We start from the raw sequence: 117816 nt of genomic DNA, 5'->3' as shown, positions 1-117816 counted from the left end.
CAGAAACTCACAGGAAGAAACGTTGGTATTGTTGGTTAGGAGTGAGATGTAAGTGAACACCCCTTGAAGATACTGTCGTCCTGATAGATTCACAGCACATCCAGCACAACAGGAGTTACTCCAAGAACTGTAAGCTCAGTCAGACCCATTCAATGCACTGCGTGGTTTTTAGGACTTCATTCTTGATTTCTAGACTCTAATCTTGGCAGAGTTTGGCTCATGGTCTTACAGCTAAAGGATGAGACGTGCCAGGTGGACTGGCAAGGTATGGCTAAAAGTCCTTCCAGCTTCTGGAAAGCCAACAGCAGCCAATGGAGCAGCCTGCCAGGGGGTGTTCCAGTCTTCTTTTGTCCTGTTCCATCTTCCAGGCATTCCCCTTTTGAGAGAGGGAGCCATCCCCCTGCCTCCTGTTGCCCTCCTGCATTGCCACAGAAAAGGTTGGTGCCTCTGAGCCTGGTGACTATTTTCTTCCCTGAAAATAACTCTGGGAATGGGTCAGCGAATGACACCGGCTGGAGCAGAAACTGTTCTGATACTTGTCCCCTTGGTGGACACGTGCTTCCCAGCAACTGCCTTGTAACTAAGCCAAAATAACCACAAGTGACTTCACCCAGCTGCAGCTCCATACCAAAAAAGCCCAAGAAAACATTACAGAATATCTTCTTATTTTTTATTCTTTCCCCCAGGAATATTTTATTAGCCCCAGAATTAGAAATGGACAGCCTGTATCTCTTAGAGGCACCTCCCACCCCCTACTCCCAGCCAACATCTTCGGTCTCCTGTAGGACAACAGACTTCAGACCCCTTGGCTTGTCTAAGGCGAGTAATTCAACTGCAGTTTCTCACAGCTTCTAAGACTGTTCCACCTCTACTTGTTTCACTTCTCTACAAGCCCTCTGGCGTATTTCCCCTGTAGAATCCTTTTATCAGCAGTGCTAGGAAAAGGAGAGATGGAGCGTGCCCCCCCCTGGAGACACTGACTCACACATCTGCTTCACTGTAGACCAATAGAGTGAAGTCAGGCCTGGGCTGTGCAGTCCTTCCTGAAGGCCCACTGCTTGGGCTGCTGAAGGGCATGCTGATCCAGGCATTCTGCAGATAGCTTCAGTATTCGTGCCAGTAAAGCAGCTGAACATCAAGTCAGCCCTCGACTGGTCGTGGCTGAAAGCAGGCACTGGGCAAAACCACTTTGAAGAAAAACCTGTTTAAATGGGATTAGTGAAGGGCCTACAGTTAGTGGCGAGCACACCACAGAAGCTGGGCCATTCCCAGCCTCAGCAGCTCTTTGTTCTGTGACTCACTGGCTCAGAAAGCCCACATACTGAAGCTGAGAAAACTTGCTCCAAATTACAGGGTGGCAAACCAGACCAGGCCAAGTCAGAGTTATACTCAGCATAAAGCATCACTGAGTGAAATCCTTTCAGTGAAAGCCAGTTTCTTTCCCTTTGCAAGTCAGTGCTCATGTACTTTTGATTTCACCCCTCAGGTGTGGCAGCTGCTGTGTGGCTGTGCAGGGAAACTTCACTATCATTTGACTGTGCCACTTCACTGCTGCGAAGCAGCTCTGCTTGGTTCTTCTGTCACAGAGTATTTGCCAGGCTCTGGTACTTACTCTGGAAGTCCCACATCAGGGCTCTATCCAGACCCATCTGCTGTTACACTGGTTCATCCTAAGTTTTCATAGATGGGAAATAAAATGTAACTGTGCTGTCATTTCACTTATAGCCTTTTCTGATATGATGTTATGCTTAACCAGAATCTCCAAAGCCTTTCAAACTGAGCTCAACTTGGGTCTGTCTTCTTCAATATCTTTACTGATGAGCAGCTGAGGGAACTGGGAGTCTGCAAGGTTCAGGGGAGACCTTATCACTCTCTATGAAGACATGAAGGCTGTGAGGTGGGGGTCGGCCTCTTCTCCCATGTAACTAGTGATAGGACTAGAGGGAATGGCTCCAGTCACACCAGGGGAGACTCAGATTGGATGTCAGAAATACTTCTCCAAGAGAGTGGTCAGGTACCAGAACAGACTGCCCATGGAGGTGGGGGAATCACCGTCCCTGGAGGTGTCCAAGGAAAGCTTAGATGTACTGAGGGACATGGTTTAGTGGGAAATGGTGGCGGTAGGTGGATGGATGGACTGGATGATCTTAGAGGTCTTTCCCCACTGTGGTGAGTCTATGATTCTAATGCCAACTAAACTGATATGCCCATGAAAACTGACTGTACCTTAAAGCCAGAGCAAATCAACTTTGCTGTTTCCTTCCTGAGGTCTCTGTTTTATACACATCCCATACTCAGGTCTCTTTAGAAACCCCTGACTTCTGACTGATTTCATTTGCCTTATGTTCAGTACCTTATTTAGGGTTAATGTATTTGTTTGCTTTTTTAAGAGGTAGTTCTCTTAATTGCTTTAACCAGGTAGAACAAAGTGAAAGCGCTCTCCAAAGCAAACTTTGTGTGGTGAAAAGGAAGAGCAGATACTCAGGAAAGGAAGCTTTTGGCCTAAGGCTTTAAGTGGTGAATGACTCCGTGCTGTTTCTCCTATGAAACTGAAAATGACCTGTTGAAGATCTCAAACTTTTGGGTTGTTTTGCCCCTGGACCAGAAATAATAAAGAAAGAAGCTTTTCAAAAGCAAGGACTGAGAGTATTGTGAAGGCAGCAAAGGTTATTTGCATTAACACAAGGGAATGGCTCACATGGGAGGGGGCAAAAATCTCAATTAGATCCATTGCCTTGTCTTGTTCAAAGGGAGATTTTCAAAGCAGAAGTTGTTTTCTTTCTTCACAACTGCTCAAGCCAATGAATAGAAGCGCTAGAATTCATTTTTGCTTATATCTTCCATTGGAATCAAATCCTTTATAAAGAGCTGCTGGGGAAATAGGGCTGTACATTACATTAACTTCAGCAGCAGCTTTCGGCTTGAACTTACTGCTCTGTTATCTCCCCCAGCTCCGTCCCGCAGCACAGCAGGCCCTGGCATGCCACTAGCTTAACTAACTCTTATTTTGCACGCAGGAAGAGACTTGTTTGCCCAGTCACTCAAAAGGAAATTCCATATAAACCCACACTGAGCACTTCATTATCTCGCATGGTTCTAGAAATACCCACATTTTAAGAACAAAGGAGTTCTTACAAAGGCCCACTTCAGAGATCCATACCTTCTGCAGCTGCTGGAGACAGCAAGAGAACAGCAACCTGGCACACGGGGAGATTTGGTTCACTCAATGCTAGATGGAAAAATGACGAGTCTCAATTGGTCAACCCTTGTATTTTCCTGCATATAGAATTCCTTATAGCAAAACTAAACGCTCTCTTTAAAAGAATGGATTCTGATAAAAATCTGCTGTAAATCCGGCTTAGTGCCACTGAACAACAAGTAAGTTTGTCTCACTAACAGTACTGCTGCTTTCTTGTAACCAAAGGACTCCATTTTCACTCAGCATTAGCACGGATGAATGTATTCAGTCACCGAGACTTGCCTTACTGGTAGTGCAGAGAAACAGACACACTGAAGGGTAAGAAACTCAGTCCAAAAGAGAGCGAAGTGCTTTAGATGCATACAGGACCAAAGGTTATGAAGGTAGGGGCGCAGCACAAACAACAACTGCTATGCTTCATTCTTACAAACTCAAACAGCAGAGATGTTTTACAGCACTTTGCTATCCAGCAAGTCTTCAAGTAGGTGGCATCAATGCGCTACGTTACCCTGAAGACAACATATCAGATGCTATACAAACTCACACAGTTGAGGATGCCGGTTTTAATCGGCAGGGAAGTTTCTGTTCATACAGGCTTTGAGCGCAGTAGATTTTGGCCTGAAGGTTCCCACCACCGAGCGCATCTGCAAGTTTCGATAACACAGGGAAGACAAAACTGCAGTAAGGCAGCTCTTGAAAAAAGCAGTATTTATTTTAAAGTACAACCCAAAGTTGTAGCCGTAAGAAATGCACGGGGTATCTTGTTTTGTTCCACAAGTCTTGGCTGTGTGCATTTCACTTCAACTTAAAAATGCATTCATTCAGGTTTACAAATGTACAAAGAGCACAGAAAGTGTATTACAGTCTTACCAGGATGCTCTTACATTCACCCATTTTGCTGTTAAGGTTCTGTGTTGCTTCTGCTGTGGAATTTTTCTGTTTTTTTTCTGGTTTTTTTTTTTTTTCTTTTTTTTCTCTTTTTTTTCTTTTAACATTCTTAGAACCTGTGTTAACAAAGACAGCCTTATGTTTAAAAAAATACTCTGCATTTTAGCACAAAGTGCCTTTTTTTTTTTTCTCTTTTTTTGTTTTTAAATTAGAACCTGGAGGGTAATACTGGAAAAAAAAAAAAAGAGTTTAAAAATCAAAACCGGTGCTTCCATAAAAGTATTGCATGCCGGGACCATCCTGGAGTTCTAACTGCCTCTTACGTAGAAATGGCAGATGGTGAAATAGGAAGCAGTGACATTGTCCAGATTGACAGGCTTTGGCTGTAGGTTGGATTTACGGCCACACCCAGACTTTTCCAAGCTTATCTGTAATCTCACACTACCATATTGCGGGATAGACTTTAAAAAGGAGCAAGTGATGAAAGTGTGACCGGGGGGGAGGGAAAGAGAGAGGGGAAAAAATAGCCATGACCAACAAATGCCTGAAAACGATGGGTCAAAAATTTGCATTCAGAATCGTATCACCACCTGGATTAAAGTTCTTTTCTTTCGCTTAGCTTTGGGTTTCAGTTTTCGTGAGGATAGTGTGAATTAGACCACGGATCTGAACTTCTTCTTCCAATTGTTGGGCTCCAAATTCTCCAAGGATTGTAGGTCTGTCCCATGTCTTCAGCGGGATTGGCAACGGCGGCAGCAGTGGGTGGAGGAGGAGGCGGCGAGGAGTTTTCATTACCCATGAGATCAATACCTGACAAGGCATTTGTTGGAGTGGTGAAGGGAAGGCCACTGTTGAGATTACTTGACCAGATGGAACTGCTGAATGGAGTGGTGGACCACAGGCCGCTCGGGTTGCCAAGGATTGACTGCGGTAAAGACAGAGCTGCATGAGTAGCTGCCAGGTAACCTTTGCTGTCAGCTTTTTCTTTATTACTGTTATTATTACAGCCCCTTTGACAGTAAAGTATCTAGAAAAAAAACAAGCCTGCTGTAGAAGCCCTTCCAGCCCTCTGCTGTGACACACAGTTTTGAACTACCTTTACTAGACCTTGCCCAGAGGAATCACGCTAACGATCACCAAATGTGTCTACGAACTGAATGGGCTACAGAGTGCAATTACATTACAGGCTTTTAAGCTGTTTTCATTTGGGCTTATACATCCCCACGCTATTACTAATTTAAATAGTACTGGTATTCAAGGGTCAAAAAGCATCAGCCACGTTAAGCTAGTTTGAGCAAGATGGATAAATAAAGACAAAATTCAAGCTGTAATGGAAAGTAGCAGCGATCTTTGATCCTTTTTGACAACTTGCAAACCTATCTCCTCATACACTTACCTGTTAAAAAATAAAGAAAGGATCACACAGTCTGTCTGAACCTTCACGTGTTCAAGCCCACAGTATCTCCCCATATTCCCAGTATATACATTTTTTTCCTATCCTTAAGCTGTCCAGTGAAAGAGAGAAGGAGTGGTACAAGAGCCATTCAGCAGTAGCAGTGACTGCCCTGGCTCTACAAGTCTCTCAGACAAATGGTGTTGCAGAGCAGCGGGATCTGCACTGTGCCGTAACACATGAGTTTGGGATGGATGGACAGGAATGACAAGCTCAGAAGATCCCATGCAGAATTGAACAAAGCCCAGTTTAGATAAACAGTAAAGGTTAACTGCTGTCAGTATGCTGTGCACCTGACAGTTAAAATAGAAATCTCTTTAGAAAGCAAATAGGGTGAACTCTGAAGATGTCTTCATTTTAGGTTTTTATTTTTTTCTCCCTTGGAATGGAAAAGACACCTTCAACCTTATCTGAAACTGGCTAGACAATACTACATTAGCAAAGACCCCCTCGAAGAACTTCATGCAAAGAGGTGGATAGGAATTTTGAGCATACTATGAGCCAGCATCATTCTGACTGTCCAGTGTCACTGGGATGTGGACCTAAACCAGGGTGACAGTTTCCAACTGTTACATAACTAATGGTCACATTTAAGCTATACAAGCATTAGACTGCTAAGCCTACAGCAAGAAACACTCGTCTGCTGCTCAGAGAGCATCTCTAACACACTAAATCCACTCTATTTCTTGCTATGGGCAAAAGAGCCAGGAACTATTCCAGTGTATCCCAAAAAGCACTTAGGAGAGTGGCAATTGCTCATGAAGTGGCAGCAGCAACAAGAAAAGGATTGGCAGAGCAGTATCTGACAGACAGCTACAGCTTGTGGCACAAAGTGGCCCACAGACAGAACTACGTGTAGGAAAATGGAGAGGCTGTCGTGAGAAAGAAATCTGAGGAGGAGGAGTACCAATGCAGCACGGCTCAAGGGGAGATGAGATGCAGAAGTCAAATGCTATTTAGTACAGAAACAAAGAATTGTGCATAAAATGGGAAAGCAAGAGGACTGAGGATGATAAAGTCAACTTCCCCAGAATCCTTCCTAGAAAAGAAGGTAGTCTAGGAGCCACTATACAACTACTGTTTGCAGGAAAAGATTTGGCTCTTGTACCAGAAAGAGGAAATGCACAAGCCCTGGTCTGGTACCTGCCTTCTTATCTTGTATTTAGCTTCACTTGCAGGAATAGCCAAGGTTTCCTATTCTGACTCACCACAAGCATTGAGAAAACACTGTCATTAAAAAGGCCTTGAACATTTCCATCTGTTGGCTGCTTCTTGTGACCTTCTTGAATCAATTCAAAAATGCCTTTTTTCTTTCTCCCCCTCAGAATCATTTAAAAGCAGAGACTAAAAATTCTTCTATATCATTTACTCAGCTTCTGTCTCAGTGCTACCTGAAGCACAATTCCAGGTAGCTTTTGTAAGTGGCTAGGACACAAGCTGTGAGCTAGAAAGACTGTTCTGGTTGTCCCCAGCTCTTCCTTCTATCATATGAGAAATCTGCCCTCTATGCATGTAAAAGCAGCTGTCTCTCCTTTTTATATCTAGTGATGTTACTAATGATGCACACTATGTAACGTTACAACTGTAGTTTTAAACACAAGGCAAGAGAAGGGTCAGCAAATGCAACTGGGTGATGTAGACAGCACCTCTTACCACAGAAACATTTCAGAAGGAAAGATGAAGAATGATTTCCCCTTGCAGTGAAAACAACTACTATGCTGCAAGTTTTCTTCTGATGCAAAGGTATAAGGATGACTGAACAATGCTACAGTCTAAATGTGTTTGGCGTTCCTGTTGTTTCTTTCTCCCCTTTCATCAAGGCCTCCATCAAAATTAGCAGTCAGTTTAAATGCTTCTACTTAAGCTCAGTCATCTGGTATTATTTCTAAGCTGAAAAGAATACACTTGAGTTCTTTTGGATTTCAATGTTAATTTACAAAGAGGTGCCAGGCTGGATTCAGCAAGAAGAATCAAAATAGGAAAGTTATCACACTGGTTATTTTGCCACTGTCCATCAAACTAGAAGTGACAGCAGCAACACAGGAGCAGAATGCCTTAAGCATGTAGAAATAGAACATGTGGCTGTAAGTGCTCTCATCACAAATTTCATCATCATCACCTGCAGGCAAGCAGACTAACAGCTCATTGTCCAAAAGCCACTGCAACTTAAATTCATGGAACTATTAGCACTCAGCTTAACTTTTTTGTTTAAATTTTAAAAAATCTCTAAATAAAATGATACAGCAGATAGTGAACAGGTTAGTAACAGAAACAAGACAAAGTATTTGCACCAAAATACTCACTGCAGTTGTATGAGTTGGTGAACTTGAGCTTGTTGGCCAAGAGGGTATGGAATCTGTAGCTGAAGGGTCCCAAATGGATGACGGAACATGATTGAACTCACTCCAGTTTCTCTGAACATCCTGCCCATAAGCAGGTCGAGCTAAACCAAGCTTGCTAAAAACCTCTGAAAAATACAATGAAATCAATCTGAGCACGTTACTGTTTCTCCTTGTTCATGAACATCAGCAGACTTGCATAGTCCACTGTCCCTTCCCATGTTTTTCTGTCAGGTCCTGCTGCACAAGGAGAACAGATTAGAAAAGGTCAGGCACAAATACAGATCTCAGCTCACTTGCCCTGTATGGGGAAGTGGCTACAAATTTAGAATCATGATTACAGTGAGAAGCAAAGTTCTACACGTACAAATAATTCCACAGGTTGATACTGAATGAAGTATCTCAGAAACCATTTATGCAAAGGCAAATAAAGAATCTGGCAGAAACACAGCAATACTGCAACTCCTGCTAGTTCAGCATAGCAAGTTCACTGTGGTTGCAGGAGGTGATTGTGCTGAAGCAGCCTCTCAGGAGTGCAGCACTCCCTTCCCAGGTGACTCCTGACAGGGGATGTGGTACCAGCTGTGCCCAGACTAGGCAGGCTAGCCCTGTCTCAACTAAGCGAAGGAAGGACAGCACCTGTGCTCATGGTTCACATGTTGCCCGCACACAGAACTGATCCCAGGCACCTTACAGCCACCCCTCAGAGTCACTGGAGTCAAGTGTTGCAGACGAAGTGAAAGTAGACCCCAGATATTTTTCAGTAGACACCCAATCCGATGGCACGCAGATGCCACATGAAGCTTGTTTTGTTTACTGATCTTTTGCAGACACCTTAAAAAATGCCATGCATCCTCAATCATAGTACGAGAATCCACCTCAACTATGCAGAGCATCTGTGTCCCATAATATAACCTGCCTGCATCAAGGCCTCAGCTCAATAGCCACTTACAGAAAGTTGACCTATCTAAATATAGGAATTAATGAATGGTTAATATGCATCAGTTCATTATACAGCTACACAAACACTAGACAAAAACACAAGAGGAAAGCAACATGAAGGATGGGCCATTGCATCACGCATATAGCAATGGGTTTATGTAAGCATGAGGTGTTCAGGAAACCACAGGTTTCATAGCACACTTCTGAGACCTACTGCAAAGCTTCAGGGGCAGGATGAAGGGGAGGAAAATAGTGAGAACAGACAGTGAGAAAAGAAATATAAAGATATTCTTCTGAAACCGAGAAACTTCTAAACCAGTTGTTTCCAGCAAAACAACATCTAAGACTTTCCACCAACACTCTGGGCTGAAACACAGAGTATACCACCAAACTATGAAGTGTTTTCCTATACAGCGATCCTTTTGGGGGATACGTGTGGGAACAGAACCTGTGCTTAGAAGAGTGGAATGGAAATACACCATTTCTTTACCTGTATTTACCTGTACAGTACCAAAAATATTTGAAAAAAATACACTCACCTCCAGTTAAATTAAAAGAATGTCCAAATGCAGAGAATGAATTGAGAGGTGTGAAGTCTGGACTGCTGGGGTTGCTGATAGGACTCCACAAACCCGAACTAAATAATAAGAGTAATAGGAAAGAAATATGCATTAACACAGTCTCACCAACAGTAACGCTGCACTGGTCCAAACAGAAATATGTACAGATGTGCACGTATGCATGCACACACACTATATATATAGACAGACAGATGTACAGAAATATAAAGTGGTGCCCAAGGCTTGGTAAATTAGCTTATCTTTGTTTCAAAAATGATGACAGGGAAACACCATTATCCCGTACATAGAACACTCTGCTCTAGATACGATGCTCTTGGTCTGTATTCTGAGCTTCAACAAATAGAAGCTCTGTTTTTCAGAAGCCTCGCAGGCTCCAGGATGCAGCACAGCTTTTTGACAAGCAGAGCAAGCTTAGAACTGCTGAGAAGGCATACAAATGCTCACATTCTAGCTTGTGGATAAGTTTCTTGAAAATACAGATTGGTTAACTGGAACTGGTGTTAAATAGTTACAAAAACAATCCAAGAACTGACCCACAAATCTTGCACAGAAAAGCAGTTCCTTTGTATCCTGGAACTCGATTTCAAATCTCAGCCCTACTTCAGAAAAGCTACAAAAAGCCACTCTTAAGAGACACATACAGCCAAAATCTAACAAAAAAGGCAGCGTGATCAGAAAAAAGCAGAAATCCCCACTGTACTGAGGAATACAACTGAGCATGGCTACTTCTACTCAGAACTTGAAGTCCTGCAGTTGTCCTGGTTTCAGAGTTAAAACAGAGTGACAGGTATTGCTGTACAGTGCAAAATGCTGCCTGTGAATTATTTTGAGTCACCTTGGTACAGACTCCTAAATAATGAAAGAGCCAAGCTGAGGTCTCCTTCTTTGGATGCCCAGAGGACCCAAGATTGTTGTGGTACTAGGAATGAGAGTGGGAGTCCTGATCATACCCAGAATGTCACTCTCTCTCCTTCTGAGAGATTCACAAAAAATCAACATTCAGAACTCATAAACAGAATAAACTCCATTCACTGCCTTCAAAATGCCACTCTTTCCTTACAGGCTCTTTTCTAAGAGCGCAGGTATTTCCAAGAGGTATAAAAATTTACCTGTCAGAGCCATCACTGTCAACAACTGTGTGGGAAATGCTGACATTGCTGGAAACGTCTGTCTTTGCTGGGAGAACCTTTGGTAAGCCACTGCCACCTGCAACAATAAATCTAAAATGAGGCAGAAGTAAAACAACTGACCAGCCTGACCAAATATTCTGGAATCACAGAATCGTAGGGGTTGGAAGAGACCTCCAGAGATCATTGAGTCCAACCCCCCCTGCCAAAGCAGACTCCCCACACCAGGTCACACAGGTAGGCATCCAAGTGGGTCTTGAATATCTCCAGAGAAGGAGACTCCACAACCCCCCTGGGCAGCCTGTTCCAGTGCTCCGTCACCCTCACCATAAAGAAGTTCTTGTGCACATTCATGCGTAACTTCCTATGCTCCAGTTTCTGGCCGTTTCCCCTTGTCCTGTCTCCACACACTGATGAAAAGAGTCTGGCCTCTCCACTTTGCCCCCCACACCTCAAATATTTATCGACCTGGATCAGTTCCCTTCCTCTCAGTCTTCTTTCCTCAAGGCTAAACAGACCCAGTTCACTTAGCCTTTCTTCACAGGGGAGACGCTCCAGGCCCTTCACCATCTTTGTGGCCCTCTGCTAGACTCTTTCCAAGAGATCCCTGTCTTTTTTGTACTGGGGAGCCCAGAACTGGACACAGTACTACAGATGAGGCCTTACCAGGGCAGAGTAGAGGGGGAGGATCACCTCCCTCGACCTGCTGGCCACAGTCTTTTTAATGAGCCCCAGGATGCCATTGGCCTTTTTGGCCACGAGGGCACACTGTTGGCTCATGGCCAATCTGTTGTCCACCAGGACACCCAGGTCCCTCTCAGCAGAGCTCAAATACTCAGAGGTATTTATTAAGCCAGGCTGGTACAGTACCTGGGCTCTTGTCATAACCTGCAGCAACAGCAGCAAAAGTTGGGTTTCCATTCCTTCCTGGAAGAGAAGCTGCCTTTGCCAGCTTGTGTTTGGTACCACTGGGCTGCTTGCTTCTTGTTTCACTTAAAGGGGAGGAAAAAAGTGAGGAAAAAAAAAAGTTTATCGTTTTAGACTTCAGTACTTTGATAAACAAGCAACAATTTAATCCTTTATTCATAAAAACACTAGCAGTAGTTCAGCAGTTTATGTAGATGCACATTTCTGTAATCTAGCAAGTTGTAGTGAACTTCCCCAAAACATAAATAGCACTCTACACTATGCACAATATCTGCAAAAAAGCAGTTTCCAGAGGAAGAGGAAATGGGTACGAGAAAAGAGAGATGTGCCATATCAAAGCACACTGGTTCCTCAAGCATTCTGTGCTTGTGAAATTAGTAGGAGGTACAGATCTGAACTCACTTGCTGCAGCTGCTGTTCACAATGCTGCTGTAGGTACCTCCTCGTGGCCCAAAAGCTAAGGATGCAGGAGGAGGAGGAGGAGATGGAGAGGCAGGCGTAGGTGAGGGCTGTCGCTGTTTCAGGAAAGCATCTGCGTTCATGGTTTGTAGAGAGAGTTTATAAAGGTTGTCTGTAGCTATATAAAGAAACACAGAAGACTCTCATGTAGTATTACTTTAAGATGATGGCTACTCATACTCTGCAATGAATTCTGTTTGAAGAACTATTTAAAAGACTGTTCCCAGTCATTAAAAGCAGCAGCTCCTTCCTTACATTCACTTACTACTATTCAGGTTTACTGACTACTGTGAGACTACTTCAATGAAAGCATGAACTGATTTGTATGGAAGAAAAAGAATGCAACTTCTAAGCAAGAGCTGTGAGGAGGGCAAACTTTATGATCACATGCAGCCAAGAAGAAAATGACTTGTTTTTCATCAAGGCCTTACAGTGCAAACAAAAAAACTTGTAACAGTGCTCTACCCTACCCATTGCAATAAGATGCTTTCAGTGTTTCCTCTCGAGGAGGGATCATTTATTTAATTTCAACTTTGGCTGCAGAAAGATGAGGGAGAAAACCTCAATTAGCTGTAGGAAATAAATTTTGTTTTCAAGCAGTAATTCTCAATTCCTCAGCAGTTTCTGAAAAGTGATGGAATGAGCAATGTTCTGCCCATGTGGTGTTCAAATCTCCCAAACTGTACTGGATGCTACAGATATTAGGCTTACTGCAGATAATGGGAGCATAGATACGCAGGGAATAAAAGCTAGGCTAAAAACAGATCAAGCCTGCCTACAGATATGCATTGCAGGAGACTAATTCTGTCATCCTCCAGTGATTACTCACAGCTGCCAGCTTTGTGAAGCGGCACAGAGTCCCACTCAGGTGGTGGAGAATCCTTTTCGCCTTCTGAGCTGCTGGTGTTTCCTAGCTCCTGTCCAGACCCACCGGGGAGAAACTTTGATAATACTGATGGCCTGCTCTCTATTAACTTGTTTGGACCTATTAACAAAACAAGCAAAAAACAAAGAAAAACCAACAACAACAAAAGAAATCAGTGGATAATAAAACAATTAGCTTTCTTAACATTAAACTTCAGATTGAGCATTCAAAAGGTTTACAAGCAAGCAGATAGAAAGTCCCAAGAAATTTGTGATATGTGAAAAATAGGCTCACACTACCTCTTGTTTTTGGGAGGTTTCTTGATTTGGACACATTCGTCAACAGGTGCTGTGTGGATACCTTGGATGGAAAGGTTTTGCGCTGTTTATTTTCCAGTGGGGGAGTATAAGGTAATTCCAAGGAACTAAATGAAAACAGAGATCCATTTATTTTTCAGACTTCAGAAGTGCTGCAGGACATACATACACATTTACCACACAGGCTTTACAAAGGACTGCTCTCCTGTGCTTTCCCCTATACAGCTTATGCTCACCTTCAAAGTGATTCAGAAGCACAGTTTTGCTGTGATCTCTTCTATTTCTCCTACATACAACTCCACCCTTTCACCCTTCCTAACCTCAGCTTATCTCCTTCTCACATGGGCATTCCAGCTCGCTCACCTTCCAGGAGTAGAAAGCCTGCTCAATTACACAGGGATAACCAAGAGATGGCAATTGCAGTTTTTCCTCTCTGTTGCCAGTCGCATGCTTCTGATACGCTATTGCCCCAGACACACAGGATGACTGATCACAAAACTATTTCAACCCATCAAATTTATCTGTCTGTATACTGTTCTGTTTCTCCAGCTGTTTGATTTTGTCCCAGATGCTATACATTTTCTAAGGAGAGCTGTTGTATTCATGTCTTGGAGAAAAACTCCAACTCAATTTGGGCCTCTGAATACTGTCACATATAACTACATCAAGAGGCCAAAAACAATCCAACATACCACACCTCAGTCTGGCAAAGTTTACTTTTGTGGCTCTCCAGTATTCATTTTGTTTAAGAAATTCAGAATGAGATTTCAAAATAACTGTCTATAGCAAGGCTGAGGTTCATTTTTCCATTGTCTATCATCTGCAATCTGTCAGGATTGGAATGGCACTGGCAGCAAGTGTCTCTTTTAACAACATACCCAAGATGCTGCTAGCTGTAACTTCAGCTCAAGTAACTACAGTAACTAAAGGTATTCATGTTACAGTGCTGCCACTGCACAGAAACTCCTGTAGAAATATTCGCTCTATACTGTATCTGTTATTACAAAAAACTTGCCATCACTTAACCCCATTTTCTTCTCTGGATTTAGTCCTCATATTATTAATTGACTTTACATCAAATAATCATTTACAAGCTTCAGATGTTCCAATACCATGAAGGATGCAGAAGCTGCCTGGAGCTATATGTGCTGTTGTCATTATCCAGTCTGGCAGCCACAACACAAATGGTTATCGATCCATCTTCCATGATGCCTTCCTGCTTTGTTGTGCTTACCTGGTTTTCACATCTACAGGGATTTCTTTCTTGATACTTGTTAGCAGTTTTTTACTTTTCTGCTTTATTTGCACCATTTCATTTTCAGGTTTTTCTGGTGTAACTTTTCCCTTTTGTTTTTCAGGTTCCTAAAAAAGACATTATAATGGGATGTCTATATTGATCAAATGTGTATGCGCTTTATTCAGCAAACCCAATAGGCTAGGAGCATGCACAGAGACAACTACTACAGTACTGCTGACAACCAATAGCTCATTCCCACCACAGTCACTCAGGCATTTTCAGTCCTGAGAAGACATGATTCAAACATGTTGACACCGCCCTTTTGTAAAGAGGAAACAGAGCAGTGGAAGCAAGGACTGTGAAAGGGAGTTTTTATAATTAACCTTCTGCTGCTGCTAGCTATTGCAGCATATGAAAGTGGGGGGGAAAAAAGAGACCCTATTCCTAAATGCCATGCTCCTCTAACAGGTAATCTCCTGTTAGGAGATCCACAGAAGTCTCCTTCTATGAGCAGTGCTGTACCTCTTTGAGAAGTGGTTCTGTATCTGGGTTGGAGGTTTCAGTTGTGGTTGAAGAACTGTCATCATCTGCCAAGGAATCCTTCAGTTCATCTTCCTGTTGTTTCCCTTTTCCTCTTCTGTCCTTTTCTTCCCGTTTCTTTTGTGGCTTCGCCTTCCGCTGAAGTGCCTTCCCTTTCCCTGAGGAGATAAGGACATTCCAGATTCCCATCAGCAGTACACTGTGATGGGCTTGTTCATTTCAGAGGCTAACCCACATGATAAAACCTCTGAAGTTTGCCTGCTTTGCTCCTGAGGCCTAATTCCATTGCCTCTCTGCAGATGTAGGCACCTCGTTGCACAGAGTGCTTCTCCGCTACATTCCCAGTGCTCCTTTTGAACGCCTTATAACTCAAATTGACTACCACCACATAAAAGTACATTTAAACACAAACTTCAGAAATTGGTACAAGTTTTATCATTCTAACAAAGGAAGAACTGAAAGGCTTAGCATCCTTGTCAGTTCAAAAGCAAAGCAAAGCCTCAGAATAAGACTAGAGAAGATGAGAAGATTCACTATAATATGGTTAGTTTGGCAATAACGTGTGTGTCTCTCTCTCTAGAAATCTCACACCCAAATGAAGTGACTTTTCTCAACATATTTTACTTTTTCAAAGTGCACTGTATATTAAGAGCCATGGCTAACTGACTAGAATTATTTGGCTTGACATACTTAAGTGCTACTGCATCTCAATGAATGGAAATAGTGCACTGAACACTTCAGAAAGCTTTTAATCACCTCTCTTGAAGCAATCCACATATTAATAAATAGTGCTAGTCAAATGATCAATCATATTTTTCTTATATTTTCTATAGGCTAACAAATAGAGCAGAGGATAAGCTCAAAATGCAGAGGTTTAAGAACCTTCAAAACAAAGCCAGAGGTCCTTGGCTTGCAAAATAGAAGACTATAAAGTAGAAACCTGGGGAAAATAACAGTGAGAACAGTATTAATACAGAGAAGCTGCGTGCATATGTGGAATCATCATCTCACCACTGTCTCTTGCTGTTGTTGCACAGGATAAATGCATTCAAAGTACTCCTACTGTGCCTTTTGGTAGACATGACATGTGCCTTATCAGATCTTCCTTAAATACCGTCACTCAGACTAAGTACCTTCCTTAACACGCCACGCAGTGCCTGCCCCTCCTGCTTCCAGAACACAGTCAAAGACTCAGCTGTACTGCGTTGAATAAGTGAAATCAAAAACTGGGATTTGAACCAGCTCACATCAGAATTCAGTTTGGTAGAAGAACAACGATGGCTGCTCTGTTTAATTTGACAATTTATCCCTCAGGGAAAGTTTGTACCAAAACAGAGATTTGCCGCCAGTATTTTGGCAAATACCAGATATGCTTCAAAGGGCAGCATCTTCACATTTTGCTTCTTTCAGATGTTTTCAGTAACAGTAACAAAAACACTGCAGATATAATGTTTGTTTTTAACACGAATGCAAATGCAAGCATAAATACAAGTAGCTCTGCACATAAATTTTCTAGGGGTCAGCCTCACACTTACTGAGGTGTTCTATTTTTGCCTCAGAAGGCCTCATGCCAATATTTGCATCACCTTTAGTCTACATTCAGGACTGCTGAACAGCTTAGTGCTCAGCATTAGAAAATTTTCTCTAAAATCATAGAATGTATGTATGATTGTACACCTAATGGTGTAGGAGACCCTTAAAGGCCATCTAGTCCAAGCCCCCTGCAATTAACAGGGACACCTACATGTAAATCAAAGTGCTTAGAGCCCTGTCCAGCCTGACCTTGGAGGTCTCCAGGGATGGGGCACCCACCACCTCAACCTGTACCAGCACCTCACCACCCCCACTGTAAGAGACTTTAACATGCTGTCCTAAAACACAAATATAACTCAAAGCAGCTGTTTAACATAGATCTAATGTAGCCTCTGCAGTACTCTGCTAAGAACTAAGTATTAAGAACATGAAACAAGAAGACCGAGGGCTGAAATCTGGCAGAAGACATTCTGACATAGAATTTTAATTCAGAAGCTACTGTTCTCGCAAGTGTCTGCAAAGAGCTCTAGCTGTTTATCTAAAGACAAAGATCAGTGTGCATGTGCAGATCTGGACAGATAATGGAACTTCCTCTTAAGTTTTACATTTAAAAGAGTGTGAATGGAAATGGGCAAGTTTTACTTGATATCCTGAGCTTTTGAAAGTCAAGTTATAGATTACAGATAATGCTTGTAGTTATACAAAGCTGATCCAAAGAGAAGCCTACATTAATAGCTTTATGATTATCTGCTCTGAGAAGGCAAATTAGTCAAGAAAACTATCTGGACTGCAAAGTAAAATAAAATATTCGTTATATGCTGTGCAATAAATAATGCATTTAAATATTCATGATACCACCACACCAAACCACTAATGATGCAAAGTCTCTTTAACAATAAGAAAAAAAGTGAACTATCTGAATGCATTTGCAAACAAGAAGTTGGAAAAAAAACAGGAAGCCATATCAAAAAGTGAACCCACATAAGTGATAAAGACTGAAGTATTTTATCCTATTTTCATCAACTCTACCAAACTGATAGACAAATAACGAAAGTGCAGATCTGAAGATGTATTTAATTACGGCTGACAAATGTATTTCAGGGTCTATCAAACACTTAGGAGCTGCTGTTTGCTGAGATGAGATCCCAATACAAAGGCTGCTAGAAACTGCCATAGGAGCAAAAAGGTTAACATAGATACACCGTATTATCTGATCAGAAATATGCTTCTGAAACAAAACTCCACCATCCCCACATAGTGTGCAGCAGCTACACCATAGAGCAGTCTCGGAGTGCAAGAATCACTTCCTCTGCAGACTGAACTACAAAAGATGCACTCCAGAAGCACTCCCAACTTACTCAGGCATTCAAGTACACAGCCTACATCAGCCCACTGTAAATCCTCTCAGAATTGCCCCATGGAGATGATGCATCCTCATGACCAGCCATGTTGCTATACAGAGCTCCAGTGCCACACTGTTCACTTATGTAGACACTGAGTATGGAACCCACATACAGTTATGTGTCATTTGCTGAAGTGCCATTTCGCCTTTATGAAATTGATACCAACAAGCTGGTTCTAATTCTTTAATATTAACTCCTCCTACCACATCCCCCTGCATAAATGGAAAAGAAAAAGGAAACTACCATCAGCAGCCCAAATAAGTAAATAAACAGAAGCTAGAAATAAAGTAGCATGTTTTTACAGGATCCCCAGAAATTGGGGCTTCAGTCTATCATTTCAAAGTCCAAATGCAACAACACGTCCATTCTCAAGTCATTTAAGTCTTCTGCTCATTACTGAATACTGTGAAACTTTCCTCTGTTGCTATGTATGATCATGCAGGTATTTCATGATTAACTTACTTCCCACCTTTTTCTTAACTTCATCTCTAATAAGCAAAACAGTATCAGTACTGTTTCTGTACAGCATTGCTAGGGAAAAGTGAATATTCATTTAGAAATAAACACATCAAGATTAAATTTGTAAGAACGAAAGTAGGATGCAACTGAGGTTGTGAATACAAAAAGCATGGTAAGAAGCTCCCAGACTCACAGCATCATCAACACTGGAGGGGACCTCTGGAGATCAAGTCCAACCACTGCTACTGTAGGTTCCCTAAAGCAAGTCACACAGGAAAGGCAGAAGTAGGTCTTGAATGTCTCCAAAGGAGACTCCTTCTCTGGGCAAGCCTGTTCCAGTGCTTTGTCACCCTTAAATATTTTTTTCCTCACGTTCAGATGGAATTTCATACAGCCCTGTTTGTGCTCATTGCCTCTTGTCTTGTTGTCCAGGATCACTGAACCATGATGCCATGCTCTCAACACCTGCTCATTACATATCTATAACAATTGATAAGAGTCCCTCTCTCTGTCCTCTCTTCTCCACAGCCCCAGGTCTCTAAACCTTTCCTCACAAAGGAGATGTTCCCAGCCACTCATCTTCCTCACAGGCTTCTTCTAGACTCTCGAGAAGGTCCCCACTCTTCTTGAACTGAGGAGCCCAGAATGGGACACAGTTCTTCGGATGTGGCCTCACCAGGGCAGAACAGAGGAGGAGGATAACCTCCCCCAACCTGATGGTCACGCTCTTTGTAACGCATCCAGGATTTCGCACTGACCTTGGCCACATGGGCACACTGATAGCTCAGAGCCAACCTACTGCCCAGCAGGACATCCAGATCCTTCTCTAGAGAGCTCCTTTCCAGCAAGTCAGCCCCTAACCTGTACTGGTGCGTGCAGTTATTCCTCTCCAGGTGCAATGCTCTGCAATTGACTTTGTCAAACCTCATGAGATTCCTCTCTGCCCAGCTCTCCTGTCTGTCCAGGTCTCACTCAATGGCAGCACAGCCTTTAAGTGTGTCAGCCAGTCCTCCCAGCTTTGTATCATCAGCAAGTTCTACTCCAACAAAGATTTCATAGTAATGAAAGTAAATGACATAATGAATGCACATAGTGTGTGAAACTCAATTAATTATTTAAAGCATTAATCAACTGAAAAGATGCATAAGGAATTTAAACTCAACTCCAGCCTCACACAAAGATGAAGGCAACTTATACTAATTTGATGACCACCTGACATAAAGTATTTTCTAAAATAACTTCAAGCGTAAGCATGAAGAATTCCATTCCGAAACAATTCTTCCTCTCTCAGATTTCATGATATACTAGGACAACTTCCCTTTCTCAGCCCCCAGCTCCAAGTACAAAAGACAGAGTGAATGATGCTAATCCAAAGGCAAAAGAGTTGCAATCAAAATAATTCTTTGGAGAGCAAGAAGTCTAAATATTCAGATTTGCTTTCATCAAAATGTTCCAAAGATTTCACAGGAAGAATCATAACCTGGCACTGCATGGAGAATTTGACTGCCATAAAAGAAAGAACGTGTTCAAGATGCAAGCAGATACAGAAGAGTAGGAAACAGTTGTGAAGCTACCCCTTTCCACACTATGAAAACATGACCTTTACAGTTGATTAGATCTTGTTGTGCAGCTTACACAATGAATCATCCATTAAAAAAAAAAAAAACAAAACAGAATTTTATTACCTTTATTTTTCGCTAGTGGAGATGGGGGTTGCTCTGTAAACACATCCGGGGAAGGGGTTTCTGGGTGGTCAAAGTCTTTTTCCATGGTTTCTATGAGTCCAGTGAGATCTGAATCCTCTGAGCTGTGCCTCCTGCTGCTGGCACACTCGGCATGAGGTGGGCTGAGAAGTGGTAGCTGTGGCAAAGCGCTTTCAGTCTGTTGCTCTTGCTGCTGGGATCCGGATCCTGAGGGATGCTGGAGGGGCTGCTCTGCCAAAGCTGTCGTCTGCTGCTGTGTTGTCTGCTGGTTCTGCCTTGTGCCCTTGGTTCTTTTGCTTGTGGCATGTGTCTGAGCTGTGGCACCTGAATCCAAGGTAAAGGGGCTTGCTCTGTTCACTGACTGCACAGAAGTTGCTTGTGCTGAAGTCCTATTATTAGGCATGTTTGAACTGTTTTTGGACTTGATGTTTTCAACATCAGGTGCATTTCTATTGCTGTGAAGGTGTGCTGTTGCACTGCATTGTTTATGATTTGCTGCGCTGGATCGTGAAGATGAACTGCCTGCTCCATAGATCCCTCTGGAGGAACCATGATTAGAATCTGACCCAAGTGCATTCAAGCTGGAAGAACAAGGAGTGTTTAAACATACTTTGCAATGTTTTAGCTCTTCTCCTTGAAGAAAAGAAACACTATATCCAACGGAAACCTTTAATTACAATATTCTTGGCATATAAATTAAAAAAAATACCTAAAACTTGTTTGTTGTTGACAAGCTTTTACTATTTCCTGTACACTTGCTCTCTGTACACATGAGCAGGGTTTGTTTTGACAATACAAATATTCCTCACAACCACAAAGTTTGGTTTTTGTAGTTCATTATCTTTCATCCATGGGAGAACATCTATTCATTCACTAAAGAGTCTATTACTTTTTAACTGGCCTTATAACTAAAGGGGGAAGCGAGGGGTAGGGGAAAACAAAAACCAAACTCAAACCCATACATACTTTCCATCAGATGAAATTCCAACTATTCTCCTGAGATCAAGTGGCCTTCCCATATCGAAGGGTGGGCCTGAGGCCTCAAAAGACAAGCGTCTTCTAAATGGCTCCCAGATTCCTTGAGCTTCTAGATAGGCTGTTCCAATTACCAAGAGAAAGAGTACACTGCACAGAAGAGAGACACTCAGTTAAATATTGCTACATTTGAGCATTTTAAGGCTTACGAATACAATCATCCACGACAAAAAGTTTTTATCTTATACAGAAAAGCTGAAAACTGCACCCAACTCACATTTCTATCTAAAAGAAACATAAAATACCTAAATCTAACATAACATACAGAGCAATAAAACTGAGAAGCAAAGCTGGAGAAGCAGGTCTGGCCCCAAGTCCTTGATTTTAATCCAAATGAAAAAATGAAGATAGAACTGAAATACTTTAAAGGCATCCAGGAGGCCGCCAGCTCTCACAGACTTGGTACAGTTCCATACAAAAACCAAAGATCCTCCACAGCAAATTGTACTGCAGTTCAGAGAACTAAAATTAAGGAGTGCTATTTCAAGTTTTACAATTGCATCTGCAGTGGTGTTTAGGAGTTCTCCACTTACATAATGCACTGCAGTGAACTATATTTCTGATTAAGCAATAAAATCGCTGCAGAGACATTCGGCATAGTGCTATGGCTCTCATCTTTTCACGGGTGGGAAATCAAGGGGAAGGAGATATAACATCGATGGTTAAAGACTGCCTTGCCTATTACCATAGAAAGTTTGTGCAAAATTAACTTTGTATTAGCAATTTCAGTTTCTGTTTTCCTCCCAGATCCAACTGCTGGTTTTTATAAGCCAAATCTTCACAGAAAATGATGAGATACCACTTGCTGAATTCAAGCTGTCTAGAAGAATTTGGTCTAGATATCATCTTTTATATTTTAACTGTCAGCAAAAATCCAAGCAGCTCTGGAGACCAATTCAGCTGATTTTAGCTGCTTATCACTAGTTTTTCCCTTTCCAGGGATTAAAACGGATAGCAGATTCATAATCAGACAGCAGGAAGTAGGCAAAATAAATTTCATCTGAGGTGCTAACAAGAAATAAAAAAGTTAAAGAAAGGATAAGTTTTCAGGCAAGCTTTCACAAACTCCTAGTCAAGAGAACAACACCTGCCTTGAGCACTAGGCCCTCAGATATATAGCTGCTTTGGGGATGTGAAGAATGAGGTGTCACCATCAGTACTAGGAATTATATTAGCAACATCTGAAAATATCGTAACATTGATACCAACAAGATTACTGCATCTCTATAGTGCTGTACAAACTCGAGATGGGGACACACAGAGTTTTGGTGCCACTGATGTGACACAGGAGTAGATGCAACAAATGGTCACCTCAAGGGCTTCTCCTCTGCCACACTCAGAAGAACCATACTCATTTTACCAAAGCAAACTGTTCTTTACTAGGAGAGTGGTTAGGCCCTGGAACAGGTCGCCCAGGGAGGTTGTGGATGCCCCGTCCTTGGAGGTGCTCAAGGCCAGGTTGGACGGGGCCCTGGGCAACCTGATCTAGTAAAGGCGTATGTTTGGTGGCCCTGCTAGGCAGGGGGGTTGGAACTACATGATCCTTGAGGTCCCTTCCAACCCAGGTCATTCTGTGATTCTGTGTGTTGGTGGCAACAAGCAAACCTCCATATTAGCATACCCTGAAAGCTAGAGGCTGTCTGTGTGCCTGGTCCTTGGAATATAATGAGGTGGTCACATTAGGACTCCTCTAATTTGCTGCTGAGAAGTGTTTTCAACTTGCAGAAAAAAAAGAAGTGAAATGATTAGCATTGGTGTTGTTTTGTGAAGTCCAATCAACAGATACAGTACATGTAATGTTACTCAGGCAAGATACACATGAGCTTAGAACTGTTATTCACTCTGTCAACAGACAGAGAAGAAATTAAGTTTGCACATTTCTTGTAGATATATAGAAGAAATACAAAATAAGATCAAAATACTGCATTCATAGCAAAATCCTAAAGAACCAAAGAAAAAGAAGCAAACTTCTCTATTTCTTTAATCAATCCCTTGACAAAGAAAGACAGCCTGACTAAATACTTATGCAATGCAGTAAAGCAAAATCAAAAAGCCAGCACCTGAATATGAAAAAAGAACAAAAAAAAAATGCAAGGCTTCATTTGCTATGAATGTAGTGGATAATGCTTTAGATGTGCAGTGCAGAGGAAGGCCACTTTTTCCATAACAGGCATCTACAGCAGCAATCCATCTCACACTGCAATACAGGCTTCACACCACCACAAGAAGTAAAACATCTGTTGTTACTGATTAAGCATTAATACTATTGTTTTCTCTAGATAAATGTAGTGAGGAAAAGCATCTTACACCCAAGGAGATGAGCAGGGAAGCACTGTTTATAACCTCTGGTTTCAAAAAAATACAGATAGATCTATACCCAGGTTAGACTAGGAAAACACAATGGAACTTTCAACTCAGATTTCAACCAGTCCCTTTGAGGAAAAAAAACAGCACCAATATACTCCGACATAACCTCAGAGCGCTCAATGTAACAGACAATGCCCTTCAGGTTCTCAGAAATTCCATTATTAGTATCACCAGTTGTCTGCCATGTACAAGTGGCAGCAAGTTAAATTCATCTAAGGCATTTGTTCAGCTCATTCAGTCACTGCCTCATATCTTTCTAAAGCACAGCACTGCAGAAGCAGCACTGCTTCAACCTCTACAGGAATTCACTGCTAACAGTGCTAATACCTAACTCAAGTTTGACTTAATCAATTGTCAAAAATCCACATACTATCAGAGCTAACAGGATCTTGCCTAACAGTCCCTATTCTGCCCTCATTTAAAGCAGAAAGCCAGTACTTTTCAGCCTAAAGCTGTTCACATTAAATCCCCAGCAGCTTTTATTAACTGTTCTTTTGCCACACCACATACTACACTAAATATAACATGCATTGAGTAAACATGCCTTTTTTCTATAATCTATATTTAAGAAAAGGTACCTCACACACATATACTGATAAGAAAAAAAATACACATTACCTCATTATTCCTGAGGTAAGGATGTACAGTGCCAATTCCCAGTTGGGCCTGGGTAACGCTTCTGCACATGTTGCTAGCATATGATATGGAAGGGATGCATTCAAGATAAATATGAATTCAGAGCCTCCTGCTGTGATGAGTTTTAATTCACGAATTACTCTGGAAGCAGTGAAATCTGGTGTAAACCTGAAAACAAAGTAAAGCATGTAGATATACACACGCACACATGCAAGAAAACAGCAGCTATACCTAAGAAATGGAACTGATCATTTATGTGAGCTACATTTAAGTGAAAATGCCATGCTTTTTGAAAACATCACTACATTTGTTTCATCACAAACTGAGATTGTTGCAAAAAAAAAATGCTAGTGAAGTTTCACTGCCTGCAGTGTCTTGTACATCCTCTTGCATAACAGTAGCGCCTTCTGAACTATTTAGATACTGTATTCCAAATACCCGAGTTTAAACCAAGCAGCATCAAAGAGTAATTTTTGGTGCAGAGATCTCCTACAATAAAAATGGGCAGAATTTAACCATTGCTGTCATTTAAGCAACAGACGAAATATTCAAGACCAAAATGCTGTTCTTTATGATTTTAATCCTTACACCAAGGGCTCTTTAGCATGTACTGCAATGCACCAAAAATATACATAAGTCTAGATCTCATGTGCATTCATAAACCAAATGAAGGAAATGGATATAAAACCGTGTTGTAACATTATACCAATCCATTAAGTTGCATTTACTGGACAGTAACAAAAATAACACTATAGTTCGTCACAGAAACTTAAAGACCTTTTTTTTTTTAAAGAATAATGTTTGCAAGAAGAGAGAAGTTTTATGCTTTAGGCTGTATTTAAAAAAACCCTCAAAGCTTAATTAAAAACCCTCAAAATTCAACCAGTATTCACTGCCTCTGAAAATACCATCATTTATACCAAATTCCTGATGTCCAGCTCTATTCAGATAAAAGAAAAACAACACTTACAATATGACTATGTCTTTAGAGGCATTGACACTTAGTGCAAACTCTTGACAGTTAACTACTTTAAATCCATATCCTTCGCATGTATAGCCACTGATTTCCATAGTTTTCACATTAATCTGCAGCTGCCCCGTGTTTTCCACTTTAAACGTTCTTCTGAGTGTGAAATTTGGTTCTTTGTATTTCATTTCTGGAAACAGAGGAAATTAATTAGTGCTGTGCTAAAATGATGCTCTTCGCTACGTACATCTTCTACAGCAGAAGGGAGCTCTGTCAGTATCACACATCAGGAAAAAGAGCTGACAAGGCCCACAGAAACCTCACAAAACCTGCAGGAACAGGTTTCTGCTCTCAGTCTGTTGTACACTTGCACAGTTCTAAAGCACTCCAACTCATCAGGGAAAGAAATGAAAAGCCCAAAGTCTGACAGCACTACTGCCTAACAAAAATCATCTCAGATGTAGGTTCTGTGATGCACCACTTGGCGCAGTGGTATTCAGTTACAAGTCCCAGCACTTGAAAAATGAAAAGTTATCTTTTTGTGCCTTAAGGTAAGGTCTATTGTTAAGCTTCATTAGCAAAAAAAAAAAGACCCCAAATGCTAAATCACAACATATAACGAGGTAATGACTAAGCTTTATTTGAAATTTTCTTACTCATTCCTGAAAAAAAGACAACCAAAAACACTCAGTAAATAATGCAGTGCATATGGAAATCTGCTAATTCATAATGCAAATTTTAATACCAGATAAAAACTAAATTGCTTTTGCCAGTCCTTTTAGAAATACAGCTATCCTCTCGCCCTCCTCTCAGAACAAGCCTGCGGCAAGGAGCAGAAAGCCTCTGACCCCGGAATAGAATTTGCCTGTGCTTACTTTCCAAAGAACATATCCTTTGTTCTTCCCCTAGCCTTGTGCAGATTTTGAGTGTCAGGGGACAAAATAGAACACAAAACTACAAAACCACAATGCCTTTTTTTTCCCTTACATTCAGGAATTATACTTCATTCCAGTACATTGCTCAAATTTTCACCTCCAAGATCTTGAATTCTACTGGACAAGGAACCTTCCAGTTTTCCTAATTTTCATATTAAAATTTAAAGATTAAATATATCCTTTTCTGCCTAAATTAATACGCAACATTAATACATTTAAACAAACAAAAAAACTCTGACACACTAGAATAGGGAAAAAATGTTTCCCCCCCATACATGTTTTAAGTTGTATGCTTAAAATGTCCCTTATTTTCTCTTCAGAACAGCAGTTCACAAAGTACTCACTTTCTGAACAGTCTTTTAATAGTGCTTCTGTGATTTTAAAGCGTAAAGAACTTCCAAGACCAGGAGGTTTGCCTGCAACCTTCAAGCTCTCAGTCGTTCCCTGTCCTTGTACCATTATGGCATCTATTACAGTCAAATTATTTCTGTATTAAAAAAATAGAAGAGAGTGGTTTGGGAATATTCATGAAAGGATTATGCAGTTTATTGTTCCCGCAAGCTTATCTACAGAATATGAAGTTATATACCAGCCCAGATAATTCCAAAGTACAGAAGGAAGTAGCACCAGTTGTCATAGACAGAATGCTTACAAGACTAAAGCCTAAGAAAGCTCAACAGAGCATGCCAGTAATAAGGATGAACTAGATATAGTTTATATTTCATCATCATATTAATGTATCACATGACAGAAAAAGTAAATATTTATGCATACAGAGCTCTTTACAGGCATGACTGAAATAGCAGCTTTATCTTAGAAATGGTATCCGTAACTAGATACCCTACATTCAAAGCAGTACAGTGTGTATTTAAGGAAATAAGTCCAAGTATAAGGATTATATGTTTATATTAGCAAATATGTACCGAATACTGCTTAAGTACTGGAAAACAGATTTATCTTAAAAGTTAATTGTGGTTTCTTCTGACACATGATTCTGTAATTACCCTTGTAAAAGTGAGTTTCTGACAGACAGCAAGCATAACCATATACATAAATAGAGATACATCAGCAATTCAAACTCATTGCAGAAATATCTTCCATACCTGATAACAATTAACGATGAAACAGTTTTGTTAAGAACTGGAGAGAATTTTACTTTGACTGACTTTCTTTCCCCAGGTTTTAACATTAGGCTTAGAACTGAATGACGAGCCAGGCTTTTGGTAAGTCCAACAGTGCTCTGCAGTGGTTGGACCTTAACAGAACAAAGAAAACAAAGCAATACTTTCAAAAATAGCAATTTTTAACATATATTACATAGAACAGAAACTGGCAAACTGCTTGCATTGTAGAAAAGCTTCTACAAGAACAAATTAACAGCATGTTTCATTGGGTTGTTTTAGCCAGAAACAGTCTTCTAGCACAATAAATTCCCTATTTATAAGTTAATTATCTGACAAGCAGAAGAAACACAGCAAGACGGAACAAAGCTAAGCTATACACATGTGGACTTATAAAGCTCTAATACAAAAAGAAATTCTGAAGTTTTTAAATGTATATCTTTAACACTAAATTAGCATTAAGTCATTATGCAGCTTTTTCTACTCCTACAGAAACATATATACACTGGTTTTCCAGAGTAAAAAAGGAAAAAGGGGGAAGAAAAAAAACAAATTAAGATAGAAGGCCTACTGAAGAAAAGTGCATTTTGTCTAGTTTCCTTTTAGATGCAATGCAAGCATCAAATTGCTAATCTAAAACTAATTGTAAATGGAGGGAAAGAGTACATATATTGGATGTGAAAAGGAATTGATCAGAATGTGATATGCTCTATCTGAAAACATGCATAGTTAAGCCTGCACACAAAACTTACCAAAAAGGTTTTAAATAAAGATCAAAGCAATGGAAAATTCAGTACTTTGCTAACTTTAGAGCTACAAACCACAACACTGATAAAGCAATCCTCAGTATCAGCAAGAGAATGAATAAAACTGCATCAATACAGGTTTTCTGCAACTTGTGCATTTCTATTGTAACATAAACCTACAGTGAAAAATTATAATGTAACTGTTGAAATTTAAAATACTTTCCTACTTCCCCAGTATTATCCAACAGAAGCATCATATTTTTTGACCCCTATCCCTTAAAACGTAATACATGCATGACTGAACTCTTCTTTAATATTAAAACTGTATCTAAAGAATGCAATGGAATACTTACACAATTTCTGAAGACCTGGAATTCTAAAGTACTCAGATTGAAATCCGTTGGCTTACTCAAATTAAACCTGGAATAAACACAGAATGTTTTTTTTCCCCTCCATTCATGATGAAAACAACCTATCTGCACTTATTGCAGACTTTAGCACAAATCAAGAACTTAGAGAAGGACTCAAACAGCACACAGCTGAGTGGATCACTTTCCTTTCCTCATAATTTTTTTCCTCATTACTTCAAGTTTAGGACAAAAGAAGTATAAATTCAGCATAAATTCAATTGTATGTTCAACGCTAACTAGTTTAGATTCAGTTCCCAGCTGGGCTAATGATTCAAGTTCTAGAAATGGACAACGATAACTACCAAGACAATGTGTAATTTTTGTAAAATGCATTTTGCTAGAGAATGAAAATGCCCAACATACTCTAAAACAACACCTACCGTTCTAGCAGTTTATCAGCAAATGTGGATGGGTTAGAATACAGGGCTACAGGAAGGAACTGAACATACACGGGAACATCAGCTGGATTTTCCAGAAAAATTTCTTCTTCCTAATCAGAGACACAATGTTTGCAAAGTTCACGTTTGGTTAATTTTAAGTAGAAAAAGCTATTAAATATACAGTCTCTGAAAAATTGATGTTATCAACAAAATAACTCACCGATGAACTGTTAGTATTGGTGAGTGGGAAGCTCAACTGGCGTTGTGAGCTAAGTATGGAAGGCCAGGCCATTTCTGCAGTAACTGTCAACTGAACATCCTTCTGTAGATCTGTGTCCACTTCAAATATTGCATTCAGCCTGTAAAAAAATAATTATAAATCTTACTTTACAGGAGCCAAGTGCCAAAAGCCTGGATAAAAACAATCCTGCAAAATGCAGAGTGCTTAGAAGCACCTTGAAAAACAGCATTAGGTTGAAAAGATGTATGTTATGTTAATTTATTTAAACAATACCACCTACCACCATGAAGATCTGTCTCTATTTACCACTAATAGAAAATGCAACAGAAACCCCCCAAAACATGCTCCAGGAGACCAACTGAAAACTTCAAAAAGAATTCACTACTTAAATATTGTCATCAACATCCATCCATTCTCTAAATTCTGTTAGAGGGTATTTAAGGATAAGCTGATCATAAAATACAATAGGACTTTTGTACTGTATCGCCAGTCTTTCAGTATGTCTATTAAAAGCAGTATTCTTGGGACACTGAGACAACTTCTGCTGCTTTGATAGAAAGTGCCTACCTCTTATTCTTGCAGAAACAAATTTTGAGAATCTGATCAAGATTCAGATCATTAAACAAAAACAACCTCACAAATATTTTAAAAGTCAGAGAGAGATTACGTAATGCTGCAATTCTGAGATTATTGTGATTTTTATTAGTTACAACAATTTGCATTAGTATGAACAGTAAAAAGGAAAACCATCACTCCTACTACAGTCCATTTCTAATACAACATCCAGACAGCCACTATACCAAAAACATATTGTGCATCCATCAAACTGTACTGTACAAGCAATATATTTAAAATCTGATGCGTATTAGGTGTGATGCATACAGTGGAGTATGTTCCTATACTCACAATAATAAATCTAAATGAAATCTGAAATTAGGTCACATTATTACTTCCATAAGTGAATGAAGTTCTTCGCTATTAGCCAAACTGTACAACAGACTTGATTCCTTGGTTACTCCCCAAGCTCTCCACCGCAAGGCAAAACATGACTAGCTACTGAGTTCTCCAGTCAGCAAAGCAAACCAAATGTTAAGATTAAAACTCACAGATGTATTTTGGAGGGCATCCAAATCTAAATATCCAAGTCAGAACCTATTCAGGAGTAGGGTCCCCTTTGCCAAATGCTACCTTGGCTAACTGGTTGATTTTAAGAAACATCAGACATTCCCCAGTATTGCTGGGGCAAGACACATCACTTACTGTTAAGCCTCTTGAAGCTTAATCAATTTACATATGTGAAAAACGATGTTTAAAAAGGTATGCAGAAACCTCTAAATATTAGATAGCAATGATTAATCACTTACTAGTTAGCATTACTCAAGGAGAAGTATCAGATAACTTGATTATTCACTAAAATACAATAAATTCAGAATTGCAGCAACAGAAAAACGTATGAAAACCTAAAGGGATATTAAGCTTACTATGTTAAGAGATTAAGCAGGGATACTGTGTACAGTATAACCTGCTTTAGAAAAGATTTGCAGAACAGAGACTGTCCTGCACTTTCCATCCTTTATGGAACTGAACTATGCTCCAGTCAATTGTAATTACTAAGGTTGCAGCTGACTTGAAGAATTTGTTATTAGTGGTAGTATTTTTAGCTTATTAAATTTTCTCTTTCAAGGTTTTGCAAAGAGCATCGAGTAGCTGTTTTTTTTTTTTTGCTCTCTCTCAAAAAGCACTACAACATACCCAAAAAAGCCTGTACTTTATCATACCACATTCATAGGCTGAAGAAGTAACAGGCATGGAACACTTACCTATGGCTTGAGTTCTCTTTTATTTCTGTCCACGCTTTGAATAAGTTTTCATGCAAATCCCAGTCAGAATCCCACATATCTTCCTGCATTGCTATACTGTGCTGAACTTTAGGTTCCGCTTTAAAAACATAACGTATTTTTAAATCATTCGTTAAGGAGAAAACAATTACTTATAATTTTCATTAAAAAGAGATAGTTACTTACATTTAGATAGAAAAGGCAATCCTACATAACAATGATCCCCACATTGTAAACCAGGATCAAAATAAATATTTGCAATCTGCAAAACAGTAAGAGCAGACCAAATGAGAAATTGCACAGTAAATGCAATGACCAAAGAAAGAAGACTTTTGATGACCAGACTCAGATATGCAATAAAATGGAAAGAACATGACAACTTATAGAAGTAGGCAAAAGCAAACCTTTGATTTTTTTCCTGACTCCAGATCTTCTTTATTACTTCTCAGTCTCTTATAATAAAACCTTACATCTTCAGTTAGGGAACGTATGTGCTGTATTTTCACTTTCTGAGAAAAGGAGTTCATAATGTTCAGGCTCTGGTGAACCACTTTCCCCTAAGGAAAAAAAAAAAATGGTGAAAAATGGTGCACAGTATGTATGCATTTCCCCTGCCATGTGTATTTATTTACTTATGCAGACTGGCAAAAAGGCTACAGCAGAACTGAAATATTAAATAGAGATTTTAATAATGCTCTCTTAATAAATGCCTTTTATTAAACTTTTCTTTTTTACTACACTTCAAAGTAGGTTTCCATGAATTTGATTTCTTCCTCCATCCGTTTCTAAACATGGTTTGTCTCTCTTTCAAAAGAAACACACTTTAAGGTTTTTGGAGAGCTTAGACATTTCTGCTTAATCAAATAATGTTTTAAGAGAGCCAGAGGAGGAAAGGCAAGAGAAAGCTTTGTTTTTATCAGCCTCCAAATAGAAAAGAAACAATCTTTTGTAACAAACTCAGAAAACAGTTACAACTGTTTAGAAATTATCTTAAAGGAGCCCTTGAGTGAAGCTGCAGATAATCAACACACCAGGTGACAGAGAACTTTTTACAATGCAAGTATAATCTTCCCTTCCCCATGAAATGAAGGCACCAGGCAATCAAACTACCTTGTAAAGACTATGAAGAAAATGCTAAGTTGAAAAGAAACCAGTGCGCTTCCTTCCCCCCCATCACACCTTTGCATTTCATCTTTTATGTAAAGAACATACGGTTTAATTATGTGCAACAACCAAAATGGCTGCAGTACTGAAGCCCTCCCTCTCCCCTGCAGCCCCCCTTTTAAAGCTCAACCCAGTTTGATCTTGCTTATAAAGCAATGATTCTGTAGGCATGCCTTTCATCCTTATTTCAACACCCAGGCCTGATAAGGATATGGCAAACAATAAATGAAAAGAAGTGAAAGGCCAGACAGGATTAGTGACAAGATTTCAGACCTATGTAAGAGATAAATGCAAGCAAATTTAAATGCCTAGGACTATCTTCTAACAAACAGGTTTTAATGTTACCCTTAAATCAATACTTTATTTATTTATTTTTTTTTAAAATAAAAAAGAAAAAAATCACAAGTGGAGAGATGAACTTTGCAGGCTTAAAATGTAACTACAGCCTCGGGAAACAGTCACTTAGCAAAACAGTCTCTGACAGAAACTGCAAGAGTAATTCTGTAAATAGAACAGTACTGTTAAACTGAACAGGAAGTAGAAACGACCATCTCTGCTTCACCTACAGAAAGCTGATTAACCAACCTTCATCATTTGGGCAAAATAAAGGTTCACTAAACTCTGCAAAACAAATGAAAAGTATTTTGGTAAGATCCCTATGTAGCTTTAAAATACTGAAGAGTAGATAAATGGAAGAAGACTACCACTCATTAAGAAAAAAGATATACTCCCAATTAAGATACAGTAGCTCAAGAGTCTCCTGAATTAATTAACATGTGAAAAAAAATTACTCAAGAAGAACATGAAGCCACTAAAAACTACAGCAGTCTCAGGATGAAGGAAAATGATGGACCTCTTAGGAGTTGAGAAACGCAGGTGCTAACAATAACATCTTCCAAAACAAAGAAAACACAAACAAAATAAAATCAAGATGATGAAGAATGCAGGACTATTTCAAGATGCACCCAGAAGCTTAGATATTAGTTAGAAGAATAGTTGAGTTTTAAAAATTGCTCCTTTATGGCCCAAAATTTAACAAACTGAGGTATTACTGAGGTATTCAAGAGGAACAATGACCATGACAGGAAATAGGAGATATAAACTAGGATACAGAACAGAAATTGCTTTATACTTAAGCAAAAGAAAAGGAAACGAACAAGCAATATGCCATACAGATTGACCTTCAGTAGAGAAAATAGTCTGAACTCATTAACAGCCAAGTTAAGATTGTGAATTTAGGATCTAGTCAGAACTTTATTTTAAGGGCTCAATCCTCCCTGTTTGGAAAGGCAAAGCAGGCAGAGAGGATGATGGTCTGTATATATGGCTATTGATCCCACAACATGTTAAGACTAGACAGATAAGGAAATAAAATCATTTCCACCAACATGCATAACATGAAAGTTACAAGGAATAACTGTGGACTGAAAAATGTAGAAATACTTGCAGCCATCATAACTACAGTCCTAGAGTAACTTCCTAGCAGGAGGAAGGAAGACAAGAGTAATTAACATCAGAGAAAAGAAACAGTAATAATAAACAATAAAGTAAAAATTCAATGATGGAAAAACACTCAGGTCCCCAAAGAATTAAAAAGTGGGCCAGAAGAAATCCAGACCCTTATCCTACTAACTGAAGTTAGAAAAGAAAAAAACTTGGCTACCAAGTACAATGCTGTGACAGAGTGGTTAGAGACAGAAGGCAGCTCTGAAATACTGTGTCTAAGCTAAACTAAGCACAAAACAGAACATGTTCACGTACACAGGTCATGTAAGCGACAAGAGATGCCTGTCAAATAAGCACCAAGCCACACATTGCCTCAAGTATTTGTACAGCAAAGATGTTCCCAGTCTGTTCAGGAAGGTGTTTTTTGTTTTTATTAATAAGACACTGATGGCAAACAAACCTGTAAAAAACAACCCACCAGTGACAGTTTACTGGAAGGAGTTACAAAGACAATTCAGATACATAAAGCACTCAGATCCAGAACATCCATCTCTAGGAAGGACACTATCTTTTTATTCTACCATAACACACACTCAAGTCAAGTATTTCTTAAAACTTTTCCCAAACTTGCACAGTAATCACTAGTAAAAACACTGGAAAACTGCTCCCTTTCTGGACAGCAGCTTTTTCAAAATACATAGAAGATAAAAACTATCTTTTCAGAAAACTGCCATAGTAGTATTTCTATCCTGTCATCTTCGTCTCTCTTTTTCTACCCTTTTTTCTTTCCGTCTGCCATTTCTCTCTTGATGATCTTCCATTATGTTCCACACTCAGAGTCACACAAATCTCAGACTTTGACAAAAAACCAATTACAAAGTCAATATGCCTTGACTGCCCATGCTTCCATGGTCACACTGAATGTTAGGTAAGAAAATAAAAGCATCATCCAGTTAGCAGATTGGCGCACAACTGAGCAAAGAAGCTGCCTTCTCCCGTCACTGAATAAATGCTACTGCAGAAGTAGGAAAGAAAACAACCTTAGCATATTTTTGCAGGGAGCTGCTGACTCCCACTCCCACAACTTTCTTGCTTTCCTGTTCTTGTACTCCATCATATACCCTCAAAGATGATCTGCTTTCAATGTGGAAATAATACAACATTGCTTCATAGAGATCAAAAACCTTTTATACCGAAGCTTCAGTTCATTAGCTGACTTTGCCATCTTTGGCTTTACACATTAAAAATTTGAAAAATACATTTATGCAATGACATCTGCCTTACTCCTGGTGCTAATGTGTGCGAATTGGTAATTACTATGAATATGCAGTTACATTACAATGCAGCTGCAAATAATCATGTTTAGGATCATCACATCAGTTTTCAAAGATCCCATGTAAGTGGGCAGCAGAGGATAAATAAAGATAAGCCATGCTTGGGACACATGAGGAAAAAAGGTGACAAATGAAATAACACAAAGAAATGATCTTTCCATCTCCAACATCAAAATTACTACATCACAATTTAAGGCAAAAGTTTCTCTTGAACATGATGGATGGATGAATAAAAACAGCACAAAAAGGTTTAATGCTGTGACCTAGCTATCTTACCGGAAAAGAAGGAGGAAGAAATACATGTTTTGGGGAGCAAGTCAGTGAGCCTACAGCAATCACTGCCTTCACTGGTATAGTTAAAATCTGAAAGAAAGAACAAGAGAGTTAAGGAAAAAATATTATTTCCAGCTTTCAAACATATCTTCTGCTTTTATTTGCATAGATTAATAAAAACCTGAAATTCCACGATTAATGTAGCCAATTAATGTCTTATATACACATTTAAAATATGCAACCATGAATTAAGATTTCAACATGTCATCATACTCAGTCACTCCCTACTGTCACACTTAGCTTCTTTCTACATGGAATACAAAAGCAAAGTTAAAATAAAAGCTTTGCAATGGGGCATTATACAGGTCTCACCTGAGAAAGATTCGCTCTCTTAGAATGCAGGAGGATAACATATTTAAGTTTACTACTAATTACTAATAGGGAAGATGATATACCAAAGTTCCCAAAAGACATCAGTCATGATGAGACCTTGAAACAACAGTACACTTGGAAGAAGTGGATAAGGGATAGCAATAATCCTTACTGTCTGTGGTGTTCTGACCATTGTTAGCTCAGTAACAATAGAAGTGCAGTAACTTGTAGGGGAAAAAAAAAAAAAGGAAGAAAACAAAAGGCTTCCAGTTGTAAAATGAGAGAGTTACTTACATGTATGGACATATTAAAAAGCTTAAGATTGCAGTTACCTGTCAGAAATTAAGAGTTTCCTATTTTCTGCACCAGAACCACACAATAAAATAAGCTCTATAATTTCCCAACTTCATAGACATCATATTTTCTTCTATGTGAATCATTCAAAGTGAAAGTTATAATACAAAAATATTAAACATGGATTGTATTAAATATTATAATATCACTCTTCCACAAAATAATTTATAACAGGAAAGGCATATGAAGTTGAGAATTGGTTGTTCTCTCCATTACTAACTTTGGTGCAAGATCTGTTTCAACATTTGTCAGCAAACTGCAATTTCCCCAAAGCAATTGTCACGTTGTATTTTGACAAAACTGTTCCAAAATTATACCTCAATTTCAATAACCAACAACGTACCAAAAAGCTGCTAACTGTGAGCATATAATGCCAAAAGATTTTTGCATTGATGCTTTGAGAGTGTGTCAAAAAATAATAGCTCAGAGCATCAGGTCAGATATGAACAGAAGATTCTGAAAAGCAGATGAAAACCATAATGAAAGTAATTCTTCATTCTCTAAGAGAAGATACGACACAAGTAGCATTACTGCCACTCCCTGCAGAGTTAATTTGACCTCTACCTTTTCAACCTCAGCTTCTTCTCAGTGACACTGCAATCTGTCCGCTTCAGATTTCACAGTTAAAAATCAGAAAAACACTCCACTTGGACAACACGTATGAATATAAAATAAATATACCTCATAGTCTGTTGTGATTTGCACAGCTCCATCATGAATTCCTTCAAGTTCTTTTGCTATTAGTTTTACTCTAAACACAGCATAATATCCTGATGTTAGTATCACCTGTAAGTGATAGGAAATTGTATTCCATTAAAAACAGAAAATAAATTCCACAAAGAAATACACTAAACAAGTCTATATTCCCTTAAAATCCCTAAAGGCATTCAAAGCCAGGCTGGATGTGGCTCTGGGCAGCCTAGCCTAGTGGTTGGAAACCCTTCTCACAGCAGGGGAGCTGAAACTAGATGATCTTTAAGGTCCTTTTCAGCCCAACCCATTCTGTGATTCTATGATAAGCTATCTGAAGCAAATGAATGGTAAAAGTAAAAAATTCAAATGTATGTAAACTAAGATTAAATATTTCTTGGACATCAGTGCGTATGAACTTCCCCTTTCGAAATCTAAACAACTGGAAAGCTATACTACTACTCAGAATAGAACTAAAAAATAAGAGCACGTATACCTTTTTGACAATCATTGTCAATTTTTATTCTCCCTCCCCCATGCTAAAATTGAACTATAAAAAATACACATATTTGTCTTTTTCCCCCTCCTACATTTAGCTTTAAGCAATAGATTCAAAGGGTTACTTACTGAAGACTGATCAGATGCACTGGCACTTTGTAGTTCGTGATGGTTTGCAATTATTGTTGTTCTATTTCCCTTTTCAGTTGTTAGGAGTTCTATGGCCAAACCATCCCCTATAATATGCCAACTTTTTATAGCCAGCTTAAAAAGAACAAAAAAAAAAAAAACAAAAACACACAAAAACTATTTCAGTAACAAGACTGATGTAAGATTTTTAAAAAGCAAACTAAAAATAAATCCATCCTTACCTCTATCGGATTGCTGTTGATGATGGCAAATAAAATGCTGCTAGCTTCTGCTGCACTCAGTATGCCAAAATCTATAAATCGTTCCTCCGTTTTTGGAGAAAGCACAAAGTACTAGAAAGATTAATAGAGGTATTTTAGCATAATTAAATATAAAATATACTCAAACTTTAAACTATTAACAAATAAGTCAAGTGCAGCAGTACTGAGATAATCTCAACAATCTAACTGTATTCTACATACAACTAATGGGAGCAAAAAAGAATTTTCCAGCAGTAACAACACCTGTTTAAGAAAAGAGCTGGTGAAGTAGGTGACATTATCCGTAAGACTGTTGAAATTAAGAAAGCTATGCTTCCATAGCATCAGAATGAAGAGAGTCCTATGAAATCTGCCTCTAAGTAGACTGGAATAGCTAAAAAAGGGAAATACTTACATCTAAAAATCCCGTGTATGCTCGAACAGGTAGGTGAAATTTAGAAGCATTGGTGATTAGTAGAATATTGTTATCTATATGGACAGATGATGTGGAAGGCATAAAATAAAGTGTAAAAATATATCTGGATTCATTGGGTGGAATTAAGACAGGTTTGCTGAAGTTCTGGACCTAGATCAGTGAAGAATGAAGATCAAAGTTACGATTTAATGAAATGCAACATACTTAAACATTTTCTAATAGGTAAAAATATTCCACTGAACTGAGGCTTACTTTAAACATTGGTTTTGCTTCTTCTGGTAACACAACATCATGTATAAGGACTGCAAAATTGAACGTGTTTGTTAGATAGATTGGTCTTTCCACAGAATCAGAAGCACCATCACGGATGTGAAAAAGTGTAGCAGCATGATCAAACCCTAAATACCTATGAAAAGAAAACAGTATGAAAAAAATGAAGACTTTACTTATCTAATCATATATTACACATACATTATACATATATATGTATATTTAGTTTATACATATATATACACACACGTGTGTGTACTAGAATTCATTTAATCCATCAGCCAGAAATGTACACAGCACATTGCATGCTAACACTGTAATAACTGTACTACAGGAACATCGATTACTCACTAATTCAAATGAAATAAGATAACACATAACTCAGCATACTAGGAGGACTCAAATGAAATGTCCATGTATTAAGACAGCCTGCAAATCATGCACATTCCTTCCTATCTAAATTAGGAGTTTCCAGCTCCAGAGTTCTGATGGGTAATGTTTAATTTAACTGCCTTTAGCATACTGCCAATTCAGTTGATAAGGCAACACATTCCAATAACAATCCAATGTCAACTTAGCCAAATCTTGTGAATGAATGAAAAAAAGAAGTACTGACATGATGTCTTCCAAAATTTTGCTTAAAACCAAAAATATTTCCCTCTACTCTTGCTTCATATAGTGGGTGACAGAACTGGATATTCTTTCCAGTGTCTCATCTGTAGTCTTCAGCTGCTCTGAGAAGTGATTCATGCAGGTAACTTTGAATCTGGCTTGTGCGTTATTGAGACTACCTCATAAGCATAAAACCAAAAAGCTTTTACCAATGATTGTAGTTCTAAATGATCTAGATTAAGAAAACACAGGTACCACCTCTTTATATCCCTTCCCTCACCAAAAGGGCTAGAGTTACCTTCCACACGAGCTTATTTTCAGCATTTTTTTTTCTAAACGTTCAACAACACACTTACCCATCCAATACTTCCGCTTGATAGGGAATTTCAAGTTTGGAGTAGCTCTTCTCTTTTGCTTTAACAGTTATTTTCCCAGAAGACTGTGATGCTTTTTTTGCTTTTGATGCTATAAAAGAAAATAAGTAGCTTGTTCAAGCAGACAAACACAAAAATCCATGAGGTTAGATTAGTGTGAGTAGTGCAAACAGAGCTAGACCAGAGACAATATCGTGGAAGAAGAAAATGGATCTTACTGAACCTTCAATACACCAGTGACATAGAACAAGTCTTAGAAGATATACAAGTTCCTCCCCTCCATGTCAGTTAATTGATATGGTTAAGTACTCTAGGAAAGCCCAGTTGTCAAATAAATGATTTAAACATGTCCAGGAGATAATTAAGATGCTGGGTAAGCATCTGAATTCCTCACTGTTCTACACTAACAGAACAGAAGTTTGAGTGTGTTAGGCTCCTTATTTATAACTACCACTCAAGAGGGACTCTGGGCCAAAAACACTGAAATAGAATCAGAATCCATGAAAGATCCAAAGCTAAACAAGGGCCACGTGTCAGTCTAGACATTCTCATACAACAATTTCTTCCAGCTTCAAAATCTGGACCTTTTACCTCAGGTTGACAGAGTACAGCTATTTTAGAATTTAATATTTATGAGCTAAGACATATTTTACTCATATTGAACTGCACGCTATACAAAGTCTAAAATGCTAATCAGCGAACAAAATCCTTTCATCTCTATCCATACAAACTGTAAAATTATGACTACCTGAAATAAAAAATACTGAATCTACAAGCCTCCATCTTTAAGCAATTCAAGATGAGAGACTTACAGTACCAACTAGTATCATAAAGCAGTAAGATTTGAATAGGTCAACAGCAGTCCGATAGCTAATTAGAATCTAATACAAATGGAGGTAACATTTCTATAAAAGGTCGGCATTATATTTACAGTCACACTATGTAGGAAGAAAATGAACCAGCACTTCTTTCATAAAGATATAAATGAAAGTCAGTATGAGCACACATAATGTATGTTCATAGGAAAGATTACAGTGAAAGCTTTGCAACTCTCACTTGCCATTCTCTATAATATGAAATCAAGATAAAAGAAAACAAGCAAGAGATTCACACTAAGATTCTCAAGTGCAAGACAGAGCCGTATTTCAGTGGGTATTCCAACACAAAATATTTTGGGGGAAAAATAGAGTCTTCTTTAAACTTCAGAAAGCCCAAAGGGTATTCCCAAGGGATATACTCTAACTTACATCATTGTGATGAACATGCCCTGGTTTGCTAAGGATTTCCCAAAAGCAAACACCTTTTTAGGCTAATAGTACCTTTTAACCAATGACTCAAAATGCCACTTATGTTTACAATAGAATCTGATGTTCAGTTTTTATATTTACACACATAAGATTGCTCAAGAATCCCTTTTCTTCTCACTATTAGTGTTTCAGTTCAAGTCACTGGCAAGTTGTGACACTAGAAAAGACCCTTCTGAAATACACTGAACTCAGCAGAAATATAAGGCCCTTCCTTCCAAGTAATTCCACTCCCTCCTCAAAGCGTCAAGAATCAGTTTGTTAAGAGACTTCTTAGAAAACAATTCATGAAGATTCAGCAAGTGTTATGACACACTGGACAAGTTTTAAGGAGAGATGTGATGTACTTACCATCAAAGCTAATACTTGCAACTTTGGTATATTTACTTTCAGAGGCTTTCAACGTAACTGGTTTAAAATGTACTGTTATTGCTTCATTCTGTGGTGTCGGTCTCACACTCTGCAAACAGAATCAAAATATAAAGCACTTGTAAGTTCATCATTGTTAACACACTGCGCAGTCTTCAAACATCTTTCAAAGTAATACAGCTGCAACTAATTGTCACTGAGTTTGTACAGATCTATCTTCCCTATTACAAGGGACTTCACAACATTTTTCAAGTCCTGCAAACTACTCAATACACAGCAAAGCAGACAATAGGGAGTTTCCCTTGAAAACAGAGAGAAGAGACAGCATAGCCAAGAACACGTAAAAGAAACAGAAAGCAATTATTATTATTTTTTTTGTACATTAAGAATTAATTTTATTCTTTATGTCACAAGATTACAATAGCTATAGCCTATTTGTTTCTGGTTCACTTATTGACAAAGCTGTTTAGATGACTTGTGTAATTAACGGCAACACACACATCCACCTTGTCTCTGATCTCATGTTAAGTCTGCAAAACTGCCAGAGGAATTAAAAAAAAAAGAAAAGAAAAATCAGTTTAAAGAACAGGTCTGTAAATCTGAGATGACAGTCATTTTGTAGTGACATTTTATAGTATCACCTTTTTGATCTGACAGTTACTGTTTCTAATTACACAGAAAAGGTAACTTGGATGTTACCAGAATAGCAATTCTGCCAGTTGTTAGCCACGGGCAATTTGAAGATAAATCCACTGTTATGCAGCAGAATTACAGACGGCAAGTATCAATACCTGAAGTGTCAGCGACTGCTAGCACAAACTATTTAAGTTTCATGTACAGAAACAGGGCTTGGAGCACTTAAATGCTCTTGTTCTTATTTTGCTTAAAATTGGGATGGCTGCCATGATTCCTCCTCCCCAGCTGTCTTCTGCTGTAAAAACAGCTCAGCTGCTCATATAGCAGCTGCTAAGCTGCTGTAAATTACAAGACACTGCATAAAGAATACTGAAATGAGTGCTGGTTTACCTTATGCTAGGCCACAGAGGTTTAGCACCTGCTTCATAAGCAGTTGAGACTTTCTTCATCAGAGTGGAATAAGGCAGGCAGACAGTGCTACAAACCAGTTAACAATTCTTCAAAGCTAAGCTGTTCTTGATTGTAAATGAAAGCCTTAAAATTCTGCATACATAACTAAGTTCTGCAAAGTTACATAACTAATGTACAATCCTCAAAGGAAACAAGCAGCATTGCTCATGTAACTAATGAATAATCTGTTAGCTCAACTGGAAGATTCTTGATATTGGACTTACAGCACTGACCTTTGTCAAACACCTGCATACACATGGTGCAGATATTTGATACCTTTCCTCGTGAGTTGATTTATAAATATCACAATCTCTTTCTAATGGAATCCATATCACAAAACTGAGATCTCAAGGTAACTTTTAAAAGTCCCTTAAAGCAGGCAGAACAAAAGCTACAGTTAAGCTCATAACTTCTGCATGGTAGAAAAGAATCATTTCTAGCAGCTCTTTCCACATAAAAAGATGGTTTTGAGTTATAAAGAGTTTGAAATGATGCTGATTTCATTCAGGTCATCAACAGAAAATATTCAAAAGGACAACCTGGTGTCAGAAAAATGCAGCTTTCAGAGGTGAATGACTTAAACCCACAAGTGGAACAAATCCATGTAGATTTGTTAAAAACATCTAAATTTAGTTAAATAAGGAATTTTAAAAAACAAACAACAAATCAATGTTAAACTATATCAGTCACATTTCTCTCTGCTTGATTGGTTGCTATAAAAGGAAATATAACATTAAGATGACTACTGGAAACAAAATTCCTTAGGAATTCTTTTAACCTCGTTTTCCTCCAATTTTAACCCATTTCATATAAAGCCCAAGCAAAACTTGTTTCCTGAGATGTGCCTTATGAATCACCAAATATGGGCCCCTCAACAGCAAGTCATAAGAAGCCACATGCAAAACGAGTTCCACTGAGAATCTAACACCACCAATTTTCTCAGAAAAATCCCTGTCAGCAACTTCTGCGGAAAGGAGGAATTTCAAATAATGCATTTTATTTACATATGAATTTTCTATGGAAGTGCCTCAGCCAAGCTTCAAGATCTTGTAGTATATGGTTTAAGGACTCACAGACTATTCTAATCAGATGAAGAAGGTGTGTGATAAACTACTAGTGGACCTAAATATTTGAGGCAACTTTCATTATTTTGAGAGATGCATGCACTCAAATTGAGAACATAACTCAAAAGTGATCTACTACTCAGGTCGATAAGAGCAAAAATCAGTGAAGTAATTGAACTGACGAATGTAAGCACTTTCTCATACACTTCTCATCAAATGGATAGGCCTAGATACAATACATAGGTATCCTCAAGTTTCTTGTTCTTTATGCATAGTATATGACCAGGGCCGGAAACTTAAAATTGTGACTTTGCTGTTAGTGATGAAATGGACTCAACCTGCCTTAGAGAATCATTTTATTTTCTTTCTAGAGAAGGGAAAATTAAAGAACCATCTGACTTTATTAGACTTTTGACAACATGGTTTAATTGTTGCAGCACAACAGTTCATCTAGTCACAAAATAAACATGATGCTCCCTAATGACGTAAAAAACCCTATAAAAATGTAAATAAGGAAGTTTTTATAAAGCCTCTTAAAACTCAAAAAAGAAAGTCAAGTGACTCATTCTTATGTTCCTTAACCAAACTGCTGGACCACAGAACGACTAAGAACTTAAAGGCACAACTACAGCTCTGGCAGCAGTGTTAGCAGTTTGTCATACACAGATGACCTGAAGATATTTAGTTCTTCCAGCAGCCAACTTAAATACATGCTAAATATAGCCCTGGCCTTTACTTCTGACATTAAGATTAAAGTTATGGCAGAGTTCTGCCTCACTGCTTTTAAACTCTAGTTCTAGAGGACCAGAAATCCATTTCTTCAGCTTCCTTAGAAATATACTAATCACTAGATTCTTCGCTGAAATCTTTACTCTTGTTTACCACCTTAAAATTGGCATAGCTGCAGAAATCCACAGTGTTTGAAACACTAGTAAGGTTATACAACTCACAAACTTCACAAATTGTGCTTTAATACGAGCACTTGACTCAGACATGCTATAAGTGACACTGAAAAATATATCACATTTAGGCTTAAATGAAGTAACTTTACCATGAATGTAAGTTCCAGAGCCCTCCAAGACACCTAAATTCATTGCTTTGATACATTATAAAAGAATAATTCATTTGGAGTAGTCTGTGGTCTATGGCCTACAGTCAGAAACACAGCGACAATAGCTTTTAAAAAAGGGAAGATTATTTTTTTTTCTGGAGAAGTATGAATTAGGTGTTAATTAATCTGATACTAGATTTGATTCTGGCAGTTTGAACATAAAGTTATTTGCATTGCACTCGTGAAGTATGTCACACACCTTACAGAAAACCTGGCAAGCGTAAGAATATGGACATGACATGAAGGCAGACAGTTGAAAAATAACTAGTAAATTTACAGATTCTCTAATTGTAAGAATTATATACAGGTCTTTTTAGAGAGGGTGGAGAGAAAAACTTTTCAGTTAGAACATATTACCACACTCCATGGTGTGTTTTCTAGCATACAAGGCCACAAGGGACCTTAAAATCATCTGCCACAAATTAAATTATCTTATACTATACTATTAACTTGTCTTGACTTGACAATTATCCATGAATAATAACTTAGCAGAAATTGCAACGGACTATTGCTACAGTGGAAAGCTATTCTCATTACTAAATAGGTACCCTGTTTCTACCATAAGTTTGTCTAGCCTCAGCATCCAGTATCCTGTCTTATGTTCTTATTAAACCTCTACTCTTAAAATATCATTCTCCACAGTTAAAGCTTTAACAACAAAATAATGCTTTCCGAGAGCTCAGTAAGAAACCTTTGCCAGTCCTTCAGTCACACCTCTAGCCCCTTTGGTTTCTTTTCAACACTCCAACACTTTTTAAAATGCACTTGGACAATATATAGCTACCAATACACACAAATGTGGAAAACAAGGAAGACATAAGGAAGAGAAGGAAGAAGTGAGAAAAATATTGAGCAAAGAAAAATCCTGTGAGAAATTACACAGGAAAGAGGTATGCATGAACCACAGGAATACAGCAAAAAATCTGAAATAAAAACAGAAAATCCTAAAACTCAAATTCTGAAACTGTCTACACTATTTGCAGCTGTAGCAATCTCACAGGAAAGGACTCTTGAGTGTTCTCAGGCCTTTTTCTTATTCAAGATACAGATGAGACAGACTCAAGAAAACAAGGGCCACTTTACAGTCTGTTTCTAAAAGCTACTCTCTGCTCATCTCATAAGACTACATTGGAACATTACTTCGTATGCTTTAAAGGACTCTGATGTAGACAAACAATCCCACAGAACCTTTATCTCTCGTATGCCAAACTGGAATTATAAGTAGAATCACAGAATCACAGAATGACCCGGGTTGGAAGGGACCTCAAGGATCATGTAGTTCCAACCCCCCTGCCTAGCAGGGCCACCAAACATACGTCTTTACTAGATCAGGTTGCCCAGAGCCCCGTCCAACCTGGTCTTGAACACCTCCAAGGACGGGGCATCCACAACCTCCCTGGGCAGCCTGTTCCAGGACCTAACCACTCTCCTAGTAAAGAACTTCACTCTAACATCCAACCTAAATCTTCCCTCTTTTAACTTAAAACCATTTCCCCTAGTCCTGCTATTATCAGCCCTTTCGAAGAGTTTGCTCCCCTCCTGGGAGTAAGTTCCCTTCAGGTATTGAAAGGCTGCAATGAGGTCACCCCGCAACCTTCTCTTCTCCAGGCTGAACAAACCCAACTCCCTCAGCCTGTCCAATCAAGATCAAGCGAGCTTTTGCCCTTCTGCTCCACGGGAGGTTTCTGGCCTCCCTGAAAAGCTTAGGGACCCTAAGATATTGTAGACATAATATAGATATTTCAATATATCTGGTGAAAGGAGGCTGTGAAGCACATTAATTTTACCATGCATATACATGATTTCTTAATAGTAAGTCATATTTTAAGTCATCTGTCATCTAGCTTCTATTTCTGAACACTGCACGGTGAAGCTGGAAATGATAAATTATCATGTAATGAAGTAAATCCAGGTAGAAAGTTTCAAATTGAAAGGAAATAAAACTTACTGTAATTGGCACATCTTTTGTTCCTGAATTTAATAAATGCAGATTTAAAATTTTTGGCAGATCTGTTAAAGAACAAAAAACACACCTGACTATTAGGCTACATTAATATGAAAACCTTATACAAAGTTATCTGGGCTGGCTAGTTTCACATAAATCCACTGTTGTTTAGCTTTAAAGAGCTGCATTAACTTGGTAGTACAGCCAAAGTAGCTGGAACATGACATTTTAAACTTCATTTTTGTATAGCAGTAAATATTACATGCATCAGTTAACAACATTTATTTGTAACACATTAAGAAATGCACCAGCTAACAATAGTAAAATGCATTATTTTAGCCAGTTGGACTAGCAGAGACAATCTTATTTGGTAATCTTATGTGTTAGCTATGTTGCATGGAAAAGTACTTAGAAGCTATTTTTCTTGAGTTTTTTTTTCTTTGTTGGTTTAAAGATGATATATATGGACTGATTCGTTAATACTGTTAAGTCCTTTTACAGTTTGAAAAGATACCTTCAGTTTTATTACCTTCTGTCAAGCATAAATAATCTTTTTGATCTCACCACGCAATACTAATTTATAATGCAAAACATATGGCACAAATGTATAAATAATCTTTTAAAAAAGAAGAAATTATAAACAACTTAACCAAGTTTGCATACTCCTTCTACTTCTTATGTATGAAAGATATTAAAGCTTTGTAGCTATAAAGCAATCTTTCCCTAAAAACAATGAAGTAAACCAACAGCGGTTTTCAGGCTAAGCTACATGCAACTAAGTTTTAAGACTCCTGTCAGGACTTGACTTATAACTAGATGTGGAAACTACTGTTTGCTCGTACACATCCCAAGTTTACTGGAAGGCAAACACATTTGTGCATAGCAGCAATGCTCTGTTTTCCTATTTTTGAAACTCTGGCTCTTCAAGAAAAAACAAAATCATAATCTCACAATCTACCAGGAATAGCACGAAGATAACCACTCTCGCCCCTTACAAATACTTTGAGATCTGAAGCACAGCTTTACCTTGTGTTCGTAGCGTACCAAAATCTAGCATTTCTGTTGATGAATAGATTCCTGGTGCTTTAAGGGAAGAAAAAGAAACATTACCATTTTCTTACTGTACAAGTTCATTAAGCTAAATAATATCAAAAATGCTTTTCTACAAACCTGTTGTAACTTCTACCTCGACGGGAAGAATGATAAATTCTGTGTTGTCTGAGGCATTTGTTTTTATTCTAATGAATGCTGTATGATTATCTGCTTCTCTTGAAGAAAAGCTGGCTCTCATCACTCCTTTTGTTTCGTAGGGAGGTATTTCCTAACAGAACATTAAAAGAACATCTGTGAGATTGTAGTAATTATAAGAAGAGCAGCTACAGCAAAAGCTACAATAGAAGTATCGAGCATAATTGTATGATAAGAGAAAAAGAAGCAATGGAAGCAAGACACAGCCTGCATGTTTTTAAAGTTACCATTAAATTTCATTTGGATAGTTTTTCCCAACAAATATGACACTGATTAAAACCAGGTATATAGAAGAGGGCTTTCATTACCCTCTTCAGTTTTATTTCTTAAAACTGTGGTAAAAGGATCAGAGATTAATGATAAAAACGTTATTGAGTTCAGTAACATCAAATGCTATTTTTATATATACTAATTGTTTTTCCTCCAAAGTAGACACAAAGCACATACAGTTTCACACACATACACAAACGTCAAACCCGTCTAGCTAAACACAAATTAAAACAGTACAGAATTGCTGGTAGTCACAGTAACTACATTTGGAGAGTCTCTGATTTAAAAAATATACAGAGAAGCAAATTCTGCTCTCACTTATTCACAAACCTAACACAAACAAACTGCTTCATTGTTTCCAGGGATGCAGTTTGACTCCTCCATATGAATAATCAGAGATCACCCAAAGTTTGTCTGGATCCCTGAAGTACCATAAAATAGTGATCACAAAAATGCTCCTGCGTCCGTGGACTGCTTCATCCAATCATCAAAACATTTGACATCAATACCACTCGAGACAACAACAAACAATTTGACAGAATACATTCAAGTATCATAACCATGTTTCAGATCATTTCTTCTGCTTTCTCTTCTGCTAAATCTGTGTGCCTCCACCTACTGGTTTCACTTCTAGTTGTCTTACTGATTTGAAATGCCAGTGGTTGCTTTGAAATACACGGAGATTAATGCTAAATAGTATTAACCTAACTGCCCTTCTGTGTAACTTTTGCATGCTTGTCATCAAGGCTTTAACTGGCAACCTGTCTTTGGGAAGCTGAATAGCTATTAGCTGAAGAAACAGAACTAGATCTGAGGTAGACATTTAAAAATCTTTTATGGTTTTGTTGGTGATTCTAACCACATCAAACAGGTAAGTTGTTTATATACCTACTAATGATTACAGAATTCAACAGTGCCCTTACGCTTTCTTTTGCTCATGAGAAAGGGGGTATCTTTAGAAGCAATGCCATCTGAGTAAAGCTGTGTCAAAATATTAGAACCTTCATTTCTTCTTTTAAATCTGATTTTATTCCTTATTTCCGGTTCCCACTATGTTTGCCCTTTCCTCTGATGTTTAAAATGCTTGTGAGTTGTACTTCTGCTCCATTGCAATATGTGTACCTAAAACAAAGTTACAGCCATTCTCACAGACTTTCTCCAGAAAAGCCAGAAATTAATTGTTGTGATTTTCCTTGTTGGCTTGGAAATATTGTGGCTTTATTCATTGCAACAGATACAACAGACAATGGCTGTAAGGATATTTGGAGTGAGAAATTTTGAATCCCAGTGACTTTTAAGTCTCTCCCAGACAAAAACATATATTAAAAAAAAAGCAGTAATATCCATCACAGAGGAAAACAATTTTGGTATCTAGTTGGACATTACTACGAGTGCAATTTACAGCACAAAGCCCGTGCTTCATCTTCTGAATGCATCTAAAACTTATTTCCCGTGAAGATACCAGTATGTGTCACAAAGAACACTACAAATCAGATTTAATAGGCCAGACCAAGTGTCTGTGTAACCCATTATTCTGTCACTGGCTTAAGATATGTGGTGCAGGGCATGCATACTTTCCAGAGCCATTTCTAGCCACTCTTGAATCATGATCCAGAGATCTACTACTGCTGGACACACTGCTGTTTTATAGTTCTCAATTTGTTCTTTCCTAAGTTCATTCAGCTGCTTTTTCAACTCACATAAACACTCGCAGTGATTTGCAGGAAGGACTTGCTCAGTTAAAAAAAAAAAAAAAAGTTTTGTTTTATGATCCTCTCATAGGCTGAATCCAGCTTGCAAGTCATAAGAAGGACTACACTGTCCTGTATGCTCAAGTGGGTGCAATTCATTTTCTCATCTCAAAAAAGAACAGTTAAATGGTGATGGCTTCTTGAAATTAAGGTCTTCTTTCAATTTTTATTATCATACAGCTAATAGATCCTGTTATTGTTTCAGTTTATATGGGCTTCTTTTCACTGATTGCAAGACAAACATTTGGTTAAACAAACAAACGAACACAATCCTAAAATCGTATCAGAATAAAAATTCTCTAAACATCTACAGCAGATGCTGCAAGATATTACTACTCACCCATAGCTTCTTTGTACCTCCTTGCTGACCTGTTGGAAGCTCTAAATGGAGATCACCTCCACTGGAATACATTTCTACTACCTGGAGCAGACAAAGGGAAAACATTAACATATCATTAAGGGGAGTCCCTTTCAGTTATCAGAAAATATAATGCGCAATGTAAGGGATCAGCAACTATTAGACCACTGCAGTCTCTTAATAAATTCACTTCTAATTATGATAAAACTATTGGCTAGTGCATTGTGTTTTCTGTGGAATTTCAGTTTATGAATCATTAACCATTTACCATTTCTCTACTGGGCTACTGATTTACTAGTTTGGTTATGTTCAGGTATCACTTCATTCATTAATCCTGCCTTGATACAAGAACACTGCACCACCGTTACATATAAAGGTTCACAGTAAAGGCACTGCTGATAGTGAGAAATAATACTACTACTATATTCTAAATACAGCCTAGAGAGACGTTGATCATATTTTATTCACATTTCACTGGTGGACTTTTCTGGCTGTGTTTATAGGATCAAGGGAGCATTCTTCTTTCCTCACTGTTGATCAATAATGAAGTTCATCACTAATTAAAATCAGATTACCTCATGAAATATTTGGTTGACAACAACAACAACACAAAATTGCAAAATGAGCAGAAGGAAGCTAAAAGACATGCCTGGATTAAAAATGCAAAATCTATATTACTTCATAGGCTTCATTACTTTCCTTGATTACCAGTGAGGTGTAGTTCTCCATCTTGCAGTAATTATGACATTTTAAAAATGGAAAATCCATAGTAAAACCTCAATTCAGCAAACTAAAGAGATTTGTGAATGTAATCTATAATTTCTTGAACAACTGATCAGCATTTAAACAGAAATGCAACTATATAACACAAAGCTCGGCGTCACATAGATTTACAGTTCAAACAGATTTATGAAATATCAAAATCAATAAAATTTCAGACTAATCTCATAAATGAACGAGCATTTAATGCTCTTAGACTCACCTGCAAAGGTTCACTGTGAGGGTTATGTATATTTATTATAGGAGAAAAACTGCTATTTACAGGAACTCGTGCCCCAATAAAGGGGCGCAAACGATAGGGGTTCGATACTCCAATGCCAAACACCTAGGACAAAAGAAGGAAAAAAAAACAAGCCTAAGCAGCTGTATATAATTGCTGAAGCATTTAATATACATGCAGTTTTTAAACAGTCTCCCAAATATTCTTTTTAATTAATTATTTAATCTATTTCTCACTGAGCATTTAAAATTAACATCATGCTAAAGCACTGAAAATTGGTTTCCTTTACAGAAAACAAGTATTTCCAATAGCCACTACTTGATTACACTGACGTGTTTATATCACAGGACATCAAAATAATATCTTTATTCTGATACCTTGAAATACAAAATACTAACTAAAGGTTAAAAAGGTATTAAATCCTTTAATAAGCTCATGGAACAAAGCATCTACACAGGAAAGGCTTTTGTGGTTTTCAAAATGTTGAAATGTAAGAGCGAGATTCCCTTAACATGAGGATTTCCTGACAGTGACCCTCCGGTACAAGGGTGCTACAGGAAAGAAGGGGACTGTGGTGATAGAACATGGGGAAATGGCTTTAAGCTCACGAGAGTAGATTTGGGTCAGATACAAGGGAAAAGTCTGTTACAGTGAGGGTGGTGTGGCACTGGAACAGGTTGCCTAGGGATGTGGTTGATACCCTGTCCCTGGAGACTTTCAAGGCGAGGCTGGATCAGGCCCTGGGCAACCCGATCTAGCTGTGGTGTCCCTGTTCATGGCATGGGAGTTGGGTAAGATGGTCTGGTCTTCAGAGGCCCCTTCCAACTTTAAGGACTTTATAATGCTCTCATTTTTCAGCTTCTCTCACCTGCACAGTTTATCTTTTTGAATCTCAAGTAAATGGACTTTTTTTTTTTTTTTTTCTTTTTGCCAGTATAATGAATGAAATTGTCTTATCACTGATTCAGATGAGAAAGTTGGATCATTGCAATGAGACATTAACACACACAGAAAACCCCATATAATTTCCAGTGATCTGGCTTACATTACTGGCCTATAGATATTTACGTTGATATAACTGCATTACAACAAGCAGCTTGGTTGGAAGGTTCTTTAACTTGTCTGGAAAAACACTCTTGTGTGGTTATACACATAGTAATAGATACAGCCAAAAGGCTGATTCACATTTTACAACTTTTTCAGATTGTTCTCCACTTATCTTACCTGATAAGTAAATACCCCATGGTTGGAAGTGTTAATAAATAAAGTGTTCTCTACATTTCCCACTACTCTTGCGAGGAAAACTACATCAAAGGATGTATTGCCTCCTGGAAGAATTTTCTGGGGGAAAAGAAAGGCAAGCAGAAGAAAAAGCTGGTTTATTGAGGTCATTGCACATTGCAGATAAACATTTTCTGTGCTACAGATGTTCATTTGTGCTTTATGGAACACTGAAGTTAGAAAGTCTACAATAGACTTGGAGAAATGCATGCAGATGTGTAATAAGATAAAACATTATTTTACAGCTACCGTATATTGCAAAATTATATTCAACCATATTTTTAGGCTAAACTGTAAATTCAGAATTCACCATTATGTAGAAATACCTTGGACTGAGCTCACTGAACACAGGAGAAAGGTAATTACCACAGAACTTTGAAAAGTGAGAAAGGCTGCATTATAGTCAGCTTTTCTGAAGCAAGGGCTTTTTAATGTTTGTTGGACCCTGCTAAACCACACATCCTATGCACAAAACTGAAACTAGAAGACTATATCTGACGGTAACTTGGTTAAGAGTTAAACCTACTGACACCTTGCTTTTCAGCTTACAAGTTCTTACGATATGACTGCAATAGTTACACTGGATTGAAGTGACTGCTTCAGACTAATACCTCTTAATTGAATCTACTGTTTTCACAGGACTCTAAGAACAAAATCATACTTGTGCATAGGCTCTGAAGTACAGAACACTTAATGGTCACAAGAGCAAAGCTACCTGCTGCTAGTGACAGCATATACTTACACCCTAGTTAGAACTAAGAAATATTTAGCTGCTTCTTTTCTAGTAGGGTTTGCATATGACTCCATACTCAGTTCAAATTTTTTGGTAGCTGATTTGAGATCAAGAACTGAGGTATCTTAATATTTTTAGGTATATAATTATAAATAAATAGCTCACTTAAGGAAGCAGGGTTGGGCAGGAATCAAGCTCACATACAGAAAGCAAAGAAAAAGCTCACTTTGAGAAAACAGAATAACTTACCCTATTTTGAAAAAATGAGGCATGAAAATGCGATGTTGTAGCAGATATTGATACTAGTGTAATTGTTTCTTCTGAGCTAGGGTTATGTAGGTAAACTTTCTCCATTTTTGGCATTCCAACTGGCCTGTGGAAAAGGGAAGAAAACATTTTATACTGTTAAGATTTCTAGCAAACAGAACAACAGGTTTTGTCCCCTTAACTAAATAGGCACATATAGCATCTGAAACACTGACAATATAACTTTGCTTAAATGTTTAAGTAATATATATATATATAAACTCTACCTTAAATAAAGGCAAACTTTACATTTTTTTTCCTTGATATTTGTTTATTTATTACTTCTTATGAAGGCTTACTTAACATTGCATTATCCTTTAACTCGGTACCTAACAAGAAAGATACGCTATTTTCACAATCAGAAGTAGTAAAATGGTCTAATGCTAGAACATTTGAGTAATCCTCTTCTTTCAAACTCTCCTTCAATGACATCAGTATATATGGACTTGAGTATTTTATCTGCTTGGTAACTGAACATAAATTGCTGCCTTATAGAAGCTCATTTAACAGTGAATTCATTACTTAGAGCAAGTCTCCATGCCTTGAACAAGCATTTCATGATCCTACTGACAAACAAATGTTTTTTATATATATATATATATATATATATATATATCTCCAACTCCTCCAACACAAAAAAAAAGCTCATTCAGGCTTTCTTGAGGATCAGCTGTTGTTCTTCTGTTCTCACAGCAACTTCTCACATTCTCCAGCTGAAGACAAGCTCCCAGCAGCACCCTATTGCCTGTCACAGAATGGTTTCTTGACAGTTCTCTTCCCTGACCATGTTCAGCAGCTCTCCAAGAAGGTGAAACAATCTTCTTCACTCTAATTAATCTTTGTAAGAGGAATTTAACAGCCAAAGCCAAGAATCAAGCAGAATAATTCCAGCCAACCACAGCAGCAGGAAGTAATAGAATACAAGCAGACTTTAAGCACTGTATTGCTTATGAGCAACCGACATGACTAGCATATTGCTTGTGGTCTCTGGAGAGAACCAACTCTGTACTGAAAACTAGGATCAGAGTTGATTAAAGTACCACTTTGTTATGATCTTTAATGTGTGAAAAAGCGGAAAGCCAAGAAATTATCTTGAATGATTTGCTAAGACTGAAGTGCTATCTTGTTCCCACACCAGGACGGTAGCTTGGAAGTATAATACACTGTCACAGGAAATGTTCCAAACAACAGCAACATTTTAAGGCAAGAACAATTTTCCTGTACTGAAAAGAGGCAAATTTAAGTCAGTATGTCTGTGAGGCTAAAGACTACTAAAAAACAAACAACAGTAGGGAAATAGTCATGACAGACATCACAGTCCTTCAAACTTCAAATTGCAGACAAACACATTACATGTGATAAAAGAAGTCACTAAAAAGGAATTCTATTGCTAGGGCTACCTATTTATTTTATGACTTCGTAGACCATTTTGATTTCCTAACAGCAAGTCTAATATTTTGCATTGCTCAGCTACTGCTTTCCTTGTGCACACTAACCCTGATGTTAGCCAAAATTAGGGAAATAAGACAAATTTTACCTTTCTTTTCCTCTCTTTTGAGACATGGTAAAATTCAAGTAAAACAGTGTGTACCAGACACCTTTAACAAACATACATCCCAGGCAACAACCAACTAGGAGATACTCTCCAGGCTGTGACTTATCTAGCCACAGTAATCTGCACAAGTACAGTGCTTACTGGTGCCAAATTGTACAGTGAAGCAGTCACAACTAATATTCCCCTCTGCAATACGATGGCATAGATTCACACTTTCAGGCAAACAGGAATTGTCAAAACATGCCAGATCTTGCTCCTGATCTTTTTTCTCTGCAAAAATGCTAGGTCCACCTTCACTGATAAAAAGCAGATACTAATGTGTGGATGAGGAGATAGTAATTAACAAGGGCGATGTGCCTGTTCCAGTGGGTAAATAAGCCTGTGTTGATGCATCATTTTTACTGTTACAACTCAACTCTTTCCAGATCTGAGTTACCATCTCCAGTACATCGTAAGCACATGTTTGTAATGGAGTTTGTTTCAGCTCTAGAGATAAAGAGGCATACTCTTAACTAAAGGAAAGCAGTTTCTGCAAGGAGTCAGGGAAACAAATCCTCGAGCTATTGGCGCAAACTCACAAATTTATTGAAGTACTTAAAGTACTCACTACAAAGCAAACACAGATTGAGAAACTGTCCTTTTAAAAGAATAATTACTTTTTTTTTTTCTTGCTGCATATAGTTGAGATGCTTTCATTTAGGAAAAAAAAAAAAAAAAAGATGGCTTGATTTATAAAAATGATGCCAGTATATAAGTAAAAGCCCAAGAATGTAAACTCAGCAGATGAATTATTCCTCCACCTCCTGTTCCCTTCAGCAAGACTGGAGAGAGTACAGAAATCACCCAACAGCTTTCCACTTATATTAGCAAATAGTGGGAGTTACCTACAGGATTGCCTTCTGTAACCCATTCTTAGAAAAAATACAAGCTCCTCACATGAACTCAGGTTAAACATGAGGAAATTTTTTTTTCCAAAAGAGCATTCAGGTGTTGGAATGGGCTGCCCAGGGAAGAGATGGAGTCACTGACCCTGAAGGCACTCAAGAAGCATTTAGATGTTGTACTGAGTGACATGGTTTAGTGGGAAATAGTGGGAAATAATGGTGATAGGCAGACAGATCTTGGAGGTCTTTTCCAACCTTGGTGATTCTGTGATTCTATGAAGGAAGTTCCTGATATTCAAGAGTACAGAATCAGTGACTAGAACATTCTCCTGTTTCACATGCAACTATAAGCACTGCAGGCTGAGTGACCCAAGTGAGATACTTCACTAACTGAAGTAACTGAAACCAGAAGTTTCAGAATGCAAACTTGTCTCACTAACCAGGAAAAGCAAAACAAACAAAAACCAGAAGGGATCCAGACACAAGCCTATCAGCCAATTGTTTAGCTGCTTCCAGATTTCAGTGTGTTTTTTTTCTTGTTTGTTATTCATTATTTTTGTTTGTTCTTAAATCAAGAATGTTTACATATTAAACCTAACAAAAAGTTTGTGCCCACATAACTTGAAAAACACAGCAAATGTCACATTTTATGTTAGGAATCAGATCCTGCAAGACACTTCATATTTCTTCTAAACAGTTAGCAAAACCCTGTGTACAAAACAGTACTAGCACAGACTCAACCAATAGTGTCACCAGCTGTAATGTGAATGAACTTAGAAGTACAATAAAAGATTATTTGCTTTGGTGGCACTTTCATAAGCAAACAAAAACAGAGGTACATCTGGACTAAATGCTAACTTACCGTCAACTGTTTCTTATGTTTAAACTCCAATAGCAGTGAACACTTCATTTTGTAACATTAAAAAAAAAAAAAATCCCACAATCTCAACCTCATGCATTTGAAGTTTATAAAACATGCAGTATAAATGCTTGGCTGTACGTTGTAGGTACCTTGTAGGTATCTTATAAGTCCCAGCACCCTTAATAAATATATTAATGAAAAGCAGAAACAAGAAGAGAATGAAAACTACACTGCATCATAATGCATCTGCATAGTGCATCTCCATCTAGACGGACCACCTGCAACAGCTCAAATATGAAGATGCATCTCAAACATGGGAAGCTTTACAGACAGTGACCATCCTGCCAAACAACTTCTGGGCAATCACCTTTCAAAGTTACAGAAGACTACCCAATGATTACTGCTTTAACATTAAAAATAAAAAAAGAGAAGGTTCCCATATTAAAAAAAATGAGCGATAATCCATTTAGTCTAGGCAGTTTCTTGGATCACTGATCTGAAAGAACCTGCCCTGGTCCCACCCCATTCCCAGAGGCTTAAAGTATACCAAGAACATTTTAGATCTTTTGAAGCAAAGATTTGCATATCCTAACATAGAGCACACATTTCTTGTGATAAGTCTGAGATTATTTGGACCGTCTTCAAAGTGGTAGAATACCGTATTATTTTATATTAAAGCAGCATTACAAAATCAACTCTTCTATAATAGAATCTTGCAACCACTGTAATCTCATCTGCAGGTAGAGCACAATGAAGTGTGTCTGTAGGACTTATTAGCAACTGAATCCCAGTTCTGATTTTATAGGATCCCTAGGTAGAATAGACTTCCACTATTATCATAGATATTTAACTTGGCATGATTTTGAAAGATCTGATTAAATCCAAACAGCAGTTGCAGACTAAAAATACCACATGAAGAATGGGTTACCTTATGACTGAAATTAAATATTGCAACTTCCTTCAGCCTAGCAATGATACATGTTGATGGCTCTGCATCAATATGACCTTTGAACAAGCTTGCTCTACTAAATGCTACCTATTAACAAAACACCTTAGGTACAACTCATATTCAGAAACTAAATACGTATTTTAGAACTTTTCTATTATCTATTATTAACTCGAAAAGAAAAGAAAGTGAATACCAAAAAAGTGCCCAGTTTAAAAGACAAAAGATTAAGTATGAATTGCTTTACTTCCAAAGGTGCATGGTATATGCAGTTTATTCAGATCATAAAGTTGAGTTGCTCATCACTTCTCCAAGTCTGTTCACCTCTATTTAAATGCCTAAGGGTAGATTTTTAAACCTAACACTCGGGCTCCATATCAAAACCTTTTCTAAAGCTGTTTTTCACATCTTACTCTAAGTCTTAATAAATTAGATTATTTCTGCCTGAGGATATTATCTAAATTACAACAGCTAAATTAAGGATAACAGACTTTTAGATTAAAATTACAAAAAAAGTAACAACCCACAATGATCCAAGTTCTGACACATGCACACAGGTTCCCTGTATTAACAAATAAAAGCCATCAATCCCTGAGATCTATATTTATTGTACAAAATCCCTTGTGCTTCTTTGTAAGTAATTGATTTGCACTATTTTAATAGTACATCAGATCTATACTATTTTGGTGCTTTCAGCTTACATAAAGAACAAAAGTGTAATGGAGAACAGCTTGAAGTATTCATGTCAGTTTATGAAGTACTTTTAGTTCATTTATTAAAAAGAAAAGTAGATTGGAAATCCACAAAAAAGTAGCACATACAGCCTCTTCAGGTAAGTCTGGAATATACAGGTGACTTGTAAAATTAGCAGACTTCGAACTACATCAATAGAGCATTTCATTTATAGACAATGAGAATCAAAAAACTACTAAAAATATATTTTCATTGTCCAATTCTGGAATTACTATCAATACAACATTTACTTGGTTTTAACAAATTCACTTAAAATTAAATCAAAAACATTTTTACAGGAACTCTAGTTGACAATAAAGAATGGGCACTGAGGTGCTGGAGCAGGTCCAAAAAAGCGCAACAAGGCTGGTGAAGGGCTTGGAGAATATGCCCTATGAGGAGAGACTGAAGGAACTGGAAGCACCGCAATAGGCTCCCCATGGATGTGGTTGAGTCACCATCCCTGGATGTGTTTAAAAACTGTATGGATGTGGTGCTCAGGGACATGATGTAGCAGAGGGTCGTTAGTTAGGGTATCATGGTTAGGTTGTGGTTGGACTTGATGATCTTTAAGGTCTTTTCCAACCTGTGTAGTTCTGTGATCCTATGATTCTGTGAAGTGCAAACTGCTGTACAAGTTTCTATGTTTGTACCACACTCAACATTATAACTTGTTAACTACAACACAATAATGTTTGTTAGGGATGCAGTGGAGGCAGACTTACCATTCTATATTTTACTTCTCAGCTTAGAACTTTGTTATCCTCTTATCTATGACCAATTACGGACAGAAGCAAACAAATATTTGATATTTTGAAAGAATAATGAAGAGCTGAGAGTGATTTGTTACATCTTTACTACAACCAAAAAATAAAGAGTTCCTATACTAGATTATATTTAGGCAGACTGACACATTCTGTAAAATGAGGTATCTCCAGATAACTTCACCACATAGTGACACCAACTTTCTTTTTTTGGATAAAGGCTATTTCTAGAAAGCCATTCTTAGTAACCAGTACACAATTACATCTCCTCCTGTTTCAGAAACAAGTATACTGTGTATCAATACACAGGTCTCACCTTGCACATCTGTAATTACTACCCCTATGTTTAGCCTTTCCTACGAACAAGGAGTAGGAAATATCGTTCATAGTCCATGGATCCCCCGTAAATGAAACAGACTTTCACCCAGCAACAGCTCTGGATGAAGATGGGGGAAGTTCCTCACAAGCATTGCTGCACTAAGGCATACTTGGACTGTTTTTTCTCCTCTGTTGAACTGCTAACAAGAATGTTTGAAATGTCATCACTTCAGTTTACATTGTCCTGAAGTATGAGTCAGGCACTGAAGCTTCTCTCTGTACACCAAGCTGTCCTTTGCTTTTCAAAGCTCTTCAGATTTAAGTGAACTTATTAGAAGACTTATCAACTTACTGTTCATGGAAATCCAGCATTGGTGGCTCGAACCGCAGAGGTCGGCAATTTCCCCGATATAGGGATACACTGCAAGAAAAATTACAATTCTGTAAAAGATATATTTTTTGCCTCCTTTCATCTTGAATTACCCTATCCATTAACACAAATAACAGCATACCTAATCCAGCGGAAGAAACAGCTTAACAAACTTGTCCACAGTTTTAGCAGTTATCCAAGAAAGTCTACGCAGAATTACAAATATTGGAAGCAGACACAATTGAAACTCATCATCAATAATTAGAAGAAAAGTATGTGTTGCAGTAAGCTACGTAAGTTTGTATCATCTTTCATAGCAGTATCCAAACATTCTCTCAGAAGACCTGACAAATACATGACAGTACACATCATGAGTTTCTCTCGCTACAACTGTAGTAGTGCACAACCATCCTGATCCCATTTGCTGATACTGATGCCACATGGGAGAATCTAGCCCACATTTTTGCTGTTAGAATTCTCTTAATCCCCAAAATACAGTAACTTTGGCATAGAAACATTCTCACCTGTACTAACCTCCTGCTGGTAACAGAGAGTACTAGTAGACAAAGGCTGAAAGACCACTCAAACCATCCAGTGGTAAAAACCACAAGGTAACAGAAACCACCCTCTGGTAATGTTTGTTTATTTTTATTTTTAACCCAAACTGCCACAGTCAGAGAGCAGAATCAATAACCCACAACGTAAGTTAGAACAAAGAATACAAAGCAAACTAATTGACTGAAACATTTTCTTGTTCAGAATGAAATGATTATGTCTGCACTCACATCTCTGTATGTCAGCTGCACTTCATCTCGGGCTGAGTAAAATTCATAGTCATACAATGAACACAAAGCAGGGAGATAGTAATGGAAGGAAAGGCTAAACAATGGCACTAGATCAATGGCTTTCTTTTTTCTTTAAATACCAATAGTAAAATAGCACTCTTCTTTCAGATCCTGTTTTCTGACTTGGTATCAATTTCAGACTCCCAAAGACCAAAACATAACCAGGTACCCTGGCTAAAGAGGGATGCTCCAGTGGTCAATGGGGCAGAACTACCCAATCTACTTTAGTAAAAGGTAAAAATAAATAAATAAATAAATAAATAAACAAACAACAACAACAAAAAGCAAAGCTCAGAGAGGCACCCATGGCTGGCCTTTTGCAGCTGAGGCCTTGAACTTGACCAATCTGTCTAGCACACTTTCCAGAAAAATAACTGCCGATCAAACATAGATGCCTTTCTGAATTGCAGAACCATTTCAACAAGGAAGCTATTTACAGGATTAAAACTTGAAAAATGGAGCATGAAATCAATGTACTCCCTAATAGCCTAAAATCAGGCAACAACAACACTTTAACAAATTTACAGCCTATTATATTAAAAAAAAACAAACACAAACAAACCAAAAACTCCTAGTTATTCACTCCATTACTCTACATCTGTCCACTTCAAGTACAATGCATGTGTAAGAGACCTATTCACGTTCTGAGCTGATTTACAGCTCTACACATCTAGATGTTGAAGCATCTTCAATACTACTTAGAGCTTAGCCATTAAAGATTGTCTTATTCCAAGATCATGTGTCATACAGGCTACTTTGGTCACACACACAAATCTGAAAACAGTAAAGATCCCAAGTCCCAATGGTAGGAAGAACTGAATTCAAGGCTACAGAAAGCAAAAATTCTTGCTACTATTGTGCTGCTGCGCCTCACTGGAGCAGTCAGATACGAGCTAAAGCCAAACCTCACACAACATGTGCTCTGCAAAACCAGTGTTACAGACAATTAAGTTGGAAGATCATCATAGTAGTGAAATTTTGATGGGATAAAACAAGTTCTAAACCCATCTTCAAAGTGATCACCTCCCTTCTTCAAAGCTTATTGTCCAATTTAAAATAATTAAAAAAAAAAATGTAGCACATTTTTTAACTAAAAATGGCAAAGCCCACACACCTCTATTGTCAAGATAATTGTAATACTGAACTGGAAATACTTACTTTTCTTCTCAGGTGATTGTTAAAACAGTTCTTTCTATAATACACTGTAATTGCTTCCAGTTTCAAACCCTTGAAAGGTGAGCTATGTAGCATTTCTGTTTTTATTGGAAAAAGAACATAACCACTCCTTTTATGTAAAAGGAAATAACTTTTTAAAAGTTATCTGAAATATTTATGGCATTTATAGAAATGATAGTGAAGATCTTTACTACAAAATGCATTAAAGAGTCAATTCACCTAACTTGTGACAATCAGGATATAAACAACTCTTCACATACTTGAAAAGTTCAAGTATCACTTGATTTAGCACAGATTTTTTTAAAAGATTAGAGTTTGGTTAAGACAGCTCCATTATAACAAACATCAACTATAACAACAGTAACATATGGAATAAGGAACGAGCAATTCTGAAATCTAGAACATTGCCTACTGGAAGGCCCAATTCGCAGCAGACTTGTAGAATGATCACAACGCCTGCTTTGCTGGACACTAGCTCACAGGAGGCTGGATACACCCATGGGTAGGGCAACTTTACATCGTAATGACATTTAAGTTAATAATTATACATGCATATAGAGCTCTAGGCTTTCCAGACTTGCATCAGAACTTATACATTTTTCTTTCCCTTTCTCTGCCTCTTCAAGTTTTCTAATGATCAAGGTGAAGAACATGAAAAGGAAAACATGCAACTGAATGAGAAAGACCTACTGACATCTGCCAGCAAACAAGCTGTTTGAGGACCTTGAGTGCAGGTCCTTATGTTTTACTGATAGCCACTGATATGAAGTAGAACGTGCTGTATATTTCATAGAATACCATAAGTCAGAAGAAGGAATGCAACAAGAATAATTGAATCCTGGCTCCACACAAGACTACCACAAAATCAAGCCCTGTGTCTGACAGCGATGGTCAAATGTCCCTTAACTCCAGCACTGGGGGCCGTGCCCACAGCCCTGTGCATCCCGTTCGATGCCCACCGCCCTGTGGTGCAGCCCCTTTCCCTGCCCCCCAGCTGCCCCTCCCCTGACAGCTCCATGCCGTTCCCTCGGGCCCTGTCGCTGTCACACAGAGCAGAGCTCAGCGCTGCCCCTCCGCTCCCTGTGAGGAGCTGCAGCCGCCATCAGGCCTCCATCAGCTCCTCTGCTCTGCGCTGAGCACAACGAGGGGCCTCACTCAACTGCTCCTCATAGGTCTCGCCCTTCTGAGATGAAGTCTTCACAGATGTCCTTTGAATGCTCTCTAGTATTTCTTTAAATTTCTTTCAAATTAGGACTTTTCATAACTGTAAGCCTGTAATTTTTACTAGAATACACTCTAAAACACAAATTTCCAACACAGAAAGAAATTTTCTCAGATGAGAAATTAAAACAAAAAACCTTTTAGAACTAATTCATGGTCTGAGCCTCACTCTCTGGGGCCATAAAATTTCAGTGTTTTCTAGGGGACAAAGAAGTCACACATGATCCACATATCCCAATAAAAGAAGCTCTTCCTTTTTGCCATTGAGACAATTATTTAAAGAATACATTATTCCATTTCAACAATCTCCAAGAAGTCTGATTCAACACGAGACAAAATTGGGCCTCTGAAGTTCCATCATTATTCCTAAATCCATATTTGCACACTTGCAGTTTGACTGACACGCTGCAGCACATACATGTACAGCACGAAGTGGAAAGTTCAGAGCCTTCACAGGTAAGAAATAAACAGGCAGAAGTCATGAATGGCAGAGAAAAGTGTTCAGTGCTGAGGAGGAGGTGGGGTGGGTGAGGAGAAGAAGCAGGGGAGGGGAAGTAACAAAAGTTTTCAAGTTTTACACAGCATGACTAGGCTACGCTTCCTTAATTAAAAAGCAAATGAAAGGTGGTAGAGCACAAGTTTGACAAAATTTACATTACCATAATATACAAACTGGCTCAAGCTTCATATTAAACTATGCAGTAATTGCCTTATTTCAATATATAATATTAACTCTTCTTGTTTACATTATCAAAGATAAAATGGATTTAGTTTCACCCGACATGAAAATCCTGCTACATCCTCACGTATTCTTGAGCATTTTCATGTTCACTCCTTGCCCTTATTAACCTGTTCATTGAGTTTCAGAAACTTACTACTAGGTAAGCCAAAACATATGGCATTTCCAAATAATTTAGGAGATTTACGTCACAAGATTTATGTAAGTATCTAATCAGGAGGCAACAGAGATGGGCAGCAGGTGATACTGAGAGGAATGAAGCCTTTTTAAGTACAAAATGAAAAGAATTTCTTCGTTTCTCACCAGAGAGATTTTTTCAAAACTTCTTGCAAAGAGATGCTCTTAAGCTCACATTTAGGTAGCATGAGCATACACATATGCTGATCTGTGCATTCCATTAAAGACAAAGGACTATCTAAGGAGGCATCAGGGAAAGAATCAGGGATTAGGAAGAAAAAGGACACATTTTGCTTCTCATACAATACACAGTTCCATGCGAGGGAGAAAAAAATAAGTCAAAAAGCAAAAACCAAAGGAAAACTATTGAAAGCAAGATCATAAAGCTGTTCTTCAAAAGGACTTTTTGCAGCAAGTAAACAAATCCACTCCTTTCTCAATAAAACATTTAAAACTTCAGTGAAACAATACAAAACTCTACAATCAGAGTTGCAGTTTATTCCCTCTTTACTTGCACAGAATTATTCTGTAGTATATACAACTAAGCGGATTAAGGAATTAACTTGATGGATTCTTTAATTTCTCTCTTCTGCTAAGTGATTCAGTTGTCCAAGCCTACACAATATTCACATCACTACTATTTGCACAATTACAGTGGGTGTTTTTAGTGTAATAGTCAAGGCTTTTGTTTGTTAGCAGAAAATTGTTATCAAATCTGCATAAATCAGGTGAATCATTTCATATTTGTAAAAAGCTTGTTGTCCTTTTCTCACACATTCAAGGAATATAAAAATGATATAACTAAGCAAAATAATTTTCTATTTATAGAAGTTTAAAAATCAAAACTAGAACACATTTTACATTTTATTTTTTCTCTACAATAACAACACTCAAAAATCAACAACACTTTATTTTCCTTAAACCGAACTTTTTTATTCTTGCTAAAAGTATTAACAATCTCACAATAGGATATTAAACCTTTAGAAAACTGCTTACCTTTTCTGTTGATATGAACTGAGGCCTATAGTTGTCTCAGTCTGCAAAACAAATAAAGAAAGAAATTGAAGAGACTGACAGCACTGTATTTCCTGTGAGGGCAAAAAAGTCAACATCTGTAACAAGCTACTGATCACATTTTGAACAACAAAAGAGGAAGTTCTTATTCAGGGGAGAAAACGTGTATCAGTCTTTTTTTACAATTAATTACTTGAACAATTTAAGCCATCAGCTTCTACCCAAAGTCCACTTGGCTCCAAATAAGAAATGAAGACAGTTGAAGTGGTAGGGACTGCTGCAAACTGTGAGACAAGCAGTAACTTAAAGCTGTGAAGAGAAGGTAATATTGTAGGGAACAACAGAAAAAAAACTACCAGAGACATAAGAAAGAATTTACAAAGAAAAGCACGTAGAACAAGTATCAGTCAAGCAATAATCTGACTGGTGTTATTCAACAAACCAGAAAACAAAGAACATCATAACTTCTATTTAATTAGAAAACTTCATCTCCTTGTCTGCTAACGATCTCCGAGCCTCTGTTATATTCAGACATTTACTACCCCTCTTCTGGACATTACAGTTAATCATCACGGTGTTAGAACCGCCGCTTGCAACACTGGAGGCCCGAGTTCAAATCCCCCCTGTGGCGCAAGTGGTAGAAGTGCTGCTCTGCTACACTGGAGGGCTCGAATCCCGGGAGTTGGACTCGATGATCTCTAAGGTCCCTTCCAACTCGCACGATACTATGATACTATGATATGATATGAAAAGAAGGAGATAAGGCTGCCCAAGAAATTCAAAGTAGTTTGCTCTTAAGAAGTCCCAGTCGATAAGGCTCTGCATAGAATGTGCTCTTACGCATTCAGACATATGCATTTTTTGAAATCCTGTTCTGATCTTGGATTTGAGGATCAGATTTAGGATTTCAGTTCTTCTCTTAAAAGCATCTCAAGACCAAGATCAAGAATTTTCATCATCTACAACAGGAAAGGAAGGCTGCAGTTCTGATAAAGTCCATGGTATGTATGTATATATATTGACTCAGATGACACCATTCATAACTCTAATAAAATGAAGATCCTTAACAGGTTGAATGTAAATTTGTCATTTTGCATTTGAGAACTAAAAATCAACTCCCTTGGCTGGGCATTTCGCTAACTTCTAACTACAACTTACATTTTCTGTCCTTCGCTATGACAAAAAAGGTTTTGTTAAGGAAAAAAAAATAACGTTTTCTTGTGTTAAGGAAAAAATAAACTTCAGATGTGAAAATCTCTACAAGTTAAGTACATATTTTTGAAGACAGTTTGTTGAAATTTTTGTAATTATTTTCATTAATAAAATGTTCAGCTCACAACAAGGTTCAATTCTGAACTGGAAACGTACGTAATATTTCAAGTTTAAGATCAGATTACATGGTTTAATGACCCTAGAATTGATATCAACCTAAAGAAAGCTGGAAGTGAGTTTACTTAGAATTTAAAAACCAAGATAACCTGAGGATTTGATTTTAATTTATGACCAGGCAGACAGAGAATCAATTAGCTTTCTTCTTTTAAAGTCTCTGGGAGAAACAGGCAGACTGCCTAGCCGGGACACAGCAGGAGGAAGGAGTTCACAAGAAATTATGCTTTGCAGCACAGCATAATCAGGGCAGTTTTTCCCCTCACTAAACAGAATTCTAAAAGACAATGTAAGCTGATCTGCATTGCCAATTTTATTATAATTTAAAAATCAACAAGTTGGGAAGCTTTAATCTAAGCTTCATTTAAGCCAACATTTGTACCATAATTAGAAAACCAGCACATTTCTTTTTGTTGTTGGGGCTTTTATTAAGTAAAATATTTCAGCTTGCTTTTTTTTTTCCCCCTATACTACTCATATACTGATAAGCTTCGAGTTCAACTTCTTAAGTTTTTTCTGTCACTCATCATTTTCCATTTCCATTAAGATGCAAGTTAATACTGTACAGTCATTTAAAACTATTCTTCTCCCAATTTTGCTAGTTCCATTCTTCCACACTCTGCATTGGTACCAGTGACCTACTGGAAAGAGACGACCACTTTCTGCCGAGACAAAGTTCATCAGAAATACTGTCATACAGTCAAACTTGTACCTGAAGTTATATAAATCACTCTGAGTTCCTTACCCCTGCCCCTGACAGTACAACATCCACTACAATCAAATACAATCTTCCTTTCAGTAACTGATTTTTTCTTTAGAGAATCATAACTAAGACACATCATTACATTACCAGCAGTTACCTGACAAATGACAGAGCCAACAGGTTCGAATCCTATGACAAGGCAATCAAAATAGTTGCTACCAACACTGTTTCATCCTTGACAACTGGCATTGGCTCTAGCAAGAGAGCACATTAGCACATTTTAAGCTATTTGGTAGAAAAAGTTGTTTGTTATCTACTCTTTTAAACACCGTGACTAGCAGTCAACATGCCCCAATATTAGCTTTGGTGTAAGACCCTACTTAGACCAACTTAAACAGAAAGCAGTAGAGATCAGACTCAACTCCAGAAAATACAGAAACAAACAGAAATACACGTCACTTAACCATAGCTGAACTACTGCACAACTAGAGCTGTTGGGGTTCAAATTCTCTGGGTGATCCTACACATAAGTTTACTCTCCTGCATTCTGTTGCAGTGAAAATATTAGTCTCACGTCTGTATGTTGAGTTTAAAATCACAAACCACTTTGGTAAATTCTAAAAACAAAGTAAAAAAACACTTGCTTATGAAGAAAAGCCTGTTTGTGGTTACAGGTATCTGTTAAATACAAAGCAAAATGACAAATCAAATGACCTTTGGAAGGTTTGAAATCAGGGTCAATCAAGAGCAAGGAGACGGCATAGGAACTTCAGCAGCTCATTAGCTCAGCCATAGCATCATGGAACTAAACCAAAAATAAATCTCATGTGGCAGTTTCTATAATTATCGCTCATTTTTTATTACATGTCAGCCTTCATAGTCTCACAGTAAACAAAGACACTTAAATGTGTTCAGTTACATGTTTTAAATTACTTTTACTTGACCATCAAGCAGGAGGATTATAGTCTTACAGTGTTTTCCGGTGTGACCACATCCCTTTTCCAATTATCAATTGAACACCAAGCACTAAAAAGTGTATACTAATCAATCTGCAGTATAAAATGCGGGTTTTGATGAATATCAATGATTTATCAGGCAAAGAGAACTACAAATTAAGCTTTTTAATAAATACAGGTTATATAGAGAGAGTATACATCTGTAATACAGCAATATTAGAAAGACAGGACTCACAGGAAAACTTCATTACAACTTTTCTGTACAGAGATACTACAGATAACAACATACTACCTTGCAATTGCAAGATTGATACAGATCAGGAAAAGGCTGCATGTGAACACTGTTAGTATTTCAAGAATTATAAGCTAAATTACAGGGGGAAATTTTTGATTGGAACAGTTTTATGATTCAACTAACTGCCTGGCAGCAACAAAATATAAGTTCAGCATTAGAAAAGTAGTAGAAATGCACAACTGAGAGGGATAATGAAGCAAGAGAGGGAAAGATCACCCTTTCTATCAGTACCATGGACTTAGAAATCCTCCTACCCAAATGCTTGTATTCAAGTCTTAGAGATACTTCAGAAAAAATACAAAAGCATTCTGCACTGGTTTCAATACTTAAAACCTGCTCCGGGGGGTTTGTGCCCTCGAGAAAGATTTCACATAGACAATCTGTACTTGAAAGTAACCCCCACTATCTTAGCAACAATTTTGGAATGATCGTGGACAAGAAAAGCTAATCAAAAACCCCAGGCCTTACACTCTGCATGTTGCATGTAAACATCAGCCAGGAATAAAAAAACAACAACAAAAAAATCCCAACCAACACCTTAATCTTAATATCTCATCAGTTTGTTATAACACCTAGTCTTTATTTTTTGGTAAGAGGTCACATTACCTAACACTGCATTCAGTTATCTAAACATAGGTCTCTGATGCCACTTGAGATCAACGCTCTATGGCAACGTGACTGCTTGCAAACTGTCTCTCCTCTGTCCCGTGCCACATCTGCCAGGTCCACAGAGATGTCCTTGATAGTCCAGGGCTTCTCAAAAAGCACTGGATACTCATGTCCAGACAACTCAGTTAAAGCCCTAATGTCTTAAACAGGGTTAAAAAAGGGTGAAAGGGGCTGGGGGGGGGGGGAAGGAACAGAAAAAAACTCTTAATCAAGACATGAGGTTTCTTGGCACCAAGTACATTTCTCAAACATTACTGAAATTCTCAACAACCAAAACTTTATTCCTACACTCTTCTGGTTGTCACCTCCTATAAACATTCTAAATATTATTTTATACTGCAGCGAGTTCCCCACTTGTAGAAAAGCTATGCGCCGTTAGCAACAAGATGTTGAGAGAGTTACAAAATAGATATATAGATGTCTACTTCAGTCTTCACTGCTACATTCATCTTCAACTCTATGTTAAGATGGAGGATAATTAAAATAAGCAAAATTAATGATTAATACCTTGCTTGAGGTAATGAAAAAAAAAGCCTGCTGTAATCTGGGAGGTAGCTGAAAGTGAACTGAGTCATTCTTGCTACACACTTTCATGACACAAACTCACATAAGGAAACAAAAACATCAGTTGACTTCAGCTGATGCAACATACGCTGTGGACTCTGGCTTTGCAACAGTCACCTACTCCTGGGCATCAATTAATGATTCCAAACCCTGGGGGTGGCAATTCTTCCTGCACAAGATGCAACTTCAGCTTTTAAGGAGCAGAGGGACTTGAGCAGCTCATAGGAATAGCAAAGAAGTGAGATAATACCTTACACACTGCGAAGGAGTTCTAGAGGCAAACTAGACCAAACCCCTGTTCAGAGCTCCAGTTCGTGCGAGTCACTCACAACTTTGTGCTACTAAGCACTAAACATCTCCAAAGACAGCAGTTCTCCAGCTTTTATAAGTAACCTGATTCAGTGTTTGATTACCCACAGGTTATTTTTCCTCACATTATTCTGCAGTTTCCCATGCTGCAATCTGCATCCAGTGCCTCTCAACCTTCCACAGTGCATAGTGTAAAGTCTATTCCATCAACTGAATACTGCCCTTGTGAAAAAGAGCAAGGGAAATCATATCCTTTATCTGGCCTCACTTTTGTTCATACTGATCAGTAGGTAGTTGGCCTTCTTCACTAACAGGGCACAAGGTCAACATCTTTCTCTTCAGTTTGTTGTCTACCAAGACCCCCCCAGATATTTTCTGCTGTGCTGCTTTCTAGCCAGCCAATGCCCAGGCAGCCACGTTGCATGGAGTCACTCTGTCCCAAGTGCAAGTTCTTTTCAGCAGAATCCTTGCCCTTCCCAACTACTTTGTCCAATTTGGCAGCACCTACAAACTCAGTGAGAGTGCTCTCCTCCCCGTCATCCAGACTGAGGAAGACATAAGGCCATATTGACCTTAATATCACATGTAGCTGATTGCCAGGTGAACTTTGTACTGTAGATTACACCCGTACGGGTCAATGGCTCAGGCAATTTTCCACATGCTTTTCTATCCACTTAAGTGGATTGTATCTTAGCAGTTTATAACATGAATATTAATAGCTATAAATACATGAAATATGAATATCGCTACAGATCATGTCAAAACCATTTCTAAGTCAACAAACAATACAAAAATTTGAGGTAACAGAAAACACTTCTCAACTTCATGCCCTGAAACAAGTTACAGTTGACGCTTCTGTAAAATTACTCCTAAATTTACCATGCCATAAAGAATGAAGTACAGATCATGCAGATAATACTAAAATTCCTTCAGCTAGAGATAGCAATGCTTATTTCCATGCATGTAACACAATCCCTTCGCATTCAGCTTTCTCACTGTAAAGCCACTGTAAGTGGCTTTAAGCTCCCCTTGTTTGATTTTAAGGATGGTTATATTTCTACTTACCAGCATCTGTGACTAACAGTTTACAGTAGTTTCCCAAAGACAGCAAATACAAATTACCTATATTCCAACTCACAGTCTGCTATATCTATTCCAATGTTTCTTCAGCAGCAATAAATAGCAGTAAAAAAAGCAAACAAACTAGATGTTAACCTGTAGAAAAGCACTTCTCACACTTAAGATTAACACCACATGAGAAAACATAACGATTAAAGTATTTCACATTAGAAAATTTGACTGAAATCCGTAGGACTAGGCTACTTAAGGAATACTAGTACATCAGAAGAAGTACTTCCCAAACACTTAGTCTGAATGGAAGATCACCAACTGTATTGCGCTGGAAACATGAGATGTTTATGGCAAGAGCTCTCATGATAAATAGGCTGACCTGGGAAACAGTGAAACAAAAGCAAATGAAAACTATTCTGAAACACTGGTTTTACTTTGCTGTCTACTTTTCAAAATGAAATCCTCAAAAAGTGAGAGTGAGCTGGCTTAATGCTGAAGTATAAGCTACAATTGTTGCTTTTAATAATTGTTTCAGCACTCCTAATATTTACAAATAAAATCATTGTCAGAGGGGCTGGCAGCACCTGTCAGGTCTGGATGAGGCACTGAGAAGTGGGCCTGAGACTGACAAGGTGAAATTCTGCAGCTCAAATATAAAACTGTGAAACAGAGTTTAAATCCATAGGCTAAAGTAACAGATATATTCAGATATAAACCTTTAATTTAAGCATATATGCTAAGGAATAAATTTCTCACTTGCTCTGTTAACACAGAGGGAAAGTTATATGGTGAAGTATCATGTTCACTTCAAATGTTCAGTTTTGGACACCTCATTACAAGAAGGACATGGAGTTGCTGGAACACATCCAGAGGAGAACAAGAAAGCTGGCAAAGAAGACTAGAAGGCAAAATAGATGAAGAGCAACTGAGGGTAGAACTGGGGCTGGTTAGTCTGGAGAAGGGGAGGCTGACTTCTTGTTGCTTTCTTTAACTACTTGAAAGGAGGTTGTTGAGAGGAGGGTGTCAGTCTCTTTTCTCAGGTGACAAGTGGTAGATGTGAGGAAACCACCTCAAGTTGTGCCAGGGAAGGTTTAGATTGGGTATCAGAAAGAATTTTTTAACAGTAAGGGTGGTTAGCTGTTGGAATGGGCTGCCCAGGCAAGTGATGGAGTCATGGCGGTATGGTTTAGTAACAGAACTCAGTAGGTCACGTCAGTGGTTGAACTCGGTGGTCTTAAAGGTCTTTTCCAACCTAAGTGATTCTGTAATTCCATGTGGAGCACTTTCTAACCCACACACTGGGTTAGAACCCACAAGGCCTACATCTAGAAATAGAGTCCTTACTACAGTTATCTACTAGCATCAATTAATGACATTCCCACTGTGATTTTATTTTGCAATTCATTTACTTACATATGTAAGGATTTGTGCTCTTTCACAAGATACAAATTTGTTTTTGCAACAATGTATCTGCTCTGTTGTTTTGTTTTTTAATTGCACTGAGTAGTCACAAGAGGTCACCATATAAAAATCGACAGATAGTAAATAAATTGTAAGCTAGAGTAAACATGCTGTATCACTCTGATTAGAAGGAACTGGCTTCAATTATGTATTCTTATCCTAAGAGTGAAAAGTTCTTAATATGATAATATCCAACAAATAAACCAATTATTTTTAAAATACAGAGACAAAAAATTTTAATAACTCAGCAATATATTAAGAAAAGAAGCAGCCAAACACAATCCAAAGATTACAGAGCAACATCCAGGAGTGTTTGGCTATGTCCCACCATCATGTTTAAACTATTTTTTCACTGTCACATCTTGTAACAACATCAGAATGATTAACAACCAATTTGTGGAGTGTTTTTTTTCCCCTGCTCCTTTTTTATCAATTATTGAGGTGTCTCACAGTAGTACCATTATTTCCTATTCCTGAGAGCTACAGAAGTTGAGTGCTAAAGTAAATGAATAGCTTTAAAATCAGTAATATTGGTTCTAATTAGTTAAAAGGAGTCCTAAAACGTAGATATCTGAACTCATCCACATCCTTTCCATCTCAAAAACTGTGCCAATATCTTGGCTCAATTGATTTGGTCAGTCATTTGTATTAAACACTTCTTATCAAGCAAAATATATTCTGAGAATGCAACAGAAAAGCTAAACCTAATCTTTTATTTTATTTTATTTATTTTATTTTTTTCCTGGCAAGTTGAAGAACTGAGTCAAACACAGAATAATTGAGAGCACAGCCAGTATTTGGAAAGCTTCCACTGTTTCAGTCTGTATGTCAATAAATAAGCTACATACGTATCTAATATGGGAATGTGTTTAATACATGACAACCGTTTAACTAGAAATGTGCTTTTTGGTGTTTTTGTTTGTTTGCTTTTGTGTTTCTTTGTGTTTGTTTGTTTTTTAACTGCAACCTTTTCAATTATTTAGACCATTGTGAGGGAACTTATCCTTGTAGAGTATAACTTTAAAACTTGTAACATAATTCTTATGTTAAAGATCAAGAAGAAACAACTTAGGAAGGTAGGCAGAGGTGGGGGAAACCTTCATATATCTAAAACAAATAATTGTACAGTGAACCCAGAACTAGATACCCTTCACATCTGTAGACTCTACCAGACTAAACATGAGAAAGAAATTGTAAAGCAAACACTGCACTGGTAACTAACAAAGCTGAACAGTCACCTGACAAGTGTTCTAACTGTTTAAACAATTATTTGCTTTTTTCTCCTCTCACCTACCACAGCTAACAACATCCACTAATTTTAACAAAAGATTCTCTCTACATAGATGCATAGTGCACACGTATGAAATTCTAGTCAATACAACTACTGAACTCAGCAATGACTATATCGCCATGGCTTTCATTCCAACATCTACATTTCAGCACATATTCTTTTAATGTTATATATTTTCCAGTTACTATGTTGCCATTCATGCCAGCTTTCTTTTGGCATAAGACAAACAAACAAAATAGTACTTCCAACTATCTCCTCACTGCACTAACTTGAGTTTTCTTTAAAACCAGCAGTAAATTGGTCCCAAGGCTATCTCTACACCAAGGAATCCTCTAACACTTCTCAATCCTCTAGCTGTGCCTCTCAGCTCCATATTCAAGACGAATCTTGAGCACAAAAAAGCCTCCAGTTCTTCTGAGAAGGAAAACAAAATCTGAACAAACAGGCCCGACAGAACTGGTTGTAAGCTCCACCAGTTTCCTGGCACAAAAGACCGGGGGACAAGAGCCTCAGAACACACCAAAGTAGGCTGCTGAAAATAAATCTGGAAGGCCAAAAAGGTTTTGCCATCACTGAAAACTACTTGTGGTGAGTTTCAGAAAGTAGCTATCAAAAATGAAATGATGCAACACTGTTAATTCAGATAGTTTACTCTGAGTACATACCTGCAATAGGTCTCCTTCATCAAAACGTAGCATTTCTATTATGCCATCCGACTGGATGAAAGCTGTGGAGAAAGACAAAAAATTAAAGTCACTTAACAGCAAAACACCTTGTTATTAATAAGAGCGATGTACATCTAAACTTTGCAGTACCTTGTCTTATCAATAGAGCCATGACTACCCAAAGTAATAATTCAGAGTTTAACAAAACAGCAAACACAAGTTTGTGAAGCTAATCACCCTCAGAGCTCCTAGATGTTCATACTGACAAGCAACATACTTTGCAGATTAATCTTCCGGCATGAAAGCTCACAATCTATTGTAGGTTCCCCCAAAAGACTGGTTGTACCAAGCTAAGTCCGTATTTTAACTGTATGAATTACTGGATAGCTAAACAAGCTCAATGCACTGAAGCCCATGAAAAATTCTGACGCTTACAAATGGAATTTCAATTTCATCTGGAAAATCTTGTTCACACTGTTTTCTAATCCTCATCGTGACTCTCCAACTTGATCTTAACATCACAGAATTTGAAACAACTTAGAAATGTTTGGATTGAGACGTTCCATATGGTTAAAGTCAATGAGAAGCTCATTCCTCAGTCACAAATAGGATACACAGAAACACAAGTCTTTGAGACAAAACACAGCTATAACCTCAAACCAGAAAACTGAAACAACACCAAACCTCCATAGTGTGGTATCAACAACTGATCCCTACCACTTTTTTTTCCCTGTGACTGTGTTTATCATTCTGCTTGATAAAGTTTACAATGTAAATACGCATCTCTCTCTGAAAGGAGGGACAACTTCAATGAAAAGACGTTAAAAGTTTTCCAGCTCACAGAAACATACTGTGTGCTTCTGGAAGACAGAAGTTGTATTTCAGCCCAAAAAGGGGGATTTGAATCTTTATCTTCCAGTTTGAAGGTCAGCGTTCCAATAAATACAATTATTTTAAGGTCACAAACAATGCCACTTCCCTCAGATGTTTTAAAAATCAAAGGAACACGCATTACTTTCAAATGCTACCTAACATAGCTGTGTTTGCACATCCATTTCATCTATCTTCCCCCACTTTCAGATAGACTCTCCTGAAAGACACACCATTCCTATGTTTTGCCTTCTTACTATCAAAACTGAAGTTAACCTAAAACAAAGACTGCCGGTGTCATCTCTGTTCTTCTCTAAAGCTAAACAAAACCCCACTCTGCTCCAAAAAACATCACACATTATGCATTTACTTTTCAGGCCACTGTGCTTCAGAACTCTTAAGTTCAGTGCCACAGGGCTGAGGATGCAGACCAGCTCATCACAGTTGAGAGGGAAGGAGGCTCAGGCTGTGAAGGAGATGCATGTTCTGCTGCACACTGACCACGGCATGAGCAGTACTAGTCATCACATCAGCAATAGCTTACAATTTTGCATGTGTTATTACCTTAATGAGTTTCAGAACAAACAAAAGGCATCCTCAAGCTAAGAACAGGGGTTCTGGCAACCTTTTACACGGAAGACTTAGAATATTGGACACAAGCAAAACCAAAAAAAAAGCCATGGGAACAAAATATTTTAATAGCTGTTACAGTATCATGTCCCAGAATTCAACAAGGTCTGGGCTTTGAAAACCTAAATTACTATAGCAAATCTGTCAGTTTAAAGATTAACCCTAGACACAAAGAACAAGGGGATTCTTGTATTACATACTGTCAGTTGAAGGGACAAGGCATTTAACTCGTTTAATTTTGCCTTAAAAACACTCAGAATCTGTATGAGAATTGCAGTACAAGAAGAAAGAAAACGAAGCTCTGACATGTTAAGAACTGAAGCGCAGTAGGTAATCAAAGCTTCAGAAAAATGCCATGCCTACCCTCAGTGCAAAAAACCCAAGCTATGAACTAAGTGATTCAGAGGAAAGAAATCTCATCTTTTAACTAGAGAGAAATCCAGAATGAAATGATGTTTACTAGTGCATTTCACTGAAATAAAGCTTAACAACAGTTCCATAAAACAATTCACCTACGGGAGCATTTCTTTCCTAATAAAGAAAAGGCACTGTACTTCTGAGGCTGAGCTTTTTGGCACTCTCATAGGTTGTTTTTTTTTTAGCTACCACCAGAAAACAGCTTTTTATATCCATAATCTATCAACAACCAGTGAAATCCAAAAAGGCACTTTTTCAAATGGACACTGCTGCATCAAATTCTTTATATTTTCTTGCAGTTTCCCCTCTTCCCCTACCCTCCAGTTTAAATATGATACACACAAAGAGCAGAGAAGCATCAGTTCTTCTGCAATGATAACACATACAGAAGCTCACAGATCTAGTCCAAGTCTGATGCTCGCGCAGCCTGAGTTCAAGCAGCCTTTCTGCAAACCCCAAACACTTCCTCAGTCACTTCACAGTTACTTCATCTTTGGTTTACCTTATGAACAAAGCAACAGATGTTACAGAACATTCTGAGCGGGTGACACAGTTAAATAGAAGCGCCATTCATCATTGGATCATTTAGAAAATGTTTTCAGAGAGCAGGTGACAGTGCCAGGTGAAGTCAGACGTACTGCAAAGCTTGGCTGCTAGCCATTTCACAGCAGTTGCTTCTGAAACCAGATCATGAAGATGTTTCTGTGGTTATACCTTTTCCTTTGTTTTAGGCTGTCTTTCAAACCTCTGTATCTTATCAGTGATTTCATCAAAGCAAGGAAACGACAAGTGAATACCCCAACTTGACAAGATGAAAGCTTGTTTTTGCAACCGACTCCTCAGACTCTCAACTCAGGATGAAGCAACAAGTCGCCTCATTCAAATGAAGCAAAATGATATTATTTTATAAAAGCTCCACTGGGAAGTTGTAAGAAATCACCCAAATTCCTATACGTGTGTAGCTCTCAAACTGCCTGATACAGCCCAGAGAGAGGACAAAGGCTCCTTCAAAGTGAAATGCAGGCACCGCTTCCTTCTCAGTATTCACCCATTCCAGAATTAGAAGCAGTTGCTCACTATCGCACTTGCAGTACCTAAGCTAAGCAAGTGCACAAGCTTCTGCAGTGTAAGTCCAAAAATAATCTTCTCTGTCCTTCTATACAAGTCATGTGTGTCACCAATGGAGGCTATTACCAATGCCAAAAGACTCTGTAAGCAATTAAGTGTGAGATCACTTGGGCATGCTTTATTTGGTGAACCATTCCCCCCATGCTACAGAGGAAGATGATTGCTTCTGCGAAGTCCCTGACAATTTCATCTGGAACAACTCCTTCTTAAAGCTTGCACCAATACCATTACACTCCATAATCAGCCTCATACTGTAGCCAGTCTCTAACACATCAGCAAACACACTTCCATACTCTGGAACAACGACCTGCAGCGGATGAAGAGCTGCTGGCTGTGCCATTTCACTCACCCCCACCACTTGCCTGGCAGCTGCTCTGAGACTGGCACAACATAACTTTCAGGGTAGGAAGCATTTCAGCTGTCCCAGCGTGATCGACCACTGCACAAATCAGCAGCCAAGAAGCCAAATTACACATCAGGAAAATTATTTCTTCCTGAGCCTACAGGCAAGCGAAGCCCTGCAGCCTGCTTATAATAGCTATTAGTCAAACTTCAAGTGTTACTAACGTGTAGGGTCCACAGAGGAAAAGGATGAAGATTCAAATCCACGGATTTCAAGGCCAAAAGAATCATCATCTTCTCCTTTTCTTCCCAAAATATTTTCTTCTACTTGGATGCAGATCATTCCCAACAGACAGCCTTTATCCTTCCAAGCACCCCAAAGAAGCCAGTTTGCCAGATTCATGCATATTCCCTACACTATCAGTCACCCTCACTACTAGGATATTACACGATTGCAGGGTCAAATTCATTCAGCTTCCAGTCTGCATATTCCATTTTCTTCTTTTCAAACAATATGTCAGTACTGACAGAAGTGATGTAAGCAACAGCAAATGCTAAAAATACTGGGTTTGATTTTCTGCTTTCACTGTACCACCTTGAAATGCAGGGCATTTTTAAGCCTTCCATAACTCCGTAAAAAAATTTATATATATATATATATATATATAAAAGGCAGAACACAACACAGCTGTAATCCTAACCCTCCTCCCCCCCTCCAAACCACAGCTTTCTTCAATAAAAGCACACACTATACAGACGTTATTACCAGTACATTTCCACATTTTGCTCTTTTCAACAATGTACAGTATTTGGGGCTACACAAATACCAAACGTAGGAGAATAGGAAACATCACCTAAGCCAAAACAGATAGCGAATTAAAGTGCTTCAAAGCTTAAATGCCATCTTCTCACAAGTTAATATCCAAGTAGCTAGCAGACACGTTTTCCTTAAAGACACATTTTAATTGTTTCTGGTTTGTGCATTTTGTATTTCAGCTTTAAATAAGAAAAGCACAAGCCTTTAAAGCATCAAGTAACAAGAGAAACTTTAAATCCCACACTCCTCCAAAGTAATCTGGAACATCGTACTGAAATCACGTTAGTCCCCATCAATCTTTAGGCAGGCCTGAACTACATGCGAGAGAATAAATTTGCATGTAATGCGAGACCACTGAATATGCCAAGACTCTCGGTGCGTAACGATAAAAAACATTCTCCATGGTTCAGAGGTTATGAGGCCAGCGTCTGGCTCAGATCTGATTTTTTAAGGTGGTTTTGCAAATTTTTGTCCTTTCTTTTGGACACTGACAACCACCTTGTTCCAATAGGAAGGAATTCCTACATTCTGGCACATAGATTTGTAAAAAACCAGTATTCTGAAACACTGCTTGGTTCTGTAACAGTTTCTCCACACTGCGCCTTCATTTCTTTTTATGTTAATTACCATCATCTGTGCTCTTACATGCTTTTAAGCAGCATTTTCTCCATTAATTCTCTTCTTAACCCATTTCCTGACCTTTTATAAACTGTATTTATAGAATCTGATATCATCTACTCTGTGAATTTTCTCCCAGATCAGGAAATACTGCCCAAACTCATTAGAGTAGGATGTGACTATACAAATCTCTCCTAACTAACACTAGATCTTCGTCTTGTTTTCAGAAGTCCAGTTTCTAGCCCTTTGTCTCAATGACTAAGCTCATTTCAAATGAACTATAACCACATGAGCCAATAATTACAGTGTGCTAAGTGTCATGCACTTCTGTCTACGTAACTGTAATTACAGCATTTGTACTACCACCAGTTAAACAGCACAACTAGAACTGGACAAGTCAGTTTCAAAGCTCTGACTATGAATTAACTGCTAATGCACGATCACACCATTTCGATTGTCCCAAGCAATGGAAAAATAAGCAGCATATGAAGTACAGGCAGTTGGGTGTATGATGACAAAACATTATGATGAAAGGAAAAGCACATGGTAAAAATTAAATACACACAGACAAACTGTGTTCTACAACCATTTTTATTAGCAATGAGATTATAAAAGTCTGGTGAGCCTCCAGAAACACACCTCAGTTCAGAACACACACACAAAAAAAAATAAAAGCTGGTTAAAAAAAACCAGCACCGGCACTCCCAGATGGGAAAGCCAGTACATACCAGCTTGAACTTCTGCCTACGTCCTAGCAGGTTCTCTGGAAAAGCAAGAGATCATTCTCTCATGAGCCAGTGAACGTCAGTCAGGCAAGCAGCTCAGAAACAGAACTGCCAGTCAGCACACTTCCTTTCCAGATAAATCCCCTTGCAGTTCTCGAGCCAATTCCTTTGTTTCTTTTCTAGTTGAAGAAGAGAAATGGATAATTTTTCTAACAGACCTCAGGAAGATCCATCACAGCCAAGACAGTGAATATACACACAATAGTAAAGAACATCACAGGAATCACAGGATCATACGTGTTGGAATCACTTTGAATTCATTTTACTTAACAATATATTCATTCTTCATTAACAATCTTAATTACCATTCCTTAAAAAAAAGGCAGCTTGCTATATTTTTATTTACTGTTGACACATTAGCTGAAATCAAAAACACTTCTAGATAACGTACTTCATCATATGAAACCAAAAGCAACACATTAAGCTAAGCAAAACAAAGAAAGAATATTCATTAAGAGCATCATTTGGTACTAACTATCAACATTAATTCCTATGGCTTTAGACAACACATACTCCAGTATGTTCTTAGGCGCAAACCTATGCCCAAGTTAAAACAATAGAAAGAAACAGCAAATCACTTAGACTGCAACATCTCTATTCTACAGGGGTGAGGGGCAAATAGTTGAAATTCTACTGCACGCAAGAGCACAAATTTGAATCCATTTGTACAGACTTAGTTGGGTGTAATCTTCTGCTAATTTGTTTGTGTCTCTGCTCTGACTTTAGGTACAGAATAAGCTGCAGGCTGGTTTCCTTTATACAGCAAAGCTCCTTCCTAGGAAAGATAGCTATCACATTACGTTCATCCACTTATCTCTTTCCCCTTCACTTCAGACAGACGCATATTTTTAGTAACTCCGTTGTCAATCCAGTTTTAAAAATCAGCCACAAATCAGAAAGTGACAACACGGCTGTAACTGTGTAACTAACTCTAATACAGATCACAGACAATGTAGCTGCAACTTAGTCTGAGAAAGGAAGAAAGTGGTTGCCCCTCCTGAACGCAGTTCACACATTCGATTGCCACATTTGTTTCACTTTTTAAGGGATGATGCAACTGTTTGAAGGTTTCTCCTAAAAAGAAAGTGGGAGCTTGCACTGACCAGAAGCGTAGTCTAAAATCCTGACAAGAAAACTATAGAATCATATCCGGGGGTGGGGGGCAATAGGCTAACTAAGACCATATACTATACCTAACAAGCTACTTTTATTTAATTGAAAGAAATATGGAGCATTCAGACCCAGGGTTTGAATTTGGGGTGGTCCTGTGTGGAGCCAGGAGCTGGACTTGATGATCCCGTGGGTCTTTCCGGTACAGGATAGTCTATGATTCTAGAAACAATGGGGTACTCAAGTACCTTCCTCAGATGCTTATTCTATACCCAGATTATAATCCCACCTTGCAGAATTCCCCCTTTATCCAACTCAGCTACAGCAATTATTTAGTTTAACCTGACCTTTTTGGTAGAAGTTTGTAAAAGGCTGTTCTCTCCATCAACCACAGCAGTCAACTTCAGATCATTGCAAGAAAAATAATAAAACTCAAGCATTACAAAGGATGCTTTAAAATGCCTGTTAAGAACATTTGCACATTATCTAACTTACCTTAATTCTCAAATTTTAGGCAGAAACTTATAACCGTAGCAAGTAATTTCACTATTCATGTAACACTGCACAGAGAATTTGGACCTACTGGAATTCTATGAGCATACAAAAACATTAAATATTAATCATTTAATATTAACTGACAGTAATTGTTTGCCCTTCCCACCATCTTTCCAAACATGCGCTTCTATGAAACGAGCCACTATTGAACAGACCAATGAAACTCAACAATGGGTTGTGCCAACACAGTACAAAGACCTGCACAGGAGATGCATACAAGTTGATTAACAACCTCAATAAACAAACCTGTGCAGCAAACAAGATTTGTTCTTTACTCTGTAGAAAAGGAGGATGAGATTTTCATGGTTAAACAACAATGCAGATACCACACTGATACCAATGTCTGAATGTCAGCTGGAGATGGGAATGCAATGAGCTAAAAGCCACAGCTTTGCTCTGTATCGCTAACCTCAAGCAATAGCACTGCAGAGGAACAGCAGCCTACTGAGTGACACAGCTCTGCTCTCCTCTTCTGACCCTCCCTCTTTTTTCCGCCTAATCACTTATCAGGGTGGAACTGCATACATTCATAGAACAACTACGGAACTTGGAAATTATTAAGCTACTTTTTGCTCATTAAGACTTGCAACTTCTTTAAGAGTAAACTACAACTGGAGGGGAAAATCCTTGTGAGGGAAGAAGGCAATATCTCCACCCTCTTTGTGCTCATGAGGCAACTGTTACTCAAGTGTCCACTGGAAACAGCTATTAAGCCTGGAGGACAATGGAAAGAGCAGCAAGATAAAGCTTAATCAGCCACTATGCAAAGCCTATAAATACAACAATCAAAGGTCAGGAAAAGGTAGCAAAAGCCTTAACGTTAGACCTCTAGTGCTAATGAGGTAGCACTGACAGTACCTATCGATTGTTTAGCAAAGCATTTTGTTGACTTGCAACGTGGGAACACAGGCCCAGGGAAAAACTGGCTGCAGTGTTTGATAAAGCCAGGAAAAAAAAAAAAAAACTGGGTGGAGAAGAACAGCTGCAACAAGTTCTGTGAGAAGATAAAACACAGACAAGAAGCATGAAGTGAAATAAAACTCCAGTCTTGGGAGAAAAAAATAAATCCCAAGCTGCTAATGAGAAAAGCATGGGAAGCAGTTATCCCTCAGGAGAAAATAATCAATCTCTTCTGTTCAAAATCTCTCAGAAACTGCTACGATGATCTCGGCTGACACCCCACGTAACACAGATCATGACTGTAGCCAACAATTCCCAAGCCCCAGGCTCAGTTGCACGATGTATTCTAAAGAGACATCTAATTCTACTTCAAAGATGGCAAATACCACAGAATTCCCCACATCACTAGAGTGCCCCTTCACTAAGATAACAGTTAGTTATCTTCTCTCAAAAATCTCTCTTTTTTCTACTTTGATGTCTCTAGCACCTACTCTCAAACTAAATATGCTAGATTAATGATCCTTCAGTAATGGAATCTTTCCCCTCAAGTAGGTACTTTAGAAGTATAACAAAAGTCATGCTTGGTATCATGCTAAAAAAAATAAATCATGCTAAATGTATTTTGTTCTTTAGTACACTATTCTCGTGTCTCTTTCCCTGGAGAAATTCCGTTTAATCAAAGGAAGGACTCATGGGACTCATCAAGTACCAGAACTCTGATCAAATTTTCCTTGATAAAATGGAATTTTGTTTCAGGCTTTTCTCCATCAGACAATGATATTCAGTAGTACCAGTGTGTAGCACAACTTCACCTCTGAAGCTTCCATCTCCATCAATAAAAATGACCTCTCTTTCTGCACTAGATGTAACCAGTTACCCCCCAAACTAAGCAACTTATCATTTCATCAGTTTGAAAGATAACATCTCGCCAAAGCTCTCTGGGCAGGTCATGATCAGGTTAAGCTACCTACAAGGCAACTGCCAACCTCTTTCCAGGTTCCTCCTTATTACTGTATGATAACATAAAAGCAGCTATACCGTAACACAGATGTTCCACATGCACACTCTCCTTCCAACCTTACGTTTACAAGCAAGAGAGTCTGAGTGCTTTTTGTCACCTCTGACAGAATTAAGCATACAGACAGCAAGAGGCAAAGGCATCACCAGATCATGGTAATTTCTGGTACCCGTAGTCTGCCTCTGCATCTGAGATTACACACCAATGCAAACATGTGATAAGGAAATGGGATTCCAGTAAGAAACCACTACTTCACACCTCCTTCTGCAAGAATGGAACTGCCAAACATTTAACATCCAATATTCAGGCTTCTCGGTATTTCCTCAGATACATAAGCTCAACATTTATTACAACATTTGTTAAGAATTACTTTAACACCTCTTGTACATTAACATGCCAACCACAATCCAATTTATTGTCAAATTAACAGCAGCTGGCAAAGATGTAAAACTTCATGGCTATAGGGCCCTTCACATTAAAGACATGATATAAATATAAGAAAGAAAACTGGGGAACAAATAAAGCCAATATTGTGAACAAATGCTGAAACAAGTAATGACAAAATGGCCTTTTCTTTTTTAAATCCTGATCGACTTCTTTAAGTGATACAGTGACATGTGAAACTTTCTGGATCTATCTACAGATTCATTTCCACCTAAACCACATACAAATCACCACTGCCACAGCATTGATTTTACCAGCACCCAGATTTCCTCTGTCTTACAGATATTCCTATCAGTTGTGACAAAGGTACCACACTGGTAACAGGGCCCTGGGGAATTGCATGGAGCTGTCAGGGGAGGGGCAGCTGGGGATCAGGGAAAGGGTGTGCACCAGAGAGCGGTGGGCATGGAACGGGATGCACAGGGCAGTGGGCACGGCCCTGAGTGCCAGAGTACAGGGAGCATTTAGACAGCACTCTCAGACACAGAGTTTGGATTTTGGATGGTCCTGTGTGGAACCAGGAGTTGGACTCAATAATTCTTGTGGGTCCCTTCCAACTCAGGATATTGCATGACTGCATGCATGACTTCCAACCAAGTTTTGAAAGTAATGAGGAAAATCCAGAGAGAATATAAAAGGCTGGAATGGACCTTAAGATAACATCTAGGTTAATCTCCTGTAGAAAGAACATCAAATACTGAATTTGGACTAAAGCTCAGGCTTTTGTTCAGCTTGGTCTTCAAAACCTACAAAGTCAGAGATTCTCCAGCCCCTGCAGGGAAGTCTGTTTCACTGTAATAGACAATGAAACATTCTCCTTAGGCCAAAAACCTAAGGCCAGAACATCATAGTGACCCAGATCATCACAAGGAATCAACAATTCACGTTAGAGGTAACCTGAGCAGGCAAAAGCCTGTGTTGCACATACAGGTGGGCCTTAAAGCTGGTGCTGTGCTGCACATACCCCTGGCAGGACAACTTCAGCCAGCTCAGGAACCTGAAGCAGCTCTCACTTGGTTCAGGAGATTATGTGTGGCCTTGTCTTTATCTATGAGTATAACAACAGGTCCTCGTGTGAGCATCCTTTGTTTGACAGTAGAAAATTATGAATAGAGTCACAGTAGGAATTATGAATAGAGTTGTTTTCTTGAAAGGAAATCCTATAATAGCTCAAATGGAAAAATCTTTTCTATGGACTGGGTTTGCACATATGTCCCATATGAACTGAAAGTCTGTTTGATGCTGCATTAACTCAGGGTTCCCATAATCTGAAGCAGTGTAAGATTATCTATCTTTATAGTGTTACTTCTAACAAATAGCATTTTCAGTTGTATTTTACAGAGTCTTAGTACCTTTCTTACTTGGGTCATTGCACACCAGCACATTCTAGTGTAAAACAAACTTACCCTATTTCAATTTACAACCGCTGTCCCTTCCTGTCATACATCTCAAGAGGCTGGTTCCATTTGCTTGGTATTTTTCTGCTTAGATATCAACAGACTGCTCCTTGGTCTCCCTGAAGACTTATCCCATGAAGCTTCAGGTCTCGTGCAGCTCATGCATCATTTTCTCAGCCTTCCAGGGGGCAGCAAAACTTGATGCAATGTTTAAGGCGTGGTCTACTAAATGCTGAGTAAATGGGAATAATCACAGTTCCATCTCATGACTACTGTATGTTGCCAGATTACACTGCTGATTCACGCTTAGCGCTTCCAGCTTGTACCCTCTGCAAATGGTTATACTGCCCCAGACAAAGGACTTTCCATTTGTCCTTGATGAATTTCATGACGGTCCTGTCAGCTCATTTCCCCATCCTGTTTAGTCCCCTCTGAAATGCAGCCCTGCCCTTGAGCAGACTGACTGCTCCCCAGATTCAGTACGCTTCCACCTCCAGATCAAATGACAAAGATGTTAAGCAAGACAAGTCCCTTGGAACTCCTTTAACTACCCTCCAAGGCAGAGCATAAACCACTGCAGGGAATAAGCCCAAACCAAACACCATGCACTTTACCAAGTTGCTAGGATGCTTTGTTGTTGTTGTTGTTGTTGTTGTTGTTTTGGTTTGATATTTTTTGTTTTTGTCAGTATCTGAAGATTCTACCTGCTGTTATTTGAAAAGTGGTGCAAATCACCGATTCACTATTTCTTTATTGTAGGATGATTTCATATTTATAAGCTTTGGATAACCAGCTTTTAAATCCACTAAACATACCACACCAACGTCTCAAACGGAGGGACCCAAAATTCCTCTATAAGAAGCAGCTGCCATAAAAGACAGCCAATTTCTTTACTCTGTCTCAGTATCATTAGATATCTTCTATTAACTTCAGTCTGAGCCAGAATTTTCAGCCCACAGCTTATCTACTGCAGAAAAAAAATAAAGAAATCATATAAGCCATTCATATCAGACTATGCTGAATCGATCCAATTTCATTCTGAGGAAGAAACTATCTTGAGATGTTTCCAACAAAGCACGCCTGTACGGAAATACTTCAGCTTCTGAAAGCTAACGTATCCTTCTTTAAAAACTTCCTTTTTGACAGCTTTTCTCAGCCATTTTTTTTCCTTCACTACAACCCTCCTCAATCAGGACCCATCCTATGGATATAAAAAGAAAAGCTGATGAACAGTGAGCACATAAGGAACTTAAGCAGAAGCATTTGAAATTATTTAAACCATAGAACAAGTTGGGCTGGAAGGGACCTTAATGAACACCTAATTCCAACCCTTCTGATGTAGACAAGATTGTCCAGGCCCCCATCCAACCTGGTCTTGTACACCTCTAAGGATGGGTCATCCACATTCTTTGGGCAACCTGTTCCAGTGCCTCACTACTCTCCCTGGGAAGAACTTCTTACTAATATCTAATTTAAACCTACTTTCTCGCACTTCTTGAACAGTACGAGGTTCACATGGCCCCATGCCTCAAGACTGTCAAGGTCCCTCTGAACAGCAAAACCCTTCCATTCAGCACATCATTTGCACCACTCAGCTTGGTATTACCAAGATTCATGCAATCCCATTGCCCATGCAAGGAACAAAGACACAAAATAATACCAGCCCCAGTACTAACCCCTGAGGAACACCATTTGCCACTAAACTCCATCTGGACACTGAACTGCTGAGCACAACTATTTGAGTTCTTTATCCAACAAGTAGTTTTGTTTGTCAAATGCTCTGTACACATAAGAATCATGCTTGGCTACAACTTTGTCCTTCATCCTCATTTTCAAGAAAGATGACTGATTCTGTTTAACATCACGATTAACTGTTCTTCCTCACTTAAATGACTTGAAAGTGTATTAAAATGAAGGTAGGGGCTTTGAGGTTTGGTGCTAAGTTCAAATAACCTTTAAAAAGTCCACCCACATTCTATTACACCAGATAGGTACAGTCCAACATAGATCTATACATTCAACTTGTAACTCCATACAGTAGCTAGGCAGAAGGAACAATTTCATAGTTTCATTTCCTCTACATTCCATTTCATTCAGGAACCCTTAAAACTAGTTCAGTGTTTACCATAAAACACAAGTTGCTCTCTGATAATTCTCTACTTTACACATCCCAGGCAAAAAGAGAGATTAAAAATGCCTCTCTGGTAATCCTAGTTAGAAGTCAGACATGGTAAGTTCAGCAGGAAACCCTTGGAGAACTAAAAAAATTCAATAAAAATTACTATAATCCTTCAGCTCATTGCAATTTCGCCATGACATCCAATGATGGAGGGGCAGCTCCAGAATTAGCTCGTTTAGTCCAAGCTATGCAAGCCAGTTCATCCAACTCTTTGGGTTCCTTAATGGAGCACTCTCATTTTTAGTTACAAAGTTGACAAAAAGGAAAACATGAATTTTGGTATCAGTCATGAAAAATGGTAGCATTTTAACATTTATATTTTTATTAACTGTTTTTAAAATAACTGTAGGTTAAGCTCATATTTGGTGACTACCACTGATGAACGGCATCAATTGCTTCTGAAACAAGTATGCAGTGTGCTCACCTTCTGGAGTCGCAGTCCCAGGCAGGCTGGATGTGACTCTAGAGGCCATCAAGTCCAACCTCCTGCTCAAAGCAGGCCCAGTGAGAACAGGTTGTTGGAGGCACTGCAGTCCCACACTTACTACCATGAAAATTACCCACACTTATTACCATGAAGAATACAGGCTTACTTCCAAAGCTGTCTTTTAAATGGTGGGGGAAAGAGACCCTCTTGCACGCTATGCTACAACCAGGGATGCTCCTACTGCATGCAGGCAGAAGCCAGAGGGACCAGGCTGGATAGCAGTCACTAGCAGGAGAAATAAAGCATTTCCATTGCTTTTTATTCTTGCCAAGCCCACAAACACAGGAACAAACCAAACTGGTTCTAGGCTGTGTTTCAATCACAGGACTTTTACTGCTGGTTATGCATGAACCACAACAGCCACCATTTACTGAAGGGTGATTTACCAGCAAATCCCAGCAGATTTTCCAAGTGTACAGTTTGAAAGATTCCTTACCCTTGTAACCTCACACATGGAATCACAGTACGCATAGCCTGAAGCAGAACTAAACTGGCTAGGTTTTGATATGAAGCGATATACAGAAAATGGGCAAGCTTCATTGCAAGCAGTTGCAATTTTAGAATGCAGAAACATTAGCAAATAACTCAAAGTAACTTATATTGTAATGCTGGCAATCAATCACAAAAATCACTCCAAAAGCTTTAAGCTGATCAGTGTTTAAATGACTTCTGCATCAATGCCTACGGACTGCTATGAAGTCTGGAGGGGCTTCGTCACACCGGGCACCATACAAATAACAGTACGTTCCATTAGGACACCTCAACCTGCCTCATGCAAGCAATGAAACCAGACACCAATAAAGGATAAAGAGGTGCAGAGGAGGAAAACCAATTATTTCAAGATAACAAAACACCATGGAGAATACGAGGTCTCAGCTTCCTGTTCACTGAATTACGATGCTTGCTTGTATTTAATTTAGCCTAAAAATTTTGCAGATGAGCATGAGATCTTTCAATCCAAGCAAATGGTTAATATTTATCATTCAAGAAAGCAAAGACATAGCACAAGTCTGAGCAACTCTCCTATACTTCGAGTTTCAAAAACACAGTGAGACAGTATGGCCAATTTTTATCCTCACTGAGCTTTCCTCATGCTTAACATGCTACTACTCCATCTACCACAGTGTTCGCAGTTTGACTGAGGTCAGTCTTTCTGAATCACACTTTGATTTATGTCAGGGTCAAAACAGAGTATTAACATCAATAGCTGCATGCTTATATTAGTTCTGACAGTAAAATATGAGAAACAAATAGTGTATGGGAAGAGTTTGTTACCTTACTGTAAGCATGTAAGCTTTCTCCCACATCAACTTCCAGCATTAGCTTACTTTTCATACTCGCATGAAATATCCTGGGTTGCCATTTTAGATATCAGCAAAAGAAAAAGCTACTCGTCTGAGATAAGACAATGACTAAACCAGAACAAAAAGCCCAGCAACCAAGCGTGTGGTTTAAAATCTCCATTCAGATCTTTCCTTACTGCACCAGCTACCATTTACACCACTTATACTCAATAGTTATCTTAGTTTCCAGGCCATTAGTAGAGAATATGTCAAGCTTTGGTAAAAAATAAATAAAAAAATAAAGATTCACCATTTACACTAGTTTAGCTGGTATCAAATCTTGGATGTTTAAATTGATTTCCCCCCCCCCCCCCTCAGATTCTGCACTAAGATATAAACTTTAAAAACTACAGCTAGAGATTAAATCTAGTCCAAATGTCAATCAAAACTGTCAAGGTTAGAAAAGACGTCTAAGATCACCCAGTCCAACCATCAGCCCACTGCCAACATCCCTCAGTGCCACATCCACATGGTTCTGGAACACCTCCAGGGACAGTGACTGCACCACCTCCCTGGGCAGCCTGTGTCACTGCAGCACCACCCCTTGCGAGACAAAATATTTGCTAACATCCAACCTGAACCTCCCCTGGCCTGACTCCAGGCCATTACCTCTCAGTCTACCACTATTTACCTGGAAGACTTGACCTCCACCTCACTACAGCCTCAGGAATCACCAAGACATCAGCCTCGCTTGGGTTCTCTACCCATAGTGATTGTAAAAGCAGGCGAGTAGATAAAAGAGCTATACAAATAGCATCAGCACACCTTCACCCAGCTGCCCAAATAAAAAGCAGCACAAGTTTTTAAAGGTGCTGTAGTGTAAGACCAGTACTTTTTCAGATAGTTACAAATGGAATAGGAACAAATGCAAAAGAATCCTCAGGTTTAACAGCACACTCATGGAAGACATTTGTCTTCAAAACAGAATAGTGACCACGGGGTTTAGAGTATTATTATGGCTTCCTTTACCTGACACCCAGAAGGATATTGTACACTCCTCTCCACCAATTAAAACAACAAAAACTGCATGCTCAAATAAAAACTGAAAGTTGTCCTCAAACCATGTGGCAACACAGAATGTGGTAATTACACAAGAAAAGGAAGAGTGTACTACAAAAAGCCTGAAAACGTACTCGCAAAAGAAACTCTTATGTTATATTTTTGCTCCTCCCAGATAGCATGAGGATCTCGGGGACTAACTACACCATTTTCTTCTTGTCATTCTTTTGCTATGGGTTCACAGATTTACCAAATGACGAAAACAAACAAAACAACTTTAACTTTCTACTCAGTCTTACTCATTCCTCAGTGACATACAGGCACTAAGTGCCCAGCTAGGCTGCAAAATAAGAAGTAGCACATCACTATTTGGTCTGAAACTGATGTTTAAGCTTTCCGGCCAGCCTACATACAGTTTGCTCTGTTTCCCCCACGTACTTTCAACATGTTCACACTTCTCTAGAGCAGAGAGCATGTAGAGCAATATCACTTTGTCCCCCATGAGTTTGATTCACAGTCTGTATACACAAAAGATTTGAGTTTTGTTTTTCATTGTTAGACAATTGGCAAAGCTGTTTATATTCTCCACTTTTAACCTCAAACTCCTTAACTAAAATTGGGGACCTGAAGCAGACACGTCAACCTGGGATCCATCAGCATCGTGATTCCTCTCACTTGTGACAACTCCTACTTGAGACACATGAAGGAATTATCACTCTTCTGTGCGCTGCCTCCATCTTTTCCTACCCTTTGCCCCACAGACATGCAAGATGGAAGGAAAAGAGTTCTCCATCTTCATCTTTATCTTCCTTTTATGATATTCTGATTTGTTCTTCTCTCATTTCTGTCATCCATCTGAGCACCTGCTCCTATTACCTTTTGTTCTGTAGCATCTCCTCTGGAATTCGTACCGCATGCACTGAGTGTCTTCATACAGTCACCTTCACCTGAGCTCAGCAGAAATAGGACAGGAGCAAGAATTCACTGCCTCAGTTCTACTCCCTCTCCACAACTTCCTTCCTGCAGCTCTAGTGAGACATGCATGTCCACATCTGAGGGATTGAGATGATATTCCTATTTTCTTACTTCCTGTTTTTGGCTAGGTCCAACCCGCCCCACCCCCAACCCCTGTCTTTTTTGTTTTTAACTGTGTCTTCCTATGTTTGACGTCTCATAACCTAGTAAGAAAGGTGCTGAACAAAGGCTGAAACACCTTCCTCTCCCTTCCCTTCTCACAAACTACCGTTTCCTTTCAAGCTCCTACCCACTGTACAGACTGGTCCTTCCTCTTCCATGCTCAATGACTGCACTTTGCAGAATGCTACTCTGTTAAGATCAGCGGGACTGGATCTCACAAGCCACTGCCTGAAAAGTTGTGCTTTAAAAATCCACCGGACTATTTTCCTTTTCCTCTTCTTCCTGGAGCTACACATACACATCGCACTGGAGAAAACACTCAAGACAAGTTTTCAGTGGTGCCCCATAAATGTACCCCCCATCAAGAAACCCTAAGGAATCCATGAAAGATGAACCGAAGAAAAAAATCCAGAACACGAAACCATGACTTAAGTTTAAGCATACTATTTAAGAGTCTACACCCAAGGGATGAGTTTTAAATAATAGGTTGTATGAACCGAAAGAAATCAGTGCAAACTCTGCCACTTTCTCAAAGGACCTCAACCATAACCATTTGAGCTCTGAATCTAGCACTGCCTTTGTTTACCCAGGAGTGCCAAGAGAGGCTGTAGAGAATAAGCAGCAGCTCCTCCACAAATCAACAAAGCCATGTCACAACCTAAGCTGTCACAACTCCCAGTGCATGCATCAGTCCCATCACATCAACGTACGGCATCACTGACAAATCTTGTATACTCACACATACATGTGAAGGAATGCAATCAAAGTCAGAGTTAAAAATAGATGGTTCTGAAGTATTTGAATGATTCCAAGTGCCTCCAGACACCACAGACTGACTTACAGATCCCCATCACTCTAAGAACGCTGAACCTTCTTCACACTGCTTTCTAAATGGTGAATTCACAGCAAACAGCCAAATGAATAAGAGCGGTTGTGACTCAAAATTGATTTTTTTTTATTATCACCTTAATGCTGACACCATCGTATTTGTAACAAGTCGGTAAGCAATTACTCCAATCGAGTACTTCAGGAGAAGGAAGGCTGCTTATCGACCTTTATTATGATACCTGCATGGTCACAACCCGTTTCTTCCCCCAGGTCTGCTCTGGAGACACGCTCACCGTCTCCTTGCCGAGCTCCCACACGATGTCTTTCCTCTTCTTTATCCCAACTCTGCTTCGCTCTCTCTGACGCCCCCCCTCCGGTACCTCTCATTCTCACTACGCCCCCCGCAGTGCAGCACCGCGCTCGGAAAGCAGCCCCGTGCCTCCCACCCGCCAGCGCCCCGCGCTCCCCCGCCGCACAGCTTCAAAGCGAGCCGTGAGTCTGCACCTCGGCAGCGCAGGAAGAAGCCACCCTCAGCAACGCCGTGCCGTTCCGCTCGGGGCTCTTCCCCTCCCCGCACCACGGCGCAAGACACGCCGTGCCCAGACGGCGACCCCCGGGGTTCCTCCGGCGGTCCCCACTTGACTTTAGACTTAGTTCGGGGCGGGCCCCGAGAGCGGGGCCGCGGGGCTCCCCCTGCCCAGGCAGCGCTGCCGCCTGTTCGCCTCGGCCCGGGCTGCGCTGGAAGCCGGCCGCGGGGCAGCCAACTCGACGCTTTTTCTGTTCTCTCCTCCCCTCTCTCCTCTTTAAAGGGCGGCCCCGGCCCCATCCCCGACGCTGTCAGCGAGGCCGACTATATTCCGGCTCTCCCTTTCCCCGCGCATACGGAGCGCGGCGCGAGGCCCCGGGGGGCTCCTTCATCCGCCCCACGGCCAACAGCCGCAACCGCCGCGGCAGAAGGAAGAGGACGCGGCGAGAAGAAGAAAAGACGGGAAACGAGGGGGCTCACCTTCCTTCTCGGCCCGGGCCGCGTGCAGGAGCACCGCCAGGACGAGGCGCAGCGCGGCCGTCCCCCAGCCGCCGCATTGAGGGAAGGGGGAGCCGGCCGCCGCCTCCCGCCGCGCCGTCATCGCGCTGCCGCAGCCGGTGCGGGTCCGCCGCGTCTCCGGCCGGGCCGCGGCGCGCGCGCGGAGGAGCTCGGGGAGGGGAGGGGCGCGGAGAGGCGGGGCGGGAGGCGGGAGGAGCGCAGCGCGGGGACGCGCATGCGCGCGACCCCGAGGGGCGGGAACAACGGGGGGAGGGAGGCGCCATTTTAAGTGTGGGCAACGCGTTCCTTCCTTTGCGAGTCGCATTTGGTTTCATTTTTCTTGGGTGATATATATATATTTCCCTCCTCATTGTTGTTATTCTTGCTGCGATTCTGTGTTTTTGTGCACGCTCGAGCCTGTCCGCAGCGTTGGTAACCTCGCCCCTTTATCGCTATCCCGTCCCTCTGAGAACTCAAGGGCCACTCTCATTGTTTCCCCACAGACCGCTCCGAGGTTTTCCCTGCCCGCTCTCAAAATGAAGGCAGTTAGACTGCGCATGCGCTCTTTCCTGCGGCGCCAGCGAGCAGGGCTCAACCCAACCCCCCTGGCACCAGCGAGCCCTTTACGGGCTGAAATTACTCTTAATATATAACCTAAACCCCTCCTGGCCCGGCTTAACGTGTTAAATGTCTCATTCAGTTGCTGTGACCGATGCCCACCTCACCAGAACCTCCTTTCAGGTCATTGTAGAATGCGATAAAGGTCTCCCCTCAGCCTTCTCCAGACTGAACGATCCCAGTTTCCTCAGCTGCCCCCCCCATAAGACTTGTGCTCAAAGTGCTTTATTTCCCTTCTTTGGATGCACTTCAGGGCCTCAGTGTCTTTCGTGTAGTGAGAGGCTCAGCACTGAACACGGTGCTTGGATGGTGCCTTGGACAGCCTGGTCTATGGGAGGCTGTTCCTGCCCCCACATGGGTAACTTTTGGGGATCCCTCCCAATAAACCCATCTGCACCACAACCTGAGGAAGTGCATGAGGGTCAGTGTTGTTACATATACAAGGGTGCTTATCCATCAAATGGAGGCAACATTGGATGCTTTGCAGCAGTGCCAGCAGGAGCCATGACTCCAGGGGTATTGCATGCACCCATGTTCTTCAGTCGTTCACTTCTCTACAAGGTCAACATCTTAGATTGGGTTCAAAGTTCTTGAAGATGAGGTCCTATTTCAGCTGCCATAGCAACATAATAGATTTGGATAGTATGGTAGATCCAGAGTCTCAAAGGGACTAGCTGTTGTACAGAGTAAATAAAGATAGTTACATTTGTTATGGCTCTTGCCCAGTTGTAGTATAGGCTGTTCTTTACTGTCAGAACACCCCAAAGGCACATTGAAATTGCGTACGTTGTTGTTTTCTTCAGCTACGGCCATAGCGTCAGGTAAGTTTATTTTTGAGGAGAAAATGGAAAATTAATGGCATCGGTTAAAAGTTTGTCACAGTTAACAGTGGTCATTTCCAGAAGACACTGCTTTGAATTAAAGGCCTGAGTGTAAATACTAATGTCTCACACTGCTTTTTTTTTTAACCACTGCGTTGAAGCAGCACATATGTGAGTGAGAGACTTGAAAGCTCATGAGTCCCTCTTAACATTTCTCAGAACCACTCAAACCACAGTAAATATGAAGCCAGATCAATGCTGTGAGCGGGAGCCACATGTGGACTTCTGTGGGGAACAGGTATGCGAATCAAGAAACATAAATCACACTAAGAACTTAGAAAGGCAAACAACAGTCTGTGAATAATCACTATTTCACTTTATTAACAAGGCTTCTACTGTATACACATTACTTTTCTGGGAAAATAAGTCAGCTTTTTTCTACTCTATTTTAAACTCAATGTTGCACAACAGAGCAGACAGGCTTTCTCATTCTAATTCATGCTGCAGAGCATTCCGCCCCTAAAATAAATGGGAACTCTAATGAAACTAAGATGTAAGGATGGTAAAATCTGCTTCCGTGTCAAAATGGAAATACTGACTGTGTTACTAAAAAAACAAAACAAAACAAAACAAAACAAAAAACAGTGGGTCTGCAAAGTAAAGAACAACTGTGAGCCCTGCCATTATGGTATGTAAGAATCTTAAAGCATAAAAATAAAGGCAGTTTTAATTGTTCTATACAGAGAATGTCTTTCTCAAAAGATATTTAGATATTTAGGAAACAAACAGCTCACAGTGCATATTCTTCCTTTCATCTTTATCCAGAACTCCTACTGTTTTCAGTCAAGAGTTCTGTGTGGAAAAAAAAAACAAACCACAATACAATATGGTTCAGTGTCTGTAAATGATATAGCAAAAGGCATTCTGTTAATTTATTTCTGAATTAATCTGGTTTATATTATTTCATACAAGATTGAGGCTCTCCGAGCTGCTTGGTTGATGTGTGCTGGGCATACAAATACTAACGTTTGGATATCACAGTATTATGTGAGCCTGTTGAACTTTATTCATTTTTCTTAATACAAGTCTCTTACTTAGAAAATAACATAAGAAAATATTATGGAATGTAAAATATGGTTCTTTTTGAGCTGTACTTCTGTAAATAAACAAACTGTGAATTCTGAGACATTGAAGTTTGACAACTGACTAATCAGATGAAGAAATGCACAATTCCATTGCAGAACGTGTCAGAAAGGCATCGTATTGGGCAGCCATAACTCTGTAGTTGTTGTCAGTGTTTTTAGTATGATTGGTAAGAAATAGTAGACTGAACACCAGAAGGTGTATGATTGGTCTACCTTCATCCCCAGAGGCATTCAAGGCCAGGCTGGATGTGGCTCTGGCAGTCCGGTCTGGTGGTTGGCAACCCTGCACATAGCAGGGGAGTTGAAACTATATGATCTTTGAGGTCCTCTTCAACCCAGGCCATTCTATCATTCTGTGATTCAGCATTGTCTACCCTAAGTGAAGGACTGTGTATTTGAAGACTGCAGTATTTACAGACCTAGAGTAGTTTAAAATATTTCTCCTCTGAACACCCAGAAGTCAGGAGGTTCTGGGAGAGTGGTGGAGCGCTCAGTTAGCAGCCAGAACCTCGATGGCTGCTGGTATTCATAAGAGGTTATCTATCAGACTCCTACAGTGATAATCAGATGTTTGAACTGCCTGTCCCTCCTGCAGAGGCACTCTGATCAAGTCCAGGTGACACTGCACTGTTTGTGGGGTCCTTTCCACAGGTTCACCTGTGAGGATGAAAAGTCACAGTGGGAAATGCAAACTGCTAAATTATCGTTGAGATTTCTGTTGTGAATGTACTGTTGATTAACTTCTTTTGCTTTTGGCAGATATTGAAAATCATAAACTGTTTGAAAATTAACCAAGAAAAAAAAAATAAAGAGAGAGAGAAAGCAGTTGGGCCATGCAGTTATTCTTCTGTCAGTACAAACTTACTCCTGGTAGCTTGCTTATTATTTCATGTTCATTTTAAAATGATTTTATTAAAAAAATATACATATATATACTATTACTTCCTCTGCAAAGTATGCACAAGTCTTGCTCTTCACTGCCAAGAGGATTTTCTGATATTCAGTCTCACTCCATCCTCTTTTCCTTTACTCCTACTTACTCCCATATATAAAAGCTCAAGTATTTTCTCCCCATCTTCAAGGTTTATATTACCTAAGTGTTTGCTGACTGAATATATGCCTCCATCTACCTCTCCGTTAACAAAACTAGATGTATTTAGCTCTTTTAACCTTTTTCTATAAAACAGCTCTTCCGGATAATTCTTGCCACTGTTCCTTAAATTGCCTCATTTGCCTTGACATTATGATGGATTGCAGAGAAACGTTGCACATACCAGCATTCCATCTGCTAGGAAAAAGTTGTCCTTTCAGAAATGTTTCAGTAAGCTCAAGCTGCCAAAATGAGTTTGTGTCACTTAAATGTTTTGCATCACTTGGCTGTATTTTTGAACTAGTACCAGGCACCCCAAAGCTGAGCTTACTGCTCTGTGAGTCTGTGGCTTATCTTTCACTTGTCAATACTCTGCAGCCCTGGGTACTCCACTGGATTTGTCAGCTAAAGTCAAACCCTTCAGCTGAAGACAGGTAGCTCAGGACTCCCTCTGCTTTATTATCCATGCCAGATGAAAGTCACTGGAGAGCTTTGTTTCCAATATTTATTTGTGGCGTTGTGAAACTGGTACTCTGAAAAAAAGCAAAGGAATTATAATATATATTCAAGATTTTCTGCAAGATTTATTTTCAATGAACCCTTGTTACCTTTTACTTCCTTATTCTTCAGATAGGCAGTTGTAAATATTTTATTCTTTGTTTCATTTTTATTTTCTGTTCAGTTAATCACTCAGGTGATCATACACCTAATATAAAATTCCAAGATACGTCATAATTTTTGTTGAACCACTGAAAGAAAATACCCTTTAGTTCTTTAAGAATTTTACATTCTGTGACCTAAATGTAATAAGCCAGGTTTACTTCCTTGGTTAAGGGGATGATCAACTTCTTATCAGTCTTGACATTTATGACACCTATTTGTGCTGAGAACCTCCTTTCAGCATTACCATGATAAGAGCTGTGACAGTGTGTGATTCTGGCTTACTAGATTCCTCATATAAAAGTAATGACACAGTATTTTGACCACAATAGTACAAGTTGTAATAGCACTATGGTGAATTGTGATGTGAACCGTTGTTGTAGATACAGCACACAGGAGTGAAGGGGTGCTGACCAGAGAACCCTGACAGGCTCAAGAGGTGGGCAAACCTCATGAAGTTCAACAAGGCTGATTGCAGGGTCATTCATCTGGGTCACAACAGTCCCAAGCACAAACACAGACTAGGTGCTGAGTGGATAGAGATCAGCCCTGCAAAGAAAGGCTCGGGGATGCTGGTGGATGAAAAACTCAATAAGAGCTGGCAACACATGCTTGCAGTCAATAAAGTCATCCCGGGCAGCATCAGAAAAGGAGTGGTGAGCAGAGAGAGGGAGATGGTTGTTACTCATCTGTTCCATTCTTGTGAGACCCCATCTACAATACTGCATTCTGTTCTGGGATCTCCAGTTGAACTGAGTCCAGAGGAAACCATGAGGATGATCAGAGAGCTGGAGCACCTCTCTTAAGGAGACAGGCTGAGAGAATTGGGGTTATTTCACCCGGAGAAGGCTCCAAAGGAGACCTTAGGTGTTCCAGCTACAGGGAGCTATAGAAGAATTGGAGTGGGATTCTTTACAATGGCATAAAGTGATAGGACAACTGGTAATGGCTTTAAACTACAAGAGGGGATATTTAGATTAGATGCTACTAAAACATTTTTCACAATGGTAAGGTGCTGGAGTGGATTGCCAAGAGAAGCTGTGAATGTCTCATCCCTGGAAGTGTTCAAGTCCAGGCTGGATGGTGCTTTGGGAAACCTGATTCAATAGAAGGTGTCCTTGACCACAGCAGGGGGTTGAATTTGTATGGTTTTTAAAGTCCCATTCAACCCAAAGCATTCTATGATTTTGATTCTATACATATTTGGAAAGTTACACGCAATAGACATTTGTCTCATTAATACATCACTAATTCATGTTTTTCTGCTGCTTGATCTGTGCCATGACTTATGATTCCAGCACCAAGAGTCTTGGTTGGTCTGATATGGGATGACCCATATTGGTTTGATATGTAAAAGACGAAGGCACCTCAAGGAGTCTAGCTTGTAGCCAGCCGTAGTACAGTGACATGAATTCTCCATGTGGAGTGACTGTGCATATCACTTTTGCTCAGTCTAAATTGTTATCAGTATTCTTTTACCCTAACCATCCAATGCAGTGCTATGCAGTGCGACATAGTGAAGCTGGAAGATAAGGCAAAAAGGGTTCAGTCCTGACACAAAGCCCAGCCTAATGGAAGACCTCAACATCAGATTAGCTCTGTGCTTAAGAGCAGCACTGATGAAGTGAATTGCTCACATGTGACCATGTATTCAATAGATCTCTTGCTAGTATGGTCCAGACTTGCCATATTTTGTTCCCAAGGGTGGACTATTGCAGCCTATTTTAGCTGCAAGCACAATTGTATGGCCTTGATAATGATTGGCAACCTGGCAGAATTCCTTAAATGATGGTGTAGCCAAGATACGTTTCATTGTGACAGCAAGGCATGCAATATTTATTTCTCTCATACACTCCACTGATTTAGGAATGCTAGAACTTTGTAGCATGACACTACTATCATGTCTGGTGTGGTTCCTTGTAGACCTGCAGAGCAGAAAGTCAAGGCTGTTGACATGGTATCACAGTGTTGTACCCACAGAATCATGGATAGGCGATTAATGTTCTAAATTCTACATGTTGATTTTTTTCTGTTGGAATAGGAGGTATCTTGTGCAAAAAGCAACCTTTGCATGCAGAAACAGTCTAGTGATGCAATAGGGTAGAGCAAAGAGGAAGAAACAGAAAAAGACTAGGCTTAATCTGAGGGCTGACTAACCAACTGCCTTATTCAGTCTAAAGATACGTAAGCTATATTCCTAAGTTCCTAAAGCTTTCCTGAATGTTGAAAGTTCTGATTTTGGGGTTAAATGGGATCTCACCAAAGTGGTGATATACCTGACTGTGTGCCTTTTCTGGTGAGCACGTCCGACATCACTGCACTGATATCCTCCTGTCATAGGGTATATATGCCCACATGAAAAGATGTTAGTTAGCTATTCAGGCTTGGAAAATGCAGGTGATTTTAATGGAAATCTGTAAATGATCAGCATGCTTGATCATTTACCCAGTTGTCTCCATTCAGATTCTAAAGTTTGGCTATAGACACCTGCATTTGAGGCTCTTGGACCAATTTTCTTTACTTTCATACTAGCTGACAATGCACATAGAACCCAGATATCCCTATGGAGTAGGTGGGCATTTTTGTGAGGTGCTGTTGATTTCAGTTCATGAGCTGAATGGAGCAATACGTCAGAGGCAGTGTCACCTGTGTGTTCTGATCACTATCTGGGCCACTTATCCTCAAAGAAAGAAACCAAAGCCAGAGACATCCGTGCATGGAGATTAACTTGTGGGAAGAGGTAGGATGAAATTTTTATGGTATAATCTGTTTAAATGCCTTAAAATTTGGAAGCAGATCTGTCTGCTTGTTCCTTCCTTCTATGCTTTTGATGTTTCTTCTCCAGCTTTTTAGAGTCTCTTCTAGAGGAGCCTGAAGAGTTTGATGATGACATTCTTCTCTTTGCCCTTCAGACAGCTCTAGATATTTTCTCCATCTGAACTGAGTCATATGCTACATGATATGAAGACTGAGTAGGTGAATGTCTGGATTTTCCTGCCCTTTCAGGTAACTCATATTATCATTGAAAATGTCATTCTCGGTATAGACTTTGGGTGTGCACTTCTTCTTTTTTGGTCTTATGTTGTGTCTTTCATTTCTCTTTCCGAGCTGGATTATATAAATTATGGTTCTTTGCTGTTGGCTGACTTCCCTTTTCCTGCTGTGGGTAAGCATCTCTTTCAGTTCTGCATGTTAAAATAGGAAAAAAAAAAAAAGCCACCAAACCATGAGACCAAAAGTAGAGTAGACTCTCATGGTGCAGCTCTGTAGCCTTGAAAAGACCTTCACTGATATTTCATTGCAATGGACTGATAGATGTTGTTTTAACTTGTCTCTAAGTGCTTATGATTTCCTCTCTCACACTGGGGAACAAAGGCTCTCAAGGAACAACGTGGGGATATTTATGGGTGAGGGTTAGTTCCAAGGTCTATAGACTACACCAAATACTATCATTCGAGGCTGTGTTCCCTAAGATGTGCATTATTTGCAGCCTCTTCGTGTTCTTTTAAAACATACCGTGCTGCCCCTTTTGTGCTGTAAACTGTGGGAGAAAGTGGAGTCTGCAGAACTGATGTAGATAGGAGGGTTGTCTCCTCTATTTCACCTTTCAGAGGAGATGCCAGGCCTTTCAGGGCAGGTAAAGGAGAAATGGCACCAGCTTGTCTAGAACAATACAGCTCTTACAAGAGGCTGCATTTGCAGTGTGGGGTTGAGCTGTCTTCAAACAGGTTGTAGCAGGCAGTTTGGGATCTGGCTGCAGTTCCCACCTCTGGCTCATCCGAATTGAATTAACATGTAATCCAGTCCTGCAAAATTGTATCCAGTGCCTACCAAATCTCAGACCTGCATAAACTGAGATGTGTTTGAGTGTGAGACGTCCCAATCTTTTACTGTACAGGAGAGTACAGAAAGATTCAAAAGACAAAGCACTCACTTGGATGAAGAGCTGTGCTGGGTTAGTGTGCCAAAGAAGCCTGAACTGAGGCTCCCGAATAAGTGGTTGATCTTCTTGAAGAAGCTTGTTCTCAATAAGAGTCAGCTGCTCTTCATCCAGGTGCTGCTCTCCCACCAGCAGAAGAAGAGCTGTCAGCCTTCCCTATCCAAACTGAGACATGGGTACCTTAACATGCATCAGGATGGAGGTGACATTTTGTTCAACAAAAAGAATGGGGTAGAGTGGAGAACTCAAAACATTTTGGGTTCAAAAAAAGACGGAACATTTTGGCACTGATGCCCTCTTTGAAGATGAAAGGACCCTATACATTCCTTTAGGGATATATCTACATGAATTAATGTGGATAGTTGCTTGTCTACTCTTACACTCTGAGCTACCAGGACACAGGCCAACTCTGATATGAAAACTGAAACCACTGTGCTTATATTTACCGTAAGTACTCTCTCAGCAGGGCTTATCAACACAGTTCTTAGCTTTCTAGTCAATGCAGCTACCTAATATCCAGACCAGTCTGGCTTGCATCCAGCCAGCTCAGACCACAAGCAGCTGCATGCAGTGCTCCACACAGACACTTTATCCTCACTTGCATTTCTGTCTAGTGACTTACAGTAGGCAGGTATCACAGTGGCTTCTGTGGCAGTTGTACGTGGCTAAGAACAAATGGGCAGTCATTCTCACAACTCTTGTAACAGTGACATCCTTGGTATCCTTGGTTTCATTTATAATTTAAGTTCAATTAAAACATAAAAATGAGAACATACTGAAACTCAAGGGGAAAAAATAAAAAAGAAAACTAGAACAGCTCTAAGCTATTATTTATTTAAAATCACTTTGAAATGAAATTAAGCTTTTCAAAGATGAATGGGTTTCTTGTGGCTCCAAAACAAACAATAACAAAATCCAAGCTTGCTTGTGCAGCAGTGATTTAGGTGGTGAATGGGGAGGAGATGGTCATAGCGGGCTGAGCTGAATAAAGCACGCCAGCAAGTTCTTGAAAAACCCCTGTAGGAGGGAGTCCTGCTGCAAATCTGTAGAGTGATATGACTCAGCTTCATTCAGATAAGGTTTTCATAGGGAAATAAGAGACGAAACCTCTGATCTTGGTTGCTGTCATATAAAACAGGGTTATAAATGGTTCTGCTAGTGTCTTAATCATAGCTTACAAGTAATTTTTTGTTGCCAACATTCCTTTGCGTTGTAGTGTACTTTGACACAGCGCAATTGTGAGTGTTTCAAGAGAATTCAATGACACTTCGTTAAGAAGCTTGATGCCTCTCAGACCACCAGAGATGGCTGTGGCAGAAGGAAGACAGTACATGAAAAGTGGCCAAGTGGACTTCCTGGCTGGGGATCATGCAGCTGGCCATCAGCCTGCTTTCATAGGAACAGAAGGAGCGGAAACATCCCCAGAGGACCATTTGGGCAAACAATGACAGATGGATCCAGGCAGTCCAGTTTCTCCCTTCAGCAAAGTCTGCTTGTATTGGAACTATTCAGAAAGCCACGCCACGCTTAAAAGGAAACAAACAAATAAATCTACAAGAGAAAAAAGAACAAACCAAGACACCAAATTAGCTGCCAAAGTACATGCTTGCTGTGATAACCAGTTCTTTAGCAATATAGCTGCATGAAATGTTTGTTCCCTTGCGTTTGCATAGTGCTAGCCATACAAGATGGTCAGGAGCTGGAGTGGACTGCCCAGGGATGTGGTTAAATCACTGTCCCTGGAGGTGTCTGAGAAACATTTAGATGTTGTACTGAGGGATATGGTTTAGTGGGGAAATGTTAGTGGCAGGTGGCGGTTGCACTGGATGATCTTGGAGGTCTTTTGCAACCTTGGTGATTTTATAATTCTATGATAGAAAGCAGAGGTCATTCAGTAGCATAATCAAGAGTCCGAGCCCTGCTGGTTCTGCTATGTCCAGAACTTGCAGATACTAATCTGTGGATCCATCCAAAAAACCCAATTATTTTTCATCCCTTCTGGTTTACCTGCTTATTTTTTCCTAAAATATGCAGAATGCAAAAAACACTTGAAAACAATGGCACACAGAACTTCAGCAAATTCTTGCGTTCCTAAGTCTTGTGATCCATTTAGAGTCAGGAAACTGAGATACAGAATGGTTGTGCTGACAGAAAGGAAGGAAGAGGGAACACCATTGCTTTGAACAATGCTGTTTATATAGAAGACCTGTGCTTTTATAAATGAAGATATGAGAAAGCATATTGTTGAAAATACTGCACCTATTAAAGTCCTACAGTGAAATCCTGTGAAGTTTTCAAACTTGTTTGATGACTGGCGTTGGTGCTCCAGTGGCTGCTTATATAGAAAAGCAGTGTAAGTTTCTGGAGAACAAGTGAAACCTGAATTATTCATAGTTTAATGTGTCATTTCTTCTCATGCTTCATATCTTTGAATACGGTGTCATTTTTAGCTCTCCAAAACACACAGGCACCACTTTCATTTTTGCAAAACTACGTCTTTTAAGGAGGATGTTTAAACAGCGCCGGCAACTTTGCATTTCTAAATGTTAACATTCTGGTTTGCACCTAAATAAAGCAGGGTTTGCAGTGGAAAACCCAGCACGTAAGCTCAAAAGTATGGTTAGAAAGAATGTGTGGAAAAATGAAAACATGAATTAAAAATATCCGTGTTAAACTTGGGCTGTAATGCCTGCTGCAATTTTACTGTTACTGATGCATTTGCTGTGGAGAGCAGAATACTAGCATGAGGTATAAAAGCACAGGAATTAACCTCTAGCTATCCCAGCAGGGCAGAGCCCTGTGAATCACACTACGAAGCACAGATCAAATGCTCTTATGCAAACATCATACTGTGTTGGCACTCATTCTCCATGCACCCTCAGAGGACTGATGATGTGGCATTCCCCAAGTGCACATTTGCTTTGTGTAACTGTGGGCAACCGCTCTCAGGCACAGTATGCCTAAGTATAAGCATTTACATCCTCTGCTATGGGTGAGCAAAAATAGACTGGGAAAAGCAAACTCTGAAGGTGGCCACATGCTTACCAGGCCACCTCCTGCATGTCCAGTAGTCATGGCTCCTCTAAAAGATAGGATGACCTCCGTCCTGCACACTTCCATCCAATCCCACAGAGATCTGGGCATGTCCTACTAAGTCTGCATCATGCAAGGACTTCAGAGCCACATCTCTGGCATCACCTGAGGCTTCCCAGCTGTCTTCTGCTTCAGTGCACTGTTGAGGCCACATCTCCTGTTTCTCATATGTGTTTAATTTGCTGAATCAGTACTCAGTGAACTGATTCAGACCCTAGTGTTGGTGACTAATGCCAGGCACTCCCTTCCTTCTAGGCACCACCTCCTCCGCACTCCTTAACCCTGTTCAGCCAGGGAGCTACAGGACTGGAGACCAGCTGTGCTCTCTGTTCACCATGGCTCTGCTCACCATGTGAACAGGTGGTGACAGACAAGGCCTTGTCCCCAGGTGCTTATTTTTTATTCACATAAATGTGTCAATTAATATCTGTTTTTATTATATATATATATATTAGGTCTGTGTAGTTACAAGATTATAAAATACAATCCTTGCACACCCTATAGTTTACAGGGCCGTTCTTGAAAAGAGAGCCTGGGTAGAGTGAAACTATTGTTGTTTCTCTCCTCAGTCAGATGGGATCAGAATGAGAATAAGGCAAATATCTTGGGAATGAAAACTATATGATAGCTGTAGTTTTATTTATGAAAAGTGGCCTTACACCACGTAGAAGATTAAGACTTCTAGGAACACTCTCAGTAAAGGTTTTGGCCCAACTTCCTTATACCAAAGCATAATATAATACAAACACAGAGATGTCCTACTGAAAAAAACCTTACAATATCACCTCTGGGTGCTCTCTGTACTCCTGGTACAACTTTTCCCTACTTTGTTTAGCAAAAAGTTAAAAGCACAAGCAGTGCGATCATTGCTGTGATCTCCATGGCTCCAGGAAGACCACCAGTCTTTGCAGGCTCCAGTGTAGGACTGCCTGCTCAAGTCTAGGGGATATCATACATTCTTATTCTGTCTATCAGGGAGATTAAAATGCTTGTGCTGGCCAGACCCATCCGTTATGTGCAATTTGTGTCTTGAAATCTTCTGTGCAGAAGCCAATGACATCCTCAACAAGTTTAAACCTTCTAAACCAACCTTCTAAAAAAGCTTCAGAGTTCCTTGGGCTTGGGCTGGATCTTTCTCCTGTGGGTTTTCTTAAGTGTCTCCAGTTTTCATATCTTGAGTTAGATAATTTATCATCCTCTGAAATGTTTCTGGGATATCATGAATATGAAAGTTGCTCTGCAGAATTTGCGGTCATTTGTGCTTTGCCTTAATTTGTCAACGTCACTGAAATTGGATGACCTGGGCTCCAAATCAGAACCAATGAAGATATTTTGCTTTTGACTATAGTAAAGTGGGTCACTATTTTGAATTGCATTTCTTGTAGTTATTGCAAAGCGTTGACTCATTTCTTGGAGAAGTCATGGAGGGTTTTTGGTTTGTTTTCCTTTTCCTTCATAGTTGCACTGCAGGAAATTCAAGACGATGCAGATGTGGCCAGGCCCCTTTCTACCACCCAATGTAATCCCTCACAGTTATCCACTAAGACAAGGAAAAAATGCAAGGGCACGCTGTGATGTGACACCCAATATTATAACTGTTTGCAGTGCTCAAATTCTTGCAAATTTAATGAAAATGGCATCTATTAGAACTTCAGCTTATACTTTTTGTCCCTGTGAATGTTTCCCTTCACCTTATACAAGGTGAGATGTTCCACACTTTTTTTTTGCCAGGACATGCTTTTGCCAGGATCATTTGGCTACTGTCCTTATGGTCTGGAAATGTTAATCTCTTGTTTTATTGTTGTTGTTCTTAGAACTCATTTTCTTGTGCCTCGTGAGGCAGTATATTGACTAGGAGAGAACCTGACTGCGCAGCTGTAGTTTCAAATCCTCCAGCAGATCCACTTAGGAGTAGTATTGCACAATGACCTACTTCAGAGCTAGCAGAGGGAGTAATTCATCTTTGCCACTCTGTACTCATTCTAGAAACATCTGAAGCCTAGAGAACTCCCCGAAGCCATCTCTCTTCCTGCCAGCTTCCAGTGGGGGGCTTCAATGCTGTTCCAGAGTACATTTATTCTGTCAAGTATCCCACAACCCCTTCTGGGCCCTTACATGAAGGCAACTCTCGCTACAGTAGCAGTAGAAATACTAATCACAATATGATCTGACAAACTTCCACAGACTAGAGGTTTAAAGGGAGATGATTTTCTTTCAGTGTCAAGCAATCATTAATGCTTCCCAGTGCTTTTCTTGAAGTATGTTTTCTTTCCCTTCCTCTGTTAAGCATTTTCCATGGATCAAGGTTTTACCAAATCACAGCCCAACGGCACCTTGCCTTTTCAGCTATTCACTTCAGCAGAGCATAGTATGTGCCAGCTTTCATGTCTGTTCTTTCACATGAAGAACGCATCTTAAACACGTAAAACTATTAGAGAATATCCAGAGAAGGGCTATGAAGATGGTAAAGGGTGAGACATATGAGGAGCCAAGGTCCCTTGTTGTGTTCAGCCCAGAGCAGTGGAGGCTGAGGGAGGGCCTCATTGTGACACACATTTCATCAGGAGGGGAGCAGAGGGGCAGTGCTGAGCACTCTCTTTGGTGACAGTGATAGGGCCCGAGGGAATGTCATGGAGGTGTGTCAGGGGAGGGTCAGGTTGGGGATTATGAAAAGGTTCATCACCAGGGCATGGAACAGGCTGCCCAGGGCAGTGGTCACAGCCCCAAGCTGTTGGAGTTCAAGGAGCATTTGGACAACACTCTCAAGCATAGGGTTTAAATTTGAGGTGGCGCTTTGTGGAGCCAGGAGTTGGACTTCATGATCCTTGTGGGTTCCTTCCAACTGGGTTATTCTGACTGTATGACTCCATTCATTGATGGCAGTGTGCCAACAACTCTGTAGCTCTTGGTTTCCTGCATGAGGCTTCCCTCCATTCGGGCCACTCCACCTCCTTTGGCTTTTGTCTCATCGTCATCTGCAAAAGTCCCATCTGGCTTAGGACCCCCTAAATAAATTATTCCTTTCAACTGACCCATGGGATTCATGGATGCCTATGAATATGTTGCATTTGGGCTTCTTCCAAAGCTTTAGTCACTTCACTAGAAATGATTCCTTGAAATGCTGCATCTGGTCTAAATGATTCACCCTGAGGCTGGGAATTCACAGCTGATACCTTCATATTTCTGACTCTGTTTACAGCTCATTCCATAGCTTGCCCACTGCATTACCGGTTACGTTATTTGTATTGGCTGACAACTACAAGTTGCCTTTGCTAAACCTTATCTAAGTAAATGGTAATACTAGACTTTCTTCTGGCCTCCCCCTGGGTACATCTTCTCTGCATATTACTCCCTCTGAATTTGGCAGAGTAAGGTCTACTTCACTTAAACCATCTTCTGACCTGGGACATTTAGGGAAACCCCCAGCAAAAGCTTCCTCAATGCAAATAAGTATCTACGTAGAGGCTACCCTGCTTTTGAGTGTGCTGTTCATTTGGCATTTCCAAGGAGCTGGATTTCCACTTTTTTCCTTCCTGCACTTCAAGTGCTTTGTAAGTACACAGCCTGCATGCAAAAATTCAAGGCAAAATACTTTGCCTTGCCATCCACAAGCATTGTCAAGATGCTGTCCTGCTGTCCCTTTACTCTCAGAGAACAATAGCTTAGTGACAGAAAGTTCTCCTTCTTGTGGAATACAGATATCTTAGGAAAAATGCTGTTTCTATTTTGAGGCTGCTGCCATGATTAAAGAGTAGAAAAAGGCAGCTGTGGAAAGGCAGTACCTTTTGGAGGAAGTGCTCTCTGTGCTAATGATTTTAAACTACTTTTTCTCTTGCCCATCTGGAGAGGGCTGGAGGCCACTGGGTGAAATTGAGCAGCTATGGAAGATAGAGGTAGCATTAAAGCCACGCAGAGCTTTTGTGCAGAGGAAGCCCTCATTAGAGCCAAAGCAATGACAAGAGACTCACATGACTTCTGAGTCTGAATCTGGCTCTTGGGCTGGGACCTGGACCCGAAAAGTTATGCTTTTAGGTGACCAAGCTTGTTGCTAAAATACTCTCCTTGTTAAGCAAACAGCAACCAAGGCCGTTTGCCAAACCACTTTGTCCTCACCGTCATCATGAGAGAACACTGACTCATACCTCTGCCGATCTGGTTTATGGTTGCCTTGTGGTCAGAGATTAGGAGTGTAATCTAAGGCACCAGTTCAGGTGGGTTACCAATCCCTCTGCAATAAAACAGTTATTTAAACTTTATCTCCAGTATAATAGATAAACTTAGGAAGAATCAGAATCAGAACATCAAAATTGTATGCAATGACTTTTTTCCTCTTTATTGACCTTCTAATGGCAAAGAAAACCTAGAATAATTTCTTATTGTCTCATTTAGCTTTACAAGCTCTGTAACCGTAGAACGACTTTTGTACAGCCCAACAGCTGACACACAAAGACAAACAACATTATTTTATCATTCCTGTGACTCACTTGACATCAGTCCACATTTAGTCATACTTCGAGGAGTATATTGATAGGTAGAGAAATCTGTTCTGGTTATCAAGCAAATGAATATTTTACTTCATTTTATTTATGGTCTGTATCTACCACTGTAATAAAATAAAATTTAAGGCAAAAGACTGAGACCAGTGACTTGCAATCTCAGATTTATAGGAGGAACATAAGTTTTTTTATTCATTTATGTCTGTCTTCTTCCTTTCTCTGAAGGGGATATTGCTTAGTAAGCAGGGCCTTCTTGACTCAGGAGTAGAAATGTTCTATGCGTGGCTGAGACTCCTTCTCAGTGCTTGTTTCCTCCTGAAGGAAGGCTAATTTGCTTCATTTCTTTCTCAGTTTAGAGTGAGATTTTCCATCATTCCAAGCATGACAATTACCAATCCCCCACTGCCAAAGCTATCTGAGATGTGCATGGCCATCTGCCATTCCTCTGGGGCCACAGTACTGTGTGCATCCAGGGTTTTCCTTTTGCAGAGGTGGGAGACGATACATTGGCAGCCTCCAGCCCTTCTGCCTTCACTCCTGGCACTCTGTGTGTCTTCTGGTAACCTTGCGTACTGAAAACTTTTTCTTATCAATACAATTCTCAGATGAAAGAGGAACCTACAAGGTTATATAAGGGGAAAAAAAAAGACCAAACTATAAATGCACTTATTTTCTAAAGTGATTGACAGCTCAGTCATTGTTCCTCTTACTCATCCTACCAACTTCTAGACACTTCTTCAAGGCGTGCCATATAAAACCAGTATGCTGCAAAATGCTTCATGCTGCTGAAAAACTGATCTATGCATTTTTCAGTTCTTCTGTTCCACTATTATGAAAACAGGAATGAAAGAAAAAAAAAAGACACCTATGTTTTAAAATGTTTAAAGAGATCACTCAAACACAGCTATGTGAAATGGTAGGAAGGATAGTTAGCTACAACAAGGAGATCAGCCTTTTCTGGCTGCTCTACTGAGAAATCTCTGCTGATATCCAACTGTGTCAGCATTAGTGAGGAGCATTATCAACCACACCGTCGGTCTTTTCCCAGGTAGAAGTTGGAAAACAAAGTTTTGCTTTCCACTCATCTTCCTCCGATGATTTTCCACACCTCCATTGTCCCGGTTGACTGCTGAACAAATTTTGGGTGTGATCTTCTTTTGGATAAGCAGCTACAGCTGAGGTTTTCACGCTGCCTGGATTCTCTAATTGGAAACATCTTAAGACAAACAGGGAAGGCTACCAGACCCCTTCCTGTCATCTGTAAATAATTTTCAAAGACTACAGAGAATATTGGAGACATGTCAAGCTTTTAGAAACCTCAGAAAAAGATATTGGAAGATCCCAGTGTAAATTCCAAGTGTTGTGTGCTATCTATCCTGGGAGGCCATAACGCAGATCTGGCCAAAAATGAGCCCTTCAGTGCTGTTTTTTGTTTGCGGACAGAGGGTCATATATACCAAAGTGTAGGGCAACCTTGAATGTATGGTGATGTTTCACTCTTTGATTTAGAAGAAAATATATATATAGTCATGTGCTGGAAATTCCCTAAATATTAAGCCAGAATCATCATACATCCCACCAACCACCTCTTGGCATGACAGTTGCTGGTTCCATGTGAAGTCCAGAAAAATCAAAGCTGTTTCGGATGAGCAAATAGAATCTGTACTTCTTGAAGAACTGAAGAGTATTTCCAGGAAGATTTCTAGAGAGAAGTGTACAGAAATGTCAGTAAGGACTTCTTCAGCTAAGAACACGTGGTTTTGCAGATATGATAGATGGATAATGACCAGAATGCTGCATGCTGGCAGTGATGTAGTTTATGAGATTCTACAGCATACATGGGTGAAAACAGTTATATCAGCAACTGAAGGTATGCCGTATATCTAGATCCTAGGATCAACTGTGGGAAGCCACAGCAGGTTCAGCATTCTGTTTTGTAACCAGGTTCTGAGAGAAGGAACAGGGAGTCATGGTTATTCCTTGCTAGCAGCAGTGCCCTCAGCTGGCATTTCAAGTTGTATGAACAGAGCTTCCCTAAGAGATCTTTTTGAGGTGTTTTATAAAGCCACAGAAACAATTCCATTTTGTCTAGCTTTATCCAGGAAACAAGGTACCTGGTGCATGTTGTGCCTTTCTGCTCTGCGGCCAGCCAGATGCTGCGCAGAAGAGTTGCTTTGCTCCCTGTGCCAATTCTGCTTGCAATAGTGAGACAGAATTTGTGGCATAGTAGCCCAGATGGAAATAGTGAGTGCTGAAAAAGGAAAGAAAAAAAAAATCATTAAAGGTTTATAGATCTATTTAGCTGGAAAAAAATATTAGTATGCTGTCACTAGTGGTTTTGCACCATAACTAAAAATGATGGCTTTGAGCAGGATGCTTAATCTCTTTCGTTTAGTGGTGCAGGCCCAAATCATTACATGGTGGAATGGTGGGGTTTAGCACCTGGTCTTGGTAACATACATTCGCTGCCCCAGCATCTTGGCCTCACTTCTGATTAGGCAGGAGAGCCTTTGTTTGTGGTCAGGGACATGGAAAGAGCACAAAAACGAATGGAGTCCTCTTTGAACTCAATAGAGAAATTATCTGTAGAAAAGAGGTCCAGGCTGCAATACATCTTCTGTTTCACTCTATCTGAGAGAAGCTGCAGGAAGGCTTCGTGGCCACGTGGCTGGGACAGCTACAAAACGTGTTGTCTGCTGTATGACAACAAGCAACCAGCTACGGATCAAACCTTTACCTAGAACTGCACCAAAATATTATCTTTGGTGAAATAGTTGGAGGTCAGTTACTGCTCGCAAAGATCAGTAATACTCAAATGATGAGTTCTTCTTAACAGTGCAGAAAGCCCAAGATTCTTAAAAGCTGCTTTTTGGCAGTAGTAAAACACGGACCTCAAAGTATTAAAATTCAAAGTGGGAAACAATGGAAACTTTGCTGACTCCTGTCCTGGGCTTGGTTCACTGCCAGTGCTCACAAGTTTTTTTCCTTGAATCAAGAGATTTATGACATTTTCCACTCTTGCCCTTCTTCTCCTTTCAAATGACTGTGTTGGTAGCCATCATGGAGGTATTTAAAACCATTGGCTTCCCGAAGTCTGAAAAATAAAAAAGCAAACAAACCCATCTGGTATGTGTATATACATATACATGCATACACCCATGGGTATATCTACACATGGTACGTAAGGGTGCTTCCAGGTTGTATGTATGGAGGGAAGGAGGGGAAGGAAAGAGAAAGACTTAAGATTTAGTCTACTTTTCTACTCTGCTGTTCTGGAGCTCCCAACACAAGAAGGACATGGAGCTGTTGGAGCTGATTCAGAGGAAGGCCACAAAGATGATCAGAGGGCTGGAACACCTCCCTGATTAGGATGGGCTGAAAGAGTCAGAGCTTGCAGAAGAAAAGGCTCTGTGGCCCCTTATAGTGGTTTTGCAGTACCTGAAGGGGGCCTACAGGAAGGCTGGGGAGGGACTTCTTATAAGGGCATGTTGCAACAGGATGAGGGGAAATGGCTTTAAACTGGAAGAGGGTAGATTTAGACTAGATATTAGGAAGGAATTCTTTACTGTGAGGGTGGCGAGACACTGGAAAAGGTCGCCCCACAAGGCTGTGGATGCTTCCTCCCTAGAAGCACTCAAGGCCAGGCTGGATGGGGCTGTGAGCCACCTGGTTTAGAGGGAGGTGTCCCCGCCTACAGCAGGGGGTTGGAGCTAGATGATCTTAAACGTTCCTTCCAACCTGAATCATTCTATGATTCTATGATAATTTCTAAGCCAGTCTCATGAGTGTTTGAAGATACACAGACAGTTTGAAGAAGAATCGAGATGGTGCCAATAAGATCTGTCTGCTTTGAGACTGTGCACGTAGGGTTGTTGCAGTCACTTGTTCCATGTGGGCAGCTTTTCATGCGGAGGCAGGTGTCCCAAAAAGGCACAGGCTACCTTGGAGCTCCATTTCTTCCAGCACAAGGTCCCAGCAATTCGATATGTCAAAGGCTTTTGCCTGCACTCCATTTTCTCACTTGTGGAAGCAAAGTTTGCGTCATGCTCTGTGAGGTCAGAAGCTCAGGATCCAAAAATTGCATTCTTCTTCATGAGTAAACTTTAGCGTGATCTCAGGTGACTCATTTGGTTGCCGTGTTGTAAGGCCGGGCCACTTATGACAACGTGCTCTTAAATACTGGCTGAGTTTTCTGAGGAAGAAATGTTGTGTGAAGAGCATAAAAAAATGGCATCCTTTAAGCATTAAATACTTAAACATGGTTTTGGACAAGGTTTGTAACTCTGTATGTTGTAGAATTTCTTATTTATTTCCCTTTTTTCCTAGCTGCCAAAATCAATGTTAAAGGAAAAAAAAGAAAAAGTAGAATTATATAAGTGTTAGAAAATAATCTTTCCATGCAATATATTCAGACTTTTTTCATTAACTTGTCAGGCTTGGTTTTTACCACTCTCTTTTTGTGGCTATGACAAATTATATCGTCCAGATCTGATTATTCATTAAATGTCTGCTGTGAATTTCGGGCTCCCTAATGCCTAAAATACCATGCATGTTTAATGGGGCTAAGAATTAAAACGCGCTCCTTAATTTTATTTAATTTATGTCAAAAAATCACAGAATTTATATGCTGAGGACTATACAGGACACATCAATTAACAGTGCTGAGCTAATTAACTTTTACAAGAATTTATTTAATGTCAGTACATAAAGCTTCAGACCTGAAAGAAATGATTGGACTGTTTATTGCTGAGATGAGCTTAAAAGGCTTGTTTTGATTTCAGGTGGGCACATTTTAATCCAGTTTTGAAATAATTAATGAATGGCTGTGCTTACTGCACGCATCAGAATGATGCAATGATGGAGTTAAACATTATTTTGGAGTATGATTTCCCACTGCTTCTTGAGTGGCATAATAAGGCGTTTGGAAGCTCACTTCAGGACTCTGAAACACAAGCCTTGCTGGGCTATAGTGAACTACAATGCTTTGTTCTCCAGCCATAGGCAAGCAGGATCAGGGTTCAGGTTCTTGCTAGCTGCTGCTCAGGGCTCAGTGCTGTTCAGTGCCTGACGTGTGCCAATGTCTATGGGGAGATTCCCCAAGTTCCTATAGTTTGCATGAGAACCATGTTGCACAAACCGCAATCAGCACATTATTTTCGTGTGCCTCTTTCACCACAGAAAGTTATTTTATCCTTTCTGACATGAAGATGGCATATCACACTTCCTTCTTTTTATTAAAAAAAAAAAAATAAAATGAATGCTCATCCCTGTATGGATGACTTTATTTTCTCCATTCAAAGTTAAGAGAGAACCTAAAGCGCATCTTTGTGCGGTATTTGCATGAGAAATTATTTGCAGCATGCACCCAGCCACCTCTCAATTATACTTGCTGGAAACACCCTCCCCTCTCAACACAGCAAAAACTTAAAAATAGGCCTCAGTGTTCAGAGCCTGATGTTATCGCTGCTGTCTTCATCAGCTGCAGCCCTGTCATTTATGACAGCTGAGCAGTTTGCGCAGCACAGGCTGAGAACACACCGAGAGAAATGCGATGTTGGTGACAATACAATTAGATTAATAAGCCAGCGGGAGGACGCGGTGTGAAAAACAAGTTTAGTGGAGAACACAATCACACAGAGTCATTTCAAGAAATCATTTCAACTGCCCTAACTGTTGTGTGGTGCACAGCCACTGCACGGTTTGCTGAAGGTGGCATCACAAGTAAACTTCAAAGGTTTTTTTTCCAAAGGACGTGGATTTGATGATCATAGAATCATAGAATCACAAGGTTGGAAAGGACCTATAAGATCATCTAGTCCAACTGTCCTCCCTTTACCATACCTACAGAAAGCCCCTAAACCGTATCTCCTAGCTCCTTATCCAGACACCTCTTGAGCACTGCCAGGGATGGCGACTCCACCACCTCCCTGGGCAGCCATTCCAGTGCCTGACCACTCTCTGAGACAAAGAGTTCCTTCTTATGTCTAACCTAAACCTCACCCGATACAACTTGCAGCCATTTGATCTCCAGAAGTCCCTTCCAACCCCTGCAATTCTGTCATTCTGTGATTTCCTGCTTCAGCTACAGCTACCATCGGTGCTGTTAAAAAGACCTTGCTGACTGTTTTTGAACTGAAAAGCAATCTTTGTAGGCAAACTACTTTCAGGGAGATTAAGGTTTAATTTCAGTAACTTACACTTCCTGCAGACCTTTTATCAACGATTTCTGTGGTTATTCCTTATTCTCTCCTTTTTCCCCCTACAGCTCCATAACACTTTCCTCAATGGCATCCTGTTCTGTGTGGGAGAACCCTCTTGAGGCAATCTCATCTTCCCATGAAGCATTTTCCAGTCCCTCTTCTGCTGTGAGTGCACAGCTGCTGCTTCACAGCTCGAGGCAGGCACGTGTAAAACAGCAGTTACATTAAAAGTCTAAGAAACTGTTTTGTGTGTATTGGATGATTTTCCCTTCTCCAAAACCAGATCCCAATCTAAGAAGGGCACTAGGACTAGGAGCCAGTGGGAGCCATCACAATATAAACATTAATTAAATGTGTGACAGTAATGACACACACGCCCAGCTCTGGTTCTCTGGGGTGGGTTACCCAGCCTCCAGCACCTCACCACCTTGCTGGTGCTTGGCTTTGTTTGCATGGCAGACAGTAGCTGGGAAATGCCTTGTTCTGCTTTGTGAAGCTGGTGAGCACAGCTGTCAGTAGTTGCATAAATAAAATACTAGGCAGCCAGATTTCTGTGGTACAGTCTGAGATGGAAACCACCACACAGCAAGCAACAGGCTCTTACTGGCAGTAAAGTAATCCTTAAATGCTAGATCTCCATCGGTGTTGGATTGAAAGGACTCAGACAAAAGTGCTGGCTGGCATTCACAATCTTCAGTGTGAATTTTGCCACTGAGGAAAGGAGTAGGGTCTGCAGTCAGAGATGGGTGCATTGAGAAGCGCGTCAGCTCCTTCCTCTTGCATTTTGTTTGCCTGATAATGCTTCTTTAGGAAACAGGAAGGCATCTTTTTGATTTTGTTTGTTGTTGTTGTTCTTTTCAGAACACATGCTTGTGGAAAAGGTAATGGGCAATGGCCTAATTTGATGCAAATTGAAGGGATTTCCTAGTGAAGAATGGTAATATGCACAGCACTGCAGATATGTGGAAATGCTGAATGGTGACCTGGGAGCAGTGAGAAGGGAAGACCTCCACTGCAGCAGAGCTGTAATCACCTCATATAATCACCATGCTTTCAGTAATTGCCAGGAGCTGGCGTTCATGAATACTGTGTGATCTTTTATACAGAATCTTTTAAATCGCTCCCTCTCAGCCATTTTCTCCAGCCATTCCCGTCAGCCCTTGTTATCTCTTTCCCTCAGCAGCACGTCTTAGAAATGAATGCAATTCTTACAGCCCAGCATTCATGAAACTGATTGCGCAGACCCTCTCTAAAGAATGAAAAGGAGCCAACTGCAGATGACAATGGTGTGAAGCGGGCTGTGGACCTAACTCCCTTCCCTAAACTAAACCGAGAATAACCTTACCCACACACTGCCGTGCTTCAAAGCAGACTCCTATATCTCATAGGTGATACTCCATGTTCACAGTTACTCCTCTTCCCATTTCCTCATGTTCTTCAGCAGAATGATCAACGAGGCAAGCTCTCAGGAATTAGAAAATGTGCTCTTTGTATTTGCAATAATTAGTTAAGTTCTTCATTTCACATGGTAACCTCTTTGAAGTCTTTTCTGCCCCTCCTGTGCATCTGAAAGATTGAACGTGCATCAAAAATGCACACAGATATCAAAAGGGACAGCAGCAAAGAGCACACAAGAAATTTTTAGCTAGCTTAGAAATATAGTAACGTCTTAATAATGGCATTTGCAAAGTTCCGCAGAACTGTGCTAAATGAAGCTATCGCTACACTCCTTAAGGTTTTGTCTGAGAAGTGTTTTTATGGAGGCTCTATGCAAGCAGTAAGTCCCAGAGCTGGGCATTTTTGTGTTAGTTTTACTGAGTGCATGAAGATGAGAGAGAGCGATGACATTAGAAAACCATTAACATCTTCCCAACGGAAAAGGAAATAATAAGAAATCAGATACGTTGGTTGCAGTTTTCTACAGAAATACTCCAAGCGAAAGACAATGTGAAGGTCTATACAACTGTAATTAATTAGAATTAATTAACATTTTTAATTAGTTTTTTTAATTAATTAACATAGTTTTCAAAAAATCTGCTGCCGATGTGGGAATGAATGAATAAAACCAGGAATACTCAGTAGTTCCCTGGTCCAGCATGCTCCATCTTACTGTGCTTTGCAACTATTAACTAAGGGAACTGTGACATCAGTCTGAGATGAATGTCAGCATGTTTCATTACCATTAGTAATGAGAGGGAAGCAGAAACAAAGAGGGGCTGGGTGATCTGCATAGAAATAGAAATGTCCCGACACACATTCCTTTCCTTCCTATGTGAAGTCGACAACAATGAAGTGAAAAATAATGTCTGAATTGCACCTGCACGTACGTCACGTGCTTGTCAGCGTGCTATTTTTTGCTGAACGTTAGCACCAGCCAGGCCATACACCAGGCCATGCATAGAATGTTATTTTTATATATGCAGAAGTATGAAGCAGCGGCCTCTTTTTTTTCTATTGCATGTTAAACTTCACCACAATTATGTATTTAACATGCAAGGTAGATGACCAGTTTCTTAGTTTGATGTGAGCAGTCAAGTAAACCAGAATTATTTAAATGCTGTAATATCTCTGGCTGTGAAAACAAAGAGTATTTCCTTCTTACAGGACACAATATTCTTTCGCTTCAAGAGAAGTAAAACAGGTGTTTGTGTAGCAGAATAGCTGCTGGTCTTCACTTTGCATGTTCTCAAATATCTGAAAGCTATTCCTCTCAGGAAAGAATGTGCTTATGAGTTAATCTTCAACCAGAAAAATAACACGCTCTTCCAGTGAAAGTTTGGGTCTTTTCTGCGTACCTGGAATGAGCGCTCACAGTTAATTGCTGAACCCCAAGAAGTAAAGCAGGAGAAATGAAAGGCTCAACTTTCCTCTTTTATTACCAACTGCTTTACAGAGTTGATCGTTTACCACCGGTATATATGAATCAGTTAAACATTTACTTTTGTGGTGTAGACGGGACACCGGTGTTTAACTCCAACAGGAACAGAGCGTGAAAAGTACAGTGGAGAATATCTGAGAAACATGCATTGTCACTGTAGATAGTTTTCAGGCTAACTAGAATTCGCT

At 39.6% G+C, this 117816-nt stretch overlaps 1 protein-coding gene across 1 annotated transcript; it reads right to left on the bottom strand.

Annotated features, from left to right (window-relative positions):
* Nucleotides 1-3646: 3646 nt before the first annotated feature.
* On the bottom strand, nucleotides 3647-92860 carry TMEM131 (transmembrane protein 131). Its single transcript, XM_072351370.1, has 41 exons — nucleotides 92670-92860; nucleotides 73660-73721; nucleotides 64272-64312; nucleotides 59100-59168; nucleotides 52630-52753; nucleotides 51591-51707; nucleotides 50349-50471; nucleotides 49349-49429; nucleotides 46910-47060; nucleotides 46766-46822; nucleotides 45743-45804; nucleotides 40516-40624; nucleotides 38843-38951; nucleotides 37857-38010; nucleotides 37584-37754; nucleotides 37151-37261; nucleotides 36909-37043; nucleotides 36273-36377; nucleotides 34869-34955; nucleotides 31053-31205; nucleotides 30835-30910; nucleotides 30631-30748; nucleotides 28790-28928; nucleotides 28570-28679; nucleotides 28133-28199; nucleotides 27016-27167; nucleotides 26257-26399; nucleotides 24981-25167; nucleotides 23993-24178; nucleotides 20939-21097; nucleotides 19955-20553; nucleotides 14857-15032; nucleotides 14332-14459; nucleotides 13080-13204; nucleotides 12745-12900; nucleotides 11859-12033; nucleotides 11400-11521; nucleotides 10512-10608; nucleotides 9361-9458; nucleotides 7844-8007; nucleotides 3647-5012 (listed from the first exon to the last, which is right to left on the bottom strand). Exons 1-41 carry the CDS (start codon nucleotides 92788-92790, stop codon nucleotides 4716-4718), a joined length of 5616 nt encoding a protein of 1871 aa, XP_072207471.1. The 5' UTR covers nucleotides 92791-92860; the 3' UTR covers nucleotides 3647-4715.
* Between the last annotated feature and the right edge of the window lie 24956 nt (nucleotides 92861-117816).

The sequence above is a fragment of the Excalfactoria chinensis genome, chromosome 1 (assembly GCF_039878825.1).
Source record: "Excalfactoria chinensis isolate bCotChi1 chromosome 1, bCotChi1.hap2, whole genome shotgun sequence".
NCBI lineage: Eukaryota > Metazoa > Chordata > Aves > Galliformes > Phasianidae > Excalfactoria > Excalfactoria chinensis.
The sequence above is the reverse complement of the archived record's forward strand: the minus strand, read 5'-3'. Positions and strand labels throughout refer to the sequence as shown.

Excerpts from the sequence above, each read along its gene's own strand:
- TMEM131 (XM_072351370.1), bottom strand. The coding sequence starts at position 92,790 with ATGACGGCGCGGCGGGAGGCGGCGGCCGGCTCCCCCTTCCCTCAATGC. Across the intron at positions 64,313-73,659 it reads ATGAAGGAGACCTATTGCAG|ACTGAGACAACTATAGGCCT; the intron begins GTATGTACTCAG and ends TTTGTTTTGCAG. Across the intron at positions 15,033-19,954 it reads TCCACTAGCGAAAAATAAAG|GGAAAGGGAAGGCACTTCAG; the intron begins GTAATAAAATTC and ends TTATCTCCTCAG.